The sequence below is a fragment of the Sphaerodactylus townsendi genome, linkage group LG16, assembly GCF_021028975.2.
Source record: "Sphaerodactylus townsendi isolate TG3544 linkage group LG16, MPM_Stown_v2.3, whole genome shotgun sequence".
Taxonomy (NCBI): domain Eukaryota; kingdom Metazoa; phylum Chordata; class Lepidosauria; order Squamata; family Sphaerodactylidae; genus Sphaerodactylus; species Sphaerodactylus townsendi.
In genome coordinates this window covers 30699199-30821094 of record NC_059440.1, presented here as the reverse complement: position 1 = coordinate 30821094, position 121896 = coordinate 30699199, and the positions used below count along the sequence as shown (strand labels likewise).

Genomic DNA, 121896 nt, shown 5'->3' with positions numbered 1-121896 from the left:
CCTTACAGGAGAGAAAGGTGGGGTATAAATCCAAACTTCTCTTCTTCTTCATGTGGTACTTTTTCCACAACAGGTATATAGCAAAGGGAGTTGTGACTCTCGGAAGCGCATACGCCAGAATGCTCCTTGGTCTCTAAGGAGCCCCTGGAATCTACTCTAGATGGTCCACATCAGGTACCTATCAGTTGTTTGATCATTTAACAATTCCATTGGAAGCGACACAAGGAAATGACGCAGGAGGCTATTGCCAAGGGAGTCACAGGATGACTCCCATGCTGGTGGGGGGTGGGGGTGTTTCTTTTGCGAGCAAGGCCAACTTTTGTATGGGTTTGTAGCAGACAGAATGACCAACATGTCTTTTAATAAGAGTTGGAGACCCCTCCTCACAGGGGTCAGAACAACTCCAGCGGTGCTTTGGCAGCGATCCCTATCAGGCCAGGCGTGCTTTTCGAGGAGGAAGCGAAAGAGCCCCCCTCCCCCGCACATCCTGTGTGAGCCTCACAATGTGTAGCTGTCTGATTTCCGCAGTAGGTCATCATGGGAGGCGGCGGGGGACCTCCAAAGGGCCGGCAGCGAAAGGCGGCCTCTGTGTGCCTCACAATGCTCCCTCTGTGCCACTGGCGGGGTGGGGGGTGGGGGCAGGCAACGTGGTGACGGATGGCCCGCAGGCTGGGTGGCAAAGCGCAGCGCTCTGCTGCAAGCAGGCTCCCTGGTGGAGGGCATGGCTGCAGTGTGGTGGCCCACCCAGCCAAACACAGCCCACCAGTCGGGGTTGGGTTGGTTCCCTGTTGAAGGTAGCAGCAGCAGCAGCTGGTAGCTGAGCCAAGTGCCAGTTTGGTGCCCGTGGGGCTGGCTGGCTCCCCTTCTTTGTTAGGCCTTCCTTTTCCTTCCTTTCACCCACAGGGCTTGGGCCTGAGGAATGACCCACCCGAGTGGAGCATAAAGCACTCTCCCCCCTGCAGAGAATCCCCCACACACAACATCTGCCACATGGCAAAGGACTCTGGGACAGCAAGCGATGTCTGGCTTCACTAAGACCAAGGGGTTTATTGGGAAGTGACCTCACCCAAAGTTTATATGACACTTGAATTGATTCCTCTTCAAGGCGCCACCAGTTTCTGTTGTTTGGGATGCCCCAGTCTGCCTGCCCCCAGGGGGGAAGAAGGGGATTCACTTATTGCACATCAGGTTACCAGCTCTAGATTGGGGGATTTCTGGAGATCTTGCAGGTGGAGCCTGGGGGGGTTGGGGTTGGGGGAGGAGCTCTCCCCCTCCCCCCTGACAATGCCAGAGTTCACTTCTCAAAGCTGCTGTTTTCTTCAGGTACATAATCTCTGCAGTCGGGTAGTAAATCCAGGAAATCTCCAGCCAGCCCCTGGAGGGTGGTAACCCTAGCTGCACGTATTCCCTTGAGAAAGAACGTGCAGCCAGGCAGTCCTGGGGCCAAAAGGGACTGGCAAAGATGCCAACTGAGCTGGGTGTGGTGTAGTGGTCAAGACCGGCAGAGCCTAATCTGGAGAACCAGGTTTGATTCCTCACTGCTGCTCCACATGAAGCCTGCTGGGTGACTTTGGGCTAGTCACAGTTCCCTCAGAAATCCCTCAGCCCCACCTACCCCACAAGGTGCTAGTTGTGGGGAGAGGAAGGGAAAGGAGCTTGTAAGCCCCCTTGAGTCTCCTCACAGAAGTATAAATCTCCACTCTTCTCTTCCCCAACCTTGCCTAGGAGTCAGGTCAGGCCGCCTGCAAAGGCCCCCTGGGCATACGCAGAGGGCTCCTGTCCATCTCCCGGGGTGGGCGTGGCCGCAGAGCCGCGACGCAGCGCAGTGGGCGGGTCCGGGCGGCCGGGCGCCGCAGGGCGGGCGGCCAATGGGAGGCGAGGGTGCGGCGAGGGGGGCGTGGCGCGGAGGCGAGGCCCCGCCCCCAGGCAGCGCTTAGCCGGCCGTCGGGCGCGCGGGGGGCAGAAGGCGACGGGCGCCGGCGGGGACGCGGAGGAGGATGCTGATGCTGGCGGGGGGCTGGGCGGGGGTCGCGGCGGGCGAGGGGGGCGAGGGGGCGTCCCCGGCGGCGACGGCGGCGCTGCGCAGCGAGCTGGGCTCGAACCTGCACCTGCTGAAGGGGCTCAACGTGCGCTTCCGCTGCTTCCTGGCCAAGGTGCACGAGCTCGAGCGCCGCAACCGCCTGCTGGAGAAGCAGCTCCAGGCCCAGCAGCAGCTGCTCAGCCATGGACGCGCCCGCTACCGCCGCTTCCCGCGCCACCAGGCCACGCAGACCGAGCCCCTGCCCGCGCAGCAGCCCCTCGCCCCGCTGCCGCCGCCGCCGCCGCAGCCCCCCGCCGCCACCGCCGACCCGCCCGCCGCGCCCTCCTCCTACAGCCGCCTGCCCGGGACCATCTGGAGCTACCGGCAGGTGCGGCGCACGGGCGGCGGCGCGCTGGAGACGGTGCAGGGCCCGGGGGTCTCGTGGCTGCACCCGGACGGCGTCGGCGTCCAGATCGACACCATCACGCCCGAGATCCGCGCCCTCTACAACGTCCTCGCCAAAGTCAAGCGCGAGAGGGACGACTACAAGCGCAGGTCAGCGGGTGGGGGGCACGGGGGCGGGGGGCTGCTGCTGCTCACCGCGGGGACCCCCCCTCCCCCCAGGGCCGCCCTGGCCTGGCCCGCCCGCTCCCTTCCCCTGGAGGAGCTCCCCGCCCCGCCTGGCACTGCTGGAGAGGGGGGGGGGGCGGGTTCTCTCTGCCGGGTCTCGGCACGACCCCTCGGACTGCTGCCCCTCTGTTGTCGGGGGTTGGCAGGCCCGGGACGGCCTGTTCGGTTGAGCCGGGGGGTGGGGGGTGGGCAGCCAGCCAGCCGTTTGCAGACCCAGGGCGGAGGAGGGGGGGCTGTCAAGCCAGCAGCGATCGCTTGAGGGGGAGGGACGCAGGGGCTGTGTTGGGGGTGGGTGGGTGGGGGATTCTGTTCTGTTCAGGGAGGTGGGGAGTGGGGTCGATGTTCTGGGCCGGGTGGGCTGAACTCCGCATTCCCGGGGGGCGGGGTGGGGTGGCGGGGAGGTGAGGGGGGGGGGCAGTCCGGCCTAATTCCCATCATCGGTGGAAAGGGGGGGTTTCCGATCAGCTGGCAAGTCCTGGGCTCCCTCCCTGCTGCTAGCCAGGACACCCCCCCTTCAAAGCCCCCTTCCCCCCACTGTCTGACAGCAGTGCCCTGAACTGGAGCCAGATCAAAATGGGCAGAGATTCTGGGAGAGACAGGAAGGAAGCCAGTCCAACCCCCCACCCCTCCCTGGCAGGTGAGAGAGGCCTGATTATTTTGAGCCCCCTGGCAGATGTTCCTGGGGTGGGGGTGGGGGCAGGAAGAAGGCCCTGCTCTGCCCTTTTCAGGCCTCTGGGTTTGGGGATGGAAAAAACCCCCAGTTTATTACTGAGGTTGCTCACAGGAAACTATTGGCCCTCTAAGTCCCCATCACATCATTTCCAGACTAATGGTTTGAGTCAGACGTCTTGGAACCACTGGGGTGCTCCAGGCGGCTGCCAGAATCAGGAGAGGGAAACCATTTATTTTGTGAAATGTATGAGGGACGTTTCCTGCTGGGGATCTCTGTGTGGCTAAACCAATGTCCCAAGGGGTGATATTTGGAAGTCGGGGGCTGAGGAAGATGGAGTCCCTTGTCCTGTGGCCTGCCTTGCAACTGGCATCTTTCAGGGTTGAAATTGCATTTTGGGGGGTGGATGCACCTTGGGCAGCTCTTCATTTTGGCAGAGGGTTGATCCGTGATAAGGTGCGTTCTCTGTAGACCGCCCCATTGCTGGCTGCTGAGTGGATGTCGGGGAAGAGGTCAGTGCCCCTACTTTGGCAGGTGGGTTCTCTTTTTGGAAGGGTTAAAAGGATGTTTCTTTTTTGGCTTTAGAACCTTCCCTTCCCACTCATATGCTCAAGGCATTTAACAGCCGTACTGTTAGACAGGCAGGTGTGAATTGGGTGTTGGGTGAAGGTTTTCCCTTTGTTGGGTGTTGGAAAGGAGGGGTTTTTTTAGGAGGCCATTGGAAGGATGAAGAAGAGCTGAAGAGTTTGCATTTGTACCCCATCTTTCTTTCCTGCAAGGAGACCCAAAGGGACTCACAGACTTCTTCCCTTTCCCTCCCCACCACTGACACCTTGTGAGGCTGGTGGGACTGAGAGAATTCTGAGAGAACTGTGACTGGCCCAAGGTCACCCAACAGGCCCCATGTGGAGAAGTGTGGAAACACATCTGGTTCCCCAGATCAGAGTCCGGCGCTCATGTGGAGGAGTGGGGAATCGAACCCGGTTCTCCAGATCAGAGTCTACCTGCTCTTAAGCACTACACCAGGCTGGCTCTAAAGGAAGGGAATTTGGGGAAAGGGGTGGGAATTGAGGTTTGGGAGGGGAAGAAAAAGAACACTCAAAGGGAACGTTGAGTAGGAATGGTGGAGGGAGGGAGTAATGAGGAGGGAAGGCAGGGGGTAAATATTTCAGTAAACGTAATAACTATAGTCCGAAGGGTTTTTTCTCTTTCCTGGGCTCGAAGGGGGCGATGCAGATCTTCCCGGCTGCCCAGTGGAAGCCAGAGAGTTCCTGGTCCTCCTACCACAAAGCCATCTTTGTAATGTGTCCTTCCTTGGTCCTTTTGTGTGGTGTGGGGAGATTCAGGGTGCTGGCTGCCTGGGGGGGGGGGGGCTTCCAAGGGGGCGGTGGATTGCCCGACGGCTTCCTGTCTTGCAGCCGGCATCTGTGGCTCCTTCTGCAACCCAGCAGCGTGAGTGTCTGGAGGGAGGCAGGATATGAGCAATGCGAGTGCCCAGAAGGGCCCTCCCCCATGTGAGAGGAAGTGGCCGCCGCCGCTGCTGTGGGGCGGGGGGGGGGGGAGGTGTGGGGAAACACCGGGGCTTGCTTGTGCCTGACTGAAGGGCTGTGCTGAGAACATGCATCCCATCTGTAGTGCGGGCAGGAAGGAGTAAAGCAATGGCTTATAAAGGACAGAGGAGGGGGTGGCAGTGGGATAGGAATTGCCCTGGCATGAATGGAAGCCGATGCCATTTGGGGGCATCTCTTACAGGATGCCACGGGGGGGTGGAGTGGGCATTTGTATATTGCTGTGGCTCCCAACCATTTTTTTTTACTTGGGTACCCCTTGGCAACCCATTTCCCTAACATTGTACCCCCCATATCAGCAAACCCATTACATGTTTTTTTGCGTGTACCCCCAAACACTCTGGCTCATGCCCCCAGGGGTCCACGAACCTCCGGTTGGGAATTCCTGGAATAGTGGGTTGTGCTTATGGTACTGAATCCCCAAATGCTGGTTGGGGTGGTCCACACAACCACCCTACTGGTCTGCCAACAAAACTGTCAGCACAACATTCAGAGCCTGGCTTCCATGGGAAGGGGTGTTTGTTGATGTGGCTGGGTGGGGGTCTCTGTAGGGAGACTTAAGGGACCCTTAAACTGGGGGGGGAGGGGTGGAACCTAGAAGGGGCGGAGTCTCAGGGGCTGAGTGACAGAAGCAGAGCAGAACAAGCACAGGATGGAGGGTCTCGAAGGAAGGAAAGGGCCCGTGAAGCCAAGGCCAGAGAAGAAGGTTGGTGCCACCAAGAGAGGTCACTCTGATCCCCCAAGGAGTCTCCTGTGCCTTTAAGAGGCTGCATGTAAAGGAAAATCCTGCTGGTTGTGGCTTCTTTGCTTGCTGCCGCACTGTGACCTGACAAGTCCTGGGCAGGAAGTGAGCTGGAAGGCAGCATTTTGCTGTAATACACAGTCGCTGATTTTTTCTTTTACGATGGAAGAGTGATGCCCAGTGCAGAGCGGCGGCGGCGGGGGGGGGGGGGGATGGCGGGGGGGGTGTAGGTTGCCCCCCCCCAGTTCTGCGTGGGGGGAAAGGCAACGGGAGTGGAGCTGCTGACATTTTCACAGACCGTCCTTAGATGGGCATTCTGTGTGATACCACGGCTGTGATGCACCAGGAACAATATTGCTTCAGTACCCGTGCTCTTCAGTGCAGATTGGTGGCGCATGTGACAGGGGGAATCTCCCCGTGGGATATTATTTCAAGCGCTCTGTTTTCTGATTGTGATGGTAGGGAGGGCTGGTCGAATTGGCATCTCAGCTTGGAGGAAAGGGGTGATTTAGAATGGAAGTCATGCCCTAAATGACTACAAGGCCCCCTCAATGGATAGAAGGTTTAACTGTTTATATTCTAATGCCAGGGATTAGGGGTAGAAAATGTATGTCTTTTTGGATTGGGCCAGAAGGAATCCCAGCCTATACCTAGTGAATCCCAGAAGGAAAATGGGCTCACCCCATCAAGCCATTCTGGAAAAGAGAGGAGCAGTTTAGTCTTGTATTGTCACTAGGGTGTTGTGGGCTTTCCGGGAGAAAATACTACTGGAACACAGCCATACAATCTGGAAAACCCACAACACCCTAGTTTAGTCTTGAATTGCTTGGAGTGTGCAGGTGGGAATCAGGCCTGGCTTTAAAGACAACTCTGGCAACTATGTTTCAGAGACATCTGCTTTCTTGCTGTTTTGTTTACTATTCAGTAGCAAAAGCCAGTTACTAGTTACTCATAGTCAACTCTTGTTCTGGCTGTTGCGAGTTAGTTGTCTGTTTTAGTTTCTTATGACAATGGTGATCTCTTCCTCAGTCTTTTTGAAACTGATATGGCAACAAGCAAACCCATAATGAACGTAGCAAGCAGTCTGAGCAAACAATCAAAAAAACCTCTCTAGTTCCAATAAACTGTTTTCCTGTATTTTATAATCTGGTAATCCCCAGTGATCTGGCATTCCCCAGTCAAAAGCAAAAGTCTTGAGTGCCTTCGAGTGTTTTGGCCTACCTGCTGTTTTTGTCTTATTTTTTAAAATAAGTCACACCACAGCAGCGAGCGGCCTGCTGGTTCTCACAGGGCTCTTGTCTTGTCCAGCTCATCCTTAAAACATCAGCTGATTCTTGCCAGATGCCGCCCTTTTGTTTGTGTCTCGGTCTGTCCCACATAAATGTGTTTGAAACCTCTGCCTCTGTTAGGCCTCTCTTTGTATCTCTGGCCAATTTTCAGGGGTTGGTGCAAAGAGGAGAAACTGAACTGGAAATCTGAAGAAGCTGTTCTTTTATTTCAGAAACGAGGAATCCGGGCATTCTTGGCCATGCTTTCGCTCCCTTCGTATTTGATAACAACATGATTAAGTAGAAAACTTCATTCTTCAGCCTTGCACTATAAAAGGCTTTTGTCCACATGGCCCTTTCTTTGAACTGTTTTTAAATAGTTCTGTCTCTGGTTTTGGAAGAAGAAACTGTGGGCTGTTTTCTGGATGCCGTGAATTCTTTTTGTGTTGCTTGCTGAAGTCCTGATGGGCATTTTAACTCTCTCGCTATTGGTTTTGTTATGTGGTTAGCAGTGTAAGTGAAGAGCATCTTTGTTGATTAAGTTCCTTAGGACACTCCTTTAAACCTGAAGATGCTGTTAAAGCTTACCGAGAAGTCATAAATTGATACAATCTGGGTTGTGCTTGTTTTGCCAGAGTGCCTAGAATGGGGGGTGCCGGCCGTTGTAGTTCTCTGAGAGACCCCTTTCCCCATAACCAGTTCACATAGGAGGGTTGCCTAGACCTGGTGGCAAAAATCAGCTGAATAGATCTGCTACTTGGTCAACTTTACAGTAAACAAGATAAGCATCTGAAATTCAGCTTTCCTTAGTGGATTCTTTCCCTGGAATTCCTGTGACCTTTATCTTCTGCCAGGAGGGAAATCTCAGAGAATGTACTTCAAAAAAAACCCAACAATATGGAAGTCATGCCTTACATCCGTCTGAGCTGATACTTCTGTGGCCATCTTTCTTAGTTGGGAGAAGAGAAGTTAATTTGATGTCTCCTAAGATGCTTCTATATTTTATTGAATTTTTAAAAACTGAGGTTCTCAGATACCGGTTTTGTTTTGTTTAAAAACTGGGCAGCACAAATATTCTTCACTATCCCAGTATTGTGTGTTTGCATTTTACCGAGCTGTTTAAGGAAATATTGCAGGAAGTTGCCTCTTGTCATCCAGAGAAGAATTTGGCCTGGTGGCAGCCGTTGAAATCCGTTGCCTGACTTCCCTTCTTCTCACACTACGAATGACTGATGGAGGCATGTGTGAAACAGGCTGGTGTTTTGGTGAACAGAACCTCACTTTTCGTGGATATTTCCTGAGCGGCCTGAATATGTGTTTGTCTGGAGAGCCTCTGCTGACGTGGGGCAGAAAGCTCCTGAAGTATTTTATTCACTTCACTTTATTTGTTTTTCTCCTTGTCTGACATGACCGCACTGACCAGATCTTTCAGTTGCTTGTGTGAGCAGCTGTCTTAAAGAAGAAGAGTTCTGATGAGCAGTGGTGGTGAACCTTTGGCACTCCAGATGTTATGGACTACAATTCCCATCAGACCCTGCCAGCATGGCATTGGCCATGCTGGCAGGGGCTGATGGGAATTGTAGTCCATAACATCTGGAGTGCCAAAGGTTCACCACCATGGTGATACAGGGGTAGTTTCTAATCTGAACCTAACTTATTTTAGTAACACCTGAAGCCTTATTCTCTCGCCCCCCCTGCACGAAAAGCATGAATGTTTTCTAGAAAGGATGCAGAGCATGAAAATGACTGTGTGCCCCAGAGCTTTGGAGCTCTTGTTTCTGTCATCCTTGAGAAAAAAAGTCAATTGTGAAATTCAGGGCAGTTTCAAAAGCAGGTTTATGGCATGGGAAATTCCAAAAAGAAAAATAAATCCTACTTGGTGTTTACTAGCCTATACCTAGTACTTTCTTTGAGCCTGTCCGCTAAGCAAGTACCCTCTGGGAAGAATTTTCATTCCTCCAGTCCCTTTCTGAAGACTCCGGGCCATTGATATGGAGTGAGAAGTCTTCAACTGCTGTATTTTTCTGCCCCACATAAGTAAACATAGCCTGTCTGTGGTTGTCAGGGCTACGAACCAGTCGTATGAGATGGGATAAAAGTGGGATATGAAGCCAGGACAACCCCCTGCCTGTTCTTGTCGATGGCCCAGCCTTGTATTTGCCCTTTGGCTAACATTTTAGAAAAATCTCTTAACCATTTTCAAAATAGCTAGACAATTTAAACTTGAATAGGGACATTTTCCTGAACAACCTACGCCATTGCTTGTGGCTGTAATTAACATGTTATGGTATAATGGTGGGAAAACACTGCTGCATGTTGAAAGGGGACCAGCTTATTTTCTCAGTTGGCGCTCATGAAGTTCCTCGGTCCCTGCCAGCGGTCCTGTGGAGCACTAGCATCCCATTTCAGGAAAAATGCTTCTTGGGGTGGAACTGGCTCTTGCTAGCAGGTTCGTGTTTACTCTGAAATAAGTTGGGTTGGGCTGGGTGGGACTTACTCTTAGTAAGTGTTCTTGAGATGTTGCATTAGATCTGCGGAGGCTTTCCGCAGTGGCATCTGTTGACTGCGTTGTAGGAAAAACTTCCTTTTTTCAGTGCAAGCCCTAGGGTGGCAAACCTATGGCACTCCAGATGTTCATGGACTACAATCCCCATCATCCCCTGCCAGCATGGCCAATTGGATGGATGGCAGGGGGATGATGGGGATTGTAGTCCATGAACATCTGGAGTGCCATAGGTTCACCACCACTGCCCTAGATCTTAACTTGTTCTCACATTGTGTGAATGGCTTGTAAAATGTGCAGTACAAGGAATGCAGTGGATCTCCAATAGTCATTTTTCCTTGTAGTTGATTTCCAGTTTAAAATATCGCAGTCCTGAACGCTGCTCGAAAGCCTTGTCCTTAGTCCCAGCTTCTTTTGAGTTATTTCCAGTATCGCTTTTATCTTGAACTGCTTATATCCTGGGAATGTTGTTAGAACACACCAAAATTCAAACTGTGGTTAGATGTTTTGCTGTGTTGGTAAACACCCCACTAAGGACTTTGTATGTTTCAAATAACAATTTTTTTGGTGGCCAACTAAGGGCTACTTAGTAAAAACCCCTCCTAGGGCATTCTGAATTCATATGTGAAGAGACTTTTCCTTTTGAAAGTTTCTGCAGAAAGACTATTGACCAGTCTGTCTGGAACTTTAGTTCCAGAACTTGAATGGATTTGTATATTATGGTTCCAAAATAGTCTTTAATTGGCCCAGACGTTTAGTGTTTATCAGGCGGTTGGGCTTTCCTTGCTACACTGGACAGAAACTAACTGTTAATAATGGTTGAGCTGGAAATAATTGCTTTTCCTCAGGTTGCGCTTTGATTTGGCAGATTAATAAAGTCCAGTTGAGGGTAGGGATTGTTTCAAATTTGCTGCAGCTGGGAAGGGTAAAGGTTATCATTGCCAAAGGGAGAGCGTGACAAAACTAACAAACTCTTGTTTTTCAAAAATAAGGAACTTAATAAAAATGTGCTTAAAAGCAATCTGGGAGGAATGTCTAAATCAACTTTTAAGTTAAAATATCACTCTTAACAAGATGCAAATGTTATACTACAGACCAATCAAAAACAAATGATTTTTGATATGGAAAGGAATTCCAGCCAAGTAGTAACTCTTTCCTGCCTGACTTTTGTTTCTCACTGTGCTTGTAACAGTAACATAAATATTTGTAATTAGCTTTCTACGCTTTTCTTTAAAAACAAAAAAAGAGCTTTACTGCTACATCTTTCTAGAATTTGTCTGTTTGCAAAAAAACATTGTGCAAAGATATGTGGCAATCGGTAGTTCACGCTAAACGCATAAGGGGCTACCAGATTCCTCCTTGAAGACTTGCAAGAGTTTATTCTGTTGTGTTTGCATGGAGTAGGGCCCACTTTTTCCAGACGCAGCGTGGTGTCCTGTAGGGTGAAAAAAAAAACAGATAGAAGAATCAATGCTTCATGCATAGTTTCAATAAAAAAAAAAAGCATTACTGAAGTTAATTTAATAGGCGCCGCTCTTTAAATTGCAAGTGATATACAATAAAGAACTTTAATGTGGTACCTGATTTGGTGGGTTGTGGAAGAAAATACAGCAGATAGAAGTGCAAGCTAAGTGGATAACTGAAAGACTTATAGTGGATGTAGCCCTTCTTGTCTCTCCCTTATTTCCTTGTGGTGCTACCAAAACTCGGCAAAGGCCGAAGGAGCTGTTTTGCAAACATTAGTGATACAGACCCAAAAAACAGTGGAATGCTGTGAAATACTAGGCAGCAAAGGCTACTTGCTCTGACTTGAGTAGCTCAGATCTTGGAAGCTAAGCAGAGTCGGGCCTGGTTAATATTTGGCTTGGAAGACCAAGGAATTCCAAGGTCCGCAAGCAGAGGCGGCAGCAGACCCCCTCCCAACATTTCTTGCTTTGAAAACCCCACAGGGTTGCTGTAAATCAGCTATGACACCCTTCCCCCCCCAATAACCTTCTTATCATTCTTTTGCTTGTTGTATCAGGGGACTATCTACCTTCCCTTATTTGTCTCCATTGAAAAGATTTGTCTGCTAATCATGTCAGATATGGTGCAGATAACCCCCAAGGAATTACACAATAATTCCTTGTTGGAATACCTCTGGAAATGACATCTGATCAGAATCCTGATGATACAGCATCTTCCTTTGGGAAAAAAACTCAAATTAATTTGGAATGGTTAGTAGTAATTTAAAATGCTCGAGTTGCAGGCGGGAGAGGTTTGCATGGAGCCGATGACCAAATATTTGAAAGATGCATTCTGCCATTTGGATGTTTTGATCTGCAAGGAATTTGACCAGTTCAAGATCTGGACTGTTGTGTAACTAAACAGCTTTTCAATCTTCAGCTCAAATAGTAGCTGAAGGCTCGAGCATGCCAATGAAAATAGAAACCGAGGCACAAGATATTTCTAGCTCCATTATATGTAATTAGAGGCTTAAATGGCTGTGCTGCACGAGTCTGTCACTAAAGTAAGAATGGGGCTGATGCCGAGCTCAGCTGCTTCTGTTTTTACTGTGATGTAGGCTTTGCAGAAAGACTTCCAGGATTTTACCTTTGACTTTGGAGCGATTCGTTTCTCTTCTGAACTGTGGACTAATCTCAGGGCTGTCGTTTTAAAACTCGGGAGTGCCAAAATTCTGTTGCATTCAGTTTACAGTAAAACTGCAGATAAGTTGAATTGTCAAAGGCTTTCATGGGCCAAGTCAATGGGCAGTTGAGGGTTTTCCAGGCTGTGAGGCTGTAATCTGGCAGTTCTTGCTCCTAACGTTTCACCCGCGTCTATGGTTGGCACCTTCAGAGGTGTATCACGGAAGCTTTGGGAGCAAAAGCTACCAGATTATGGCCACATAACCTGGAAAACCCACAACATCCTGTGGATAAGTTACATGAAAGCTTTGACTGTGAGGGCCACTGCATTTTGCTTCATTGTGGACTCTGAAACACTGAATCATCTTCGATTAGAAGGTGATTCGCCCTCAGCTTGCTTCCATGCTGTGCCTGTGAACCAGAGCAGTTTCATGGGGTTGAAGGTTTGATTTAGCAGTCATAGAAGTAATATTTTGATATCATATTTCATTTTTGTTATGTATAATACATTTATATGCTGTTTTTCTTTCTTGTGTTTAAGGCAGTGCGAGTTCACAATGTCTACAACTCAAAAGAGCAGAAGGAAGCTGTTGTATTTTCGCTGTTTTGTATTTTTGTTGTGTGGACACAAGGCACAATGTGTGTGCACAATGACATTAAAGTTATTCATTCATTCATTCATTCATTCAATCTGTGTCTGGTCTGAACCATTTTCTGGCCATGATGCTTATTTTTTTCCTTGACCTAACTAGTGCCGTGAACTGCAGGGTCTACTACTGTTCTCACGGTTGTATCCTGTTTCTCTGCATCTCAAGCTCAGTGCTTCATGCGTGTGTTTCTTCCTGTTTATTATGTTGCATAGACGAGAGAGATGCCGACTTCCTAAAGGATTATTATCACTTGCAATCAATCTTAATAGTTTTTGCCTCCACCTTGAAAGAAGTTATACAAGTTAATCCTAAGCCTCTTCGCTCCTTCTCTGATCCTAATCAAAGACGTTTCTCCCATATGCAACCATCCCATCATTTAGATCCTGGCCACAAAACACTTACCAGACATGAGTAATTGGCAACCTTTATTTTCCCCCAGGCATTATTTTTAGGCTGCCTTTTGATTATTTTTCTTCAGTTTAGAGTGTGTGGGAATGTTTTCCCGTAATCTCCAGCAGAAGAAACAATTCAGCCCCATGAACACAGAGTTGCTTCATCCGTAGACTATGACATCAGTCATGTCCTGAAATCTCCTTGACAAGCTGGGTTTAGCGAAGGGCGTTTTGTCCATTAATGATGTGTTTTATTAGTAACACAAATCTGAACTGGAGTTGCCTTGTTAGTGTAAAGCTGAATCACAGATGGTGCATTTGAGTGTGGGCCTGTCTAAAAAAGAGTGACTTGCGCTCATGTTGTGAACTTTCATTCATTATGTATTGTCGAAGGCTTTCACGGCCAGATTCAACTGGTTGTGGTGGGTTTTCCTGGCTGTGTGGCCGTGGTCTGGTGGATCTTGTTCTTAACGTTTCGCCTGCATCTGTGGCTGGCATCTTCAGAGGTGATTCACAGATGGAAGTCTGTTACCCACTGTGTCCAGTGCGAAGGGAATGTTTTATTCCAGTGGTGGCGAACCTTTGGCACTCCAGATGCTATGGACTACAATTCCCATCAGCCCCTACAATTGGCCATGCTGGCAGGGGCTGATGGGAATTGTAGTCCATAACATCTGGAGTGCCAAAGGTTCGCCACCACGGTTTTATTCCCTTCATTAGATTCTGATTCTGCCACATTTTACACACTTCACTTGGACCAAGTTATAAAAAGGAATCCCTCTTGATTGTGTGATCTTGCTTGAACATAACCTGAGAAATAAGTGAGAGTGAAGGACATCTAGGTTCCGGCAGAAGAGTAGGGCAATATGTCTCGTTATGTCCTTACTTCAAGTTTGCACTGGCAACTGTGATTAAGTGAGAGTGAATATCAAAGCAGAATACCTTGCTGTCGATTCCTCATGATCTAAAATTAATATTGCTGTCTCAATGGGAGGTGATTGGAAGATGAATGAATCCATTGGTACAACCCTAAAAAGAAGGAACGTGTTGCAACCTTCGGGTGCCACATTTAACTCTTTCGATGCTCAAACTGCCAGATGTTGTGGAGTTTTCAGGTGCTTCTATGGCACTTTATGTCTAGTGTTAAATGCCATCAGTTGCAGATCTGGAAGTCCTTTTATTTGGGATGGATTTAAGATGTCATGGAAAATCATTAAATCTTGATTGTCAGCGGCCGACTTGAATGAGAGAGTCATTGGCATGGTATGGTTGGTGTGGAGGTTGGGCTGAGAAGACCGGGCCTCAAATTCCCATTCAGCCATTAAGGTAATTGGATGAGTTTGCGTCAGTGTCTCTCTCTCTTAGCCTAACATACCCGTGTTTCTCTGAAAATAAGACAGTCTTCTATTAATTTTTGCTCACAAAGATGCGCTATGTCTTATTTTCAGGGGATGTCTTACTTTTCCGCTCCACAGCTGCATGCTCTGGTGTTCTGTTCGACAGTCATGCTTCCAAACAAAAACTTTGCTACGTCTTACTTTTGGGGGATGTTTTATATTTAGCACTTCAGCAAAACCTCTACTACGTCTTATTCTCAGGGGATGTCTTATTTTCAGAGAAACAGGATATCTCACAGAGTTGTCGGGAAGGAAATAGATTTTACACCTTGTGGAGAAATGCCTTCTAAAATATCTTTTCCTATTAGTGTTCTGTATTGTAGGACCTATTTGAGGAGCTGCAACATCTTTTCTGCCTTTATTTCCATACCGGTAAATCTAGTTGTATTGATCTCGTCGTAAATTCCAATCCAGTTGTGTTGAAATGTTCAAGGTAGTATAGGCAGCAGCAGGGCTTGGCTTGCGTAACTTTGGTTGGTGGGGGAAACTATATTTGTCTTAAATGCAAATATATTCCTCCCCCAGCTTTTCTTCTGAATATATAGTCTGACTTTATTTCCTAGAACAACGTATCTGCCTTTTTGTTCTGTTTCCTTCCTGTTTGTACTGCTTTGTGCAGCTGGCTGGATTTGTTCCTTGTCTTGCTAACTTGGCCTTGCTGTTTGCTTGGGCTTCTGAGAGATTTGAAAATACCTATTTGTACCTTGCACACTAGCAGTGGTGTCAGTCCAAAGATGGGGGAATATGAGGTTGTGCCCACCCCTGTGTTCTCTCCGTGACTGATTATTTGCATCGAACTGGAAAGCAGCTGGGTATCGTGTGCTTGTGTTTTTAACCTTCCATCTCCTCAGCGTCTTTGTTCTGTACCGGGTCTCTGACACCTACTTGCAATATACCACAGTAAAGAAGAGTATTTGTCATGTAGCTTATCTATCTGCCTGACTACCTGTGGGGAATCAGCTTCCTTCAGTCCTTTTCATTAACTTGGTGAATCGTGTTAACTCCCAAACACCCTGCCAGCTTTTGTTCTCTAACTTGCTGGATGTTGGAGTGGTCAACGTTGCCAATAAAATACAGTATAAAAACTATTTTTAAAAAATATTTCAAAAAGTTGCTTAAAATTCATTAGACACCTGAGTCTTCATGTAATGCAGCTCGTCTGACAGGTAGTTTACAATATGGTGATATAGATACTGCTTAGGCAAGAAAACACACTCTAAAACATGAGTTCTGTATTTAATTATCTTGCACCCCGGAGCTCTTTTCAGTGAGCTAATCCTCTTCAACAGATTGCCAAAATAATTACCTCTTTCAAAAGAGTTCTGTTTTTACCTCCAGTTATAATAATGACAGTGGTACAGAAAGCAGAGAATGGCTTTTCTGCCACAGATGTTTCATAAGTCATGCTGCTAATTGTCTTTCCAGTAGCACTTAGATCATATGAAAGCAGTTAACATTAAGTTTTCGGAATAAAAATGTACCACATTTTTCTGTGCACAGAGCTTACTGAAGCTTTTCAGCTTGTTTTTTTTTCCCAGAGGAAGCTGGCCTTTATTTCCTGCTGTACCTATCAGGTAGACTGAGCTTGCCAGAGGAGGTTCTTTCCTGAAGAGCGAGCACAAATTGTGCAGATGTCAGCTAAATGGAAAGACCCGAGTGACAGTTGTGGTGTGTGGGGAAATGGTCAGTTATTTTCCCCTTGAAAATTTGTATACTGTTCAATAAAAGGCACAAGTTTGAACTAATCAAAATTCTGGACAATGCTACTGTGCTTGGAGATTTCAGTTAACTGTCTAATAGTATTAGCATGTTGACCAGGTCCTGCAGGGAAGTCTTCCCGGAAACCAGCCGTTACGGCAGGGCACGGGGCCCATGTTTCCACCGAGTCCAGTCCAGTTCTGCTCAGTCTGGAGGCCAGCAATACAAAAGACTTTTCTGGCTCTCGTCCCAATTACATGTCTGTGGTGTTTTCTTCAGACACGCAAGGGAAATTATTTGGAAGCAGTGCGCTCACGTCAGCTTGGGAGATGGAATGGACGCTGTTTCTGCACCTTGCTATCCCTTCTCTTAGGCTGTAAGCAAGGTGGTAAACTTTCCAATTGCTTCATCTAAACTTAAATGGCATGTACCCCTGTATCCCCAAGAAATGCTCAAGTACATTCTTGAGAGATACTTTATAGGCCAATTTGGTGAGATACAAGGCGGGTTATAGAGTAAAAACAGTGTACTTCTTCAGCATGAGATGTCCAATTTACAGTATTTTCTTACACAATTGAAGTAATACAAAACAAACTTCTATGGCTAGGTATACTCTTAGTGTAGTGAGTAGCATTACGTTGGTAGAAGTCAGTGCAGTAGAAGAGGAAAAAGAGTTTGGATTTATACCCCACATTTCTCTAAAGAGTCTCAAAGCAGCTGACAAACTTCTTCCATTCCCCCACCCCAGAAGGCATCTGATGAAGTAGGTGGGGCAGAGAGAATCTGAGAGAACTGTGACTGGTCACCCGGCAGGCTCCTTGTAGAGAGCGGAATGAGGAATCAAACCTGGTTCACCAGATCAGAGTCTTCAAACTACAATCACTTTTATTATTTTGCCAATGTTCTATGTACTCTTCTGTAGTAAAATAGAACAAGCAAGTATTATAATACAACTGTAATCCTGTTTTTTAAATAAAGAACCATCCTTCTGAACCATCCAATCACACGGCAGCCCTGTTCCTTTTATAAAAATGGTTTCCTGAACAACTTTGTTCTCTACAGGATGATCACTGACTTGGAGTCTCCATGTTTCCCAGGTGTCTACTAGTCCCTTGCAGAGTTATCTGGATAGCACAATTGCAGACGTGGCTCAGAGCTTCCTATTTTATTGTGAATGGTCTTTGGGAAAAATCAGTGTTTTGGAATCAGGTCCAGGAAGTGCCCAGCAGCGAGACATGCTCACGTCGTAAGGGAAGAATTCGATGCTATGAGTGTGTACGAGCAAGGCTGGAGCGACAAGATCCCAGCAAAGGATATCTGAAGTGGTAACTCGAGCACAGCATATTCACAGATGTGATCATAGCAGCCTGAGATCTTTTTAATTAGCTGGGAATCCAGCTCAGGAGCTGCTTGTGGGTGTGGGCTGCTCAAATGAAAACCAGAGCTTTGAAGAATGCAGCTAAAACCGCAACCCAACACATTCCTTTGTAAGTTTTGTGTAAGCTTCAGAATGCAGGAGACGGGAGTTTTGCTATTGAACACCTTGATGGGAATACTTGTTTAATCACTGCAATTTTTTTGAATTGTGGTTTCAGTAGCAGGCTTTTCTTCAGGTGAATGTCACCGCCATGCATAATTGTTTAATGCTTACAAGCTCATCTCCAAGGAATTACCATTGTTCAGATGTGCGCATACCATTCTGATGAACTCTCATTGCTGTCAGGAGAAAGTCTTTCCATCTTTGCACACAAATAGAACTAGTGTAGAAATAAATTCAATTGACCGGAGGTATGTGCCAACCATTTTTTTCCTTTGTAGTTCTGTAGTTCTCTTCTCCCCCTCCCCCCTGCGAGACTCAAAGAGGCCTACAAAGTGAATTTTAAAATGAGAGCACTTCATTCCTTCTTGCCCCTGAATGGTCAGTGTGGAATAAAATGGATCATGATTTAGTGTAAGAATCAAAGCCACAGTAAGTTTTGGCCTGCCAGTGCAAGACTGCCTGTTTAAAATGTGCAACTCCACAAGTCTGTTGGAAATAAAACCTGGTTGTTAATACCTTAAGATCAAGTATTAATTAACTCCTTCATCGAGGGGAGACAGATTTTGAAGAGAAATGGAAAAGATTGCCCCTCTAGGTTGCAAGCCCAGGACAGCTTTGTTGATGAACGCTCTTGCATTTGAGCCAGGTTTTAATGGAATCAGATTCTCCCATTAAATTAAAACATTTTGTATGGAGCTGTTCGGTGAGCATTTAATCCTGTCTTTTGATAAGAGCCCAAGTCGCCTAAGGGCTCAAACGCCAAGTCCTTGGGATAAACTTGGAGGGTCTGAATGAAAGTGTTGCTAAAGTGCATGAGGTTATTTCTCTATCCCCTGCCACGATGTGTTCCCTTAACATTGAATAACAAATCGAATTGCTATCCTGTTCTTGTGTGGGTTCAATTAGAGAGTGAGACGCAGCATCCTGGGGGTGGATTGTGTTCAAAACTCTGCATTTCCAGTTGCCTGAATTCTGTACCGTGAAGAGATCTCTGGTGGGAATTAAGAAGTTTTGAATAAACTGTCTTTAATTTTGCTTGCTCTTAACTTTGTTATTTGAATTTTAAGAAATTGCTGCTGTGGAAATTTGTTTTAATGTGGTTAGTTTTAGTTAAGTATTTTATGTGCTGTTATTGGAACAGCTGTATTGTGAGCCGCCTCGAGCCCTTTGGGGGTGAGGCGGCCTATAAATCTAATAAATAATAAAATGAATAATAATAAACCTGTTCTTTCTTCCACTCCAGCTCTGGCGCTTCAGATGTTCGTGGACTACAATTCCCATCAGCCCCTGCTGGCATGGCCAGCAGGGGCTGATGGGTATTGTAGTCCATGAACATCTGAAGCGCCAGAGCTGGACACCGCTGTCCTAGGTGGTCCTTCCTGTCAATTCTCTTCTCCCCCCAATTCCCCCGCATCCTTCAGTCAGACTCTTAGGCCCCTTCCGCACACGCAGAATAATGTGTTTTCAAACCACTTTCACAACTGTTTGCAAGTGGATTTTGCTATTCCGCACAGCTTCAAAGAGTATTGAAAGCAGTTTGAAAGTGCACTATTCTGCATGTGCGGAAGGAGCCCTAGGTTCTCAGTGTTCCTGTGCATTTGCTGGGCATGTTCATTGTCATAGGATTCCCATTACCCTGCATGTGCTTTAATGCAATGAGGTGACATAAGGTTGCTTCACAGCCTCACGGAGCCCTGGAACTCTTTTCTCTTCCCTGGCGCTGTATGGGAATGTAGGTGGAGTTATTTCTCAGTGGCATGCCTTGAAATGCCGCCTCCCTCAACAAAGATTTCATTATTCTGGATTGGCTTTCTAATCCTTTAATTAGGTGGCATTCACGTATTCCAGAGGTGCAGGACTCTCCAGAGCAGGGTTTTCATTTGAGGCCTTTGGAGAGGTGGCTGCCAAAAAATGCCCTCCGTGGATGCGAGGAGAAAAGCTATCGGTGCCAGCTATGACTGCGTGACGGGTCAGTGTTTAGATTGATAATGAGGAGGTCGGATTAAAAAGTGGGATTAGCAGACACGTCCGTGCAGGTCCGGAGGAAAGGACCAGAGGAGGCTGCCATGACTAATAAGAAAGGAAGCGAACCGGCTGTGCTTGAGCATGTAAACACCAAAACCTTGTCAATGTTAGCAAATGGTGCAACACACCCTTTTATTCAGGGTGCCCCTCAGGCAAGCGGAGCAAAATATAAAACATCAGAAGAACAAGCCGCAGTTGCCCTGAGGGGCAGCAAGCAGAAAAACACACACACATTTTTCTCCAGTCAGTTCCAGCGCAGCTGAAGGTGGCACCTAGACGGGGCTGCACCAAATTCTCTTTGTTCGGTGTAGTGTCGTGGTTATGAGCAGGGGACTCCAATCTGGAGAATTAGGTTTGATTCCCCACTCCTCCACATGAGTGATGGACTCTGCAGAACTGGGTTAGTTTCCACACTCCTACACATGAAGCCTGCTGGGTGACCTTGGGCCAGTCATAGTTCTCTCTGAACTCTCTCAGCTCCACCTACCTCACCAGTTGTCTGTTGTGGGGAGAGGAAGGGAAAAGGAGTTTATTAGCCGCCTTGAGACTCCTTACAGAAGAGGAAAGCTGAGTATAAATCCAAACTTCTGTTCTGCTGCTTCTGGAGCTGTCAGGCTGGATGGGGAAGAAAAGACATCTCAATTCCGCCTCTTATAAAATGAGTGTTTCATTTCAGTCTCTAGAGCCATATTCATACCTCTGATGTTTGTGAGTCAGGCTGGCAGAGTTTTGCTACCAATGTGTGGTAACAGGCGCCTCCTGTTTGTGATGCCTTTTGAGCAGTAGCTGCTTGTTCAAAATGGGTTGGTCCTTTGTTGTGCACAAACTGGGAGAAATTGCAAGCTGGCCACCTTCCTAACCGGGTTGTCACAGAAGTGAATTCGGACTCCTGCATGATCTGTACCAATTTTTATGTTTGCAGTTAAAATGTGGTCTAAAATTTGTACTGGTGGTTGCTTAATGGTAGATACCTCTCTTAGGGATGGGTGATTTCTGTCTGTGACTTTTATTACGTTTCAGTACGGAGTAAGTTAATTTCTTACTCATTTGTTGTGAAGAGCCCTGAATGAATTTGTGTCTCAGCATTATGTGTAGACATCAAGGCTATACTAAACTCCTTTGTAAACAAACTATCCCCCTCTTTTGATTGTTTCCAGTGAGGTTTACATTCTGGAAATAACACTGGAAATTTACATACCAGAAATAACACAGGTGGGCCCTGTGCAGCCGGATGGCCTCATAAAAGTCCTAACCCAAAATTAAATATCATGCATTGTATTGCTCTGTGCTTTTGAAAAGGTGTGAAATTCGTGGACTCATTGATTTGTATGTTTCCCCCACCCCCTTAATGGTGGTATTATCCCAGGAAGACTTTGTTCCTGCATTTCAGGGGGCTGGACTTGATGGCCCCTGGGGGTCTCTTCCAACTCTATGATTCTATTGAAAGCTGTGACTTTTGGGAGTGCCTGAGAAATGTTTTCAGTGGCGCCTACCTTTTCATTCCTCTGTTTAGTTTTCTTTAGGATGGTAATTTGACTTGTGGGCAGTCACTTTTGCTAAGGCTGAAGTTCATATTTAAGTTCTGACTCACCTGCAAGTGAACGCTGCCTTCGTCAGCCGGCCTCGCTGCCATTTACTTTGTGGGCTTTCCGTGTAATGCTGCAAGAATCCTGCTACTTTTAGAAAGTGCTGCCTGTTCTGCCTCCTCTCCCGGGCTCAATCGAGGAAACATGTGATGTCGGAGGTAGCTTGAGGTCTAAAGACTCTGTGACTGAATACATCTGGAATGCTGCATTGCATATGGAAACAGACCGGCCGCCTGGCTTCTGCCGGACCGGTCCGTTATTTCCTCGTAACTATAACAATGAGCGTGTGAGTGTGGATCGTAGTCAAAACATAAGGGCAGACATTTCAATGGGAGGCCTCTTGGACCTCGTTCAGTGTTTAAATAGTTTGGAACTGACATCTTTAAAGGAATAATCCCAGTAGCCTTTGACTAGGCTGCTAATGACATTTTTACAGTCTGCAAAGGCTGCCCGGCAGGGCTCGGCTGAGGCGCTGAATCGCCTGATTTGGCTGCAGCCGGACGTTGTGGGAACTGGAGCTCGAGCCAAGAAAAATCCGAGACTAGCGAGAACAGCTTCCTGCAGCAGAAGTGTGAGAACTACTGTTCAGCCGTGGGTTCGGGTGCATCGCAGCCCTGCCGGCTGGAGATAGTCCTGTCTTCCTAGCAGACCGACGGATGAACCACGGGAGTTCTGTGTTCTTGCTGCCAGAGATGCTAATTAAGCAGTCTGGCAGTTTCCTTCCTGGGGGAGCCGGGGGGGGGGGGGGGAGATATGTGCTCAGGAAGTGCTGCATAAGCATCTTCGGAGGCTCTTCCACATCAGCACCACTTACATGCAAAGCCTGTCGGGTTGCTTCAAAGTCAGGCATCTTTGAGGACGGCTGAAACGTTCTGCAACTGAGTCTTGCAGCTCCGCAGTACTTGGCAAAGGCAGCGGGCAGATAATAGGCGAAGGCCTGCGGGGAGGGGGGGGGGGGAACCAGGAAAGCTTGTCTGAGGACATCTAGCAAATTTCCCAAGGGCAAAATTGGGGGATTTTTAGGAAGCCCTGGGGAAAAAAAGGGCCCTGTGAATTCTTTTCTTTTTGAGGAAGGCATTTCACTCACCCCAGATGTGTAGCATGAAAATGTCTGAGGACTTCCTTAATTTTTCCAGAGGAAAAATAGATTTCCCCCTCTGTTTGGAAGCAGTGGAACAAAAGGCAAGTTAAACAACGACAGTATGTAGGATGATTATTATTTTTGGTTAATGTCATCTGCAGCATTTAGTGGGGGCCCCACAAGGATTTGTGGGGTCTTCTTGTTTTCCCCTCCCCTGCTCTTTCCTTTTCCTGGCAACTCCCATCGCCTCTCCCCTGCTCCTGCTTCCCCCCCACCCATTACCAACCTATCTTACCTCCCCCCCCCTCCTCAGATTTCCCTCCTTTCTTCCTCTGGGGGCCTCTCCCAAAAAACCTCTGGTCAAGTTGCGCAGGCATGGCTGGGCCATAGCGGGGGGGGGGTGCCTCATTCAAGGATGATTGAGGGACTGGAGCACCTTCCTTATGAGGAGAGGCTGCAGTGTTTGGGACTCTTTAGTTTGGAGAGGAGACGTCTGAGGGGGGATATGATTGAAGTCTATAAAATTATGCATGGGGTAGAAAATGTTGACAGAGAGAAATTTTTCTCTCTTTCTCACAATACAAGAACCAGGGGGCATCCATTGAAAATGCTGGGGGGAAGAACTAGGACTAATAAAAGGAAACACTTCTTCACGCAACATGTGATTGGTGTTTGGAATATGCTGCCACAGGAGGTGGTGATGGCCACTAATCAGCTCCCTTCACTATTTCTCCCCCTTCCCCAAATATCATCACCTTTCCCTGCTTCCTTTTCTCCTACTCAGCCATCAGCCTACATTTTATCTGCTATGTTTCTTTATTTACTTCACCTATTCCCTGCAAAGTGGAGGTCCAAAGGAGCTTACATTATTCTCCTCTAGGTTAGGCTGAGTATATATGACTGGCTCTGTGAGTTTCCCCGGCAGAGTGAAGATTCATATTTGGGTCTCCCAGGACGTAGCTTGAAGCCCTGCTCACTACATTGCGCTGGCTTTTACCGTGTTTCCCCGAATATAAGACAGTGTCTTATATTAATTTTTGCTCCCAAAGATGTGCTGTGTCTTATTTTCAGGGGATGTCTTATTTTTCCTGTGTTCTGTTCGTCGGGCATACTTTCAAACAAAAACTTTGCTATGTCTTACTTTCGGGGGATGCCTTATATTTCGCACTTCAGCAAAACCTCTACTATGTCTTATTTTTCGGGGATGTCTTATATTAGGGGAAACAGGGTATGTGGTGACTGCTATTGAACAGGTACAAGCAGTCTGACCTAGGTCGGTCATGCAGGCTGTATGTTGGTAAGCTGCCGATGAGACCAGGACAACCCCTCCCCCTCCCCCCTCAGTCTTTTTCCTGACAGAACCCAAAGCTTGAAGGCTGGCAGTACTATTGTGGTTGCCTAGCAACAGCCACCATTCATTTCATAAAGCTGTGGACATACCTACCACATCACTAGTACAGGTGAATCATGCTTTGTAAGAAGGGTTGCTGAAGAACATGAACGGGCAGGATTTTACCGAGACTTCCTCTGTCTGCGTTTCTGTTGTACAGCTGGCAGCAGTGGGATTTTTCTTGTTGGCAATAATCTTGTACTCCTCTGCTTGGGAGTTATGACTCTTTAATGAAGCAAGCTGGTGAAGGCCCTTGGCTTATATTGTGGGGCCAAATCCCTTATCACCGCTCGCTGCAAGCCGCAGCAGTCAGTTTGTGCTGGTGACGTCAGACTCCTTAGTTTTTAACTGTCTCGAGGCAGGTCTCCTTGCATGAAATTAATCAGTGTCTTGGGAGAAACAATCTTGAGTAAAGAACATCAGAGATCTTTTGCTGACTGATGATGGGGAACCTGGACTTCCCATTAGTGAAATGCAGCCGCTGGCTCTTGGTCAGAGGCAGGGATGTAGGTATAGATTTTTTGTGGGGGAGGGGTTGGGGGCCACACCCCCACCCGCCCCTAGGGCATGGCCACGCCTCCCCAAGCCCCACCCCCGGCCTAGCGCTTATAAAAGCAGCTCTCCAAGGCCGGGGACAGCAGACTCCCCCGCCCTGCCCTCCCCTCCCTCCCACCAGCTGGGCTCCCAGCCAGCAGCTGGCAGTTCCTTCTGCCCTCCCCTCTGGGCAGAGGCATAGAGGGAAAATGGAGCCTGGTGCAAAATCTGAGTCCCCACCCCACCCCCGGGCAGCCGCTGTGATGCTGGAATCCACCCCCAAACAGCATCACTTTCAATGGTGTTTAAACTAGAGAGCCCAAATTCTCCTTTTCAATCCACCTCAAAGGGAGAATCTGGGGTCTCCAGTTAAATCTGGGGTCCCCCGAAGGACATTTGATGTGTTCTTGAAAACGGATGCTCAGGGAGTGCCTGTTTGAATGGAAACAGATCTTTTCCTTCTAGGGATCTATGAGCTACTCTGTCTCAGCCAGTGAACCTCCTGTTGGGGAGACTTGTCTTGGCTCTGTGACCCTCTTGCATTTAAGTTACTGACCACCAGCATGCTAATATCCAAACAGAAATGATGCTTCATCCCAACAGTAACCTACCTTGTGATAGGCAGGAAGAACACGGTGGCATCTTATTGTCATTCTCATCATATAGACCAGGGGTCTGCAACCTGCGGCTCTCCAGATGTTCATGGACTACAATTCCCATCAGCCCCTGCCACCATGGCCAATTGGCCATCCTGGCAGGGGCTGATGGGATTTGTAGTCCATGAACATCTGGAGAGCCGCAGGTTGCAGACCCCTGATATAGACCTTTTATTTATTTCTTAGATTAGTATACTGCCCTTGTCTTTTCAGACTCTTTGCCCAGACAGGGCGGTTTCCAAAGTCTGATAAAACAATATGTAAACATTAATTTAAAACTTACATTTTAAAATGAACACAAAACTTAAAATCTAACAATAAAAAGTAGTGCAGGCCATTGATCACTCCATACACGTGTCCTCGTTCCACCAGCATTTGTGATCTCAAAGTTGAATGGGACTTCAGCATCAGCATCGAGAAGCAAAAAAAATGGTGAATAAGAGTAGGGGGAGAAAGGGATGGGAAAAGAGGGGAGAAGAGGAGAGAAAGGGAAGGGGGCAGGATGTACCACTGTAGCTGGCAGCGGCTGATGGTATCATAGTCCATGAACATCTGGGGGACCAGAGTTGGACACATCTGGTTCTGGGGAAGCCATGTGTAGCTGGAAGCCAAAGAAAACCACAAAAGTGTGCCCATAAACCACGTCACGATGTTTGGTGTTTCTGCTTCTGTGTAACAGTTCTAAAACTACTTTATAATCCCAATTTGGGAGCAGGGGCATTTATGATTGTTACCATTTCTGAAGTGTATAGAAAAGGGGTGTTTTTTTTTAACCACTTTGGGGCATTTGTTTATTCTGTTGTCACACCTGCGAAGCTGTGGCAAGCGTTACCGTTCTGGGCTTTTAAAACGTGGCGCTTGGCTGATCGCTTCCTTTCTGATGCTCTTCCCCATCCATGTTCTGTTTTTAGGACGGAACAAAGCTTGGTAACAATCTGGTGGGAGGGAGCAAATTGGTTTGGGATATTTTTCATTACTCAAAAGTAGCTCTCCTTGAAGAAAAGATTGGTGACCCCTCTCTAAGTCTAAACACCTGTGCCAAATGCATTCCAGGCCAAATATTTTAGTCAGCCTATAAATGGCCGTTGATGAAAAGCAAGGCTAGAAATATCTCTTCTGAGGCCCTGTTCTGCTATATGGGGCGTTCTCCTCGCACAGCCAAACCTAACCTGCAGATGCAATAGTGGGAATAGTGGCTGTTTGGGTTGTGTGAAACCCCGTCCGTGTTCTTGCCTCTGGTCGAGGGAGGCAGCAAATTCAAGCATAGGCTGCGGAGGCTGAGCAGAGAAAACGATGGCGTGACCGCTGCCTTGGTTCTTCCCTTTTGAGATGATCCTCTTGGCATGCAGCCCCCACACTTGGGGGGCAGGGGTGTGGTGTTGTGGCTCTTAAATGAGGGCTCCATTTACAAGCTGCTTTTGGAAATAACTGAGTGGGATGTGGTTGGGTGGTAAATATTATTACCGTGTGTGTGTGTGTGTGTGTGTGTGTGTGTGTGTGTGTGTGTGTGTGTGTGTGTGTGTGTGTGTGTGTGTGTGTGTGTGTGTGTGTGTGTGTGTAAGCAAGCAAGCAAAATATTGTCTCAGCCTACCGAGAAATACATTTTCCTGCCTCTTGTAACTTAATTGATATGTGTAGGTATTGCTTTTCTCTGCCCTTCTACTTTTTGACCCTGTTAATAATAAGGCGACTGAATTCCAGCAAGTGTAGCTTCCCTTTCCTACTTGTTATAATTAGGCTGCCCGGAGCATTTTAATCATCTGTGTGGGTGTGCTTTTTATGGGATTACAAAAATCTGATTGATGATTACTATTGGAGTCCTGTAACCAAGCTTTCAGATTCTCCAGCCGGTCTGTTGAGGGATTTGTGGAGTGAAAGGTCTCTGCATACCTGGCCTGATAGATTCTTGAGGCTGACAGAACGTTTTCTGCAAAGTGTTTAGCTGATGCAGTCGGTAGCAGACCTGGCTCCTTGGTTTGCTACTGTGCTTGGAAGACATCGGGATTTTCCTTCCCTGAACCAGGAATTTCAATTACCTCATTGTTCCAGTTATTGGGGTTCAAGTTGCATGTTTCTAAGTCAAGTTTCCACCGACAGAACCCATGTGGCCTTATTAGGCCAAGAGCTTGGCTGGATTTGTGGTGCCCTGGCCAGTAGGAAGCAAAATCCATGTGCAAGAAATTAAGTTGAGCCGAGAGCAAAAAGAATTACACTCTCAGAAATGCAGTTTGCGTAATTCAGTATGCTAAGTGTTGAATAAATTGAATCTCGGACTGATAGCTGTGAAGGAAAAGGCTCACAAACCCATCCCTGTTCCTTCTGATGAGAACCCCCCGAGGTCGAAAGGGTCCGGGAGTGACAGTTGCAAACTGGGGAACCACAAACTGGGGAACCCATCACACTGGGGGGTATCTCCCACCAGATGGAGTCATCTGTCTTACTCTCGGTTCTTGTGTTGTTGTTTCAAGGCCCTGCCTAGCTGCTACTCCTCCTGCTGCCCTTCTACTAGCTAGCATGGGGGTATATTTCCAGAGATGAGATTTTAGAAAGGTTAAAAACATGAATTGAAATATATGCATGTTCCCTGCACTGGGTACTTCCCCTATGATGTGCCTTTTAGGATGGGCAAACTTTACTTGAAGTTTTAGTCAGAATTCATAATTACCTTTGATCTCTAGGTTGGAACGCTCTCCTCCTCCGCTGTCTCGTTGACAATGTGTAGTCCCTTGGTGAAAACGTAGTCCACCTGGGCTTCTAAAGAGCTAACCCAAATGGAAGAGACTCCTCTCCTTGCGATCACCCCCCTGCCCGTTGGGATGGCTTTGTTGGAAGGAAGGAAGGAAGGAAGGAAGGAAGGAAGGAAGGAAGGAAGGATTTCCCTTCTGTCTCTGAGTCTTCCCAACTTTTTGGCTCTAGGTGTGACTTGTGAGCTGCGGATGGGGTAGCAAGCAATTCGTATAATGAAGCGCTTGAGTGCTCTTTGGGGGGAGCTTGAAGGTCACTATCTTCAACTCCCCTCTCTAGGCTGAAGAGGATAATCATCCAATTCACCCCCTATTCAACTTTGATGGTTACTATCTTCTGTCCTTTTCACTTTCTGCCAGCTATCATTCTGCAATAGGGCTGAAACCATGAACTGAAAGCACTCACAGAAATGAAACTTTTGGGGTGAAAGAGTGTTTCTCCGTAATAAATAAGGTTGATGTTCATCTGGAATAACCACAGGCTTCCTCTTAAAACATGCCTGGGAGCCAGGGTCTTTAGAAGAAGAGGAAGAAGAGTTTGGATTTATATCCCCCTTTTCTCTACTGCAGGAGACTCAAAGGGGCTTACAATCTCCTTGCCCTTCCCCCCTCACAACAAACACCCTGTGAGGTAGGTGGGGCTGAGAGAGCTTCGGAAAGCTGTGACTAGCCCAAGGTCACCCAGCTGGCGTGTGTGGGAGTGCACAGGCTAATCTGAATTCCCCAGATAAGCCTCCACAGCTCAGGCGGCAGGGCGGGGAATCAAACCCGGTTCCTCCAGATCAGAGTGCACCTGCTTTTAGCCACTACGCCACTGCTGCTCTTGTGTCCTGTGGCATCATCCGAGAAGCAACAACATTGTTCAGATGCATAAAATGTTGTGCTGACAGTCACTGTGGCACATGTTTTTGCAGGCTAAAAACCACTTCATCCCAGTTGTATGAACTGTATCTTCAGTTGGCACTATGTGTTCGAATATGCTGTCACTGTGGTATTTAGGATGGGGTCACAAGGCAATAAAATGTCAGATGATACAGACTAGGGGAAAAGTCCAAATTCATACTTTGCTTTATTGGGTAATAATTTCCACCTTTTTTTTTCTTTTCCAAGATGGGAAGAAGAGCTGGCCAAGCGAATAAATTTGGAGTCCGTGATAGAGACGCTCCAAGAGGTAGGTTTTGGACGGCGCTGCTTCCTTCATGAATGTCTGGTCTGCTTCGACTGGTTCTGGCCAGCCCTTCGTATTTCAGAACTGCGAAGACCCAACTCTCTCTTGTTCTTCATGATGCATGTGCCGTAAATGGGGAGCTGGTCTTTTAGATGCATCTCTTGTGAGATGCGTTCGCTGGTGATAAGTCAAGATAATTCCTCCTTGTTGGCAGGTTAAGAACAGACTCTTCCTGGGGGGTCGGAACGCTGCTGATTGTTGTTTATTTATTTATTTTTGCTACGATGCTCACTGGGAGATGTGTTCACGCGTGGCCTGGCCATCTTGGCTGTTGCAACCTGTTGGGCTTCGCTCACCTGGTCTTTAATCTGATGTATGGCATTGACCCTCTGACAGCCAAAGGCAAAACCTGAAACCGTATTTGAAGTTTCATGATCTGGCTGGATGGTAGCTCTACTTAATGCATCTTTTTTTGGAGTGAATCTTCTAAAGCAGGGGTAGGGAACCTGCGGCTCTCCAGATGTTCAGGAACTACAATTCCCATCAGCCTCTGTCAGCATGGCCAATTGGCCATATGGGGGGGGGTGGGGGGGGGGGGGGGTGGGGGGGGGGGGGGGTGGGGGGGGGGGGGGGTGGGGGGGGGGGGGGGTGGGGGGGGGGGGGGGTGGGGGGGGGGGGGGGTGGGGGGGGGGGGGGGTGGGGGGGGGGGGGGGTGGGGGGGGGGGGGGGTGGGGGGGGGGGGGGGTGGGGGGGGGGGGGGGTGGGGGGGGGGGGGGGTGGGGGGGGGGGGGGGTGGGGGGGGGGGGGGGTGGGGGGGGGGGGGGGTGGGGGGGGGGGGGGGTGGGGGGGGGGGGGGGTGGGGGGGGGGGGGGGTGGGGGGGGGGGGGGGTGGGGGGGGGGGGGGGTGGGGGGGGGGGGGGGTGGGGGGGGGGGGGGGTGGGGGGGGGGGGGGGTGGGGGGGGGGGGGGGTGGGGGGGGGGGGGGGTGGGGGGGGGGGGGGGTGGGGGGGGGGGGGGGTGGGGGGGGGGGGGGGTGGGGGGGGGGGGGGGTGGGGGGGGGGGGGGGTGGGGGGGGGGGGGGGTGGGGGGGGGGGGGGGTGGGGGGGGGGGGGGGTGGGGGGGGGGGGGGGTGGGGGGGGGGGGGGGTGGGGGGGGGGGGGGGTGGGGGGGGGGGGGGGTGGGGGGGGGGGGGGGTGGGGGGGGGGGGGGGTGGGGGGGGGGGGGGGTGGGGGGGGGGGGGGGTGGGGGGGGGGGGGGGTGGGGGGGGGGGGGGGTGGGGGGGGGGGGGGGTGGGGGGGGGGGGGGGTGGGGGGGGGGGGGGGTGGGGGGGGGGGGGGGTGGGGGGGGGGGGGGGTGGGGGGGGGGGGGGGTGGGGGGGGGGGGGGGTGGGGGGGGGGGGGGGTGGGGGGGGGGGGGGGTGGGGGGGGGGGGGGGTGGGGGGGGGGGGGGGTGGGGGGGGGGGGGGGTGGGGGGGGGGGGGGGTGGGGGGGGGGGGGGGTGGGGGGGGGGGGGGGTGGGGGGGGGGGGGGGTGGGGGGGGGGGGGGGTGGGGGGGGGGGGGGGTGGGGGGGGGGGGGGGTGGGGGGGGGGGGGGGTGGGGGGGGGGGGGGGTGGGGGGGGGGGGGGGTGGGGGGGGGGGGGGGTGGGGGGGGGGGGGGGTGGGGGGGGGGGGGGGTGGGGGGGGGGGGGGGTGGGGGGGGGGGGGGGTGGGGGGGGGGGGGGGTGGGGGGGGGGGGGGGTGGGGGGGGGGGGGGGTGGGGGGGGGGGGGGGTGGGGGGGGGGGGGGGTGGGGGGGGGGGGGGGTGGGGGGGGGGGGGGGTGGGGGGGGGGGGGGGTGGGGGGGGGGGGGGGTGGGGGGGGGGGGGGGTGGGGGGGGGGGGGGGTGGGGGGGGGGGGGGGTGGGGGGGGGGGGGGGTGGGGGGGGGGGGGGGTGGGGGGGGGGGGGGGTGGGGGGGGGGGGGGGTGGGGGGGGGGGGGGGTGGGGGGGGGGGGGGGTGGGGGGGGGGGGGGGTGGGGGGGGGGGGGGGTGGGGGGGGGGGGGGGTGGGGGGGGGGGGGGGTGGGGGGGGGGGGGGGTGGGGGGGGGGGGGGGTGGGGGGGGGGGGGGGTGGGGGGGGGGGGGGGTGGGGGGGGGGGGGGGTGGGGGGGGGGGGGGGTGGGGGGGGGGGGGGGTGGGGGGGGGGGGGGGTGGGGGGGGGGGGGGGTGGGGGGGGGGGGGGGTGGGGGGGGGGGGGGGTGGGGGGGGGGGGGGGTGGGGGGGGGGGGGGGTGGGGGGGGGGGGGGGTGGGGGGGGGGGGGGGTGGGGGGGGGGGGGGGTGGGGGGGGGGGGGGGTGGGGGGGGGGGGGGGTGGGGGGGGGGGGGGGTGGGGGGGGGGGGGGGTGGGGGGGGGGGGGGGTGGGGGGGGGGGGGGGTGGGGGGGGGGGGGGGTGGGGGGGGGGGGGGGTGGGGGGGGGGGGGGGTGGGGGGGGGGGGGGGTGGGGGGGGGGGGGGGTGGGGGGGGGGGGGGGTGGGGGGGGGGGGGGGTGGGGGGGGGGGGGGGTGGGGGGGGGGGGGGGTGGGGGGGGGGGGGGGTGGGGGGGGGGGGGGGTGGGGGGGGGGGGGGGTGGGGGGGGGGGGGGGTGGGGGGGGGGGGGGGTGGGGGGGGGGGGGGGTGGGGGGGGGGGGGGGTGGGGGGGGGGGGGGGTGGGGGGGGGGGGGGGTGGGGGGGGGGGGGGGTGGGGGGGGGGGGGGGTGGGGGGGGGGGGGGGTGGGGGGGGGGGGGGGTGGGGGGGGGGGGGGGTGGGGGGGGGGGGGGGTGGGGGGGGGGGGGGGTGGGGGGGGGGGGGGGTGGGGGGGGGGGGGGGTGGGGGGGGGGGGGGGTGGGGGGGGGGGGGGGTGGGGGGGGGGGGGGGTGGGGGGGGGGGGGGGTGGGGGGGGGGGGGGGTGGGGGGGGGGGGGGGTGGGGGGGGGGGGGGGTGGGGGGGGGGGGGGGTGGGGGGGGGGGGGGGTGGGGGGGGGGGGGGGTGGGGGGGGGGGGGGGTGGGGGGGGGGGGGGGTGGGGGGGGGGGGGGGTGGGGGGGGGGGGGGGTGGGGGGGGGGGGGGGTGGGGGGGGGGGGGGGTGGGGGGGGGGGGGGGTGGGGGGGGGGGGGGGTGGGGGGGGGGGGGGGTGGGGGGGGGGGGGGGTGGGGGGGGGGGGGGGTGGGGGGGGGGGGGGGTGGGGGGGGGGGGGGGTGGGGGGGGGGGGGGGTGGGGGGGGGGGGGGGTGGGGGGGGGGGGGGGTGGGGGGGGGGGGGGGTGGGGGGGGGGGGGGGTGGGGGGGGGGGGGGGTGGGGGGGGGGGGGGGTGGGGGGGGGGGGGGGTGGGGGGGGGGGGGGGTGGGGGGGGGGGGGGGTGGGGGGGGGGGGGGGTGGGGGGGGGGGGGGGTGGGGGGGGGGGGGGGTGGGGGGGGGGGGGGGTGGGGGGGGGGGGGGGTGGGGGGGGGGGGGGGTGGGGGGGGGGGGGGGTGGGGGGGGGGGGGGGTGGGGGGGGGGGGGGGTGGGGGGGGGGGGGGGTGGGGGGGGGGGGGGGTGGGGGGGGGGGGGGGTGGGGGGGGGGGGGGGTGGGGGGGGGGGGGGGTGGGGGGGGGGGGGGGTGGGGGGGGGGGGGGGTGGGGGGGGGGGGGGGTGGGGGGGGGGGGGGGTGGGGGGGGGGGGGGGTGGGGGGGGGGGGGGGTGGGGGGGGGGGGGGGTGGGGGGGGGGGGGGGTGGGGGGGGGGGGGGGTGGGGGGGGGGGGGGGTGGGGGGGGGGGGGGGTGGGGGGGGGGGGGGGTGGGGGGGGGGGGGGGTGGGGGGGGGGGGGGGTGGGGGGGGGGGGGGGTGGGGGGGGGGGGGGGTGGGGGGGGGGGGGGGTGGGGGGGGGGGGGGGTGGGGGGGGGGGGGGGTGGGGGGGGGGGGGGGTGGGGGGGGGGGGGGGTGGGGGGGGGGGGGGGTGGGGGGGGGGGGGGGTGGGGGGGGGGGGGGGTGGGGGGGGGGGGGGGTGGGGGGGGGGGGGGGTGGGGGGGGGGGGGGGTGGGGGGGGGGGGGGGTGGGGGGGGGGGGGGGTGGGGGGGGGGGGGGGTGGGGGGGGGGGGGGGTGGGGGGGGGGGGGGGTGGGGGGGGGGGGGGGTGGGGGGGGGGGGGGGTGGGGGGGGGGGGGGGTGGGGGGGGGGGGGGGTGGGGGGGGGGGGGGGTGGGGGGGGGGGGGGGTGGGGGGGGGGGGGGGTGGGGGGGGGGGGGGGTGGGGGGGGGGGGGGGTGGGGGGGGGGGGGGGTGGGGGGGGGGGGGGGTGGGGGGGGGGGGGGGTGGGGGGGGGGGGGGGTGGGGGGGGGGGGGGGTGGGGGGGGGGGGGGGTGGGGGGGGGGGGGGGTGGGGGGGGGGGGGGGTGGGGGGGGGGGGGGGTGGGGGGGGGGGGGGGTGGGGGGGGGGGGGGGTGGGGGGGGGGGGGGGTGGGGGGGGGGGGGGGTGGGGGGGGGGGGGGGTGGGGGGGGGGGGGGGTGGGGGGGGGGGGGGGTGGGGGGGGGGGGGGGTGGGGGGGGGGGGGGGTGGGGGGGGGGGGGGGTGGGGGGGGGGGGGGGTGGGGGGGGGGGGGGGTGGGGGGGGGGGGGGGTGGGGGGGGGGGGGGGTGGGGGGGGGGGGGGGTGGGGGGGGGGGGGGGTGGGGGGGGGGGGGGGTGGGGGGGGGGGGGGGTGGGGGGGGGGGGGGGTGGGGGGGGGGGGGGGTGGGGGGGGGGGGGGGTGGGGGGGGGGGGGGGTGGGGGGGGGGGGGGGTGGGGGGGGGGGGGGGTGGGGGGGGGGGGGGGTGGGGGGGGGGGGGGGTGGGGGGGGGGGGGGGTGGGGGGGGGGGGGGGTGGGGGGGGGGGGGGGTGGGGGGGGGGGGGGGTGGGGGGGGGGGGGGGTGGGGGGGGGGGGGGGTGGGGGGGGGGGGGGGTGGGGGGGGGGGGGGGTGGGGGGGGGGGGGGGTGGGGGGGGGGGGGGGTGGGGGGGGGGGGGGGTGGGGGGGGGGGGGGGTGGGGGGGGGGGGGGGTGGGGGGGGGGGGGGGTGGGGGGGGGGGGGGGTGGGGGGGGGGGGGGGTGGGGGGGGGGGGGGGTGGGGGGGGGGGGGGGTGGGGGGGGGGGGGGGTGGGGGGGGGGGGGGGTGGGGGGGGGGGGGGGTGGGGGGGGGGGGGGGTGGGGGGGGGGGGGGGTGGGGGGGGGGGGGGGTGGGGGGGGGGGGGGGTGGGGGGGGGGGGGGGTGGGGGGGGGGGGGGGTGGGGGGGGGGGGGGGTGGGGGGGGGGGGGGGTGGGGGGGGGGGGGGGTGGGGGGGGGGGGGGGTGGGGGGGGGGGGGGGTGGGGGGGGGGGGGGGTGGGGGGGGGGGGGGGTGGGGGGGGGGGGGGGTGGGGGGGGGGGGGGGTGGGGGGGGGGGGGGGTGGGGGGGGGGGGGGGTGGGGGGGGGGGGGGGTGGGGGGGGGGGGGGGTGGGGGGGGGGGGGGGTGGGGGGGGGGGGGGGTGGGGGGGGGGGGGGGTGGGGGGGGGGGGGGGTGGGGGGGGGGGGGGGTGGGGGGGGGGGGGGGTGGGGGGGGGGGGGGGTGGGGGGGGGGGGGATGCTGGCAGGGGATGATGGGAACTGTAGTCCATAACATCTGGAGGGCCGCGAGTTTGAAAGGCCTGCCCAGGAAGAGCAGGTCTGTTGCTGTGTAGTTTTTGGAACTTTTATCTTCTTGCTAACAAGCAAACAAAAACTGTTAGCTCCAAACCCCGCCCCCTTTAAAAATCACGAGAATCAAGACTTTCCAATTTCATATCTAAAAGAGTGTCAATATGACACTGCCTCATGAACAGAAAATAAAGTATTTACAGCTTTACAGAAGAAGAAGGGGGAAAAAAACAAAGGTCAACGTGATGTCCAGCATTTTCACAATTGTTTTTTTTTCCTGACAAGCGTTAAATCTGGTTGTGACCCGCATACAAAAGGCAAATGTAATAAAACCACAGTCTACTTAAGACGGCCCCAGGGGGGGCTGAAAAATAAGAGAATACAAAAAGTGAACCGATAAGGGCTGGAGCCATTCACCAGCTGCACCTACACTCCTATTCAAAAGTTAAGACAAATTTAAATATTTGTGGCACGTAAGCCACTGACGACCACCACCTTGTTCACTACCACTATCATTCCATCCCACCTTAGTTATGCAGGGAATTCCCACCTACCTCTACACATATGCAAAACACACCTCCCGTACAGCTACCCCATGAACTGCTAGAAGGGAATCTGTAACCATCTACCCACTTACACACCCTCAGGAAATCTACTCCCCCCCCTGCCCCCACCCCCTATTCTCTATCTTAACATGCCAATCATTAAAAGCAAAAGCACTGAATCATGCTCGGGTACATCGACCTTAAAATGCTATGAAGACGCTTAGCAGCAACGAAAGAGGACGGCTATTTAAATGGCTTGATGTCTCTCCTACGGCAGACGTGTCCAAAACAAAATTGGGGGCTGTCGAGCACAACCGTTGCCCTTGGACGGATGGATGTACAAGCTCATCTGGACAATGCCGACTTTGGCAGAGGAAGCCCTGGTACCTGGAGGAACCATGCCGACAGCAGGCCAAGGTTCAAACTCTGGCTTAGAAAACCCTGACCCGGGAAAGGCCTGTCCTGTGTGCCAACAGGCCAGGGCGGTTAGTGCTTGACAACCCCCACCTATGGGCATTAAAGGGCTTTGGCGAGAAAGGAACTACAGAAGAATACGCACAGGAACAAAAAACTCTGCTCTCAAAAAAGGGGAAGGAAATGCTCAACAAAGCAAGCACTGGAAAGGTCACGACGACACAGAATAAAGCTCCTCAACTAGAGATGAGAAACAAGCTGACCGTTTCAAAAAGCAAACTTGGACACACGCAAAAAGTCCCCCGTGACACTGCATCTCTTCCAGAGAACAGGACTATTGAGTCTCACTGCTGAATTTGCAGACAGCCCCCGGTCCTCACACCCGAGCGAGTCCAGAGGACCCCACCTCACTTGGAGAGATGAGGCACAGCTGTGGAAGAAGGAGCTACCCCCACTAGGACCATGTTCAGCCCCAGCCCTGGGGGCCCCCTTTAGCCACCCAACCGAAGCTCACCTGAGGCCGGGCAAGCAAAGAGAAGAACGGAAAGGCCCTTGACTCTGCACCAGCTTTACCAGGACTGATTTGCAGCATGATCTGAGGGCGCCTCTTCAATTTGCTGGAAATACATTTTGGAGGAAAATAAACCCTGGATTTCTCCCCCCAAAATACTTACTGGGCCATCAGCTATGCCTCCAAAAGGGGCCAGCATAACACATTTCTTCTTCTGCCTCGACAGCCAGTGTTTTTGTGGCATAGTGAACTGGTCAAGATGGAAAAGAGGTTACCCCAGGCCGTCGGGGGAGAGAGAGCTATTTGGCAAAAGACCTCCTCACGCAGAGGTCAGGCAACAGAAGAATGTACTATCCAGGCTGAGTCGCACTGGCTTTTCCAGTGAAAAGTCACCCCCCAGTTTGAGGGAATCACACTAATACATTGGAGTCCTTTGAAAAACCCCGCAGCAGACAGGGAACCCCTGTTCTCCGTTTGTCTGAAGAACAGGCGTGGAATCTGTAGCAGGTATCTAGAGCCGTGCTTCTCACCTGCCGGCCACTGAAGCTGCTGCTACCCTTTCACCTTTATTGAAATTACACTTGCCAGAATATATCTTTCCACCCCACCATACACACCTCCAGGGGGAAACACAAGCAGCCAGCCGTGACTGTGGTTCTGGCAGCTGAGGAGAGCCAGAAGTGCTTCACACGTGACCAAGGAAGTTACTCGGCACTGATCCGTGGGATGGTGAGGATGAGCTTATCTTGCAAGGAACGCTTTTGTGCCCCCGGCTGATGAACGCTGCCCAAGAGCAGAGGTGTCCCCCCACCCCCCCACTCCTCAATAGCAAACCTTTTTAGAAAAAAACCACTCATGGCTTAAAGGGGAGGCCCCAAAAAAGCAGAACGAAAAGGGAGCTGTTCGCAAACGGAAGGTCATGGGAAGCGCCCACAGCAACACACCAGCCACGTCCGACACAAGCTCCACAGACCTGAACGGTGTGCAAAAACAGGTGCTCAGCTTTCCCTCTGCCACGAGACACGGAAGCCCAGCCAGGACCAAACATTCCACGGAAATAAGGCGAGGGCTGTTATTATTATTTTTTTGCATAGACGTTAATAGTGATATTCCCACCCCACCATACTTTCCCAGCAGGCCTTGCACCAAGCTGAGGGCTCCTCTGAATAACTCTGAACTCTGGCAGAAAAGTTTTGTGCCGGTCCCAAGTGCCCAGGGGTCGGCACCATTTGATGGTCACGATGGAGTACTGCCACTGGGTGCCGGCAAGTAGATCTGTCAGCACCGCCCCTCCCGGTCCGCTGTGCAGCAGCCTCCAAAGTCCTTCCGCGTCTGCCGTCAACACATCCCTTTGCTACCGTGACTATTACAAAAAGAACAGTTCTATTCCAGAGGAGCGCCAAGTGGCTCAGCTAGGGGCAAAGGCACAATTAAAATACCATTTCTCCTCTTGCAGGACTCCACAATTTGTCATTTGTACAACAATAGAAATTATTTCAGCACCGGTCCTCGGATGGCGTGGGGAAGCACACTAGTCCTCAGGAACCCTGGGAAGCCAGGGCGCAGAAGTCTCTGAAGTCTCAACATTTCTTAACAGAACCCCTTTTTTTGACAGTTTTCCTTTTCCCCTTCTCCCTTTCCATCTGAGCTGCTCAGGGTCTTCATCAGCTGACCATCGGCTCCACGTCTGCTTCTCTGTCGAACTCGTCTTGAATCTCGTCTGTGTTTCCTGAGTCGCTGCTGGCCAAGGAGCTGGGAGAAGGAGAGTTTCTGTGGAGAAAGGAGAGCGGGGCTCAGGGATGCGGCTTCAGGCCTCCTGCGTCACACTCGCCATTCAGGGGCCTGCAGCCAATCCTGGCCGGGATGGGCCAAGGCGCAGCTGAGGTTGTGGTATGTGGCCGGGGGCAGACGAAAAAGTGCGCATAGCCTTCTGCCTGTGCTTGGGTGCAGAGGCCCCCAGACAAGATGGCAAGAACCCCTCCCCACCTGACAGCTCCATGTCTGAAAGACCCATACAATGTACAACCCGTACAACGTACAATGTACGTTTCCACAGTAGGAAAAGGTCCCGCCCCATCAAGGCACACCAGCCAATCAGGGGAGACCGGTGAAGCAAGCTCGCCTGGTAGTGGGGATTGCTAAGAGTTCTGCAACCGGGTGTGTCTGCTGTGTACTTGCTGTGGTGGGGAGGGAGAAACTCCGATGAAGAGGACACGGGTGGGGGTTGGGAGGGAAGGGAGTTGTCTGTTGGCAGGAGGAGTCCAACTTCTGATTATTAAAAAAATTATGACCACTCACATTGGCCTGTGCAAAATTCAGAACGAGAAACAAAATCCATGTAATACATTCGTCAGGCTAGATTTTTAAAAAATTAGTTCTGACGAGCTTGAAAGCTTGAACGCTCGTAGGCTGTTTCTGTGCCATTCTGGTCAACAGAAGATATGACATGGATTTTGCGCCATCTCGGTTGCTGAGTCTTTCCCCAGAAGGCCCGCTTCAGCTCCTACTGGGTGATTGCCGGTTGCAACACCAAGGGCACTGCACTTCCCTTACGGCTCTGCGCAGTACCCTTTGATGAGCCGGCGGCAGGTCTCCATCTGCACATCCAGGCCCCGCTTCATGCTGCACATTTCCATGTACTCGTGGAGGTGGCGGTTCATGTCGCTCTTGGCCGTGGCCAGCTCCAGCTGCGGAAAGCCAGAGTGTCGCGTCAAGAGAAGCTTGTACCCTTTTCCCCACCAGGACAACGCACAGTTAATCCCCACTCAAACTGCAACTGAGCTAGAATTTGCTCCCTGCAAACCAGGATTCTACCTGGAAAAGTTCTGTACAGCTCAAAACACCTGCATACATTTGGGTCTGCACACATGGATGGGGGGAGGAGCTCAGCCCTTCAAGATGCTCAAAGAAGTCGGACTCTTTCCTCTTCTGCTTGGGGGTCTCCTCTCTACTTTCTGCTCCTGCAGGAGACTCAAAGGGGCTTACAATCTCCTTGCCCTTCCCCCCTCACAACAAACACCCTGTCAGGTGGGTGGGGCTGAGAGAGCTCCGAAAAGCTGTGACTAGCCCAAAGTCACCCAGCTGGCGTGTGTTGGAGTGCACAGGCTAATCTGAATTCCCCAGATAAGCCTCCACAACTCAAGCGGCAGAGCGGAGAATCAAACCCGGTTCCTCCAGATCAGAGTGCACCTGCTCTTAGCCACTACGCCACTGCTGCTTTACCCGTTCAAATGTCACTCCATTCTGCATCTGCCCACACACAGGCCCCCAGCTAAGTCAAGAGCCTTCTTCTCAGGACTAGAGCCCCTGCCTACCACACAGCCCTCCCCGTTCCGTCTGCACAGCCTGAGAAAGAGCCTGGCTGCCCCTGAAATTGTGCCTCCGCGGGGCGGCCCTTTCATTCCTTGGAGGGGCTCCACACAGACCAGGCGGGCCCCCTCCCAAAGCACCAGGGCGGAAGGCTGACTGCTGCCCACTACAGAGGCAGGAACCGTTGCTTGCTTACCTCAATCTGCCCTATTGTTTCCTGATATTCTTTGTCTCTTGTCTTGAAGAAAGACTCCGTTTCATGGATCAGGTTGCCCAAGTTCTCCTCCTGCTGAAAGGAAACGTTGTGAACGAGTGAGTAAAGGAGTGGAATTTTTTCCAGCAGGCTAGACAAGCATCTTGACTTGAGCACAGGGATCTCACGTGCAGCTGGGTTACCCAAAAGGCCTACACGAAGCACGTCACTCCTGGGCCAGAATAGGAGAAAGAGGCAAGCAAGATCTAGAACTTGGTGGCTAAGCTGGTAAGAGCAGCTGAAAGGTCCCGATCCCACCAAGACAGCCAGAGGCCTGGAGACAGTGCAGAGCCAGACCAGAGTCATTAGAGTCAGTCATTTGCCCCAATCTCCATCTACGTGGCAAACCTACCATTTCATTATGGAATTTTCCATTAGAAGGATTTAAGCTTCTTAAGCCTTCAGAACGGCTGCAAGACTGAGACCCCGACTGACAGCTACGCTCACACAGGCGCACACAAGCTGTACACAAATCAGCTGCCACAAAGTTCGGCCCCTTTGAGAGGCCGCTTGGTTTTTCCAAAGCCTCATCTACAGGGAAAATATGGAAAAACTTTGAGGTGGCAAATTCACATAACTTGTTAGGAGCAAGGATCAATACCTTCCTCTCAAATTGGACCAGATTTCATACTCCAATAAAACATGCTGTAAGGACTCGAGCAGACCAGATCCACTTTGACAAACTCGGCTCGGATGGGCTCTGTTCCTAAATCAGCCTCACGACAGGACGGAGGAACTGACTAAAAAGGGACACGCCCTCCTCCAGCAGCACAGACCCTCTCCCTGGAGTTCCCTTCCGCAGCACAGACCCTCCCTCACCTCTCCCTGGAGTTCGATCGAGGGGTTGCAGTTGGTGAAGTCTTCCCAGAGAAGCAAAGTGTCCTCGTTCTCCTCCCATGTTAAGCTGTCGCAGTCGTCATCAAAATCAAAGGTTTCGCGCCTGTTGGGGGAAAGTCGAGAGTGCTTACGGTCGTCCTTCAAAAAGGCTCCCGGGAGGAGATAGAGAAAACAGCGTTCTTGCACGCACACCCCCTGGGTGCCACCTTTCTTCTCTCCTGCAAGTGTGGTGTGGTGGGTAAGAGCAGGTGGATTCTAATCTGGAGAACCGGGTCTGATTCCCCACTCCTCCACCTGAGTGGCGGAGGCTTATCTGGTGAACCAGATGTGTTTCCACACTCCTACATTCCTGCTCGGTGACCTTGGGCTAGTCATTGTTCCCTCCCAACGCTCTCAGCCCCTGTTGTGGTGGGGGGGGGGAGGAGATTGTAAGCCCCTTTGAGTCTCCTTGCAGGAGAAAAAGGTGGGGTATAAATCCAAACTCTTCATCTTCTTCTTCCTGCGCAGGTTCATATACCTAAAGCAACAGTTCAGCTCTTCTCCTCCAGGTGGCGCTGCACATTAGAGCAAAAAACAACACAGAGAAGATTGCGCCGGAACCGAGAGGCGCAAGATGCCCAAAGCAGGAACCAAACGTTGTGCTGCCTGCTTTTTTAAAATGGCCAATCAGGAAAGAATAGATGCTCATCAACGGCCGTCTCTACTTGGACTGTCTTGAGTTTCACCTTTCCAAAATACCAGCAGCTATAAGGCGACCGCAAATTTTATTGCCACTAGGGAGTGGCCATTCTATAAAACCGAACCAGAAGAAAAAACACACCCCAAAAATACCCTGTTAGTATTCTGGAGTGGGGGGGGGGGTTGTTTCACCTGAAAAAAGGCAGCAATAAAAGATCAATTCCAGGTATGTCAAAAAGACAATTCTTGTATTCGGCCAACTTGTGTAGGTCAAAGGAAAAGTCCCATGTGGATTTCCTTGCTACTCAATCAATGCGGCTGAGCATGAATGCCTTTGAGGACTGCAGCCTCCCTGTAAACCAGAGGTGTCCAATTCTGGCGCTTCCGATATTCATGGACTACAATTCCAATCGGCCATGCCAGCAGGGGCTGATGGGGATTGTAGTCCATGAACATCTGACGCACCAGAGTTGGACACCCCTGCTGTGAAGCATTCAGATGCCCACTTGCTTGAAATCTACCTCCTGCACCATCTTGGGAAAGTCGGACCAACTCTGCAGAGCTGAACAATGGGACATTTTTGCGCCCAGAGCTCATTTCCTTCCCAGCCAGGCACATAGACGCAGCTGCAAGTCAAGGGCAAGTCGAATCTTATGATAGATTCAAACCTTGCCAGAAGACTGATGGGGCCGGCTTATCAGTGGTCCAGAAAAAGCTTCCACGCGCTGTCCCGCTGCAGCTGAGCACTCTACGAAGGACCTCCTCAGCTCCGGTTTTCCCTGAACCTCAGCTGTGCTTACTCTTTAAACATTGCTAATCCAGCTCCTCTCCCTAAATCCAGCGCAATAATGCAGCGTTTTAATTAGCTGTTTAAAAAGGATTTACTTGCACTCGCGATGCATTAACTCAGCTATTTGTCTACAGCCACAGTTGTCTTCCTAAGCCATAAACCAAGAGGTATTTGCGGAGGGCCCCAACAAGCCCATGGAGGTAAGCCATCATTTCAGAAACAAACACAGCAGCGGGAATTCTGGGTAGACTCACAGATCCCAGCATGCTTCTTCGTCAAGTATCTAAGAGCAGCTGTGGCCCGTGCCTGTTGCAGCATGGCCACCTGTTAACAGGATGTGGGTACGCGCAACGTTTCCCTCGCGTCACTGATGCATCTGTGTAAGATGCCGTCAGACAGGGCCAGGATTTGCTGAGCTGCACCAGGGTTCTGCATGAATGAGAACAGGAAACAACACCCCTGATTCATCGACTCAGCCCAGGAGAGGATGGAAGGCAGAGAGCTTAGTCCTTGGTTTTATAGGGCCAATAGTTAAGCACGTGTTTTCCAAGAAGGTGGAGGAGAACAGCAGGAATGTAGGCGGGGGGAAACAAATCTGGTTCACCAGTTAAGAGTTCATCGCTCATGTGTAGGAGTGGAAAATCAAGCCCAGTTCTCCAGATGAGAATCCGCCTGCTCTTAACCACGACACCACGCTGGTTCTCCCATATAGGCTAATGCTTCACAAGGGGCCATGATCCACAGGTGAGATGGTCTAAACAATAAATGCCAATAAAAGGGATTTTTAGAAGGAGCTGCCAGTAGCGATGATGCAGAATGTCCATGCAGAATGTTTGGCCTTAAAAACATAAGAACATAAGAACAAGCCAGCTGGATCAGACCAGAGTCCATCTAGTCCAGCTCTCTGCTACTCGCAGTGGCCCACCAGGTGCCTGATTTTATAGACTTCAATCATATCCCCCCTTCAGACATCTTCTCTCCAAACTAAAGAGTCCCAAACGCTGCAGCCTCTCCTCATAAGGAAGGTGCTCCAGTCCCCCAATCATCCTTGTTGCTCTTCTCTGCACTTTTTCTATCTCTTCGATATCCTTTTTGAGATGCGGTGACCAGAACTGAACACAGTACTCCAAGTGCGGTTGCACCACTGCTTTATATAAGGGCATGACAATCTTTGCAGTTTTATTATCAACTCCTTTCCTAATTATCCCCAGCATAGAGTTTGCCTTTTTCACAGCTGCCATGCATTGAGTTGACATTCCCATGGAACTATCAACTAAGACGCCCAAATCCCTTTCCTGGTCTGTGATTGTGACACTTCCGTTTTTTAAAAGTCTCTTTACTGCTTCCTGATCTTAAAGCAGTCAGCAAAATAAGAGAACAACGCCACTGTCACACTAGAAGTGCCCCCTTACATCTTACCTTATGCTAGCAAATTTATTTACAACATTTATATTCCCCCTTTCTACCCTTACAGAGGCCACCAAGACAGCTAGCAATTTAAAACACATTACGAAACCATTAAAATGAATTTTCCTGCCAGCCATACCTCATCAACACAGCTTTAAAAGACCTTTAAAAAGAATTAAACTACATATAAGACAGTTTAAATACATAGAAAACATAAAGCATTAGTTAGGAAGGAAAAATCATAGCGTGAATGCAAAATGAAAACAAAAAAATCTTCATTCGCTGGTGGAAGACACCAATAGAAGGGAGGAGATGGATCTCCCTGGTTGCTAGTAGCCCTGCCAGATACATCCTGTGATGGCATTTGACACCAGGGATTCGGCCACAGGAAATGGCTAAAAGCTGCTCTGAGTGGCCAGCCCTGCCTCCTTAGTCGAGGCACTGCACAGAGAACAACTCCCAAGAGTCTTGTACCATTTTTTACGGTCCCACATAAAGCCAGATGAATGTACAAAAAAATAAAAAACCCACACAGGTCTCTATGTACTGTATTTCTACACGAATGCAAAATTTGGTACTGATAGAAGATCTGAAATCCTGAGTGTTATTTGCAAGGACAAAGCAGAGCGCTTCTAGTTCCAAAGACTGCAGACATACCCAGACACGTAAGCCACCTTCTGATACCATCTCAGAATCCTGGGGCAGGGCTTCGGTGCCCAGCGTGGCTCCTCCCCTCTCCTCTTGCTATGAGCAGACCAAGTGATGCACAAGTCGATGCGCACAAGTTTACTGGACTTGCACCATTTATCCTGCAAGAATTCTGCTTCTCCCAAAGCAAACGTTTTGGCTGAGGGACGCAACGCCTTGTGAGTACTCACAGCTGGTTGAACATCCTCTTCATTTCATCCGTGATATTCAGAGAGCAGCTGACTTCGTCGTCTGAGAAGCGGCCGTTGTCCGTGTCCTGCTCAGAGAGGTCTTCTTCCAAAGGCAGCTTCCGCTCTTTCTTTTTCGAAGCCACCTTCGTTTTGGAGAGAAAGGGCAGTGGTTAGAAATCCCAAGCGAGAGGAAGGGGCGGCTCAAGAATGGCAGGATAGAAAGTCCAGGGATACTGTGCGTGTGACGGCTTCTCTCGACTAGGCTCAGTCAACATCCGTTACAGGAGGTAAGACACAGAGCACGGGAAAGCAGAACAGAACAGCACACAGCAAAGCAACCTGCCTGGAGGGCCCAGCTGTTTGGGCCGCAGCCCGCCATGCACAGCCTAGGATGAGGAGGACACACAAGCAGCTGCAGATGCTCGGGGCAAGAAAGCTGGAGAGCAGCAGCAGCACCTTAGCTCTCTCCTTCCTGGCCTTGGCCACCCTGTAGGCCAGGGGTGGCCAACCTATGGTGCTCCAGATGTTCACAGACTACAATTCCCATCAGCCCCTGCCAGCATGGCCAACTGGCCACCCCTGCTGTAGGCTAACCATGATGAACAGGTCTAGGCCGCCCTTCCTCCCTGCCTCCACCCATACTCAGAAGCAGAGCTAAACTGGAACAACGTTATACAGAATAAAACTGAAGCGTTTGTGAAGCTCCAAGAGATGTCTCGGATTAAGAGTTACTCCCTCTTGAGGGCAGGCTGACACCTCAGCCTATGCTAGTCAATATAAACACCAAGTGCAACTTTGCTTCTCTCTTTTCTGGCATTATCACGCACACGCCAGCCTGCTCTCAGAATTCAGATCTTGGGGTTTATTTGAAGGCTTCTTTTTAAAAGCCCGGGGGTCGACGCACTGCCTTTTGGGCGAACGGGGGCCAGACAGAACGGGGGCCAGAACGGAGGCCAGACTGCCTTTTGGGCGAATGGGGGCCAGACAGAACGGGGGCCAGAACGGAGGCCAGACTGCCTTTTGGGCGAATGGGGGCCAGACAGAACGGGGGCCAGAACAGAGGCCAGACTGCCTTTTGGGCGAACGGGGGCCAGACACGGCAGTCTGCACATGTGCACATGTAAGAAAGGTGCACATGTAAGAAAGTGCACCTTTCTTACATTTCTTTGCAGGGCCAGGATCTGGCCGCAGCTGAGAACGTGGCTTCCTGTTCCACTGTGAAAGTAAGGGGCAGATGTCATCTGCCCAGGCCTGTCCTTTAAACCAGCGCCTTCTCTTATGAGTGGAAGCTCTGGAGGAGCAAGTCCGGAAGAGGAACCTCAGGGCTTGGGACTTCCTCTCTCTTCCCAGCACAGCCGTGTCCTCCGGAGGACGGGATGAGCCCTAGTCACCTGGAATATCTTGGAAACATCTTCAGAGTTGCGCTGCTGGGCTACATCACACAGCTTGGCTGTGATATCGATTCTTCGGCAGATGTCCATGTCCACCTTCATGGCCTTTTCTTGGATCTTTGTGTCCAGGTCTGTCATGGGCTGCAGGAAGGACAGCAGGGGATTATCTTCCGTTCGCACAGTTCAGAAGAGAAGGAGAGATACTCTGCAGTATCTCTGCCAATGAAAGATTACGGCTGCCTCTACACAACACGGCCTGTTCTCAGCCCTCTAAGCAGTGAGGGGCAACAGCAGCATTTCAAGGGGGTGGTCAAATCATAGGAAACAGATTTCTAACATCACAAGCATCTAAGAACACCAACAGCCTGACAGCTTCCAATTCAAAGCCTCGCATGATAAAGCCGTGGGCATACGGAAACCAATCCTGAAAGTATCCAAATTAAATTACATTTCCAGATTCAAAACAAAAGTCAGGACATTCATGTAAGTCTGTTGCAGCTTCATGTTTTCATATGGATGTGGTAGGCTTGAACACTAAATTTGAAATAATATAACCTTTATAAGAAGAAAGAGCAACCTAAAATATTTCTAGATTTATGCTTCTAAGTTTTCTAACTTTGCTCACTTCCCAGACACATCAGTTTTAGGAACAAAAATGGAGATGTGTTTCCCAAAGACTCTGCTGAAGTTATTTTTCTAAAGTTTGCAGCACAAATTTTCAATACTGCTAAACGTGTGCCTTCAAGATGTACTCAACCCTCAACAAGTAACAAGCAACTTTCTGAAGCAAAGAAAAAAAAGAAACCCACGCGAATTAACTCCAAGTCCGCTTGAAGCTTCTCTTAATGCAAAACTTTGGCCCAGCCAAGGTTCCTTCCAAGTAATATTTCTTCAATATTGTATCTGTACATCAGAGCAGTACTATAAAAAGTACATTTTGAATGAATGCTTGTATTATAGGTCAAAGGCAAATATACCAAAAGCTACTGAATGGCTGATAACATGTCATCTGTGATGTACAGCGGTAAAAAGTTAGGCCCTGTGAGCTAGCTGCCTGTTTAAAAATAGCCCTCCACATGGCTTCCTTCACAGTCATCCTTACTTAGGTCCAAGCAAATGGCTTTTTCCCCCCTCACAAAGAGACCACTGAAGCCCAGGGCACATCTACAGCTCTGTATTCACACAGGTTCAAGAATCGCAGCGCCTCCCAAGAGAAACCAGCGTGGGTTTGCCTTGAGGTGTGGACACCTTTAATGCTTTCAGTGGTAGAAACTGGGCAATTCTGTTTCTGGCAGAAACTACAGCAGTCAAACAAGCAAACAAAACCAAATCCCAATTATATGGCAGAAGACGAAAGGGAAGGAGGCAAGACAGAGGAGAGGAGGATCAGGCTGGTTCGCTCTCAAACCAGAGGGGTGCACGTAGTTTATAAAGAAGATCTCAAAGCTGGAATAGTGGGAAATGCTCCATACCCCACCTCTGATGAGTAAGGCGGTCTGCGCCGCTCTCACAAGAAGCACCAACTCAAGTCAACTCATAAGAACATAAGAACCTAAGAACTAGCCTGCTGGATCAGACCAGAGTCCATCTAGTCCAGCTCTCTGCTACTCGCAGTGGCCCACCAGGTGCCTTTGGGAGCTCACCTGCAGGAGGTGAAAGCAATGGCCTTCTGCTGCTGCTGCTCCTGAGCACCTGGTCTGCTAAGGCATTTGGAGGATCAAGATTGGGAGCCATAGATCGACTTCTCCTCCATAAATCTGTCCAAGCCCTTTTTAAAGCTATCCAGGTTAGTGGCCATCACCACCTCCTGTGGAAGCATATTCCAAACACCAATCACAAACACAACTCAACAGTTGCTAGTCATGAGATCCCCCATTACTTCGACCATCTCTGGCAACCTGGCCCCGATATACCCGCTTTTCAACAGCCAGGCAATTCTTCAACACCCCTCTCTAGAATAAGATGGGTTCCAGCTCCCAGTACGTACCCTGTTTATGCGCAGAACTGATACGTGTAAATACCAGCCTCGGAATAAAGAGATCCTGAGACTTGGGTTTGAATTTACCACTAAGAGGATTTCAGAATCTGAAGGAATCGTTTTAGCTGTGCTGACTGACACGTTCTGAGCGATGTTCCTCAAATCCTACGCTTAAGATGAATCACTAAGCCCCTTAAGTACATGGGAATTCTCCCCTGCATTCTTGTCAAAAGCTGCAGGCGGGGGGACGGGACGGGGGGGGGGGTTTCAACACCGATAGCTGCTGTGGAGTCATCGGGGGACAGTCGAGGTGATGTGATAAGCGGCGAGTTAATGCATCTACACAGACCAGACGGGAAGCAGGGCGAAGGCAGGGGCGATCTGGCCGATGCATTCAATCACTGCCCCCCCCCCCCCCCGGCAGCCGTAACGCTAACTGCAAGCAGCGCTCTCCGATGCCGTCACTTTTTCATTAACGACGCTTGGGGTGTGATTTCGTGTTCACAAAGGCAAGGGGCGGTGGGCACAGTTTGGCTCGCCCTGGGGCACTTACGTCACTCATGAGACCCTTGAAGACCACCAGCTCGGCTTTCAGCCTCTCAATCTTCTCGTTCAGCTCTTCCTGGAGCGCCTCAGCTTCTTGCGCTTCCTAGAGGACAAACAGCATGCCAATTGCAGAAAGGAAATACTGATCCAAGAATAAAACTATTGATCCACAGCCTAGCATATCTGCTCATATCATGCATCTGCTACGCGATTGGCCACTGGCGTGCTTGGAGCAAGTAGCAGTTATTCTCAGATGAGGAAAGAGATGGCTGGCCCCCCCCCCCCCCCCAACCATTGCTGCAGGATCATTTCCAAGCTCTGGACTCGAAGGGAAGTGCCTCGCGATCCCTCCCCTCTCCCAATATGAAACCTGGTACTTCAGGGAAAAAACCTGGAGAAAGGACATCATGGGAAATTCAGTGTGGTGAAGTGCTCAGGAGTGGCGGACTTTGCTCTGGAGAACCAGGTTTGATCCCCAACTCCTGGATTTGTTTCCCGCTCCTGCACATGAAGCCTGCTGGGTGACCTTGAGCTATTCCCAATTCTCTCTAAATTCTCTCAGCCCCACCTACCTAGGGGGTCTGCTGTGGGAAGGGGAAGGGAAGGAGTTTGTAAGCCACGTTGAGACTCCTTCAGGTAGAGAAAGAAGGGTATAAAAACCAACTCTTCTTCTTCCTGCTATTAGTTAGCCAAGCCTATAAACTACTACTAGCCCATAGGTGCACACAGGAAGTGGACTCCCCTTTCAATTAACCGGTGGGGAAGCACCGCAGTTGGTTCTTTTTGGGTGCAAACACCAATGCTGGCATACAGGAGCAGACCAGCTGGGAACAAGCGCTCCAAGCTTTAGAACACAGGTGTCAAACTTGCGGTCCTCCAGATGTTATGGACTACAATTCCCATCATCCCCTGCCAGCATGATGCTGGCAGGGGATGATGGGAACTGTAGTCTATAACATCTGGAGGGCTGTGAGTTTGACACCTATGGCTCAGTGGATGCATGTTTTTTTTAAAAAAATTCCAAAGATAATGTAGAAACTATTCTAAAGGATTTGACACTTTTGGCTAAGGCAGAGAGCAAGGAAGTTGAGCACCTCCAAGCACTTGGTCAAATGTGTTCCCTTTGAAGCCACCTTTTAGTAGAGGTATGATGTTCAGGCATCTTAATCTCTGTTTGTCAGCACTTGTGAGTGGTGCACCTTTGGTTCTTGGCACTGCAAGGGATGCTCTTCCTCTCTTCCCTTCATCAAAAAATGTGTGAATGTTGAAACAGTTCCACACTTGGCACTAGCAAGCAAATGTATTGTTCAAGAAGCAAGTGATTCTGCTTTCCCTATATTTGTCAATTGGGAGCTAAAAGGAAAGATAAGGATCGGGTGTTCAATTTGGGTTTGTGGGAGTGTTTTAAACAGGTCAAATGCAGCTTCGGCAGAAAAGGGGGAATTGGAAAATTACTGCAAATCAAACCGCGCTTTGAGCCGTACTGGCGAGCTCTCTGACATATATCCGAGCGGAAGGCCGGTTTATAAATGGAAGCATGATTTTTGCCTCGAAGCATTTGGCAAATTAGAATGTGAATGGTGGGCGCCTGGGAGGTGGGCCTCGTTCTCCCAGCACTTAATTGTTGAGTGGCACCAGCTAGCCGGGTTTGCCGGGCAGCACTACAATCCACTCCCAGACATTTTTTTAGAATAGGCTGCTTTAATCAAGGTCTGCCTGACTTTCCGCTAAGATGTTTTGTGCAGCTTGGCCTGGCTTGGAGGGCCCAAACAGCCCACTTCTGGGTTGCGGGAGGCTGATGTCACCCAGCCAGAGTGAAGGTCTTGCAGCACCAGAGAGATGCTTCTGCAAAATGTGGCGTATGAAATGACCATTCGTCTTTGGTACCTGCAGGAGGCATTTCCTCTCCCAGAAGCCTCCCTTCACATCCATGCATGTGAAGGAACATGCCAATCTGCACACTTAGAGACACCCCCCCCCCCCATGAGATCCTCCATCATCGTCTCTGTCTTGGTCTGCGGGAGTGTTTCAGTGCCCCCCACCCCCACCCCACACACTGGAAAGGGGTGTGTGCTGTGAAACAACCTGCCTGACATCTTGTCTAATCATGCTATGGCATAGCTGGGGACAGTGTAGACCAGGGTCTGCAACCTGTGGCTCTCCAGATGTTCATGGACTACAATTCCCATCAGCCCCATTGGCCATGCTGGCAGGAGCTGATGGGATTTGTAGTCCACAAACATCTGGAGAGCCACAGGTTGCAGACTCCTGGTGTAGACTTTCTCTCCCAACACAAGTGCAGATAACTGACCAAGGTGAAACTAAAAGGTTCTGTAAGACAAACTCTGTACTGCACTGACTTCTGCGCTTGTGTGGGGAAAGCTGCAAGGTTGTGGTCTCCATGCGGGAAAGCAACGGTAGAGGTGATTTTAAGCGGCCTATTTTTAAAATATTTGTGCCTGGACTGGAACTCTGGAGTCCTCCTGGGACGTCTGGTCATTTCTGGCAGGAAAAATGGAGAGGTGGAGCAAAGAATAACATTCTATTTTTGAGAGCGGGTATTCATGTCGACCTTTTCCCTGCCCATGTCCCTTTGACAGGGTTGCAAATGCCTCTGTCACTGAGCACAATCTACTTTAGGCGAAGGAAATTCCAAGGGACTCCCCTCCACATTTTTGGCCACGTGTGTAGAGAGGTAGGCAGGTGAACAAGTGTCTTCTTGAGCTACTGACACCTGGGGACTAGCAAGTAGAGTCTCTCTTTGGAATCGGAGGAGGTCAGGTGAGTCATGGCCAGGCGGCACCTCTAACATGCACTGGAGAAGACAGCTGTGTTTGGGTGTCTTGCTGCAGAAGCTCGAGTTTTGGCTGTTGACAAACTCTGTGAGGAGTGGGTGGAGGCTGAAGTGCCAGGAACAACAGGACCATTGGCCAAGTTGCTTTGAGCATGAAAACAGGGGCAAAGGGGGCTTTCAGGGAATGGTGGAAGAAACCTTCCAATTTCCCCAAATGCTAGTGGAGCAGTTGGTGGGCAGAAAGCAGGAAGAAGTTTAATCTTTTTTTCCTCCCTCCCTCCCTCCCTCCCTCCCTCCCTCCCTCCCTCCCTCCAGTAGTTCCTGAAATCATGTAACTTTTTTTTTACAGTCATGAAACTGACTACTTAATGGATTGGGGGAAATGAAACTGTTTATTGTATTGTTGTACATATTGTGCTTTCTATTCTGTATATGAGCATATTTTAAAGGTGTGGGGGGGTATAACTAGAGGCACGTATTTGCGCTCCGGTGGGAGAGGTCTAAAGGTGAACCATTTCTTAAGCTTGCTCTAGAAGAACCCCCCCCCCCTTTGTGATTCACTTTGGGTCAGAGTTGATCTTCCACTTTTAGCTGCTGGCTGGTCTCGGGCTCAGCAGCAGAATGAGTGCTCTGACACAGTCGGCCCAAGGGTGTGGAGCGGCCAACGAAGCTGTGCCCACCTGGGCCCTTTGGACTCCTAGTTCCTGGTGGTTCATCACCACTCACCTGTGAGTGCCAAAAAGATACCTGCTCTGATTTCACAGAGCGCAGCGTGGAGCTCTTCTTTTGGTTCCTTCTGTTTTGAAAAGGGAGCCTTTCCCTGCTTGGTAATCTTGGGCTGTTGGCTCTACTTGTGGGAGTGGAGCGCTGGCTGACACGTGGTTCACCCTCAACTTCTCAAATACTAGCTAAAGAGTTTTGTTTTCTTATTTCATGTACCAAGCGGGCTCCTCTGTAGAATGGGGATGGCTCTGGAGCTTTGTCGGTGGGGAAAACGGGTGAGGAGGATTCTTTGTTTAAAAGGAAGAACCCCCTTACAATAAACGCCAGACTGCCTGGTTGCTGAAAACTTTGTGTCTGTCTCTCATTCCACTGGCGCTCATCCTGTCAGTACTTGTGACAAGGCGGGGGGGCGGCTTCCAAACCTTTGCTTGACTTGATCATCTGCCACCATGTCCTCACACCCACGCCCTGGCTGGCACTGTCCAGGTAACACAGGTAACCATGAGCGGAGGGAGGCCATGAGCGGAGGGAGGCCAGTGATGGCGAACCTTTTTGAGACCGAGTGCCCAAATTGCAACCCAAACCCCACTTATTTATCACAAAGTGCCAACCCGGCAATTTAACCTGAATGCTGAGGTTTTAGTTTAGAAAAAACTGGTTGCCTCCCTCTTCCTCCACCCCACGCGCTCGAGCAGGGGCCAGCCTGCTCTAACCTGCAGCAAGTCCCACAAATGCCGCTTTGTGTCTCTGTAGCATTTCCGTCCCCTCTGTGCCCCCCCCCCCCGCGGGCAGCAGCCACCCAAAGCACAGGCACCAGGCACGCTAGCCGAATCCTCCCTGCTCACCGCGATGCGCGCACATCATGCTCAGTGACCCAGGCCAGCCTAGATGTGTGCGGGGGAGGGTGATTTTCTGCCCCCACATGATGAACTCTGTGTGCGCGTGCCCACAAAGAGGGCTCCGAGTGCCACCTCTGGCACCTGTGCCATAGGTTCGCCATCACTGAGATAGGCAGACTCCAAACTGGAGACTTGGGTTTCATTCCCCCCTCCGCATAAGCAGCAGTCTCTAAACTGGAGAACCAGGCTTATTTCCCTGCTTCTACGTGTGAAGCCTGCTGGGTGACCTTGGGCCAGTCACAGTTCTCTCAGAACTCCCTCAGCCCCACCTACCTCACAAAGTGTCTGTTGTGGGGAGAGGAAGGGAAAGAGTTTGTAAGCTGCTTTGAGGATCCTCTGAAGATGCCAGCCACAGATGCAGGCAAAACGTCAGGAGAAAATGCTACTGAAACACGGCCATGCAGCCCGGAAACTCCACAACACTCCCATCATACGAATACTTGCATTTGCACTTCATGGAAAAATACGGCCCCCACCCCCAGTCACAGCAACCAAGGCAGGTGGGATGAAAATGGGCTCTCCAGCCAAGGCACTTGGGCACTCCTCATAGCGGGCCAGAAGCCCCAGTGTGTGTGCGTGCAGAAAAACGTGCTGGTGCTAGATGTAAGGTGTGTGTGTGTGTGTGTGTGCAATTCCCAGCCAGTTGTCCAGACCCAAGAAGAGAATGGCAAGAGCATCATGTTATTAGACGCTGCAAAGCGCCCTGAGCCTGAAAAAGGAAGGGCGGTATACAAATCTAATAAATCAGTAAGTTCACCCAAAAAACAACATATAATTTTACGAAACGCGGGGTAATAACAGTGCTTTTGAGTTTTCTTTACCGCTCCCTCCTCATCACTTGTAGAGGCCACGGGAGCGAGGATAGGGGAGGGTAGCGCGCGCACCCGCCGAGGGACTTGGACGGCGAGCCCCCCTCCCCGTGCCTCCCCCTTTTAAAGGCATCTTGGCCGAGTCTGCCCTCGAAGCGGGGCTGCAACTTGAGGTCGCCTCCTGATTGGTCGCAGCGTTGCAGAGGCGGGTTCTGATTGGCCGCGGCGCCTGCCCACCCCTTCCTTAAAGAAGGAAGGACGAGACCATGTGGCGCTCATGGAGGGGGGTCATTTGCGGAGCTAAGGAAGGGTGTTGAGGTCTCTGATCTCTGGGAGCCCGCAGGTGAGCAGGCGGAGGCTTTTCCTGCAGGGAGGTTAGCGCGGGGGACGCGACAAGCAGCTTTGCGCGCCTCCCTGGGAAAGTGAAACTGGAGCTTCCCCCCCGCCCCATCCGAATGGTTCTGTCCCAGTTGCGGGGCTCCTTTCCCCGGCGTGCGCGGAGCCCCGGAGAGGGATTCCCTGTTGCGCCTCCGGACCGGGACGATGCTGCTGCGGCCCCTCCTGCAGAGAGCCCTGCCCAGGGTGGGGTGAGTGGGGGGCTGCATTAGGGCCGCTCTCTCTCCGCCTCCCCCTTGCAGTGGGGGGTCTGGGGGAGTCTCCCATCCAGGGGTCTTCAGGGGCTCCCCTTTGGGGAGGGGCGAGAGCCCTTCCTTTGGCTGGAACCCCTTCTGCAAGCCCCCCCCCCCCGTTACCAGGGAGGGGTCTTGCCCGAATTTCCGCTTGCTTTTCCTGGGGGTGGGCTGATCTTCTCGGGGTGTCCCCCTAAAGAGCACAGGAGCTCAAGGGTCTTCCTTCTGTGTGATCGAGGAGGGGTCCCCCCTTTGCTAGTCGCAGGGCAGCAGGCTTCTCTGCTTCCCCCAGCCAGAGGGGACCCCCCCAGCTCTGGAAAGAACTGTTCCTGGGCCCTACTTTTACCCCCCCCCTCCCTGGTTATTGCAATGCCTTGTTTGCCCCTTTATTTTGGAGGCAAGGCAGTGTTGCTATAGGGAACACAGTCCCACGCCAAATGCCCCTACAAGGGCTGCCCTACCTCGGAAAAGCAAGTGGGAAATACTAGGGAGACCCCTCCCCGAGGGATACCCCCTGCAGATGACACAGATGTCCACGCCCGGCCTTTATGCCCCCCCCCCCCCCCGCTTTGTCCCCTTCTTTTTGAGGCGAGGCAGTTCCAGCTAGATTCTCCCCCACCGCCCCCGCGCGCTACAGGACTTTTACTTTCGTAATTGGGCTGCTTTCCCTCTGGGGTGCGGCTTTCGGGTCGTGGGCGCCGGTGCCATGACCGGGCTAGCTGGGGAGAGGCTCTTGCCCCCCCGGGATTGAGGCTTGCCAATCTCCTGGCAGGGCCGGGAGTTCTCCTGGGGCTCCAGCTGATCTCCCGGCTGGGCTTTAGGGATCAGTTCCCCTGGAGCAAACAGCCTCTTTGAGGTGGGGGGCATCAGATCCCCTTGAGGCCCCTCCCTGGTCTAATCCTGCCCTCTCCGGGCCCCAGCCCCAAATTGCCAGGGAAGTCCCAGTGCAGAACTGGTGGCCCAATTGGCAGAGCAGCCCAGCTCCGGTGGCCACTCGCAGCACCCCTTGAACGTTCAGGACTTTGCTCAGACCCAGAACACCCTCCCCTCCCCCAAGTGCAGGCAGAAGAATCTTAGTGTTTAAAAGAGAAAACAAATACCAATCAGAACCACATTTAGTTTGCATTTTGCAAGGCTCACCCACCCCCCAAGAATCTTTGCAAAGAGTGGATGGTGTCGAGGAGGAATTTTTTCTGGCCGTCCCTTAGTGGGCGGAATCTGCCCCCCCCCTTCGGCCCCACATTCCAGCCACAAAGTTGGGTCATCCGGTCAAAGATTTTGAAACTGAACGGTGGGGCTGGAATGTCAGTCTTTGGGGCTCGACACCTAAGAAAGCCTCCAGTACCTTTCTCAGAAACATGTGTGTTTGGGGCCCACCTAGCTTCTGCTGGCAGAGGCAGTGTTCTTATCAGGAAGAATTATTTTCTACTTTCCCTCACCGCACAACAGGGAGAGGCATTGGCCCCCTGTGCCCCTCTTGGTAGGCCTCTGTGGGAAACAGGGGGCTGGATTGCTGGGACCCCCAGGCGTATAGCCTGCTGGGCTCATCTGATGTCCTGGTGTATAAATATTTCTCCCTTGTTGTTCACTTACAAGGTCCAAGGCAGCTAATATGGAGAACCAGGTTTGATTCCCCGCTCCTCCACCTGAGTAGCAGAGGCTTATCTGGTTCACCAGATGTGTTTCCACACTCCTACATTCCTGCTGGGTGACCGTGGGCCAGTCACAGTTCTCTCAGAATTCTGTCAGCCCCACCTGCCTCACAAGGTGTCTGTCGTGGGGAGAGGAAGGGAAAGGAGCTTATAAGCCATCTTGAGTCTCCTTACAGGAAAGAAAGATGGGATATAAATCCAAACTCCTCTTCTTCTCATAGAAGGGGGTCCTGTGAACACCTGACACAAATACAGGTTAAGGTCCGCTTCCACCAATATGAACCTACCTATGCACTCCAATAATCTACTAGACCACGGCCACACAGACTAGACAGGCAGCAACCCAAAAAGCAGCCCTCTCGGTCATGGCCCCAAATCTTTGCAACTCTCTCCTCCAGGAGATTTGTGTGTCTTCTTTTGCCAGTGGGTGAAGACTGTTTTGTTTTGACTGACATGCCCCCCAGTAACTGTTAATGGCCCTTCTTCCAACGTGGTTTGCTTATGTGTTTTTAATTGGAAGAATTTATAATTTTAACAGCACTTTTAATTGCTCAAGTTATTTTTTAATGTTCATCACCTTGTGGACTCTTCATTGGGTGAAAAGTTGGCGTAAAGTGGCTTAAAGTGATAATTAAATTCCAGCAGAGCCTTTTGTGGTCTGGCACCTGTTTCTTCAGACGTAAAGAGTCAGCCGAATTGTCCTTCTACTTAATGAACCTAAACTATATCATTAGAATCTCAGTGGAACGACGAGGAATTCGGATGGCTGGTAAAGAAACCGCAAAAACTCAGAGCCCAGGGAAATGCAGGAACACACAATTTTCACCGGGCCTCAGTCACCGTAATAAAAAGCTTCAATTACTTTATAGCATTTTAATCTCCCTCCGTGGATCAGCTGTTGCAGATACAGTGCCACAGAGTTAAATTTGAAGAGTTTGTGCATGAGCCCCCCCCCCCCTGCAAAGAAAATATTACCCCCACCCACCCACCCCCTGCACCACTGTCCTAAATCGACATTTTCTACTTGGAAGTTCTTTCTGAAGGACAGCCTTATCCCTTCTTAGTGCACTTTTCTTGTCCGGCCCACAAGAGCCTGCGCTCTCTTTATCTACCCCACACTTTCCCTTATAGCCCTTATCAGAGCTAACAAGGGTTTAAGCTTATCAGAGTCGCAAGCAAGCGATAGGAAGGTGGCCAGCAGCTGCAAGAGGCGGAGCCGCCGGCTGGGGAAAGCAAACACAGGTAGCTGGTCTGTTTCCCCTTGCTGCTCATGAATTTGCTAGAAGCTGAAGTTCCTTCTGGCTGCCCAGATCTCAGGCGCTCCAAATGGCCCAACCTTTGCATCTGGTCGTAGGAGGGTCTGGTGACCTGCAGGAGCGTCCTGTCTGCTGACTAGGCTGTCTCCACTCTGGACTTTGAGCTTAAAAAGCAGGCATTTGGAGGGATGGATTTGCAGTTCTGTCAGCTGAAATAAGGAGCAACAACATAATTGGCAAATTCTGAAACCAAGGCAGGAATTGCAGTGACAGCAAGAAGAGATTATTTTCTTCCAGGGGTCTTTGGTCCCTCCTAGGTGGTCATTCCTCTCTCCTTCGACAGCCAGCAGCTCTGCAGGGCCTCAAGCAGAGAAAACTAGTTTTCAGGACCTGCAAACTGGCATCAATTAAAATGCACGCTGGTAGGGGCTCATGGGGATTGTAGTCCGTGAACATCCGGAAGGCCAGAGTTGGACACCTTTGCTCTGAAGGATCTTTGCACTTGCTGCTTGTTTATGTTTCTTGGCAGGTGTAGGCCTGCTTTTGGGGAAGCACAGAAGACCTTTGGCTCCCTGCTGAGGGGCCTGCAAGGCTGTGAGACCCCCCACGATTGAGTTAGACGCAAGCAGGTGGAAGTTGAGAATCGGTCCACCCTGGAATCACCAGGTTCTTTTCCCTTCTGCAGGCTGCGATGGCAACACCGTGTGTCTGTGGAGGTGGCCAACGAACCTATCTTGGAGTTCAGGCCGGGGAGCCCCGAGCGACTGGCTCTCCAGAAGGTACAGGGTGTGGGGAAGATTCTCTCCATCGCATTCCCCTCCTTCCTGGTTTGTGTTGTCAGCATTATTGCTGAGTCTGGCAGGATAAACTTTTGGATGGCCCATCTTCTTGCATCCCTTCCTGATCTCAAAGGACCAGATACAGAATCCCTAGAATATACTTCAGTCATGAAAAGCAGTGCAGAGTGGGGGTGGAGGGTCTAACCTGGGCTGGTTTTACTTCATCCACTGTGTGTCATTTCTCTGATAGCCCCCACTCCCTTTCTGGGGCTGCTTTTAGACTGGGGGGAGAAACTCTAATCTGGGGAACTGGGTTTGATTCCCTGCTCTGCCACTTGAGCTGTGGAGGCTTATCAGGTGAACCAGGTTAACTTGTGCACTCCAACACATGCCAGCTGGGTGACCTTGGACTACTCACAGCTCTTCAGAACCCCTCCCATCTTACAGGGTGTTTATTGGGGGGGGGGGAGGGAAAGGAGATTGTAAGCCCCTTTGAGTCTCCTTACGGGAGAGAGAGGGGGGATATAAATCCAAACTCTTCTTCAAACTCTTCTTCTTTTCGTAGGCCCTGAACGACTTGAAAGACAAGACCGAAGCCATCCCCTGTGTCGTGGGGGGTGAAGAGGTTTGGACGACGGACGTGCGGTATCAAGTGTCGGTGAGTCCTGTTTGTGGCGCAGGGCTGACATCCGATTTCATCAGATTTCCAAAACTGGCAGGGAGTCAGAATCTGCAGCTGAATTTTTTTATTTTAATGTTTTGTTACGATAAGCATTTTAAAAGAGAGAGAGCTGAACTTTTTAAAAATTAGGTGTTGAGAAAAATTAACATGGTAATATTAATTTGACAGGTTCGTTTCCTCCCCTTCTTTGTCTGACAGCAGTCATCACTGCATAGGGCCATGGTGGTGAGCCTTTGACACTCCAGATGTTATGGACTACAACAGCCCCTGCCAGTATGGCCAATTGGCTATGCTGGCAGGGGCTGATGGGAATTGTAGTCCATAACATCTGGAGTGCCAAAGGTTCGCCACCACTGGCATAGGGGATTTTTAAAAAAAGACATGGACTGGAAATTCAGGTGCATTTGCAAGCAGGCTGGAGTCTGGAGCAGTCCCCTTTCGGCAGCAGCCTGGCAGATGATCGATTAATTTGATTTTGTGGGTTTTTTCCATTTAAAATGTATCTGATGTTTTCCATCCCAAGGTTGCATTCAGGTCATCTTATTAAACATACTAGCAAACTACAGAAAAGAGTGCAAAACCTCACTAATGTTAGCAATTAAGACATTTTATAATCTCTTAATAATGCACTGTAATCTAGCTTTTGATGAAACGCAGTTGGTAAAACTCTCTCTGGGGACTGCAGAATTACCTTGGTTTTTTCTTTCTTTCACTGAGCCTGCAGTCTAGCTCTGTTTCCTTTTCCTCCTCAGCCTTTTAAGCATTCACACAAAGTGGCCAAGTACTGCTATGCGGATAAGGTGAGTACCTGCCCAGTTAGGAGCCTGCCTGTTGCGTCTCTGTGTGGTTTACTCCTTCTTCCCTACCAAACAGTCTCTGCTGCAGAAATTGATAATTCTTTCATCCCCCTCTCTCCATCAGATGTGATTGGGTTGCTCAGTCACTCCTGATGAAGAGCTGTAGCAGACGGACTTCTCTTCAAAAGAGGGTCTCTGTTGTGTGTCTGCATGAGTCTGTGATTGTGGTTGATAAAAAGGCTTTGGTCTGGTGCTGAAAATCTAGCTGATTCTGGGCAGAGTACCTGGGAGGCCAGAGCTGAGTGCAGGATGGAAGGGGCAGGATTTGGTGGGTGGGGGGCAGGAAGAGCACTTGGGAAAGCCCAGTGTCATCTGTCAGTGGCAGTACTGCGACGTGGCTTTTCTGCCTGCCAAACAGGACTTGCTGAACAAAGCCATCAATGCCGCAGTGGCCTCACGGAAGGAGTGGGACCTTCGGCCCATCCAAGACCGGGCCCAGATTTTTTTCAAAGCAGCTGACATGTTGAGTGGGCCCAGGAGGGCGGAAGTGCTGGCGAAGACCATGATCGGGCAGGTGAGCCAAGGAATGTGCGTCTGAGCTGAAACCCTGTTTGCCAGTGCAAGGGATTGTGGGAGCAGCTGCTGGGATGGGCAGCCATAGTTTATCCGATAGATTGCAATCTGCAGCTTCAGCCATGGACTGATACCTTCGAGTCAGCCCCTCCCGCCACCTCATGGCCAATTGGCTGTGGTGGCAGGGGCTGATGGGAATTGTAGTCCATGAACATCTGGAGAGCCGCAGGTTGCAGACCCCTGGTAAACCTTTAGGCAGTGTTCACACAAGAAATTATTTCACCTGCAGCTGTTTCACCCTTTGTGGCTATCCTCAGGGGCGGAATTCAGAACAGGGCCAGAAGGGAGAGAATTTAGTTTTTAATTTTACCACCCTGTGTGGGGAAGAGAAGCAGGGGGAATACAGATTTTAAGAGACTTGTCTTCTTGCAGAGTTCATTGGAACAGAGTCCATACAGCTTTGTGTGGGAGGGAAGGGGATGGAGTCTACCGAGGAGAAGAAAATTCCTTCCTGGATGGAAGTCACTTGGGTGGTTACTGATCAGACCCTACACAGAAGAAAAATACTTCCCGCCAAAGCTTCCTCAAAGAAATTTTTCTGGGACAGAACACTCCGTGCAGCTGAGGAATCCCATATATTTCCCTAGCAAGGGCCAAGTCCTGGGGCAGGATATTGTTGGGGGTGGGGCTTGCTAGCTGCCAACTGCCCGTGCCTCGTGCGTCTGTGAAGGAACTTTCCCTTCCAGAACCTGTTGTGATCTGTGAGCGGACTCTCTCTTTACCAGGGCAAAACGGTCGTTCAGGCGGAGATCGATGCGGCTGCTGAACTGATCGACTTCTTCCGCTTCCATGCCAAGTATGCCATAGAGCTGGAGCAGGAGCAGCCCCTCAGCGTGCCCCCCAGCACCAACAGCATGGTGTATCGGGGGCTGGAGGTATGGTGAAGGACTGGACTGGGGGGCCGTGGCCTCTGTGACTGCTGAATCTGGGCAGGGGCTGTTTGAACTGGGGCTGTGGATTTCTTCCCACCTTCCTTTCAAAGAGCACACACGGGTCCACCCCCCCCCCACACACACACAGTGATATCCTCACAACAACACTGCAAGGTAGTTAGAGTTGGACTTCCCCTCATAAAGGGTCTTGGCCGGCTTGTTAAGTTCTTAAAAGTGGTGTCAGGTTGGATGGAGCAACACAGACTTTCCTCCTAATGGCTGGTTCCAAGAAATCCCAAGGGTTGCTCTCCTCTGGTGGCCATCACATATTCCTTAATTCCTTCCCCACTTCCTTTCACCTTCCCCACTCTGAAATTCCTTGGGCAGCTCTGCCCCAAATACCTGCCCGGTGATCCCTGCTGTCGGCCTTCTGTTCCCCCCTCCTAACCCCTGTGCTTGCGCCTGTCTCTTTAGCTCCCCCCGCCCAACCTCCTGGAGAAACCGGGGCAGCATGGGGAACTTCCTGGGCCCTCGTTCTTCCCAGATGGCCCAGAGTCAGCTCTTTGAGGCAGGCCCAGTTCCTGATGTGCCCACTGCTCTGAATCTCACTGTCTGTGGTTGGTGGCTCCTTATCAGCAGGGCTGTGTGTCTTGCATGCTACAAAAAAGAACCCTGAATTTGGGGCATTTCCTGTCCTTCCAAACAATTCAGTTGTTTGAGTTAACATCTCTTCTTTTGCTAGTCGAAGAGGAGGGATTCGCCCCCTCTTCCCCCAGTTTCGGGGCTCTTCTTCACAGTCTTGAGGGCCAGCCACGTCTCCCCTACCCCCTTCCAAAGATTAAAAAAAATAAAAATGAGAGTTCGGAACTCCGTCTCCCTTTTGCAGGCTTTCTGTGCTGCTTTGAAATTTACCTCCTATAGGATGGAGGCTAATGACATTCCGGCCGGGCCCTTGGCTGGCTGGCGTCTTGGTCCCGCCTCTTCCTCGACAAGCTTTTCATCCTTTGGAGACTGCCAATTGCACCGTGTAATTTATCCTTTTCTCCCCACTCCTGCAGGGTTTCGTTGCTGCCGTCTCTCCCTTTAATTTCACTGCCATCGGAGGAAACCTGGCAGGGGCTCCGGCTTTGATGGTGAGCATCCGGGATGCCGTATCTTCCAGTGGGGCTTGGCTGCGCTTCTTTTCGCGTGGGATCTGTCGCCAGAGCCAGCCGTCTGGGGGTCCCCTCCGCAAGGCGAGCGGAGAATAAAAAGAGAAACATTTCAGGGCTTTTTTTTTAAAAAAGCAACTTCACAACATTTCAGAGGAAACCAGAAATTCATATGAGGATGGCTAATAACTTTGGTGGCTCCCGCTTTGATGATGAGCGTCCGTATCTTCCAGTGGTGCTTGGCTGTTCCTAAGGAGAACGGCTCTTTTTGTGGGGGATTTGTGGGGGTCCCTCCTGACAGCCTGAGAATCAGAAGAGAAACATTTGCGGGCTCTTCCTTCCTTCCTTCCTTCCTTCCTTCCTTCCTTCCTTCCTTCCTTCCTTCCTTCCTTCCTTCCTTCCTTCCTTCCTTCCTTCCTTCCTTCCTTCCTTCCTTCCTTCCTTCCTTCCTTCCTTCCTTCCTTCCTTCCTTCCTTCCTTCCTTCCTTCCTTCCTTCCTTCCTTCCTTCCTTCCTTCCTTCCTTCCTTCCTTCCTTTCTTTCTTTCTTTCTTTCTTTCTTTCTTTCTTTCTTTCTTTCTTTCTTTCTTTCTTTCTTTCTTTCTTTCTTTCTTTCTACAAAAGAACAACCTTATACAATTTCATAGGAAGCCAGAAATTCTGATGCTAACTTTGATGGCTTTAAGAAGTTTGCACCATGCAGGAGAATGATTTGTCAGTGGCTATTAGCTGTGATACCAGAATGAGCTTCCATTGCCAGAGGCAATATACCTCTGTAAGCCAGTTGCCAGGGTAGGAAATAAGAGGGGAATTCTTTGGCCTCTGCATGGAGGACATTTAGGAGGCAGCTGGTTAACCACTGTGGGAAATGGTGCTGGACTCAGTGGACCATTGACCTGATCCAGAAAAATTCCTCGCAGCTTCTTCTAGAGCTGAGGCTTGCTTGGATTTCTAGGATGGATCTGAGTTAACCGAATAGGATGGATCTGAGTTAACCGAATAGGAGACCCGGATAGAATTCCCACTCCATCTCCCCTCACCTTTAGAGGACGTTCAGTGTTTTTGCTTTCATATAACATCAATCTGGCCTCCTCGGGGGTCTCAAGAGCAGCCTGCAGGAAAGGCATGCTGTGAATTTTTGTCCCTCTCCCCCAGGGTAACGTGGTTCTCTGGAAACCCAGTGACACGGCGATCCTGTCGAGCTACGCCATTTACAAGCTCCTCTTGGAAGCCGGCCTCCCTCCCAACATTATTCAGTTTGTCCCAGCCGATGGCCCTGTTTTCGGAGACACAGTGACGGCCTCGGAGCACTTCTGTGGGCTCAACTTCACCGGCAGTGTCCCGTGAGTGAGGGTTGGAGGGAGCCCGCTCAAGGGAGCCTGCTTACTGCTGTTTATGGGGAGGGGTCAGAAACGTTTGTCGAAGCCTGGAGAGGGTGCAGCAAAATGTCGTAGAAATGTCTTTATGCTGGGATACATATTGATCTGGTTTTTATAAGAGCTGCATTTGAGTCCAGTAGCACTGAGGTCCCTTAACAGGAGCTCCCGAGGGCTCTGCTCATGTATTAAGTAAAGCATTTATAACCCGCCTTTCCTTGTGCTTCATGCTCAAGACTTTCTGCATACAAAACAGGTTCTCTGCAGCTGGGTCATAGTCCTTGTTCTGATATTAGAATCATACAAATCAGTGAATGTGCGTTAGCCACACTTTTATCAGGCATCCGTTTTTGGAAGTGGTAAGAAACAATCCAGAATTGTGGGACGTCAAACTTGGGCCAAAGTATTTCTTCCCTTCCTCTCTGTTTTTAAAAGGAAGGATGAGATTCCATCCCTCTGCTGAAAGTCATGTTTGCTGCATTTCCTGTTTATGAATTTCTACTTCCTGTCTGTAGCTGCACAGGGAAAGCAAGAGAGAGAGAGAGATGATTCAGTCCGTTCTCCCTTGTGTCCCCTCCCGCCCCCCTCTTTTTGATTCCAAGTGTGACCAAACCCCTGCTTTTCAAAACAATAAAAATGCTAATGGCCTCACACCAGGAGTTCCACTCACTGGTGCTTAATTTATGAACTCCCCATCTTTAAGAGGCGAGAGGTGCAGCCATCCGTAGCCACGTTAGAGGTTTCGCAGAGCCTCTGAGCTTTTTAATAGTCTTGCAGCCTTCGGAATCGGAGGCCGGGGGTGAGCAGAAGCAGGAGAGGGACAGGGTGGGGTAGAAACAGTCCTGCCCCCCCCCCCCCCCGGAGGAAGAAAGCACCTGCTGAGAAAAAAAGTTAGGGAAAGAAGAAGAGAATTTAGCATTCCAAGTGAACTGACTTGAGATTTCCTTACAAGTGGGGGAGGGAGAAATCAAGTTTCTAGTCCTTGTGGGTCTGGGAACGGTAGAGATGAAAAACCCCATTCCCTCTTCTGCCCATGTTGTGTCCCATTCACTGTCTGCCTCTCCCCCTTTTCAGAACCTTCAAGCACCTCTGGAAACAGGTCTCTGAAAATCTGGACCGATACCGTACGTTCCCACGGCTGGCTGGAGGTAAGGATTGGGTGTGTGTGTGTGTTTTTATCTCTGTTCTCAAGTGCAAAGATGTGTAGTTCTTCTTGCTCTTCCCGTTCCCAAACGGCAGTGGCACGTATGCAGAAGTTACCTCTCTTGACTGCTGGTGTATGTGGTGGCTGTAATTACATGAATTATGGCCTGGTAGTCAAAATGGTCCATCTGTCTAGTTCCAGACACAGAGGGGAGTTTCACACACTTATGATGGTCACTTGGGGAAAACAGGGAGAAAGCCTTTCCTCCCTCTTCCGTGAGAACCTGAGGTGACCCAACAAAACTGGTGGGCAGTGAATTCAAGACATGTGAAAGGACGTCCTTTTTTCCACTTGTGGAACTTGCTACCAGCTGACGGTGTTAAAATGGGAGCAAGTAAATTCATGGAAGAGAGTTGGTCAACCGAGGGCTGTTGGCCATGATGTCTACATGGAACTTAGGGATTTGAACACATACCTCAGGGACCACCTTTCCCTATATTACCCTACTAGGTCCCTCTGATCTTCAGGCTGTCCCTGACCTGAAAAATATCCAGCTGGCCTCGACAAGGGCCAGGGCCTATTCTGTCCTGGCCCCTACCTGGTGGAAAATGCTTCCGAATGAGATCAGGGCCCTTCGGGACTTACATAGTTTCCGCAGAGCTTGTAAGCCGGATATTTTAAATTGGGCTTTTACTAGAGGCTAGCCGGGCTGACATCTATTTTACTGGCCTCCTGGGATCTAAGAGTTTTAAAATCACTATCTTGTCTGCTTCAAATTGTTCATAATGTATAAAGTGTTTTTAACTGTTTTTAAGTGTTTTAAGCTATTTATTGTTGTTTGTGTGTAGTTGAGTTATATGATGTTGTATTGCCACCCGGAGCCCTCTGGGGAGTAAAAATCTGGGGAGCAAAAATCCAATAAATAAATAAATCAACAAACTTCCAGGCACAGGGGCAGTTTACCTGTGAATGCTAATTGTTCAGTGTTAGGGCCACAGAGGAGAAGATCATGGCTTGTTTGTGGACTTCCTGAGATTTCTAGCTGGCCACAGTGCGAAGCAGAATTCTCTCTTTGTGGGGCCTTAGGTCTGGCGCCGGAGAGCTTTCTTAATTTCTGTGTATTCCATGGAGCCCATGCAACAGCTGCTTTGGGCAGCTTGATAAGGCAGGAATTTTTCAAGAGTTTTAATGTTGATAATGTTCAGGTGCCCACCCACAAATTGCGCCAGGGGGCATTCATTGAAAATGCTGGGGGGAAGAATTGGGACTAATAAAAGGAAACACTTCTTCACGCAACGTGTGATTGGTGTTTGGAATATGCTGCCACAGGAGGTGGTAATGGCCACTAACCTGGATAGCTTTAAAAAGGGCTTGGACAGATTTATGGAGGAGAAGTCGATCTATGGCTACCAATCTTGATCCTCCTTGATCTCAGATTGCAAATGCCTTAACAGATCAGGTACTCGGGAGCAGCAGCAGCAGCAGAAGGCCATTGCTTTCACCTCCTGCACGTGAGCTCCCAAAGGCACTTGGTGGGCCACTGCGAGTAGCAGAGAGCTGGACTAGATGGACTCTGGTCTGATCCAGCAGGCTAGTTCTTATGTTCTTATGTGCCCCATCCTTTGACCCTTCAAGGCTGACATGGAAGTGGGTGTCTACCTCCCCCCCCCCCCATTTTCCTAATTCTTGCCTTCCTCTTCAGAATGTGGCGGGAAGAACTTCCATTTTGTGCACGCCTCGGCCGATGTGCCCAGTGTGGTGAGCGGGACGCTGCGCTCCGCCTTCGAGTACGGCGGCCAGAAGTGCTCAGCCTGTTCTCGCCTTTACGCCCCCGATTCTCTGTGGCCCCGCATCAAAGGCATGCTCCTGGAGGAACACCAGAAGATCAAAGTGGGAGACGTGAGCATTCCACCCGCCCGCTGAAGGGTTTTGCTGCTCGGCGGGTGGCTGATGGGATTAGAAACTGCGCGGGCTGGCTGCTAATACCTATTGAAGGAGCGGCTTTATCCACTGGTTCTCCCTCCCCTCGGTGGCCCCCCTCCCGGCCCCCGGTCCTCTTGCTTGTCCTTTCGGTGGGTGTGATTAGAAATTAACTTGTAGTAGTTCTGCCGAAGGAATCATTGTGGACACGGACTAATTGAAAAGGGTCTCCTGCCTCCACATGCCCCAGATATTGGATTGAGTTCCCACCCCACTCTCAAGGAAGAGAGCCACTCGGCCTTCTATCTAGCCGGTTTTAATTGGACCAGGGATCAGCCTCAGATTTATTCTGGCGATTAGGGACTCTCCAGGGTCCGGAGGAATGAGAGGTTGGAGAGACCCGAGAATCACCCCTGGGCCCCTTTGCACACAAAGTTTGTGCAGAGCTGCCGAGACACAGATCTTCCCCACCAGTCTGCCTTTGGGCAGGTTCAGGGATTCCTCTGGCTCAGCCTTCTCTGTTGGGCTGGCTTTTGCCTGGCTTTTGGGCGGAGAAGGGCCCCTCCCAGGACTGGCTGGGAACCATCCGCAGCTCAGGGAAGGGACGAGCCCCGTTTTTCCGGCAGGCCAGTTCTGGGGTCTTACTGCCTTTTTGCCCATTCTAGCTCTGCGCTGTATCTCCAGGGACTCAGGCAGAGAGAAAACGTCGTCCGCTAGAGCATTTTGAAGCCTCTCCCTGGTAGGAATTCCACAGTGCAGAGAATTCCAAAACAAGCCTCTGTGCCGACTGCCCCACCCAGTAGCTTTAAAAGGGGCTTGGACAGATTTATGGAGGAGAAGTCGATCTATGGCTACCAATCTTGATCCTCTTTGATCTGAGATTGCAAATGCCTTAACAGACCAGGTGCTCGGGAGCAACAGCAGCAGAAGGCCATTGCTTTCACCTCCTGCACGTGAGCTCCCAAAGGCACCTGGTGGGCCACTGCGAGTAGCAGAGAGCTGGACTAGATGGACTCTGGTCTGATCCAGCTGGCTTGTTCTTATGTTCTTATGGTTCCCCTTCAAGAGGCTTTAGAGAGAGCGCCTCCTCCTGGCAGGTCTGCAAAATGCCTGTTGTTTGTCGTCCCCCCCCCCCCCCATGCCAAGCCCATTCTGGGGTCTTCAACTCCCAGATGTTTCTCAAGCATGGCACGAGTTGAAAGTGACGCTGTGCCGATTTTTTGTGAGTGTTGCCTGGCTTGCCAACGGTTGGTGGTGACTTTCGTAGCGATATTTTTTTTAGAACAGGAGACACTGCTTCTCTGGTTCCTTCAGGGTAGCAACGGTGACGGTTTCCACACAGTAGGCTCACAACAGCCCTGTGCGGTGGGTAAGAATGATTAGCTTTGCTGCCCAGTGGGGATTTGAACTCAAGTTTCTGTCCGCTGCTCATCCCTCCTTCTATACCACCCTGACTCTTCAGTGACATAAGTCTGGATAGTCAGTATCAGGACTGATTGGCGGGCGTTTGAGGGGTGGGCAACGCTGTGCCATTCACTGCTTCTCTTCTTTGTTTTTCTCTCTAGCCCGTAGAAGATTTTGAAACGTTTTTTTCTGCTGTGATCGACCAGAAGGTATGGGCCTCATCCTGACCCCCACGGAGGGCCTGTCTACCTGGGGTGGTGTGCCCCGCACCCTCCTCCTCCTCCTCCGCAGCCTGGGCTCTGGGCTCCTTTTTCCCTGATTCCCTTCTGCGCTCCGCATCCCAGCTCTTTCTACGACTTCTCTCCCATCGCCGCTATCTCCACCTCTCAGGAGCTGAGCTCCGCTACTTCCCTTTTGCCGAGAGAAACCCTGCTGAGATTATGGCTGAGCCGGCAAATGCTTTCTTTAAAAACGTATTTTCACAGCTTAAGAGGAGGCATCTGTCAATAATGATAACCTTGCTGCCTCCGCCTTCCTCCGCATTCTCTCCCCCCCCCCTTCCCTTTGCTTTCCTCCCCAGCCCTGGGAACGCTTTGAAGTCTTCCGCTTCTCCTGTTGAATGGAGCTGATCTCCTGTCACACCCTTCAGGTTTGGGGGCCAAACGCGGGATTGCTGGGAAGTGCATTGCATTTCCCAGCATCCCGTTGGCACTCAACATGGCTGCCGGTCCCTCATCTGCCCTGTTCTTGAGATCTTGGATTATATTTTTAACCTCTGTTTTTTCTTAGCAAGATTAACTTTGTCTGGGTGGTGGTGAGAAGAACCATCAAGTTGCAGGTGATTTATGGGGACCCTGAGGGGGTACTTTGCAAACTGAGATTGGTAACTGGGCTCTTTTGGCCATAGCCCCTCCGCTGTGGAATTTCTCCCAGAGGAGACGTTCCTGGTTGGCCCAGCTTGTGCTTTTAGGAAGGTGCTGACAGCCGTCCTTTTCTCATCCTGCTTTTGACCAGCTGTTCATTGTCAGTGGTTTTAGGCCTTTCTCCTGTTTTCTGGTGGTTTTTATGGATCACTGGAACTTTTATCTATTGTGTTTTTCCTTCTTCCCTCCTTTGAGGACCTCAGGGCAGCATACCTTCGTTTATATAGGACAGTGGTGGCAAACCTATGGCACGGGTGCCAGAGGTGGCACTCAGAGCCCTCTCTGTGGGCACGCACAAACAGACCCCCCCCCCCCCCCACACACACACACACCTAGGCTGGCCTGGGCCGCCGGGCTTGATTATTAGCATTAAACCTAAGACCTAATTTTGGGGAAGCAGTGTAGGTAACCCTGTTAAGCGCTGTTAAACCCCACTGATTTTCATGTGAAGAACTAAAGCATGATTCTTTACCTGGGAGTAAGCTCGGTTGCTGGCAATGGGGCTTGCTTCTGAGTAAACCCTCCTAGGGTCATGATTCACCTGTTGGAAGAATTGCACGGTTGTTTCAAAGCAAAGCCACCGACTACCACCAAGCTTACTCCCGAGTAACGCAGGCCTCGGAGCCAACTGTTTTTTTCTAAACTAAAACCTCAGTATTCAGGTGAAATTGCCGTGTTGGCACTTTGCAATAAATAAATGGGTTTTAGGTTGCAATTTGGGCACTCGTTCTCGAAAAGGTTCGCCATCACTGATATAGGATGTTTCTATGCTGTCTTAATTCAGAGTTCTACTCAAGGCTCCTGTTAAAACAGCATGACAATCCCAAGAGAAGCCTTTGGACACCAACATTAAAAAAAAACCCTATCCATAAAACCAAAACAGGTCCTTTAAAAAGCTAATAAGAGAAACCCTCAAATCAAAAGTCAAGGTAGGAAAAACGGCATTGGCCTGGTGCTTAAAAGAAAGAGAAGTAGGCACAGGTAAGTCTTAAAGGGGAGGGCGTTTCAGAGGCAAGGAGTCACCCTGGATAGTGCCTGGTTCCTCCCCCCCTCCCTTTTAGACTCAAAAGAACCCTGTGAGGTAGGTAGCTGAATGTGGCTGACTAGTCTGGGGGGGGGTGAAGTGGGGAGGGGGGATTTGCATCTGGGCCTCTCTTGTCTTGGTAAGCTGTGTGTGTTTGGGGGGCGGGGAGGCGAGGTTGCCCAGGCCACGGGCCAGATGGTAGACGCTGTTTTCTTTGCTCCTTCCAGTCTTTCAAGCGCGTCCAGAAGTGGATCAAACATGCCGAGACTTCCCCCAAGCTCCACGTCCTTGCTGGGGGTAAATGCGACGACACCGTTGGGTATTTTGTCCAGCCGTGCATAATTGAAACCCAGGATCCGAAAGATCCCATCATGCAGGAGGTGAGCCCTGAGGCAGCTGTGATTGCACCCCCTTCACACACAACTCTAGGTGTGGTATAGCCCTCACACTCCATGGGGGAGAGAGGTGGGGCCATCAGTTGTGTGATCTGCAGGGAGCTTTGGAACACTCTCCTCCCATTCCACCACCTGGGAGGGGGGTCTTGGGCAGAGGTGGGACCCAGCAGGTTCTCACAGGTTCCCGAGAGTAGGTTACTAATTATTTGTGTGTGTCGAGAGGGGGTTACTAATTGGTGATTTTGCCACATGATTTTTGCCTTAGTTACGCCCCTCCTCTCAGCAGTAGTGCGCAGAACTTGAAGCAGTCTGGCAGGAGGTGCACCGGCGTGCGTGGCAGCCTGCGCCTGCGTGCATTCATTTCCCGCCCAAGGACCGGCGCAGCGGCTGCGTTCTTGCCACAGCCCTGCCCAGAAATGCCCCGCCCCCGGAATGCCCGGCCACGCCCCTGTCGTGCCCTGGCCAGCCCCATTGGCGCTATGCCACAGTTTGAATCCCACCACCATGGGAACCTGTTACTAAAATTTTTGGATCCCACCACTGGTCTCGGGCCCCCTCTGAGTCCATCTTTTCTCCACTCTGTGTTCACCTCCCACCCTCCCTCTCTCTCCAAACCCCTCCTACGCTTTACACAACCATTTTCCTTCCTTCATCTTTTCCTAGTATGATTGTCTTTTTCAGGGACTCTTGTCTATCATAATGTGACCGAATGATACCCTCAGGTCTCTTCCGCACATGCAGAATAATGCACTTTCAATCCGCCTTCAATGCCCTTTGAAGCTGGATTTTACTCCACTTTCAAGGAATTGCAGAAGTGGATTGAATGTGCATTATTCTGCATGTGCGGAAGGGGCCTCAGTTTGGCCATTTTAGCTCCTAGGGAGAGTTCAGTCAGGATTTGATCTCTCTGTGTGTAAAGTCATCCGTGGTTTTGCCTCTTTTCCCACCCAGTTAAGCATTAGGGAAGAAACACGTTCTTCTGAAATACCCCTCGTGGCTCTGCAGGAATTCGTGCCGCCTTCAGGAGCGTTCGTCTCGTGAGGCAGACCCTCCTGACCTTGTTTGATTTCTACCTCCAGGAAATCTTTGGCCCTGTCCTGACAGTCTATGTGTACCCAGAGAAGCAATACCAGGACGTCCTCCGGCTAATAGACAACACTTCTCCCTACAGCCTCACGGGGGCAGTCTTTGCCCAGGATAAGTAAGCCCTCCCGCCCCCCTTCATCCCCACTGAAGGTGCCTGATGAGGTGTTTGAGGGGTGTGATTACAGCCACAGGGCTGTGTGTGTCTTGGAGCCGTTTGCTTGCAAGGAGCTGTATTTGGGGCATGTGTGTTGCACGCAAAGGTCCTCGGAGGTTTCTCAGGATTTGAGCCCAGGTGCACCAAGGCTGGCCTGTCCTTCTTTCCCCCCCCCCCTCCAACAGAGGGTCCAGTTATGGTTTAACTTTGTGACTCAAACCACCAGCTGATTGGCCCAGATCAGGACATGCATCAGGAATGGAATAGGACAGTGGTGGCGAACCTTTGGCACTCCAGATGTTATGGATTACAATTCCCACCAGCCCTTGCCAGCATGGCCAATTGGCCATGCTGGAAGGGGCTTATGGGAATTGTAGTCCATAACATCTGGAGTGCCAAAGGTTCGCCACCACGGGAACAGGAAGTTCCAGGTCAACCCCCCCCCCCTTTTTGAAGTTCACTGGGGGACCTTACAGGGTTGTTGAGAAGGTAAAACAGTGAAGAGATCCATGTACACGACTCTAGGTTCCTTGAGGGAAAAAAGAGATAAAAATGCAAGGGAGATAGATCGATCCATACTGCTGAGGTGTTTAATTTGTCTGTCTGTCTCTCCCTCTCTCTCAGAGCTGTGATTGCTGAAGCAAGGAAAATTCTCCACAATGCAGCGGGCAATTTCTACATCAATGACAAGTCGACCGGCTCAGTGGTAGCCCAGCAGCCCTTCGGGGGTGCTCGTGTCTCAGGTACGGTCTAGCAAAAGAAGCTGACATTTTGCGGGGGGGTGTGTGTGTGTATATGTGAGGCTTTTCTCCCTCACTGCAAAGGTCAGGGGCCCGCACGCATGTCAATTTCAGCAGCTGAGGTCAAACAGGGTGTGTGTGTGTGTGGTGGTGGTGGTGGGGACTTTGTGGCTTGCTCTGTGGACTTCCTGGAGATACCCAGTTGGCCACTTTTGAAAACAAGATGCTGGAGTAGATGGATCCTTTGGACCTGATCCCCTGTTCAGAGGCAGTATACTTTTGGAGTACCAGGTTCTGGGAACCAAACGAAGCCCCTGCCTTAGCCACTATGGTTGTCTCTGCTAACCTTTTTGCACTGGGAAGTTTTGTGGCTTTCTCCAGAGCCACGGGGGAGGTCTACCACTTTTCTTTGCCTTCTCTAAAAATAAGTTTCTGTTTTCAGAACACGGGGTGTATGCATTTCTCTGTATTGTCGAAGGCTTTCATGACCAGACTCAACTGGTTGTGGTGGGTTTTCCGGGCTGCGTGGCCGTGGTCTGGTGGATCTTGTTCCTAATGTTTCGCCCACATCTGTGGCCGGCGTCTTCAGAGGTGTACCACAGAGAGAAGTCTGTTACACACTGTGTTCATTATACACCTCTGACGATGCCAGCCACAGATGCAGGCGAAACGTTAGGAACGAGATCTACCAGACTACGGCCACACAGCCCGGGAAACCCACCACAACCAGTATTCATGTCTCCTTTTTGTAAACAGGAACCAACGACAAGCCTGGGAGCCGTCTCTATGTGTTGCGCTGGACATCTCCCCTGGCCATCAAGGAGACTCACGTGCCCTTGGGGGACTGGAAGTACCCATATATGCAGTGAGGCCCCCTCCCCAGTGCCTTTCTGGCAAATGCCACGGCTGTATTACTGGCGCGATTGCCAACCTGTTACAGGCTTCACCGTAGCCCATTTCTGAAGATGCACAGTAGGATGTATAAGCTGCATCTCTTCCCCAATCCCCAGCATCACTTCAGACACCAGGTCCTCACTTGGAGAGTCTTTCGACTAATGGTAACAAAACTGATTTGTCCTACCACCCCAGATGTTTACATTGCGTCCATTGTTACTGAAGAGGTCCGGATGAATTTCTGAATCAAGCCAAATGAACTACTGTTGAGGCAGATCTGAGTTCCTAAAATGCTTGACCCCTCTTTTGCTCATCCTAAATGGTGCACCCCCAATTTGGGGATTGGTTCTCCAGCAAACAGGACTCAGCAAAATTGGGTTTGCCTGCTCACCCCAAGCTGGCTCCCTGCAAACATCAAATGTGCCGATGGAAGGAATAGGCTGTAACTGCTTCGAAGAACCATCAAGAACTGGAAATAATGTTAAGAGAATCACAGCAGTTCATAGCAGGAAAGAAGGCCAAGCTGAAATCTCATGAGTTTCTGGGTGGGGCTGTCTCCAAAATAGCACTCTTTCCCTATTGGTCAATACAGGGTGTTTCTCTTTGGCTCTGAGCAAGACAGCTCTTTCCTTAAGCAAAAAAGGGATGGATGTTGCGGGCTCAGGCATGGTTGGATAATGTTTTAATAAGGGAGGTAGTCCAGCGGTTTTATTGGCCTGCGTTTTGGCTTCAGCACTTTAAAACTAGCAAAAGTGTGTGTTGAAAATTTGATACCAGTTTTAAAGATTGGATAAGAAACACAGGCATAGTTTCAAACACTGAGGCTGTTCGCCTACGTCAAGACTACTGGTTAAAATGCAGTGCTGAAATGGATTGTGTGTCCTCCACGTGCGCATGGTGCTAAGCTGCTAGTGGCCATGGAAATGAAGTTGGAGCCACCAAATCCTCAGAGTCCACGGAGTGACCTTGGCTTGAAGGCCTCAAACTCCTTTTCCTACAGTTTGAAGCTGGGAGCTTTCCTGTCTCTCAGACGTGTTAAACTGCTCATCTGGTGCCTTCTGCTTGCACAGCCGTTCTCTTGCTCTTGGGATGGCTGTGTGGGTACCAGCGAGGCCCTGCCCTGCCCTGCCCAGAAGGGTAGAAACCTCAAACCTCCGAGAAGAACGGTCCTCTAGACCTTTTATTGCACAAACCGGAGCTTTGGCATCTCTGCAAAGTGCCCTTTTGTGTCAGTTTTATCCCGGCTCAGGACGTTCTGTGGCTGCTGTGTCAAGCGGAAAGTGTCAACACTAGGTTTACTTCGTGGGCTGGGGGCACAACTTCCCGTTCCTTTGATCAGCCAACTCCCAGGTTACATAGAAGTAAAACTGATTCCCTTTGGGCCTGTTACATAGTAAGTATGTTTTTACCAGCTTCTCCCTGGGAGAACGTCTACTAGGTGGATGCAGAAGGATGTTGCTTGCGACAGGCTGTTTGTGCTCCTTCGGTCTCTACTGCTAATAAAGGATTTGAAAAATAATACTCCGAATGGCATTCAGGCTTCCCTTATTTCGAGCCGTTGCAGGCAATGGTGAGCCCATGAAAAGTGAATGCCCTCCCCTCCACACGCATGCAAATGCGAGATCAGTTGGCTCAGCCAGCCAGCCACAGGTTTGCATGAAGAGGCGAAAGAAGATCTAGCCTGGGTGGTTTTGAGGTTGGGATCTGGGGAAATGAAAATCTCGAAGCAGATTGGTTTGGGGCCCCTGATTAAATGTCAGTTCATAGGTGCGGTTGGACAGAGGTGGCCAACCTATGGAGCTCCAGATGTCCATGAAGTACAATTCCCAATTGGCCATGCTGGCAAGGGCTGATGGGGATTGTAGTCCATGAACATTTGTAGCACCATAGGTTGGCCACCCCTAGTGTGGAACATAGAAGGTTATAACCCAAATAAACTCAAAATCACACACGTTGCACTCTGGCTGTGTCCAGTCTTATATATTGATCTTACATATAATTAACTTAACACTTCTATTTGTATTTACATTTCCTTATTTCTCTAACAAAGTTCTTAAAGATACAGCATAAGGCTTCCAACTCTTGTAACTAAACATGAATAATCACTTAGTCCATGGACAAATAGAAGTGTTAAGTTAATTATATGTAAGATCAATATATAAGACTGGACACAGCCAGAGTGCAACGTGTGTGATTTTGAGTTTATTTGGGTTAACTTTGACATTGCACTCTTAAAAGATAGTGGTGAACATAGAAGGTTGCCACCTCCAGGCTGCAAAATTCCTGGGGATTCTGGGAAGAGAGTTCAGCAGGCTATAATGTCACAGAGTCCCCCATTCAAAGCAGCTATTTTCTCCAGGATAACGGTTCTCTGTTGTCAAGAGGTCTGTTGCAATGCCGGTTGACCTCAAGGCCCTTCCTTGGGGTTGGCAACCTTAGGTGGAAGAGAGCAAGCCCGGAGAGGTTTTGGGGTTGTGGTGACCCCTCCCAGCCCAAACAATTAGAAGCCCTTGATGCAAACCACCAACTTGGCCTCCTGCCATTCAGCTGTCCCCCTGTTGCTCTCTCCGTGCCTGTGCTGGAGCAGCAGCCTGTGAAGGGAATGCAAATACATGCAAATGAGCCACTCCCCTGGTGGGTACAAAGCAGCCCCGGCCTGGCCAGGGGGTCTGAAATGACCCAGAGAAGAGGCCCAGCTGTCTCTTTCCCCTGCCGCCATGAGCACGCCCTCCCTGGCACCATGATGCTTCTGGGAGCCGTGGCTGCTTGCCTTGCGGCCCTGGTGGCTGCCGGGGGCTCCCCCACGACTCCCCCTTCTGATTTTCACCTGGCCGGGGATTATGTCCTGGGGGGGCTCTTCTCCCTGCATTCCGAAGTGGTGAGCAGCCTGCCCCCCAGCCCCTCTCAAGTGCCCATCTGCAGAGAGTAAGTCTTGGGGAGGAAGAATTCTGGGGAGGGTTGGGGGGGGGGAAAGGGGGGGGTGCAGGGATGGGTTCCTGGCTGCCCAGTGGACGGGGTGGGGTGTAACTGGCGGACTGAGCTGGACGCTGCCACTGACTTACATGGCAGGCTGCACTCTTTTAACCTTTGCTCCCCTCTCCTATACAATATGGGGCGGGGGGTAATGCTGACCTACCTTACAGAGTTGTATGCAAGGATTTTTAAAGTATGTACAGCTTTTCAGGCATTTGCCTAACTGTTGTTTTTAATAATATTAACTGCACTGCTTAGGGCAGGGGTGTCCAACTCTGGCACTTCAGGTGTGCATGTCGTTAAAGACAGAATTATCAGGTGCACAGAGGAAAAAACCCTGCTGAAGGAAAATCAGCATGGCTTCTACTAAAGGAAGATCATGCCTCACCAACCTTTTGGAGTTCTTTGGAAAAGCGAAGAGGAGGAGGAGGAGGAGTTTGGATTTATAGCCCACCTTTCTCTCCTCTAAGGAGACTCAAGGTGGCCTACAATCTCCTTTCCCTTCCTCTCCCCACAACAGACACCTTGTGAGGTAGGTGGGGCCGAGAGAGTTCTGAGAGAACTGTGACTAGCCCAAGGTCACCCAATAGGAATGTAGGAGTGCGGAAACCCATCTAGTTCACCAGATAAGCCTCTGCCACTCAGGTGGAGGAGTGGGGAATCAAACCCGGTTCTCCAGATTAGAATCCACCTTCTCTTAACTGCTCCACCATGCCGGACTAGATGGCCACTGGCCTCATCCGGCAGGCCTCTTCTGATGCTCTTAAAGGGTCAGAAGTCGGCTGGGCCTGCATCCTAGAACCAGTCCACCTAACTCAGAGCTTAGTGAGAGGTAATCCTCCTATCCTAGAGCTTCCTTCTCTCCCACCTCAAGATTCCTGCGGAAAGTAAAGCTTTGAGGGGTGTTGAGAAATTTCTCTTGGAGCTTATAACTTTGCTCTGCCTCACAGAATCACACTTCCCAGAATTATAGTTAAATCTGTGTCAGGTCTTTAAGAAAGATCACGTGTGGGTCTCCTTTTACAATCCAGTGGGTTTTTTTTTAAACCTCAATCCTTGCAGTCCCGAAGTGTGTTAAACGTTCAGAACTGGAGGGTGTAGATTCAAGATTTTGTAGTCGCAGAACTAACGGACATAAAGGGATTCCAGGTTGGCCCTCTTCCCTCCTTGGAGCAGTGCAAGGTAGCCAGGGGTCTTCAAAAGAATCCCATCTGTGGAAACTGGGCAGTGGCCCTTAGGTAGGCTGTGGTCTATCAGGCTGTAAATAAACCAGCAGAATCAGAGATGACTTCTCTGTGGCCAGCAAAGAGTGACTTGGGTGTTGTGGGTTTTCTGGGTTGTATGGCCGTGTTCCAGTAGCATTCTCTCCTGACGTTTCACCTGCATCTGTGGCTGGCATCTTCTCTCTGTCTCCCGCTCGCCTCTCAGGTACAAGCTTAAGCTTGTGAGCTACAGCTATCTCCAAGCCATGCGCTTTGCGGTGGAGGAGATCAACAACTCCAGCACCCTCTTGCCTAGGGTTTCGTTGGGCTACGAGATAGTGGACGTCTGCTACCTCACCAACACCATCCACCCCCACCTCTATTTCCTCTCGGATAACCGGTCCCAGCTAGAAGTGCAGACAAATTACACGCACTACCAGCCCCGAGTCGTGGCGGTCATCGGCCCGGACTCCTCGTCGGCAGCTGTCACCGCTGCCCACCTCCTGAGCCTTTTCCTCGTCCCACAGGTAAGGGGCTCTGAGTCTCCAGTGAGGGTGGCACTTGTGGGGCAAAAGTGCAGGGTTGCTAGTCTCCAGGTTTGACCAGGAGATCTCATTGGCTTCTCTTGGGGAGAGGCTAAACCTCACCTGTCAGTCGCGATGGTTTAATCGCCAGCAGCAAGAAAATAAAAGTTCATCCCGGAGCGGAGATTATGAAACGGTGCCAATAAAAAATCAGCACAGAGTTGGGAAGAAGAAGAGTTTGGATTTATATCCCCCCCTTTCTCTCTTGTAGGAGACTCAAAGGGGCTGACAATCTCCTTGCCCTTCCCCCCTCACAACAAACACCCTAGTGAGGTAGGTGGGGCTGAGAGAGCTCCGAGAAACTGTGACTAGCCCAAGGTCACCCAGGTAGCGTGTGTGGGAGTGCACAGGCTAATCTGAATCCCCCAGATAAGCCTCCACAGCTCACGTGGCAGAGCTGGGAATCAAACCCGGTTCCTCCAGATTAGATACGCGAGCTCTTAACCTCCTGCGCCACTGCGACAGCTACCACCTTTGCCCACCAGAGATTCTCTGCTTTGTTTCTTTTTAGATTTGTGTGTGATTTTTGTCAACCATTCTTGTTCTCTACATTTTGCTGGGGGTTTTGTAGATAGTATTGCGTACACCGTGCCATTTTTTTATGTGCAATGTAACGGTGCGATGTACTTGATTTGCAAATATAGTGCTGATTCATTAATGTACAGTGGCTAGAAAACTGTACAGTTTGTGGGGTCAGTTCATGATAGGACACAGAAAATTAGGTGAACATAAAGAACCGGGGGGGGGGGGGGGGGCTTGAAATTGCATGGGTGCCTTCTGCTGGTTGAGCTGTGTCTCTCCAGAAGGGGGAGCCCTCGCTTGATGCTGGACCCTTTTTGAAAAGGGTCTTAGCTAGTGGAATGGCTGTCCAGGCGTCAACCCAAGGACGTAGGGACAAGGGAAGCCAAGACAGAGTTTTTGGAGTGGATGCCTTTAAAACCACCCTAATCTGCATTTGGAGGCCCGCTCTGCTTATGGGCTTCTCTGACCCATTAGCTAAGCTGGGGTAGCCACATGTTGGCTTCAACTTGATGGCCCTTCATGGACACAAAGGGTGGCTATCAACTGGGGAGAAAAGAAGGAGAAGAAGAGTTTGGATTTATATCCCCCCTTTCTCTCCTGTAGGAGACTCAAAGGGGCTTACAATCTCCTTGCCCTTCCCCCCTCACAACAAACACCCTGTGAGGTAGGTGCGGTTGAGAGAGCTCCAAAAAGTTGTGACTAGCCCAAGGTCACCCAGCTGGCGTGTGTGGGAGGGTACAGGCTAATCTGAATTCCTCAGATAAGCCTCCACAACTCAAGTGGCAGAGCGGGGAATCAAACCCGGTTCCTCCAGATCAGAGTGCACCTGCTCTTAGCCACTGCTCTTAGCCACTACACCACTGCTTGGGGATGAGCCGTGTTGGGGATGAGCCGTGCTGCAGGCCTTTAGGGTCATCCTTATTCATCCTAACGAACTCTCCTTCCCGGTGGCTTCCAGATCACCTTCAGCGCAACCACCCAGGCTCTAAGCGACTCCAGAGCCTTCCCTGTGGCTTTCCGCACCATCCCAAGCACGGAGCAGCAGATCACGGTCATACTGAAGCTGCTGCAGAGGTTCGGGTGGAACTGGGTCATCATCCTCTCCAGCGATGACGACTACGGCCGGCAGAACTTGCAGAAGCTGCGGGCCCAGGCCACTTGGCCCTGCATCGCCTTCCAGGAGATCATCCCGGTCGAGGGGGCCAACCAGGAGGACAGCGGCATCCAACAGCAGATGGAGGACATTGTCCATAAGATAGTCCACAGCACGGCCAAAGTGGTGATCGTCCTGAGCTTGGAGCTTCCGCTCCTGGCCTTCTTTTCAAAGGTCATCCAGCAGAACGTCACCGGCCTGGTGTGGATTGCTTCCGAAGCCTGGGCCGTCGATCCCTCCCTGCACAGCATTGTCAACCTCGCAAGCATCGGCACCATCTTCGGGGTAGCGGCACAGGAAGTCCCTATCCCGGGGTTAGCCAGCTTCCGAGTCAGGTTGCCCTCCAGTCCAACCGAGGGAGCCGGAGCACAGGATGCGCCTGAAACGTGCAACCAAGACTGTGAACAATGTCTACCTACCACTCGGCTTTATGACAAGAAGATCCAGGAGGTGGGGAACCGCATTGACTTCAATGTGTACTCGGCCGTCTATGTTGTTGCGCACGCCTTACACCAGCTGCTGGTTTGTGACCGCCCAGAGGGGTGCCAAAAGAAAAGAGTCTACCCTTGGCAGGTGAACCCCGTATGAGCATTCTCTTATGCCCTGTGCAAGAAAAGTTACATCGAGGGAATCCCTTGAGCTTGTATTGTTGAAGGCTTTCATGGCCGGACTCAACTGGTTGTTGTGGGTTTTCTGGGCTGTGTGGCCATGGTTTGGTAGATTGAGGAGAGGTAATCCTAGAAGATAAGCTGGAACGGATCCAGAGGAGGGCTACCAAAATGGTCTGGAATCCATGCCCTACGACAGTGGTGGCGAACCTTTGGCACTTGTGGGGGGGGGGGGGGGTGGGGGGGGGGGGGGGTGGGGGGGGGGGGGGGTGGGGGGGGGGGGGGGTGGGGGGGGGGGGGGGTGGGGGGGGGGGGGGGTGGGGGGGGGGGGGGGTGGGGGGGGGGGGGGGTGGGGGGGGGGGGGGGTGGGGGGGGGGGGGGGTGGGGGGGGGGGGGGGTGGGGGGGGGGGGGGGTGGGGGGGGGGGGGGGTGGGGGGGGGGGGGGGTGGGGGGGGGGGGGGGTGGGGGGGGGGGGGGGTGGGGGGGGGGGGGGGTGGGGGGGGGGGGGGGTGGGGGGGGGGGGGGGTGGGGGGGGGGGGGGGTGGGGGGGGGGGGGGGTGGGGGGGGGGGGGGGTGGGGGGGGGGGGGGGTGGGGGGGGGGGGGGGTGGGGGGGGGGGGGGGTGGGGGGGGGGGGGGGTGGGGGGGGGGGGGGGTGGGGGGGGGGGGGGGTGGGGGGGGGGGGGGGTGGGGGGGGGGGGGGGTGGGGGGGGGGGGGGGTGGGGGGGGGGGGGGGTGGGGGGGGGGGGGGGTGGGGGGGGGGGGGGGTGGGGGGGGGGGGGGGTGGGGGGGGGGGGGGGTGGGGGGGGGGGGGGGTGGGGGGGGGGGGGGGTGGGGGGGGGGGGGGGTGGGGGGGGGGGGGGGTGGGGGGGGGGGGGGGTGGGGGGGGGGGGGGGTGGGGGGGGGGGGGGGTGGGGGGGGGGGGGGGTGGGGGGGGGGGGGGGTGGGGGGGGGGGGGGGTGGGGGGGGGGGGGGGTGGGGGGGGGGGGGGGTGGGGGGGGGGGGGGGTGGGGGGGGGGGGGGGTGGGGGGGGGGGGGGGTGGGGGGGGGGGGGGGTGGGGGGGGGGGGGGGTGGGGGGGGGGGGGGGTGGGGGGGGGGGGGGGTGGGGGGGGGGGGGGGTGGGGGGGGGGGGGGGTGGGGGGGGGGGGGGGTGGGGGGGGGGGGGGGTGGGGGGGGGGGGGGGTGGGGGGGGGGGGGGGTGGGGGGGGGGGGGGGTGGGGGGGGGGGGGGGTGGGGGGGGGGGGGGGTGGGGGGGGGGGGGGGTGGGGGGGGGGGGGGGTGGGGGGGGGGGGGGGTGGGGGGGGGGGGGGGTGGGGGGGGGGGGGGGTGGGGGGGGGGGGGGGTGGGGGGGGGGGGGGGTGGGGGGGGGGGGGGGTGGGGGGGGGGGGGGGTGGGGGGGGGGGGGGGTGGGGGGGGGGGGGGGTGGGGGGGGGGGGGGGTGGGGGGGGGGGGGGGTGGGGGGGGGGGGGGGTGGGGGGGGGGGGGGGTGGGGGGGGGGGGGGGTGGGGGGGGGGGGGGGTGGGGGGGGGGGGGGGTGGGGGGGGGGGGGGGTGGGGGGGGGGGGGGGTGGGGGGGGGGGGGGGTGGGGGGGGGGGGGGGTGGGGGGGGGGGGGGGTGGGGGGGGGGGGGGGTGGGGGGGGGGGGGGGTGGGGGGGGGGGGGGGTGGGGGGGGGGGGGGGTGGGGGGGGGGGGGGGTGGGGGGGGGGGGGGGTGGGGGGGGGGGGGGGTGGGGGGGGGGGGGGGTGGGGGGGGGGGGGGGTGGGGGGGGGGGGGGGTGGGGGGGGGGGGGGGTGGGGGGGGGGGGGGGTGGGGGGGGGGGGGGGTGGGGGGGGGGGGGGGTGGGGGGGGGGGGGGGTGGGGGGGGGGGGGGGTGGGGGGGGGGGGGGGTGGGGGGGGGGGGGGGTGGGGGGGGGGGGGGGTGGGGGGGGGGGGGGGTGGGGGGGGGGGGGGGTGGGGGGGGGGGGGGGTGGGGGGGGGGGGGGGTGGGGGGGGGGGGGGGTGGGGGGGGGGGGGGGTGGGGGGGGGGGGGGGTGGGGGGGGGGGGGGGTGGGGGGGGGGGGGGGTGGGGGGGGGGGGGGGTGGGGGGGGGGGGGGGTGGGGGGGGGGGGGGGTGGGGGGGGGGGGGGGTGGGGGGGGGGGGGGGTGGGGGGGGGGGGGGGTGGGGGGGGGGGGGGGTGGGGGGGGGGGGGGGTGGGGGGGGGGGGGGGTGGGGGGGGGGGGGGGTGGGGGGGGGGGGGGGTGGGGGGGGGGGGGGGTGGGGGGGGGGGGGGGTGGGGGGGGGGGGGGGTGGGGGGGGGGGGGGGTGGGGGGGGGGGGGGGTGGGGGGGGGGGGGGGTGGGGGGGGGGGGGGGTGGGGGGGGGGGGGGGTGGGGGGGGGGGGGGGTGGGGGGGGGGGGGGGTGGGGGGGGGGGGGGGTGGGGGGGGGGGGGGGTGGGGGGGGGGGGGGGTGGGGGGGGGGGGGGGTGGGGGGGGGGGGGGGTGGGGGGGGGGGGGGGTGGGGGGGGGGGGGGGTGGGGGGGGGGGGGGGTGGGGGGGGGGGGGGGTGGGGGGGGGGGGGGGTGGGGGGGGGGGGGGGTGGGGGGGGGGGGGGGTGGGGGGGGGGGGGGGTGGGGGGGGGGGGGGGTGGGGGGGGGGGGGGGTGGGGGGGGGGGGGGGTGGGGGGGGGGGGGGGTGGGGGGGGGGGGGGGTGGGGGGGGGGGGGGGTGGGGGGGGGGGGGGGTGGGGGGGGGGGGGGGTGGGGGGGGGGGGGGGTGGGGGGGGGGGGGGGTGGGGGGGGGGGGGGGTGGGGGGGGGGGGGGGTGGGGGGGGGGGGGGGTGGGGGGGGGGGGGGGTGGGGGGGGGGGGGGGTGGGGGGGGGGGGGGGTGGGGGGGGGGGGGGGTGGGGGGGGGGGGGGGTGGGGGGGGGGGGGGGTGGGGGGGGGGGGGGGTGGGGGGGGGGGGGGGTGGGGGGGGGGGGGGGTGGGGGGGGGGGGGGGTGGGGGGGGGGGGGGGTGGGGGGGGGGGGGGGTGGGGGGGGGGGGGGGTGGGGGGGGGGGGGGGTGGGGGGGGGGGGGGGTGGGGGGGGGGGGGGGTGGGGGGGGGGGGGGGTGGGGGGGGGGGGGGGTGGGGGGGGGGGGGGGTGGGGGGGGGGGGGGGTGGGGGGGGGGGGGGGTGGGGGGGGGGGGGGGTGGGGGGGGGGGGGGGTGGGGGGGGGGGGGGGTGGGGGGGGGGGGGGGTGGGGGGGGGGGGGGGTGGGGGGGGGGGGGGGTGGGGGGGGGGGGGGGTGGGGGGGGGGGGGGGTGGGGGGGGGGGGGGGTGGGGGGGGGGGGGGGTGGGGGGGGGGGGGGGTGGGGGGGGGGGGGGGTGGGGGGGGGGGGGGGTGGGGGGGGGGGGGGGTGGGGGGGGGGGGGGGTGGGGGGGGGGGGGGGTGGGGGGGGGGGGGGGTGGGGGGGGGGGGGGGTGGGGGGGGGGGGGGGTGGGGGGGGGGGGGGGTGGGGGGGGGGGGGGGTGGGGGGGGGGGGGGGTGGGGGGGGGGGGGGGTGGGGGGGGGGGGGGGTGGGGGGGGGGGGGGGTGGGGGGGGGGGGGGGTGGGGGGGGGGGGGGGTGGGGGGGGGGGGGGGTGGGGGGGGGGGGGGGTGGGGGGGGGGGGGGGTGGGGGGGGGGGGGGGTGGGGGGGGGGGGGGGTGGGGGGGGGGGGGGGTGGGGGGGGGGGGGGGTGGGGGGGGGGGGGGGTGGGGGGGGGGGGGGGTGGGGGGGGGGGGGGGTGGGGGGGGGGGGGGGTGGGGGGGGGGGGGGGTGGGGGGGGGGGGGGGTGGGGGGGGGGGGGGGTGGGGGGGGGGGGGGGTGGGGGGGGGGGGGGGTGGGGGGGGGGGGGGGTGGGGGGGGGGGGGGGTGGGGGGGGGGGGGGGTGGGGGGGGGGGGGGGTGGGGGGGGGGGGGGGTGGGGGGGGGGGGGGGTGGGGGGGGGGGGGGGTGGGGGGGGGGGGGGGTGGGGGGGGGGGGGGGTGGGGGGGGGGGGGGGTGGGGGGGGGGGGGGGTGGGGGGGGGGGGGGGTGGGGGGGGGGGGGGGTGGGGGGGGGGGGGGGTGGGGGGGGGGGGGGGTGGGGGGGGGGGGGGGTGGGGGGGGGGGGGGGTGGGGGGGGGGGGGGGTGGGGGGGGGGGGGGGTGGGGGGGGGGGGGGGTGGGGGGGGGGGGGGGTGGGGGGGGGGGGGGGTGGGGGGGGGGGGGGGTGGGGGGGGGGGGGGGTGGGGGGGGGGGGGGGTGGGGGGGGGGGGGGGTGGGGGGGGGGGGGGGTGGGGGGGGGGGGGGGTGGGGGGGGGGGGGGGTGGGGGGGGGGGGGGGTGGGGGGGGGGGGGGGTGGGGGGGGGGGGGGGTGGGGGGGGGGGGGGGTGGGGGGGGGGGGGGGTGGGGGGGGGGGGGGGTGGGGGGGGGGGGGGGTGGGGGGGGGGGGGGGTGGGGGGGGGGGGGGGTGGGGGGGGGGGGGGGTGGGGGGGGGGGGGGGTGGGGGGGGGGGGGGGTGGGGGGGGGGGGGGGTGGGGGGGGGGGGGGGTGGGGGGGGGGGGGGGTGGGGGGGGGGGGGGGTGGGGGGGGGGGGGGGTGGGGGGGGGGGGGGGTGGGGGGGGGGGGGGGTGGGGGGGGGGGGGGGTGGGGGGGGGGGGGGGTGGGGGGGGGGGGGGGTGGGGGGGGGGGGGGGTGGGGGGGGGGGGGGGTGGGGGGGGGGGGGGGTGGGGGGGGGGGGGGGTGGGGGGGGGGGGGGGTGGGGGGGGGGGGGGGTGGGGGGGGGGGGGGGTGGGGGGGGGGGGGGGTGGGGGGGGGGGGGGGTGGGGGGGGGGGGGGGTGGGGGGGGGGGGGGGTGGGGGGGGGGGGGGGTGGGGGGGGGGGGGGGTGGGGGGGGGGGGGGGTGGGGGGGGGGGGGGGTGGGGGGGGGGGGGGGTGGGGGGGGGGGGGGGTGGGGGGGGGGGGGGGTGGGGGGGGGGGGGGGTGGGGGGGGGGGGGGGTGGGGGGGGGGGGGGGTGGGGGGGGGGGGGGGTGGGGGGGGGGGGGGGTGGGGGGGGGGGGGGGTGGGGGGGGGGGGGGGTGGGGGGGGGGGGGGGTGGGGGGGGGGGGGGGTGGGGGGGGGGGGGGGTGGGGGGGGGGGGGGGTGGGGGGGGGGGGGGGTGGGGGGGGGGGGGGGTGGGGGGGGGGGGGGGTGGGGGGGGGGGGGGGTGGGGGGGGGGGGGGGTGGGGGGGGGGGGGGGTGGGGGGGGGGGGGGGTGGGGGGGGGGGGGGGTGGGGGGGGGGGGGGGTGGGGGGGGGGGGGGGTGGGGGGGGGGGGGGGTGGGGGGGGGGGGGGGTGGGGGGGGGGGGGGGTGGGGGGGGGGGGGGGTGGGGGGGGGGGGGGGTGGGGGGGGGGGGGGGTGGGGGGGGGGGGGGGTGGGGGGGGGGGGGGGTGGGGGGGGGGGGGGGTGGGGGGGGGGGGGGGTGGGGGGGGGGGGGGGTGGGGGGGGGGGGGGGTGGGGGGGGGGGGGGGTGGGGGGGGGGGGGGGTGGGGGGGGGGGGGGGTGGGGGGGGGGGGGGGTGGGGGGGGGGGGGGGTGGGGGGGGGGGGGGGTGGGGGGGGGGGGGGGTGGGGGGGGGGGGGGGTGGGGGGGGGGGGGGGTGGGGGGGGGGGGGGGTGGGGGGGGGGGGGGGTGGGGGGGGGGGGGGGTGGGGGGGGGGGGGGGTGGGGGGGGGGGGGGGTGGGGGGGGGGGGGGGTGGGGGGGGGGGGGGGTGGGGGGGGGGGGGGGTGGGGGGGGGGGGGGGTGGGGGGGGGGGGGGGTGGGGGGGGGGGGGGGTGGGGGGGGGGGGGGGTGGGGGGGGGGGGGGGTGGGGGGGGGGGGGGGTGGGGGGGGGGGGGGGTGGGGGGGGGGGGGGGTGGGGGGGGGGGGGGGTGGGGGGGGGGGGGGGTGGGGGGGGGGGGGGGTGGGGGGGGGGGGGGGTGGGGGGGGGGGGGGGTGGGGGGGGGGGGGGGTGGGGGGGGGGGGGGGTGGGGGGGGGGGGGGGTGGGGGGGGGGGGGGGTGGGGGGGGGGGGGGGTGGGGGGGGGGGGGGGTGGGGGGGGGGGGGGGTGGGGGGGGGGGGGGGTGGGGGGGGGGGGGGGTGGGGGGGGGGGGGGGTGGGGGGGGGGGGGGGTGGGGGGGGGGGGGGGTGGGGGGGGGGGGGGGTGGGGGGGGGGGGGGGTGGGGGGGGGGGGGGGTGGGGGGGGGGGGGGGTGGGGGGGGGGGGGGGTGGGGGGGGGGGGGGGTGGGGGGGGGGGGGGGTGGGGGGGGGGGGGGGTGGGGGGGGGGGGGGGTGGGGGGGGGGGGGGGTGGGGGGGGGGGGGGGTGGGGGGGGGGGGGGGTGGGGGGGGGGGGGGGTGGGGGGGGGGGGGGGTGGGGGGGGGGGGGGGTGGGGGGGGGGGGGGGTGGGGGGGGGGGGGGGTGGGGGGGGGGGGGGGTGGGGGGGGGGGGGGGTGGGGGGGGGGGGGGGTGGGGGGGGGGGGGGGTGGGGGGGGGGGGGGGTGGGGGGGGGGGGGGGTGGGGGGGGGGGGGGGTGGGGGGGGGGGGGGGTGGGGGGGGGGGGGGGTGGGGGGGGGGGGGGGTGGGGGGGGGGGGGGGTGGGGGGGGGGGGGGGTGGGGGGGGGGGGGGGTGGGGGGGGGGGGGGGTGGGGGGGGGGGGGGGTGGGGGGGGGGGGGGGTGGGGGGGGGGGGGGGTGGGGGGGGGGGGGGGTGGGGGGGGGGGGGGGTGGGGGGGGGGGGGGGTGGGGGGGGGGGGGGGTGGGGGGGGGGGGGGGTGGGGGGGGGGGGGGGTGGGGGGGGGGGGGGGTGGGGGGGGGGGGGGGTGGGGGGGGGGGGGGGTGGGGGGGGGGGGGGGTGGGGGGGGGGGGGGGTGGGGGGGGGGGGGGGTGGGGGGGGGGGGGGGTGGGGGGGGGGGGGGGTGGGGGGGGGGGGGGGTGGGGGGGGGGGGGGGTGGGGGGGGGGGGGGGTGGGGGGGGGGGGGGGTGGGGGGGGGGGGGGGTGGGGGGGGGGGGGGGTGGGGGGGGGGGGGGGTGGGGGGGGGGGGGGGTGGGGGGGGGGGGGGGTGGGGGGGGGGGGGGGTGGGGGGGGGGGGGGGTGGGGGGGGGGGGGGGTGGGGGGGGGGGGGGGTGGGGGGGGGGGGGGGTGGGGGGGGGGGGGGGTGGGGGGGGGGGGGGGTGGGGGGGGGGGGGGGTGGGGGGGGGGGGGGGTGGGGGGGGGGGGGGGTGGGGGGGGGGGGGGGTGGGGGGGGGGGGGGGTGGGGGGGGGGGGGGGTGGGGGGGGGGGGGGGTGGGGGGGGGGGGGGGTGGGGGGGGGGGGGGGTGGGGGGGGGGGGGGGTGGGGGGGGGGGGGGGTGGGGGGGGGGGGGGGTGGGGGGGGGGGGGGGTGGGGGGGGGGGGGGGTGGGGGGGGGGGGGGGTGGGGGGGGGGGGGGGTGGGGGGGGGGGGGGGTGGGGGGGGGGGGGGGTGGGGGGGGGGGGGGGTGGGGGGGGGGGGGGGTGGGGGGGGGGGGGGGTGGGGGGGGGGGGGGGTGGGGGGGGGGGGGGGTGGGGGGGGGGGGGGGTGGGGGGGGGGGGGGGTGGGGGGGGGGGGGGGTGGGGGGGGGGGGGGGTGGGGGGGGGGGGGGGTGGGGGGGGGGGGGGGTGGGGGGGGGGGGGGGTGGGGGGGGGGGGGGGTGGGGGGGGGGGGGGGTGGGGGGGGGGGGGGGTGGGGGGGGGGGGGGGTGGGGGGGGGGGGGGGTGGGGGGGGGGGGGGGTGGGGGGGGGGGGGGGTGGGGGGGGGGGGGGGTGGGGGGGGGGGGGGGTGGGGGGGGGGGGGGGTGGGGGGGGGGGGGGGTGGGGGGGGGGGGGGGTGGGGGGGGGGGGGGGTGGGGGGGGGGGGGGGTGGGGGGGGGGGGGGGTGGGGGGGGGGGGGGGTGGGGGGGGGGGGGGGTGGGGGGGGGGGGGGGTGGGGGGGGGGGGGGGTGGGGGGGGGGGGGGGTGGGGGGGGGGGGGGGTGGGGGGGGGGGGGGGTGGGGGGGGGGGGGGGTGGGGGGGGGGGGGGGTGGGGGGGGGGGGGGGTGGGGGGGGGGGGGGGTGGGGGGGGGGGGGGGTGGGGGGGGGGGGGGGTGGGGGGGGGGGGGGGTGGGGGGGGGGGGGGGTGGGGGGGGGGGGGGGTGGGGGGGGGGGGGGGTGGGGGGGGGGGGGGGTGGGGGGGGGGGGGGGTGGGGGGGGGGGGGGGTGGGGGGGGGGGGGGGTGGGGGGGGGGGGGGGTGGGGGGGGGGGGGGGTGGGGGGGGGGGGGGGTGGGGGGGGGGGGGGGTGGGGGGGGGGGGGGGTGGGGGGGGGGGGGGGTGGGGGGGGGGGGGGGTGGGGGGGGGGGGGGGTGGGGGGGGGGGGGGGTGGGGGGGGGGGGGGGTGGGGGGGGGGGGGGGTGGGGGGGGGGGGGGGTGGGGGGGGGGGGGGGTGGGGGGGGGGGGGGGTGGGGGGGGGGGGGGGTGGGGGGGGGGGGGGGTGGGGGGGGGGGGGGGTGGGGGGGGGGGGGGGTGGGGGGGGGGGGGGGTGGGGGGGGGGGGGGGTGGGGGGGGGGGGGGGTGGGGGGGGGGGGGGGTGGGGGGGGGGGGGGGTGGGGGGGGGGGGGGGTGGGGGGGGGGGGGGGTGGGGGGGGGGGGGGGTGGGGGGGGGGGGGGGTGGGGGGGGGGGGGGGTGGGGGGGGGGGGGGGTGGGGGGGGGGGGGGGTGGGGGGGGGGGGGGGTGGGGGGGGGGGGGGGTGGGGGGGGGGGGGGGTGGGGGGGGGGGGGGGTGGGGGGGGGGGGGGGTGGGGGGGGGGGGGGGTGGGGGGGGGGGGGGGTGGGGGGGGGGGGGGGTGGGGGGGGGGGGGGGTGGGGGGGGGGGGGGGTGGGGGGGGGGGGGGGTGGGGGGGGGGGGGGGTGGGGGGGGGGGGGGGTGGGGGGGGGGGGGGGTGGGGGGGGGGGGGGGTGGGGGGGGGGGGGGGTGGGGGGGGGGGGGGGTGGGGGGGGGGGGGGGTGGGGGGGGGGGGGGGTGGGGGGGGGGGGGGGTGGGGGGGGGGGGGGGTGGGGGGGGGGGGGGGTGGGGGGGGGGGGGGGTGGGGGGGGGGGGGGGTGGGGGGGGGGGGGGGTGGGGGGGGGGGGGGGTGGGGGGGGGGGGGGGTGGGGGGGGGGGGGGGTGGGGGGGGGGGGGGGTGGGGGGGGGGGGGGGTGGGGGGGGGGGGGGGTGGGGGGGGGGGGGGGTGGGGGGGGGGGGGGGTGGGGGGGGGGGGGGGTGGGGGGGGGGGGGGGTGGGGGGGGGGGGGGGTGGGGGGGGGGGGGGGTGGGGGGGGGGGGGGGTGGGGGGGGGGGGGGGTGGGGGGGGGGGGGGGTGGGGGGGGGGGGGGGTGGGGGGGGGGGGGGGTGGGGGGGGGGGGGGGTGGGGGGGGGGGGGGGTGGGGGGGGGGGGGGGTGGGGGGGGGGGGGGGTGGGGGGGGGGGGGGGTGGGGGGGGGGGGGGGTGGGGGGGGGGGGGGGTGGGGGGGGGGGGGGGTGGGGGGGGGGGGGGGTGGGGGGGGGGGGGGGTGGGGGGGGGGGGGGGTGGGGGGGGGGGGGGGTGGGGGGGGGGGGGGGTGGGGGGGGGGGGGGGTGGGGGGGGGGGGGGGTGGGGGGGGGGGGGGGTGGGGGGGGGGGGGGGTGGGGGGGGGGGGGGGTGGGGGGGGGGGGGGGTGGGGGGGGGGGGGGGTGGGGGGGGGGGGGGGTGGGGGGGGGGGGGGGTGGGGGGGGGGGGGGGTGGGGGGGGGGGGGGGTGGGGGGGGGGGGGGGTGGGGGGGGGGGGGGGTGGGGGGGGGGGGGGGTGGGGGGGGGGGGGGGTGGGGGGGGGGGGGGGTGGGGGGGGGGGGGGGTGGGGGGGGGGGGGGGTGGGGGGGGGGGGGGGTGGGGGGGGGGGGGGGTGGGGGGGGGGGGGGGTGGGGGGGGGGGGGGGTGGGGGGGGGGGGGGGTGGGGGGGGGGGGGGGTGGGGGGGGGGGGGGGTGGGGGGGGGGGGGGGTGGGGGGGGGGGGGGGTGGGGGGGGGGGGGGGTGGGGGGGGGGGGGGGTGGGGGGGGGGGGGGGTGGGGGGGGGGGGGGGTGGGGGGGGGGGGGGGTGGGGGGGGGGGGGGGTGGGGGGGGGGGGGGGTGGGGGGGGGGGGGGGTGGGGGGGGGGGGGGGTGGGGGGGGGGGGGGGTGGGGGGGGGGGGGGGTGGGGGGGGGGGGGGGTGGGGGGGGGGGGGGGTGGGGGGGGGGGGGGGTGGGGGGGGGGGGGGGTGGGGGGGGGGGGGGGTGGGGGGGGGGGGGGGTGGGGGGGGGGGGGGGTGGGGGGGGGGGGGGGTGGGGGGGGGGGGGGGTGGGGGGGGGGGGGGGTGGGGGGGGGGGGGGGTGGGGGGGGGGGGGGGTGGGGGGGGGGGGGGGTGGGGGGGGGGGGGGGTGGGGGGGGGGGGGGGTGGGGGGGGGGGGGGGTGGGGGGGGGGGGGGGTGGGGGGGGGGGGGGGTGGGGGGGGGGGGGGGTGGGGGGGGGGGGGGGTGGGGGGGGGGGGGGGTGGGGGGGGGGGGGGGTGGGGGGGGGGGGGGGTGGGGGGGGGGGGGGGTGGGGGGGGGGGGGGGTGGGGGGGGGGGGGGGTGGGGGGGGGGGGGGGTGGGGGGGGGGGGGGGTGGGGGGGGGGGGGGGTGGGGGGGGGGGGGGGTGGGGGGGGGGGGGGGTGGGGGGGGGGGGGGGTGGGGGGGGGGGGGGGTGGGGGGGGGGGGGGGTGGGGGGGGGGGGGGGTGGGGGGGGGGGGGGGTGGGGGGGGGGGGGGGTGGGGGGGGGGGGGGGTGGGGGGGGGGGGGGGTGGGGGGGGGGGGGGGTGGGGGGGGGGGGGGGTGGGGGGGGGGGGGGGTGGGGGGGGGGGGGGGTGGGGGGGGGGGGGGGTGGGGGGGGGGGGGGGTGGGGGGGGGGGGGGGTGGGGGGGGGGGGGGGTGGGGGGGGGGGGGGGTGGGGGGGGGGGGGGGTGGGGGGGGGGGGGGGTGGGGGGGGGGGGGGGTGGGGGGGGGGGGGGGTGGGGGGGGGGGGGGGTGGGGGGGGGGGGGGGTGGGGGGGGGGGGGGGTGGGGGGGGGGGGGGGTGGGGGGGGGGGGGGGTGGGGGGGGGGGGGGGTGGGGGGGGGGGGGGGTGGGGGGGGGGGGGGGTGGGGGGGGGGGGGGGTGGGGGGGGGGGGGGGTGGGGGGGGGGGGGGGTGGGGGGGGGGGGGGGTGGGGGGGGGGGGGGGTGGGGGGGGGGGGGGGTGGGGGGGGGGGGGGGTGGGGGGGGGGGGGGGTGGGGGGGGGGGGGGGTGGGGGGGGGGGGGGGTGGGGGGGGGGGGGGGTGGGGGGGGGGGGGGGTGGGGGGGGGGGGGGGTGGGGGGGGGGGGGGGTGGGGGGGGGGGGGGGTGGGGGGGGGGGGGGGTGGGGGGGGGGGGGGGTGGGGGGGGGGGGGGGTGGGGGGGGGGGGGGGTGGGGGGGGGGGGGGGTGGGGGGGGGGGGGGGTGGGGGGGGGGGGGGGTGGGGGGGGGGGGGGGTGGGGGGGGGGGGGGGTGGGGGGGGGGGGGGGTGGGGGGGGGGGGGGGTGGGGGGGGGGGGGGGTGGGGGGGGGGGGGGGTGGGGGGGGGGGGGGGTGGGGGGGGGGGGGGGTGGGGGGGGGGGGGGGTGGGGGGGGGGGGGGGTGGGGGGGGGGGGGGGTGGGGGGGGGGGGGGGTGGGGGGGGGGGGGGGTGGGGGGGGGGGGGGGTGGGGGGGGGGGGGGGTGGGGGGGGGGGGGGGTGGGGGGGGGGGGGGGTGGGGGGGGGGGGGGGTGGGGGGGGGGGGGGGTGGGGGGGGGGGGGGGTGGGGGGGGGGGGGGGTGGGGGGGGGGGGGGGTGGGGGGGGGGGGGGGTGGGGGGGGGGGGGGGTGGGGGGGGGGGGGGGTGGGGGGGGGGGGGGGTGGGGGGGGGGGGGGGTGGGGGGGGGGGGGGGTGGGGGGGGGGGGGGGTGGGGGGGGGGGGGGGTGGGGGGGGGGGGGGGTGGGGGGGGGGGGGGGTGGGGGGGGGGGGGGGTGGGGGGGGGGGGGGGTGGGGGGGGGGGGGGGTGGGGGGGGGGGGGGGTGGGGGGGGGGGGGGGTGGGGGGGGGGGGGGGTGGGGGGGGGGGGGGGTGGGGGGGGGGGGGGGTGGGGGGGGGGGGGGGTGGGGGGGGGGGGGGGTGGGGGGGGGGGGGGGTGGGGGGGGGGGGGGGTGGGGGGGGGGGGGGGTGGGGGGGGGGGGGGGTGGGGGGGGGGGGGGGTGGGGGGGGGGGGGGGTGGGGGGGGGGGGGGGTGGGGGGGGGGGGGGGTGGGGGGGGGGGGGGGTGGGGGGGGGGGGGGGTGGGGGGGGGGGGGGGTGGGGGGGGGGGGGGGTGGGGGGGGGGGGGGGTGGGGGGGGGGGGGGGTGGGGGGGGGGGGGGGTGGGGGGGGGGGGGGGTGGGGGGGGGGGGGGGTGGGGGGGGGGGGGGGTGGGGGGGGGGGGGGGTGGGGGGGGGGGGGGGTGGGGGGGGGGGGGGGTGGGGGGGGGGGGGGGTGGGGGGGGGGGGGGGTGGGGGGGGGGGGGGGTGGGGGGGGGGGGGGGTGGGGGGGGGGGGGGGTGGGGGGGGGGGGGGGTGGGGGGGGGGGGGGGTGGGGGGGGGGGGGGGTGGGGGGGGGGGGGGGTGGGGGGGGGGGGGGGTGGGGGGGGGGGGGGGTGGGGGGGGGGGGGGGTGGGGGGGGGGGGGGGTGGGGGGGGGGGGGGGTGGGGGGGGGGGGGGGTGGGGGGGGGGGGGGGTGGGGGGGGGGGGGGGTGGGGGGGGGGGGGGGTGGGGGGGGGGGGGGGTGGGGGGGGGGGGGGGTGGGGGGGGGGGGGGGTGGGGGGGGGGGGGGGTGGGGGGGGGGGGGGGTGGGGGGGGGGGGGGGTGGGGGGGGGGGGGGGTGGGGGGGGGGGGGGGTGGGGGGGGGGGGGGGTGGGGGGGGGGGGGGGTGGGGGGGGGGGGGGGTGGGGGGGGGGGGGGGTGGGGGGGGGGGGGGGTGGGGGGGGGGGGGGGTGGGGGGGGGGGGGGGTGGGGGGGGGGGGGGGTGGGGGGGGGGGGGGGTGGGGGGGGGGGGGGGTGGGGGGGGGGGGGGGTGGGGGGGGGGGGGGGTGGGGGGGGGGGGGGGTGGGGGGGGGGGGGGGTGGGGGGGGGGGGGGGTGGGGGGGGGGGGGGGTGGGGGGGGGGGGGGGTGGGGGGGGGGGGGGGTGGGGGGGGGGGGGGGTGGGGGGGGGGGGGGGTGGGGGGGGGGGGGGGTGGGGGGGGGGGGGGGTGGGGGGGGGGGGGGGTGGGGGGGGGGGGGGGTGGGGGGGGGGGGGGGTGGGGGGGGGGGGGGGTGGGGGGGGGGGGGGGTGGGGGGGGGGGGGGGTGGGGGGGGGGGGGGGTGGGGGGGGGGGGGGGTGGGGGGGGGGGGGGGTGGGGGGGGGGGGGGGTGGGGGGGGGGGGGGGTGGGGGGGGGGGGGGGTGGGGGGGGGGGGGGGTGGGGGGGGGGGGGGGTGGGGGGGGGGGGGGGTGGGGGGGGGGGGGGGTGGGGGGGGGGGGGGGTGGGGGGGGGGGGGGGTGGGGGGGGGGGGGGGTGGGGGGGGGGGGGGGTGGGGGGGGGGGGGGGTGGGGGGGGGGGGGGGTGGGGGGGGGGGGGGGTGGGGGGGGGGGGGGGTGGGGGGGGGGGGGGGTGGGGGGGGGGGGGGGTGGGGGGGGGGGGGGGTGGGGGGGGGGGGGGGTGGGGGGGGGGGGGGGTGGGGGGGGGGGGGGGTGGGGGGGGGGGGGGGTGGGGGGGGGGGGGGGTGGGGGGGGGGGGGGGTGGGGGGGGGGGGGGGTGGGGGGGGGGGGGGGTGGGGGGGGGGGGGGGTGGGGGGGGGGGGGGGTGGGGGGGGGGGGGGGTGGGGGGGGGGGGGGGTGGGGGGGGGGGGGGGTGGGGGGGGGGGGGGGTGGGGGGGGGGGGGGGTGGGGGGGGGGGGGGGTGGGGGGGGGGGGGGGTGGGGGGGGGGGGGGGTGGGGGGGGGGGGGGGTGGGGGGGGGGGGGGGTGGGGGGGGGGGGGGGTGGGGGGGGGGGGGGGTGGGGGGGGGGGGGGGTGGGGGGGGGGGGGGGTGGGGGGGGGGGGGGGTGGGGGGGGGGGGGGGTGGGGGGGGGGGGGGGTGGGGGGGGGGGGGGGTGGGGGGGGGGGGGGGTGGGGGGGGGGGGGGGTGGGGGGGGGGGGGGGTGGGGGGGGGGGGGGGTGGGGGGGGGGGGGGGTGGGGGGGGGGGGGGGTGGGGGGGGGGGGGGGTGGGGGGGGGGGGGGGTGGGGGGGGGGGGGGGTGGGGGGGGGGGGGGGTGGGGGGGGGGGGGGGTGGGGGGGGGGGGGGGTGGGGGGGGGGGGGGGTGGGGGGGGGGGGGGGTGGGGGGGGGGGGGGGTGGGGGGGGGGGGGGGTGGGGGGGGGGGGGGGTGGGGGGGGGGGGGGGTGGGGGGGGGGGGGGGTGGGGGGGGGGGGGGGTGGGGGGGGGGGGGGGTGGGGGGGGGGGGGGGTGGGGGGGGGGGGGGGTGGGGGGGGGGGGGGGTGGGGGGGGGGGGGGGTGGGGGGGGGGGGGGGTGGGGGGGGGGGGGGGTGGGGGGGGGGGGGGGTGGGGGGGGGGGGGGGTGGGGGGGGGGGGGGGTGGGGGGGGGGGGGGGTGGGGGGGGGGGGGGGTGGGGGGGGGGGGGGGTGGGGGGGGGGGGGGGTGGGGGGGGGGGGGGGTGGGGGGGGGGGGGGGTGGGGGGGGGGGGGGGTGGGGGGGGGGGGGGGTGGGGGGGGGGGGGGGTGGGGGGGGGGGGGGGTGGGGGGGGGGGGGGGTGGGGGGGGGGGGGGGTGGGGGGGGGGGGGGGTGGGGGGGGGGGGGGGTGGGGGGGGGGGGGGGTGGGGGGGGGGGGGGGTGGGGGGGGGGGGGGGTGGGGGGGGGGGGGGGTGGGGGGGGGGGGGGGTGGGGGGGGGGGGGGGTGGGGGGGGGGGGGGGTGGGGGGGGGGGGGGGTGGGGGGGGGGGGGGGTGGGGGGGGGGGGGGGTGGGGGGGGGGGGGGGTGGGGGGGGGGGGGGGTGGGGGGGGGGGGGGGTGGGGGGGGGGGGGGGTGGGGGGGGGGGGGGGTGGGGGGGGGGGGGGGTGGGGGGGGGGGGGGGTGGGGGGGGGGGGGGGTGGGGGGGGGGGGGGGTGGGGGGGGGGGGGGGTGGGGGGGGGGGGGGGTGGGGGGGGGGGGGGGTGGGGGGGGGGGGGGGTGGGGGGGGGGGGGGGTGGGGGGGGGGGGGGGTGGGGGGGGGGGGGGGTGGGGGGGGGGGGGGGTGGGGGGGGGGGGGGGTGGGGGGGGGGGGGGGTGGGGGGGGGGGGGGGTGGGGGGGGGGGGGGGTGGGGGGGGGGGGGGGTGGGGGGGGGGGGGGGTGGGGGGGGGGGGGGGTGGGGGGGGGGGGGGGTGGGGGGGGGGGGGGGTGGGGGGGGGGGGGGGTGGGGGGGGGGGGGGGTGGGGGGGGGGGGGGGTGGGGGGGGGGGGGGGTGGGGGGGGGGGGGGGTGGGGGGGGGGGGGGGTGGGGGGGGGGGGGGGTGGGGGGGGGGGGGGGTGGGGGGGGGGGGGGGTGGGGGGGGGGGGGGGTGGGGGGGGGGGGGGGTGGGGGGGGGGGGGGGTGGGGGGGGGGGGGGGTGGGGGGGGGGGGGGGTGGGGGGGGGGGGGGGTGGGGGGGGGGGGGGGTGGGGGGGGGGGGGGGTGGGGGGGGGGGGGGGTGGGGGGGGGGGGGGGTGGGGGGGGGGGGGGGTGGGGGGGGGGGGGGGTGGGGGGGGGGGGGGGTGGGGGGGGGGGGGGGTGGGGGGGGGGGGGGGTGGGGGGGGGGGGGGGTGGGGGGGGGGGGGGGTGGGGGGGGGGGGGGGTGGGGGGGGGGGGGGGTGGGGGGGGGGGGGGGTGGGGGGGGGGGGGGGTGGGGGGGGGGGGGGGTGGGGGGGGGGGGGGGTGGGGGGGGGGGGGGGTGGGGGGGGGGGGGGGTGGGGGGGGGGGGGGGTGGGGGGGGGGGGGGGTGGGGGGGGGGGGGGGTGGGGGGGGGGGGGGGTGGGGGGGGGGGGGGGTGGGGGGGGGGGGGGGTGGGGGGGGGGGGGGGTGGGGGGGGGGGGGGGTGGGGGGGGGGGGGGGTGGGGGGGGGGGGGGGTGGGGGGGGGGGGGGGTGGGGGGGGGGGGGGGTGGGGGGGGGGGGGGGTGGGGGGGGGGGGGGGTGGGGGGGGGGGGGGGTGGGGGGGGGGGGGGGTGGGGGGGGGGGGGGGTGGGGGGGGGGGGGGGTGGGGGGGGGGGGGGGTGGGGGGGGGGGGGGGTGGGGGGGGGGGGGGGTGGGGGGGGGGGGGGGTGGGGGGGGGGGGGGGTGGGGGGGGGGGGGGGTGGGGGGGGGGGGGGGTGGGGGGGGGGGGGGGTGGGGGGGGGGGGGGGTGGGGGGGGGGGGGGGTGGGGGGGGGGGGGGGTGGGGGGGGGGGGGGGTGGGGGGGGGGGGGGGTGGGGGGGGGGGGGGGTGGGGGGGGGGGGGGGTGGGGGGGGGGGGGGGTGGGGGGGGGGGGGGGTGGGGGGGGGGGGGGGTGGGGGGGGGGGGGGGTGGGGGGGGGGGGGGGTGGGGGGGGGGGGGGGTGGGGGGGGGGGGGGGTGGGGGGGGGGGGGGGTGGGGGGGGGGGGGGGTGGGGGGGGGGGGGGGTGGGGGGGGGGGGGGGTGGGGGGGGGGGGGGGTGGGGGGGGGGGGGGGTGGGGGGGGGGGGGGGTGGGGGGGGGGGGGGGTGGGGGGGGGGGGGGGTGGGGGGGGGGGGGGGTGGGGGGGGGGGGGGGTGGGGGGGGGGGGGGGTGGGGGGGGGGGGGGGTGGGGGGGGGGGGGGGTGGGGGGGGGGGGGGGTGGGGGGGGGGGGGGGTGGGGGGGGGGGGGGGTGGGGGGGGGGGGGGGTGGGGGGGGGGGGGGGTGGGGGGGGGGGGGGGTGGGGGGGGGGGGGGGTGGGGGGGGGGGGGGGTGGGGGGGGGGGGGGGTGGGGGGGGGGGGGGGTGGGGGGGGGGGGGGGTGGGGGGGGGGGGGGGTGGGGGGGGGGGGGGGTGGGGGGGGGGGGGGGTGGGGGGGGGGGGGGGTGGGGGGGGGGGGGGGTGGGGGGGGGGGGGGGTGGGGGGGGGGGGGGGTGGGGGGGGGGGGGGGTGGGGGGGGGGGGGGGTGGGGGGGGGGGGGGGTGGGGGGGGGGGGGGGTGGGGGGGGGGGGGGGTGGGGGGGGGGGGGGGTGGGGGGGGGGGGGGGTGGGGGGGGGGGGGGGTGGGGGGGGGGGGGGGTGGGGGGGGGGGGGGGTGGGGGGGGGGGGGGGTGGGGGGGGGGGGGGGTGGGGGGGGGGGGGGGTGGGGGGGGGGGGGGGTGGGGGGGGGGGGGGGTGGGGGGGGGGGGGGGTGGGGGGGGGGGGGGGTGGGGGGGGGGGGGGGTGGGGGGGGGGGGGGGTGGGGGGGGGGGGGGGTGGGGGGGGGGGGGGGTGGGGGGGGGGGGGGGTGGGGGGGGGGGGGGGTGGGGGGGGGGGGGGGTGGGGGGGGGGGGGGGTGGGGGGGGGGGGGGGTGGGGGGGGGGGGGGGTGGGGGGGGGGGGGGGTGGGGGGGGGGGGGGGTGGGGGGGGGGGGGGGTGGGGGGGGGGGGGGGTGGGGGGGGGGGGGGGTGGGGGGGGGGGGGGGTGGGGGGGGGGGGGGGTGGGGGGGGGGGGGGGTGGGGGGGGGGGGGGGTGGGGGGGGGGGGGGGTGGGGGGGGGGGGGGGTGGGGGGGGGGGGGGGTGGGGGGGGGGGGGGGTGGGGGGGGGGGGGGGTGGGGGGGGGGGGGGGTGGGGGGGGGGGGGGGTGGGGGGGGGGGGGGGTGGGGGGGGGGGGGGGTGGGGGGGGGGGGGGGTGGGGGGGGGGGGGGGTGGGGGGGGGGGGGGGTGGGGGGGGGGGGGGGTGGGGGGGGGGGGGGGTGGGGGGGGGGGGGGGTGGGGGGGGGGGGGGGTGGGGGGGGGGGGGGGTGGGGGGGGGGGGGGGTGGGGGGGGGGGGGGGTGGGGGGGGGGGGGGGTGGGGGGGGGGGGGGGTGGGGGGGGGGGGGGGTGGGGGGGGGGGGGGGTGGGGGGGGGGGGGGGTGGGGGGGGGGGGGGGTGGGGGGGGGGGGGGGTGGGGGGGGGGGGGGGTGGGGGGGGGGGGGGGTGGGGGGGGGGGGGGGTGGGGGGGGGGGGGGGTGGGGGGGGGGGGGGGTGGGGGGGGGGGGGGGTGGGGGGGGGGGGGGGTGGGGGGGGGGGGGGGTGGGGGGGGGGGGGGGTGGGGGGGGGGGGGGGTGGGGGGGGGGGGGGGTGGGGGGGGGGGGGGGTGGGGGGGGGGGGGGGTGGGGGGGGGGGGGGGTGGGGGGGGGGGGGGGTGGGGGGGGGGGGGGGTGGGGGGGGGGGGGGGTGGGGGGGGGGGGGGGTGGGGGGGGGGGGGGGTGGGGGGGGGGGGGGGTGGGGGGGGGGGGGGGTGGGGGGGGGGGGGGGTGGGGGGGGGGGGGGGTGGGGGGGGGGGGGGGTGGGGGGGGGGGGGGGTGGGGGGGGGGGGGGGTGGGGGGGGGGGGGGGTGGGGGGGGGGGGGGGTGGGGGGGGGGGGGGGTGGGGGGGGGGGGGGGTGGGGGGGGGGGGGGGTGGGGGGGGGGGGGGGTGGGGGGGGGGGGGGGTGGGGGGGGGGGGGGGTGGGGGGGGGGGGGGGTGGGGGGGGGGGGGGGTGGGGGGGGGGGGGGGTGGGGGGGGGGGGGGGTGGGGGGGGGGGGGGGTGGGGGGGGGGGGGGGTGGGGGGGGGGGGGGGTGGGGGGGGGGGGGGGTGGGGGGGGGGGGGGGTGGGGGGGGGGGGGGGTGGGGGGGGGGGGGGGTGGGGGGGGGGGGGGGTGGGGGGGGGGGGGGGTGGGGGGGGGGGGGGGTGGGGGGGGGGGGGGGTGGGGGGGGGGGGGGGTGGGGGGGGGGGGGGGTGGGGGGGGGGGGGGGTGGGGGGGGGGGGGGGTGGGGGGGGGGGGGGGTGGGGGGGGGGGGGGGTGGGGGGGGGGGGGGGTGGGGGGGGGGGGGGGTGGGGGGGGGGGGGGGTGGGGGGGGGGGGGGGTGGGGGGGGGGGGGGGTGGGGGGGGGGGGGGGTGGGGGGGGGGGGGGGTGGGGGGGGGGGGGGGTGGGGGGGGGGGGGGGTGGGGGGGGGGGGGGGTGGGGGGGGGGGGGGGTGGGGGGGGGGGGGGGTGGGGGGGGGGGGGGGTGGGGGGGGGGGGGGGTGGGGGGGGGGGGGGGTGGGGGGGGGGGGGGGTGGGGGGGGGGGGGGGTGGGGGGGGGGGGGGGTGGGGGGGGGGGGGGGTGGGGGGGGGGGGGGGTGGGGGGGGGGGGGGGTGGGGGGGGGGGGGGGTGGGGGGGGGGGGGGGTGGGGGGGGGGGGGGGTGGGGGGGGGGGGGGGTGGGGGGGGGGGGGGGTGGGGGGGGGGGGGGGTGGGGGGGGGGGGGGGTGGGGGGGGGGGGGGGTGGGGGGGGGGGGGGGTGGGGGGGGGGGGGGGTGGGGGGGGGGGGGGGTGGGGGGGGGGGGGGGTGGGGGGGGGGGGGGGTGGGGGGGGGGGGGGGTGGGGGGGGGGGGGGGTGGGGGGGGGGGGGGGTGGGGGGGGGGGGGGGTGGGGGGGGGGGGGGGTGGGGGGGGGGGGGGGTGGGGGGGGGGGGGGGTGGGGGGGGGGGGGGGTGGGGGGGGGGGGGGGTGGGGGGGGGGGGGGGTGGGGGGGGGGGGGGGTGGGGGGGGGGGGGGGTGGGGGGGGGGGGGGGTGGGGGGGGGGGGGGGTGGGGGGGGGGGGGGGTGGGGGGGGGGGGGGGTGGGGGGGGGGGGGGGTGGGGGGGGGGGGGGGTGGGGGGGGGGGGGGGTGGGGGGGGGGGGGGGTGGGGGGGGGGGGGGGTGGGGGGGGGGGGGGGTGGGGGGGGGGGGGGGTGGGGGGGGGGGGGGGTGGGGGGGGGGGGGGGTGGGGGGGGGGGGGGGTGGGGGGGGGGGGGGGTGGGGGGGGGGGGGGGTGGGGGGGGGGGGGGGTGGGGGGGGGGGGGGGTGGGGGGGGGGGGGGGTGGGGGGGGGGGGGGGTGGGGGGGGGGGGGGGTGGGGGGGGGGGGGGGTGGGGGGGGGGGGGGGTGGGGGGGGGGGGGGGTGGGGGGGGGGGGGGGTGGGGGGGGGGGGGGGTGGGGGGGGGGGGGGGTGGGGGGGGGGGGGGGTGGGGGGGGGGGGGGGTGGGGGGGGGGGGGGGTGGGGGGGGGGGGGGGTGGGGGGGGGGGGGGGTGGGGGGGGGGGGGGGTGGGGGGGGGGGGGGGTGGGGGGGGGGGGGGGTGGGGGGGGGGGGGGGTGGGGGGGGGGGGGGGTGGGGGGGGGGGGGGGTGGGGGGGGGGGGGGGTGGGGGGGGGGGGGGGTGGGGGGGGGGGGGGGTGGGGGGGGGGGGGGGTGGGGGGGGGGGGGGGTGGGGGGGGGGGGGGGTGGGGGGGGGGGGGGGTGGGGGGGGGGGGGGGTGGGGGGGGGGGGGGGTGGGGGGGGGGGGGGGTGGGGGGGGGGGGGGGTGGGGGGGGGGGGGGGTGGGGGGGGGGGGGGGTGGGGGGGGGGGGGGGTGGGGGGGGGGGGGGGTGGGGGGGGGGGGGGGTGGGGGGGGGGGGGGGTGGGGGGGGGGGGGGGTGGGGGGGGGGGGGGGTGGGGGGGGGGGGGGGTGGGGGGGGGGGGGGGTGGGGGGGGGGGGGGGTGGGGGGGGGGGGGGGTGGGGGGGGGGGGGGGTGGGGGGGGGGGGGGGTGGGGGGGGGGGGGGGTGGGGGGGGGGGGGGGTGGGGGGGGGGGGGGGTGGGGGGGGGGGGGGGTGGGGGGGGGGGGGGGTGGGGGGGGGGGGGGGTGGGGGGGGGGGGGGGTGGGGGGGGGGGGGGGTGGGGGGGGGGGGGGGTGGGGGGGGGGGGGGGTGGGGGGGGGGGGGGGTGGGGGGGGGGGGGGGTGGGGGGGGGGGGGGGTGGGGGGGGGGGGGGGTGGGGGGGGGGGGGGGTGGGGGGGGGGGGGGGTGGGGGGGGGGGGGGGTGGGGGGGGGGGGGGGTGGGGGGGGGGGGGGGTGGGGGGGGGGGGGGGTGGGGGGGGGGGGGGGTGGGGGGGGGGGGGGGTGGGGGGGGGGGGGGGTGGGGGGGGGGGGGGGTGGGGGGGGGGGGGGGTGGGGGGGGGGGGGGGTGGGGGGGGGGGGGGGTGGGGGGGGGGGGGGGTGGGGGGGGGGGGGGGTGGGGGGGGGGGGGGGTGGGGGGGGGGGGGGGTGGGGGGGGGGGGGGGTGGGGGGGGGGGGGGGTGGGGGGGGGGGGGGGTGGGGGGGGGGGGGGGTGGGGGGGGGGGGGGGTGGGGGGGGGGGGGGGTGGGGGGGGGGGGGGGTGGGGGGGGGGGGGGGTGGGGGGGGGGGGGGGTGGGGGGGGGGGGGGGTGGGGGGGGGGGGGGGTGGGGGGGGGGGGGGGTGGGGGGGGGGGGGGGTGGGGGGGGGGGGGGGTGGGGGGGGGGGGGGGTGGGGGGGGGGGGGGGTGGGGGGGGGGGGGGGTGGGGGGGGGGGGGGGTGGGGGGGGGGGGGGGTGGGGGGGGGGGGGGGTGGGGGGGGGGGGGGGTGGGGGGGGGGGGGGGTGGGGGGGGGGGGGGGTGGGGGGGGGGGGGGGTGGGGGGGGGGGGGGGTGGGGGGGGGGGGGGGTGGGGGGGGGGGGGGGTGGGGGGGGGGGGGGGTGGGGGGGGGGGGGGGTGGGGGGGGGGGGGGGTGGGGGGGGGGGGGGGTGGGGGGGGGGGGGGGTGGGGGGGGGGGGGGGTGGGGGGGGGGGGGGGTGGGGGGGGGGGGGGGTGGGGGGGGGGGGGGGTGGGGGGGGGGGGGGGTGGGGGGGGGGGGGGGTGGGGGGGGGGGGGGGTGGGGGGGGGGGGGGGTGGGGGGGGGGGGGGGTGGGGGGGGGGGGGGGTGGGGGGGGGGGGGGGTGGGGGGGGGGGGGGGTGGGGGGGGGGGGGGGTGGGGGGGGGGGGGGGTGGGGGGGGGGGGGGGTGGGGGGGGGGGGGGGTGGGGGGGGGGGGGGGTGGGGGGGGGGGGGGGTGGGGGGGGGGGGGGGTGGGGGGGGGGGGGGGTGGGGGGGGGGGGGGGTGGGGGGGGGGGGGGGTGGGGGGGGGGGGGGGTGGGGGGGGGGGGGGGTGGGGGGGGGGGGGGGTGGGGGGGGGGGGGGGTGGGGGGGGGGGGGGGTGGGGGGGGGGGGGGGTGGGGGGGGGGGGGGGTGGGGGGGGGGGGGGGTGGGGGGGGGGGGGGGTGGGGGGGGGGGGGGGTGGGGGGGGGGGGGGGTGGGGGGGGGGGGGGGTGGGGGGGGGGGGGGGTGGGGGGGGGGGGGGGTGGGGGGGGGGGGGGGTGGGGGGGGGGGGGGGTGGGGGGGGGGGGGGGTGGGGGGGGGGGGGGGTGGGGGGGGGGGGGGGTGGGGGGGGGGGGGGGTGGGGGGGGGGGGGGGTGGGGGGGGGGGGGGGTGGGGGGGGGGGGGGGTGGGGGGGGGGGGGGGTGGGGGGGGGGGGGGGTGGGGGGGGGGGGGGGTGGGGGGGGGGGGGGGTGGGGGGGGGGGGGGGTGGGGGGGGGGGGGGGTGGGGGGGGGGGGGGGTGGGGGGGGGGGGGGGTGGGGGGGGGGGGGGGTGGGGGGGGGGGGGGGTGGGGGGGGGGGGGGGTGGGGGGGGGGGGGGGTGGGGGGGGGGGGGGGTGGGGGGGGGGGGGGGTGGGGGGGGGGGGGGGTGGGGGGGGGGGGGGGTGGGGGGGGGGGGGGGTGGGGGGGGGGGGGGGTGGGGGGGGGGGGGGGTGGGGGGGGGGGGGGGTGGGGGGGGGGGGGGGTGGGGGGGGGGGGGGGTGGGGGGGGGGGGGGGTGGGGGGGGGGGGGGGTGGGGGGGGGGGGGGGTGGGGGGGGGGGGGGGTGGGGGGGGGGGGGGGTGGGGGGGGGGGGGGGTGGGGGGGGGGGGGGGTGGGGGGGGGGGGGGGTGGGGGGGGGGGGGGGTGGGGGGGGGGGGGGGTGGGGGGGGGGGGGGGTGGGGGGGGGGGGGGGTGGGGGGGGGGGGGGGTGGGGGGGGGGGGGGGTGGGGGGGGGGGGGGGTGGGGGGGGGGGGGGGTGGGGGGGGGGGGGGGTGGGGGGGGGGGGGGGTGGGGGGGGGGGGGGGTGGGGGGGGGGGGGGGTGGGGGGGGGGGGGGGTGGGGGGGGGGGGGGGTGGGGGGGGGGGGGGGTGGGGGGGGGGGGGGGTGGGGGGGGGGGGGGGTGGGGGGGGGGGGGGGTGGGGGGGGGGGGGGGTGGGGGGGGGGGGGGGTGGGGGGGGGGGGGGGTGGGGGGGGGGGGGGGTGGGGGGGGGGGGGGGTGGGGGGGGGGGGGGGTGGGGGGGGGGGGGGGTGGGGGGGGGGGGGGGTGGGGGGGGGGGGGGGTGGGGGGGGGGGGGGGTGGGGGGGGGGGGGGGTGGGGGGGGGGGGGGGTGGGGGGGGGGGGGGGTGGGGGGGGGGGGGGGTGGGGGGGGGGGGGGGTGGGGGGGGGGGGGGGTGGGGGGGGGGGGGGGTGGGGGGGGGGGGGGGTGGGGGGGGGGGGGGGTGGGGGGGGGGGGGGGTGGGGGGGGGGGGGGGTGGGGGGGGGGGGGGGTGGGGGGGGGGGGGGGTGGGGGGGGGGGGGGGTGGGGGGGGGGGGGGGTGGGGGGGGGGGGGGGTGGGGGGGGGGGGGGGTGGGGGGGGGGGGGGGTGGGGGGGGGGGGGGGTGGGGGGGGGGGGGGGTGGGGGGGGGGGGGGGTGGGGGGGGGGGGGGGTGGGGGGGGGGGGGGGTGGGGGGGGGGGGGGGTGGGGGGGGGGGGGGGTGGGGGGGGGGGGGGGTGGGGGGGGGGGGGGGTGGGGGGGGGGGGGGGTGGGGGGGGGGGGGGGTGGGGGGGGGGGGGGGTGGGGGGGGGGGGGGGTGGGGGGGGGGGGGGGTGGGGGGGGGGGGGGGTGGGGGGGGGGGGGGGTGGGGGGGGGGGGGGGTGGGGGGGGGGGGGGGTGGGGGGGGGGGGGGGTGGGGGGGGGGGGGGGTGGGGGGGGGGGGGGGTGGGGGGGGGGGGGGGTGGGGGGGGGGGGGGGTGGGGGGGGGGGGGGGTGGGGGGGGGGGGGGGTGGGGGGGGGGGGGGGTGGGGGGGGGGGGGGGTGGGGGGGGGGGGGGGTGGGGGGGGGGGGGGGTGGGGGGGGGGGGGGGTGGGGGGGGGGGGGGGTGGGGGGGGGGGGGGGTGGGGGGGGGGGGGGGTGGGGGGGGGGGGGGGTGGGGGGGGGGGGGGGTGGGGGGGGGGGGGGGTGGGGGGGGGGGGGGGTGGGGGGGGGGGGGGGTGGGGGGGGGGGGGGGTGGGGGGGGGGGGGGGTGGGGGGGGGGGGGGGTGGGGGGGGGGGGGGGTGGGGGGGGGGGGGGGTGGGGGGGGGGGGGGGTGGGGGGGGGGGGGGGTGGGGGGGGGGGGGGGTGGGGGGGGGGGGGGGTGGGGGGGGGGGGGGGTGGGGGGGGGGGGGGGTGGGGGGGGGGGGGGGTGGGGGGGGGGGGGGGTGGGGGGGGGGGGGGGTGGGGGGGGGGGGGGGTGGGGGGGGGGGGGGGTGGGGGGGGGGGGGGGTGGGGGGGGGGGGGGGTGGGGGGGGGGGGGGGTGGGGGGGGGGGGGGGTGGGGGGGGGGGGGGGTGGGGGGGGGGGGGGGTGGGGGGGGGGGGGGGTGGGGGGGGGGGGGGGTGGGGGGGGGGGGGGGTGGGGGGGGGGGGGGGTGGGGGGGGGGGGGGGTGGGGGGGGGGGGGGGTGGGGGGGGGGGGGGGTGGGGGGGGGGGGGGGTGGGGGGGGGGGGGGGTGGGGGGGGGGGGGGGTGGGGGGGGGGGGGGGTGGGGGGGGGGGGGGGTGGGGGGGGGGGGGGGTGGGGGGGGGGGGGGGTGGGGGGGGGGGGGGGTGGGGGGGGGGGGGGGTGGGGGGGGGGGGGGGTGGGGGGGGGGGGGGGTGGGGGGGGGGGGGGGTGGGGGGGGGGGGGGGTGGGGGGGGGGGGGGGTGGGGGGGGGGGGGGGTGGGGGGGGGGGGGGGTGGGGGCTTGGGGGGGGGGGGGGGAGGGGGGGCGGGGGGGCGGGATGGGGGGGGGGGGGGGGGGGGTGGGGGGGGGTGGGGGGGGGGGGGGGTGGGGGTGGGGGGGGGGGTGGGGGGGGGGGGGTGGGGGGGGGGGGGGGGGGGGGGGGGGGGGGGGGGGGGGGGGGGGGGGGGGGGGTGGGGGGCCTTCCTTCCTTCCTTCCTTCCTTCCTTCCTTCCTTCCTTCCTTCCTTCCTTCCTTCCTTCCTTCCTTCCTTCCTTCCTTCCTTCCTTCCTTCCTTCTTCCTTCCTTCCTTTTCTTTTTTTCCTCTTCAGCTTGGCCCACCCAGAGGAAGAAGTGCTGCCGTTCCCCGCCCCTCCTCACCCCTGCCACGCCGCCGAATTTCCAATTTTCAGCTAATATCAAGGTCGTGACTGGGAGCGCAGAGGGCCTGGTAGGACATAATGGCAGAAGAATTTTAAGTGTCGCTTTTAGTGAATGCAGAATGAAGCCAGGCCAAGGAGGGGAAATTTTCCATTCACGGTCGGCCCCCTGAATAAGCAAATGCATTTTCTCTCGGAGTGTGTCGCATTAGATTTCCAGAGGTGGTAGGCGCCAGGTAGATGTCATTAGTAACAGTTTTGCGTGGTAATGAATGCTTTTATTTCTTTTCCTCGCAGCTCATGAATACATAAAGACCGATGCGGTGGGCTGCCTCTGGGTTGGCTGCGGGAGTTCAGTGTGGCGTCCCTCTCTACTAGCCCTTGGCAACCCCAGCTGGGGTCAGCCTTAAAGGATTCTTCTGGGAGGTGGGTGGGTTTGCTCTTAAGTGGCGCTGGCTGGGCAGCTCTGGAGAAGGCCAAAGAGGGTGCCGCAGTGCTTGTTTTCATGAGCAACAGTCAAGATCTTCTCTGTCTCTGCTCCCCGGGATCGGCTTAAAAGGATACGAAACCTTTTGGGTGCAAAGCAGAGGTGGGATCCAACAGGTTCTCACAGGTTCCCGAGAGTAGGTTACTAATTATTTGTGTGTGCCGAGAGGAGGTTACTAATGGGTGATTTTGCCACATGATTTTTGCCTTAGTTACGCCCCTCCTCTCAGCAGTAGCGCGCAGAACTTGAAGCAGTCTAGTAGGAGGTGCACCGGCGTGCGTGGCAGCCTGCTCCTGCGTGCATTCGTTTCCCGCCCAAGGACCAGCGCAGTGGCTGCGTCCTTGGCCCAGCCCTGCCCCCGGAATGCCCGGCCACGCCCCCATCATGCCCCGCCCAGCCCCATTGGCGCCACGCCACAGTTTGAATCCCACCACCATGGGAACCTGTTACTAAAATTTTTGGATCCCACCACTGGTGCAAAGCATGTGAGCTAAGCCACAGTCCCTTCAAAAGACCCCCGGGCCTACTTCAGACTCCTGCCTCTGGACCAACAGGGCTTTGATGGGTGTTGGGGGTCAAATCCAAGCCAGGCCCCACAGCCTCATTTTGGGGCTCCCCCGTTGCCCCATCGGGAGTGGAACATTCCAAGGGAGATGGTTGTTTGAGTACATTAACTGGGCTTCTGTTGGACATTTCCCTAGAACGAATCTCATAATTCCCACTCCTCGATAAGAACAGGAAGAGTCTATCAGGCTGATCTTAATCCTGAATGCCTGCTTTCCCTGCCTCCAATAGACTCCTTCTATATTTTCCCTTTTTTGGGGGGGGGGGAGGAGGGAATTGAGGTGTCTCTTGAATTCATTTACTTTCTCTGCTTGACCTGTTTTTGCCGGTAACTTGTTCCATATGCTTATTTACCGCTTTGTATGCAACCCTCTCTCTTTTTTGACCCATGCCTCTCTCTCTCCCCCCGTTCAATTAGTTACGGCCAGCGACACGGGTCAGCGAGAACAGGCCTGGGCCACGGCCGAATTGCAATTGAAAGGTTTGGCCCGAAGGCTCTGAGCGGGGAGCCGGGAGTGGAGCCACATAGGTGAGTGTTGGGGTCAGGTCAGAAGGTGCAGCCAAGGTTTGGTGACTTCACCATGGGAGTGTGTCAAAACAGGCTGCTTCGGAATGGCCCAGGCGGGCCAACTGTCATGGTTGGAAGGTGTCCTTCCACTTCTAGAATATTTCCTTTTGGTAAATGGAAGCTTCCTTGGGTGTGGAAGGACTCAACATTCCCCTGACCATAAGGATTTTCCATAGGGATGGTTTTCCTTGAGTCCTGGAACCCGGTCCCAGACACCTGCCTGTGCCACCTCACTCATTTCCTTCAAATCCCTTCTTTCTGAAACCTTGGGGGGCGGGGAGGCTGCAGACTTCAGCCTGTGCTCAGATTGATTGACACATTCAGGAGTTTGGGAGTGGAAGGAGGAGGCAGAAACCACTCTACCATTTTAGACTGGAGGCACATTTCAGAATTCTTCCCTGTATTAAACCCCTCCTACAAATAGAACAAGATTTGAGTCTTATTTAGGCTCATTCTGCACATGCAGAATAATGCACTTTCAAACAGCTTTCAGTGCTCTTTGAAGCTGTGCGGAATGGCAAAATCCACTTGCAAACAGTTGTGAAAGTGGTTTGAAAATGCATTATTTTGCGTGTGCGGAAGGGGCCAAAGAGACCAAGAAGATTTGGGGAGCGAAAGGTCTTGAGAGACTATCTGACGAAGGGAGTTCTGACACTCCAAAAGCCGATCTCCCAGAAATCTTGTTGGTCTATGACAGGGGTCTGCAACCTGCGGCTCTCCAGATGTTCATGGACTACAATTCCCATCAGCCCCTGCCAGCATGGCCAATTGAGAGCCACAGGTTGCAGACCCTGGTCTACAGCCCCTTCCGCACATGCAGAATAATGCACTTTCAATCCACTTTCACAATTGTTTGCAAGTGGATTTTGCTATCCCACACAGTGAAATCCAGCTTCAAAGTGGTCTGAAAATGGATTGAAAGTGCATTATTCTGCATGTGCGGAAGGGGTGGAAGGTACTCCGGGATTTGAATCTAATTAAACTTGAACGTTCTTCCTCTCCTCTGTTGTTTCTGTCTTCTTCACCACCTCTGTGTTGAATTTGACATTTGTAAGCTCCTCCCAGCGGGGACTTCTTTCCTTTCAGAGCTCTGTAAGGCACTGTTGGGTGCTACAGAAACAGCCAAGTTGCTGCTCTTCTATCTCTGGTGGGAGAGAGCTGCCTTTTCGAAACCCAGGCTAATCAAATTTCAAAGTTCTTTCCCAAATTTGCCGTGACCTAGCTTGGATTTGCCAATGGAGGTGAAAACTTGCAGCTCCGGCCCGACCTCTCCCCCCTTCCTCTCTGGCACCCTCTCCCCCCACCTTCTGGGTTCTCCCCAAGGCTGTTGTGCTATTCAGGGGAATTAAGGGGGCGGCAGGATGGGGGATAAGCATGCTTTTGGCCCGTAATAGAAGGTGAGGAGAATATCCACCCCTTGTGATGGGTTGGCTTGAGATGTCCTCCTTGAAATTTCCCAGCACCCCACCAGCTGGGGCATATTTTTATTTTGAATTAAAGTTGGAAGCCTGCTTCATTTGCCCGTCCAAAAGGCAGAATTTCAGAGTCAGTACGTAGAAGCTGCTGGAATAAGGGTGAGAGGGGATTTTTCAAGCGGGCTAGTTTTGTTTGGGTATCCCCAGGTCACCCTCATTTCTCCCTTAATGTTTGCCCCAGTTCCTTCTTCCTTGTGTCAGATTTTCCCATTCAGTGTACCACTTTTTTGTGAGGGGGCATCAATTGTACTTATACATGATGCATATATGGCATTAAAGGCTGTGCATGTTTGAAATGACGTAGCCTTCTTTAAAAACTTGTGGGCGGTATGCAAAACTAATACACCAATAATAATAAACCAAAATGAGGGCAACTGTTGATCATGGCAACACCCTATCAACAGACACGCTCCTTCAACAGTCAGGAGTCCACGTCTCTGTCCTTCAGACACACTTGATTTGTTAAAACATGTGTATCAAGTAATTTTCATGTAACGTGCAGTGCACATGCAGCCAAACATGAGATACAAACTGACTTTCCTTACAGCGAATGGTGCGTACACTTATTTATAACATGAACTGGGCTTGTGGGATGGGAGGAAATTTGGGAAAGGTACTTCCATGGGTGGGAGCTTACACTATCTATCCTGGGCTGCACTATGAATCCTGTGAGAATGGAAACCATTCTTGGAAACAGAGAGGGTGCGGTGAATATTTCCCCCCTGCCCAGAGGAAAAGGCTAACGTGGCACGCTTCTGACAACAGCACAATGTGCAGAAATCAACAGCTGAGGTTCTCTGTGGCTTGGAGCTGGTGCCTGAAGTCCAACCTCTTGCTAAAAGCACAGGCGCAAGGGCCTGTAAAAAGAAACACTTGGCAAGCTATGAAGGATGGGTGTCTTCCAGTCGAGGGTCCCTGAGGTCAGGCACAGAAGCCAGGCTTTGAGTTCCCCCCAACCCGAACTACATCTCTGGCTCCATCCACCCATTCCATCTCCCTTCCATCTCTGCTCAAGATGGCGGCCCAGTTGCCCCTCCCCTTTATTGACGGGTTTTCTGCTCTTTCGAGAAACAGATAATGTTATTTTTTTTTAAATGAAAAGTTTCTTCGCTTTTCTGATTCTTATGTGGTAATCTCCCCGATTAGCCTTGTAACTCCAGCTTTATGGGGAAAAAAGGAGACATAATGGGAAAATAATTAAAAATAAAAGAGTGAGGAATAAAAAAAATAATCATTTGATGGCAGGGGGGAGGATGAGGAGGGAGATCTGCAGAGCTGGTAGATAACCAACAGATGTGATATTTGCAGATAAGCGTAGTAATTTAGATTAGATTAGATAAATCTGGAGGCATTATAGAGCTTCTTGCGAGTCTTTCTTTCAGACTGATCTTTTTTTTTTTTCAATTTTATCTTGCAAGTTGAGAGGAGGCGGGAGGGAGCGGAGAAGAGAAAGAGAGAGGAGCGAAGAGCTTAATCTTCGGGTAGTTTCTTTTCTTCTTAAATGTGTTTTCCCCTCCAGACGGTGGGATAATGCAGGCACTGCATATGTGCGTACACACACACAGACACAAGCCCGGGTTGTGTTTTTCTTTCTTTTTTTTTTTAAAAGCCGCGGACAAAAAAAAAAATCCAAATATTTGAAAATGTATTTCATGGCAATTATGTCATATTTCATGGGCTGGTGCCACTCCTGAAAGAAAGCCGGGATGCCTTAATTTGTATAGAAATTGTAATCATTTGTTCATTTCAAGGTGAAAATTGCATTTTTTAATTTAAATTGTATCCTGCGTGATAGTCTATTATCTAGTAAAATTGTCTCCTTGTCTGTGTGTCTTATATGGAGCTGCAATTCCTTGTTGCAAATCCAGTTATATTCATAAAAGCTTTGTGGACGTCTGAGGAAATGTGAAGAGTTTCTTGTGGGTTTGTGTCTGCTCCCCCCTTTCTTTCTGTCTCTTCTTCCCCCGCTACTCTCCCTAGTCCTCCACCACCCCCTTCCTCCGCCTCCACCGCCTTCCTCTCTTGGCTATTTCTTGGTTGAAATAAACTCATATCTGCTAATACAAGCAATTAGTTGGGATGTATTTTGAAGACAATCAGAAACTGAATTAGGGCTGGGCTGGGCACAGAGTCCTTCGCCCCTAAAGTCTTGTTATTGGAAGCAAATCCAATGGAATTGGTTTCACTTGAAGAAGGAGGCTTTGTAGTTCGTCTGGTGAGTGAAGGACAGGGCTGCATGGTTCGGGGCAGGGTGCCAACTGACCAGGGACACAGAGGCCTGGCCGACTCCTGTGTCTTTAGGAGCTGCTGCATCAGCAGAAATCAGATGGTGAGGCTGTTCACGGCATACAGGGAGGATCCATCATTGCCCTTGGCTGCAGGTGCTCTTTCAAAAAGTTGGCAACCCTGAGTTTGGGATTGAGCTTTCTATCAATGTATTTGTTTGTTTGTTTATTTATTTAGGATTTATATCCTGCCCTATCCCCGGAGAGGTCCATCCATCCATCTATCTGCGAATACTTTTCAGGTTATAATTGGCCCTAAAGGAGTGTAAAAGATCAGGATTTTCTGCCCCTACCTGAACCACTTAATGCTCAACATGATCTTCTGCAGTAGAGAATACCACCCCCTCCTCCCCCTGTTGTCTTTTTAAAGGGATGTCACAATTTTTGCCACAAGTGAGTTTGACCGTTAAACTTACTGGGGCTGATAGCTGTGAAATGCAGCGAGTCAATTCCGAGATTTGAGCATTTGCTCATCACGGTTTGCTCGAAGTATCGGTGAGCCAGTTCTTAGCTGTGCATCAGCCGTGCCACTTGCTGGCTCTAACAGCATGTTTTGGTGCCTTATGTTTGCAGCACATGTGCAGTTTGGGATTCTTATGCTGCGCATGCCGATATTTTGCGACCTTTTGCACTTGCGTCATTATCAATTGCACTTTTGTATTCATCCCACCAATCAATTAAAAGGTAAATTAAAAAAATAATAATCACAACTGTTGGAAGCTGGCTACCCTACCTAGAGGAGATTTGGAGTTGCAGGTAAAAAACAGAGCGAAAGGTAACTGAGTCTGTGAAGCCTCATAGGGATTAATGCACACCACCAGATGCAGGCTTGTATAGTTGTAATCTGGAACTATAAACAGTTTCATTGTTTATTTTGGTATATTTATTTTTGTCGAAAGGTTTTGATTTTTTGGAAAGTTTTGTAGCCTCCTTCGTACTGTGAGCATATGATGTATTCCTATTTGTTTCTAGTTTTTCTGCACTGTTTGTCATCATTTATCTGCAGATTATGTGATGGGTTCGGTCCTCACTATGGAGAAGCAAAATGGAAACAGGGAAGAGAAATTTGAAATCCCCTCCAGTGTATTCCAAAAGCAAATATCATCTTATGATGACGGCCTCTGTTTGAAAATCTCTCTATTTTTTGGCCCGTGAGAGCCTTTGGCCCGGAAGGTCCATTTTATTTATTTTATTTACTTCATTTATACCCCACCCTTTTCTCCCCAGTGGGGCTCCAAAGTGGCTTACAACACCCTCCCCATCTCCAATTCATCTTCACAACAACCCTGTGAGGTAGGTCAGGCTGAGACTGTGTGTCCAGCATCACCTGGCATACTTCCTTGGCAGAGTGAGGATTCGAACATGGGCGTTCCAGTCCCACAATGCATGCCGCATTGTCTTTCTATGAGGTGCTTACTGCTCAAAAATGATGCAGGCCGCATGGGATACCTTTCATGGCCCGTAGTCCATCAGGTAGAGCATGTGTTTTGCCTGAAGAAAGTCCTGAACTTAATCCACAGCTAACTGGCATCTGGTCTTGCCCCACCATCTCGGTGAGCTGCTGCCAGTCAGAGGAAATGATTTGCCCTGGATGGGCGAACGGCAGGATTGTGCGCAAGTGAACATCATGCGTTGTTTTCTGGATTTTTAGAATACAGCTTAGATGCCCTGAGGCATTTTGTTGCCTCAGGCAGAACATTCAAATGGTGTTTCCCTCAGAGAGTCACAATCTCGTAATTAACTGACATTTTGCTGCCCTTTTTCACGACACCCCCCCAAACGGGCTGCCTAATGGAGGAAGGCGTTTTCATCAGAGTACCGTTTTTCTAATCATACACCCAGCTAGCTCTGTGGCGCCCTCCTCTCCTCTCCTCTCCGCCCCCCAACTCCCTACTTCGTGTCCCTCTGATTACGCCAAAGAAAGAAAAGGCCCTTATTTTATGCAGGCCCACAGCCTGTGATAATAGACTCCTCCGTGTCGCTACGGCTAAAAATTGATCATGAAATTCTTTAATGCTAAACTATTCCAGGCTTAGGTTTGGCCGCCTGGTAGCTTCCAAAGAGGGATGAAGCCCGAGCTAAGGAAAAGAGCCCTCCCGTCCAGAGGTGGGATCCAGCAGGTTCTCACAGGTTCCCGAGAGTAGGTTACTAATTATTTGTGTGTGCCGAGAGGGGGCTACTAATTGGTGATTTTGCCACGTGGTTTTTCCCTTAGTTACGCCCCTCCTCTCAGCAGTAGCGCGCAGAACTTGAAGCAGTCTAGTAGGAGGTGCACCGGCGTGCATGGCAGCCTGCTCCTGCGTGCATTCGTTTCCCGCCCAGGGACCAGCGCAGCGGCTGCGTCCTTGCCACAGCCCCGCCCAGGAATGCCCCGCCCCCGGAATGCCTGGCCACGCCCACGTCGTGCCCCACCCAGCCCCATTGGCGCTACGCCACAGTTTGAATCCCACCACCATGGGAACCTGTTACTAAAATTTTTGGATCCCACCACTGCTCCCGTCCCCAGCCTCTTGGGGGTGTTCAGAAGGGGCCCGTCCTCTCATGCTGATGTGGTGCTAAGCCCACAGATCTTCCCCCACCTGGGAAACAACTGGATTTCTTTGAAGGCTTCAGGGAGAAGAAGCCGGAAAGTGGAAGCCCGGAGCTCTGACTCAGGACTTTTCCAGCTTACTGCTTTGATCTGGATGTCCCTGTGGACTGGACTCGCAAGTTCTTGGTGGCTGTGCTGTTTCCTCTTTCTTTGTGGTTCTCCTGCAAAATAGATTCACTTCCAGCACTCTGAGTACACCCAGAAACCCACATTCTACATATTGGTTGCCAAGCTCCAGGCAGAGATCTCCTGTTGTTACAGTTGATCCCCTGATGGTTAAGATCAGGTTCCCTGGAGAGAATGGCTGTTTTGGCGTAGGAGGTTAAGAGCTTGTGTATCTAATCTGGAGGAACCGGGTTTGATTCCCAGCTCTGCCGCCTGAGCTGTGGAGGCTTCTCTGGGGAATTCAGATTAGCCTGTTCACTCCCACACACGGCAGCTGGGTGACCTTGGGCTAGTCACAGCTTCTCGGAGCTCTCTCAGCCCCACCCACCTCACAGGGTGTTTGTTGTGAGGGGGGAAGGGCAAGGAGATTGTCAGCCCCTTTGAGTCTCCTACAGGAGCGAAAGGGGGGATATAAATCCAAACTCTTCTTCTTCTTCTTCTTCTTGGAGGGCGGCTTCTATTGCTGCATACCCTAGTGGGGTTCCTCCCCTAGAACAGTAGTGCGGTGCTCACAGCAGGTGTATATAAATGATAGCGAGAGACCTCCACCTCTCAACTTTTTAAAAAGTTTCTAGCCCCTAGGACAGGGGCTGATGGGGTTTGTAGTCCATGAACATCTGGAGAGCCACAGGTTGCAGAGCCCTGCCCTAGGAGCTTTGAGGTTATTTTGAAAGAGGGTTCCCCAAAAGCTTGGAAGAGATTTCTATAATTTATGTGGATTATGATCTTTAGGGTAGTTGTGTTTTGGGGGCTTTTTTGCGGGTGGGGGCTCTGGGTTCCCTTGGTGCAGAAGTTCAACATTTCCTTGACTCGAGTGATTGTTGCTGTTCTGCCTCATTGTGGCCTTGAGTGTGACATCTTTGAGAAGAAAGTGAGTCTTTGAGCTGTGTTCACTACCTGTGTTTCCCCGAAAATAAGACAGTGTCTTATATTAATTTTTGCTCCCAAAGATACGCTATGTCTTGTTTTCAGGGGATGTCTTATATTTGGGGAAACAGGGTATCTCTGTATTCAAGTTGAGATCTCTCTGGCCTGTTTAATCTATCATTCTCCCTTTTGTCCTTCCTGAGGAAGCTGTAGTTTTGCAACTGAAACTCTGCCTAAATCAAGATGTGTATTGATTTTTGGAGTTTTGCCTCCAGCAGGATATCTCAGCAACTGCAATGGCTGTCCAAAGCAGTTCATTTGGCCTAGCAAAATCCTCGGGTTGGAGGAAGAGGTTGTTTTGCAGGGCTCTGGGTTGTCACCAGATTTTTGCTTAGAGCAGAATTTGAACTGGAAGAAAAGGTGCAGCAGTGGTGTAGTGGTTAAGAGCAGGCGCACTCTAATCTGGACAACCGGGATTGACTCCCTGCTCTGCCACTTGAGCTGTGGAGGCTTATCTGGGGGAACCAGACTATCTTGGGCATTCCAGCACATGCCAGCTGGGTGACCTTGGGCTAGTCACAGCTCTTCGGAGCTCTCCCAGCCCCACCCACCTCACAGGGTGTTTGTTGTGGGGGGTGGGGAAGGGAAAGGAGTTTGTAAGCCCCTTTGAGTCTCCTTACAGGAGAGAAAAGGGGGGGGGGTTATAAATCAAAACTACCATATTCTCTTCTCCTCTGGGAGAATCCTAAGGGCAAGGATTTCAACAGAACTGACAAGGCGGAGGGTTTTGAATGTTCTTGCCAGGCTGTGAGTTCGGGTCTCACAGAAAGTTGCTGTCCATCCATCTGCTTAGAGGCCATCTGCTCTTCCTCCCTGGGGCTGCACATCACCTATGAGTTTCCTCTTGGGCTCTGCAGAGGTGAGGTAAGTGAGGAGTACAGGCAAGGGCTTTTTGACCATGGCATCTTTGCAAAGAGCAGGCCATTGTATGCTATCTGTCCTCTGTATGGTACACTCCAGAACTTCTGGCTCTCTTTCAAGAAGATCCTCCAAATCTTTATTCCACCCCCTGGTTACCTCTTGGCTAATGTCTAAGTGAAGGGGTCTGGAACATGGCTTTTTTGGGCCTCCAACCTAACCTGACAAGGTAGGGAACATGGCTCAGTGGCAGAGCATCTCTTCTCCATTTGGAAATTCTTTCCAGGTAATCTCCACTAAAGGAGATCATGTGCCCGGAAAGGCTTCCTGTGTCAGAGAAACCCTGGACAGCAGCTGCCAATGTGAAAAGACTAGACTGGCCAGAAGGACCAGTGGTCTGAGTTGGCGGAAGGAAGGACAGCCTGCCCTGGAAATACCAACAGAGTCCTGGGCTCTTGGGAGGCAGAACGGCATACAAATATGATCAGCAATGGATGAGATGATCAGAAACAGCATTTGTTCTTTTTCTTTACAGCTTTCGTGGCACGCTGGATAGCCCAACTCTGCATTAGGACCCAGAACACTGTACGTTTCCATCTTCTTTACACGTCCAACATCAATAAAAAGACCAGCAAAATAGCATTTAATTCTTATTGTTTTTAATGTATAACAGTTACGCCTGAGTTACAGAGAGAGAGACACCTACAGGCAGCCGGTAGTTAAAGCAAATACCAGTTTCGTTTTCGCTAGCCTACTACTCCATATAGCTGAATAAATTATGGGGTGGTTATATATATATACACACACATACACACGGGCACATACCTCTGCATGTGCCTCCGCTCGCCCCCACTTTCACACAGATGCATACACACACACACACACACACGTGTACATATGGAGCAAAAATTAGCTATGACTTGAACACAGAAGCAACATATTTGCAATTACGCGGCGTAAGGGAAGGTTCTAAAGATAATAGTTCTCCAGGTTTGGGCCCGTGGAGGTGTTTGGGTGTCAAGTTAGAAACATTAAATACACAAAATCGCTGAGCAGTAAGACTTTCTGGAGTGTAGGACCCTGGGAGAGGGAATGCTCAAGTAGGTTGCTGGAATGACTTTTGCAGGGGGGTGGGGGAGATCCTGAAGGGGTGGGTGTGAATAGACTCTTGGTTCCCACCCCTCCTCAGAAAACGATGACATTTTATCGTGTTTGAATCCCACCGCTGCTTAGCTGGGGAATGCCAATGTGGCACATGGATTTCATGCAATTCGGGGCGCCTCAATGAATGCCGGAGCAGCAGGCACATTTTCCGTATTGGAGAGAGAGCACGTGAAACTTTGGACCGGAGTTTGGAAAGTTCTGCACTGGAATTATCAACGCGCATGGAATGTATTGCTTGTTTGATCACAACAGATTGACAGTCTCTTCCGATGTTCCCGGATGGTGGGGCTCCACTGAAAAGCCTCTCACTTCAGTCTTCATTTTCGGTCACACGTTTAACACAAACAAATAAATAGTATTTGCATTGCATTGTTGGGGTCCAGCACCTTTGTTGTTCTCCTAGGTCTTCTGGGCACCGTTTCCTTTCGTTTCTCTCTCCACCCCTGGTCGCATTTGCCCAACCTGCCCTAAGTCTGCTCAGTGACCCACACGAGTTTGCTTTCGAGCGTCTGTGGCCTCATCTCGTGGCCGACAAAATTATGTGAGTTGCCAGAGCCAACAGGACGTCAGCAGTTGTGGGGACAAACCAGGCCCAGGGTAGAAAACAGGACCAAGAAGAAAAGTATTGAGACAATACAAATACATTCCCAGAGAGGGCCCAGAGTCGGAGGTGCTTCTCAGCAGCCCTGTCATGGAATGCGGGCTGAGGAAAGGGGGCTGATCCAGACCTGCAGGGTCCCAAATGACTGGGTCGCCTCTTTGCTGCTCCATCACTGCATGTTCTGGCTGGATCAGGTGCTACAGTCACTCAGAGAAACCCTGGGCCTGGTTCGAGATCCTGAGGGAGAGCTTGGAAATCTCACCAAGTGAGTCTAAAGTAGCTCTGTGGACCTTGTCCACTCGTTCAATTTGATGCTGTGTTCATAAAAAAAAGTGTCGCTGACCACCTTGGCGATATATCTCTCCCCCTCCCCATGTGGGCACATTTCTCACGAGCGCTCTTGGTTTGCCGTTTATGAAACAAAGGGACTTTCCCGCCCCTGCCAACCTACCAGCTCCTCCTATCCCAAAATCTCCTGGAATGTATTTTGAAAACATAACAATACAAAAAGAAAACAAGATTCCTACGTTTTCTCCTTCCCAAGCCTTCATAGACTAGCACAGAACTCACTGTGAGATCAGCAATAAAAAGGGAGAAAGGAGAGAGGGAGAAAGATGGTGACTTTCTAACAGCACAGGACCAAAATTCCCCCATTCATGTACATAAGTGCGCCCTCAGTGGAATGAGAGTCAAGACAAAATAGTTGCCCCCTCCCCCATATGGATCTAAGCACAATATTTACAGCAGCAGGGGGGGCGGACGCGTGTGCACTTTTAGGCAAAGGGAAATCGCAAACAGTCTTACCGGGGAGTAGCATGGCACCAGGGCGTCTTGAGACTCCTCCCACTTGTTAAGACATCATCTCAGAGAGTGGTTTTTGGCCTTGCCCCCGGCCCTGACTTTCTCAGCCCCCCCTGGGTCAGGAAGGTGGCCAAGGGTGCTTTGCAAGCGTGGGGGTGTGCGCATCTCTGCTCTTGCTACTATATACACAGATACAAACGTACAAATGAAATGGGGGCTCAGGGAGTGGTGCTTCCCCAGGGTGGGATTCAGCGGCCGTGCTGCGCTTCCTGTTTCTGAGTGCGCCTGCACTACTGGGTTGGTTTGTGCTGCATTTGGTTTCTTTTGTGGGCCACAGGAAGGGCTGAGCTCCATCTGGTTGTGGTGACTGGTAAAGGACTTGGCCCAGCTGCCCAGAGCAAAGACAACAGCCTTTCGTCCTGCATTAAGCGCTTGTTTCCATTGGGGAGGGGATTTACCCTGCGGCCGCCAACGTATGAACTAGGAGGGCTGGGCGAGGGCTCGTAGTGGGGGACAGAAGATTTTTTGTTGGGCTATGTGGGGAGAGCCCAGTGCAAAAGCTGTCTGGTTTGGTTGAACTAAAAAGGAACAAACTTTCCCACATTGTTCCCCTTTGCCTGACTGGCAACTGTTGTGGCCCCCCCCCCCCCCCCACAGGAAGTAATCTGCTCTGCCAGGGAAGCAACTGTTGTGCCCCCCCCCCCTTACAGGAAGTAATCTGTTCTGCCAGGGTTCCCCACCCATGCTCATTTCCTGGCCCCCAGCAAAGGGGGTGGGAAGAAGTTGCTTACCAACGGCTATAAACTCAGAATCGCCGTGGAAATAGTTCAGGGGAAAACATCCTCCTAAACATTCCTGATGGCTGGGAATGTTGGCTCTCTCTTCCTCCCCCCTACTAAAAACTTATTTCCTATCTTGAATATCAGCTTGCATTTCTAGTCTCATTTCAAATGAATAACTCCATTAGTTTTTAAACTGCATTCCTGGTCGTGGATGCGGTTGGACATGAGGTTTTGAAGAGAAACGAGGTATGGTGCATGTGGCTGTTTTTGGCATAGGGGTGGGTCCTCTGCTGAGCCCAGCCCTGGTCCTTTGAGCCCTGTAGAGGCATGATGCTCTTGGGCCTGGAAGATTGTCCCCTGGAGCCTGAACTGTGGATGGAACCTCACTGTCTGCTCTCCCTGTTGAACTCGTCCTCGTTGGCCCCCTCCTTCTGCAGTGAGTTATGCCGTTTAGTCCACCTTTCCTCACTACCTTCTACACTGACTGCTGGCAGCTCTCGAGAATTGCTCTTGTGCCCATCTGTGGTCCTTCTAAATCAGGGGTGTCCAACCGTGGCCCTCCAGATGTTCCTGGACTGTAATTCCCATCAGCCCTACTTGAAGAGCCAGTGGGAATACAGTCAAGGAACATCAGAGCCAGCTTTATTCTCGCCAGTTCTGAATGGATGCACTGGAGAATACCAGAACCCCTGTTCTAAACGGATGCACCGGAAAACTCAGAACTTTCTGCAAGCCACACAGATGCTTGGTCCCAGAGGACATCCGTGGGATGGAATGCCCCTGATGGGGATCGGGAAGGGGGAATGTCAGCCAGCACGGCCAAGCTGCTTCTTCAAGGATCCCTTCCTACCTGCAGTGGATGGCTGGTGGTCCCCCTGGCTTTCTGGACAAATCCTGCTGGCTTCCTGACAACCAGAACCACGCTGAAGAAAGATTCCTCGTGCTCAGCCCCAGGCTGGTTTTTACAGGAACAAATTCATTCCAAGAAGCCCAGAGTCTGACAGTGGCGGGAGACAACGTTGGCTGGGGATGGGGAGGAGGAATAGTAGCTGCTTGTTTGACACGCCTTGCGACACCCACCCCCCTCCAGGCAAACCTGCGCCACTGCAGGCCAGCACCCTGGGGGACTTGGAAAGTGCTGGCTCGGGCATTATTCGGAATATGAGCTCCAGTGGTTGGACAGGAATCTACCTGCTTTGCAGCCTCCCCCAGTTCCTCCAGACTGGCCTGGCCAATTTCACTTCATTATCACTCCATCCCAGTGGAATGAGAATCTCCGGGCAGCATCAGCATGTATTCATGGGATGCCATCTGTCAGGGGGGTGTTATTTAGGTGACTGAGATACATTGTTGGAACCATGTCATTGTTTAAAATAATAAATATTTGATTCTATCCAGACCCATCTCTTGTTTGTTTGTTTGTAGTTGCTGCGTTCCCAAAGTCAGAAGGAGCTTACAGCGTACATCAAATCCCTCCTGTTCCTGCCCACACCCACCACCCTGGTCCCTGGCTCCCACTATGGATACACAGGACATTTTCTTTCTTGTCCTTGCCCTTTTGGAACCAGCTCTTTTCTCCACCATTGGTCCAAACACCATACATTTGGTCCCAAGATCAATGCAACGGCAGGCCTTCTTCACAAGCGACGCTGATCATGTACAATAACAAAAGGGGGGGAAGAAATAATATATCCTTACAAAGAAAACAAACCCCATCATGACGAAGCCAAACAACTAGATCAGTGGAAGGTCCGTGAGCATCGGCTGGACTCGGAATTGTCAAGGAGGGCAAGAACATCTTTCGGCCAGACTCACTGTCTCTGGCCTTCGATGGCATCGAAGTCATGGGTCACAAGTAGCTTCTTGTCAGGTGTGCTTGGTCAGAACTCAGTGCCAAGTTCTCCTTGTTTGCTTGCCATCTCTGCTGCTTGTTAAGTGGAGAGAGCCCGCTGAGCTGGGTTCTAGGAGGAGAAGGTCGAGGGGACAAATGGATCCTTGGGCGTCTGGCGGCAGGAGTGGTGTCTTCTTCTTCCCCTTGACGGCAGACGGCAAGTGTCGGACAATTGGCTTTAGTGTCTCCATCAGTAAGCCTGGCCGGTTTCCACGGGTAGGAGACCTAGCACGGCGGAATGCTCTCCAAGCTTCATTCGGCGTTGTGTGGACAGGCTCACGTTTTTGGCCAAATAGTCAACTGCAGCTAGTGGGAGAGACAGAGCCGTAAGGGGGGTGGGGGGGCATGAACAAATCCTTCACACAAAAAGGCAGCATTTTGCACACTGCAGCCAAATTGCCAGATGAGCATGTTATAAATCAATCATTAACTGTCGGATGTTGGTTTATACAAGGGCACTTTGCAAGCACAGAGACTGGGCCTGAATGTGGAAGGGGATACTAAGGAAAACTGAGCATAACTTCACAGCCATGAGAGCTAGAAGCTTGGTTTAAAAAAATGGAAGCTCAGATTCATCAGAAGCTGGGTCTGGTTCCTCCCTTTTGCTGAAGAAGAAGAAGAAGAAGAAGAGGAAGAGGAAGAATAAGAGGAAGAAGAGGAAGAGGAAGAATAAGAGGAAGAAAAAGAAGAAGAGGAAGAAGAAGAAGAAGAGGAAGAAGAGGAAGAGGAAGAGGAAGAAGAAGAAGAAGAAGAAGAAGAAGAAGAAGAAGAAGAAGAAGAAGAAGAAGAAGAAGAAGAAGAAGAAGAAGAAGAAGAAGAAGAAGAAGAAGAAGAAGAAGAAGAAGAAGAAGAAGAAGAAGAAGAAGAAGAAGAAGAAGAAGAAGAAGAAGAAGAAGAAGAAGAAGAGGAGGAGGAGGTGGAGGAGGCGGAGTTGGAGTTGTACCCTGCCTTTCTCTCCTGTAAGGAATCACAAGGTGGCTTACAAACTCCTTTCCCTTCCTCTCTCCACAACAGACACCTTGTGAGGTAAGTGAGGCTGAGAGAGTTCTGAGAGGGCTGTGACTAGCCCAGAGTCACCCAGCAAGGTTCATGTGGAGGAGTGGGGAATCAAACCCAGTTCTCTCCAGGCTGGAGTCCACCGCTCTTAACCACAACCCCATTCTGGCTCTCCACAACATATATCCGTTCTGACTTCAGTGAAGTGATTCAAGAATCCTCAGCCTGACGTGAAGACGTGCCCTGTTCACCTCTGCTGACTCGGTGAGCAAAGCTTTAAGTTTTCTCCCTCCATCAAGGGGCGGGACAGCGACACTCCCGATTCCCTGAGTTCCAGCGGCACCCTTTGCCTTCCTCCTCGCCCCTCCTTCAGCTCTAACTTCTCAAATTAAATTAATAAGAAGCTGGCAGGAAAGGCTCCGTTGGTGCCAGGGAGTAAACAAATTTCAGCCGTCAGCGTCCTGTCAGAAGCCTGCCCCAAAGGGGGGTCCCTTCCAGGCAAAAATTGTTATTAGACTTGTCACATC

The 121896-nt window shown here is 60.3% G+C and overlaps 3 protein-coding genes and 1 long non-coding RNA gene across 4 annotated transcripts; 3 read left to right on the top strand and 1 right to left on the bottom strand.

Annotated features, from left to right (window-relative positions):
- Positions 1–1976: 1976 nt before the first annotated feature.
- Positions 1977–36032, top strand: LOC125445560 (intermediate filament family orphan 2-like). The gene is made up of 4 exons (XM_048518648.1): positions 1977–2575; positions 28832–29017; positions 35340–35445; positions 35802–36032. The coding sequence occupies exons 1-4, from the start codon at positions 1998–2000 to the stop codon at positions 36030–36032; spliced, it is 1101 nt and encodes a 366-aa protein (XP_048374605.1). The 5' UTR covers positions 1977–1997.
- LOC125445559 (intermediate filament family orphan 2-like) lies at positions 34476–48460 on the bottom strand. Its single transcript, XM_048518647.1, has 8 exons — positions 48347–48460; positions 48062–48157; positions 45531–45671; positions 44140–44282; positions 40369–40489; positions 39493–39585; positions 38541–38674; positions 34476–37757 (listed from the first exon to the last, which is right to left on the bottom strand). The coding sequence occupies exons 1-8, from the start codon at positions 48458–48460 to the stop codon at positions 37652–37654; spliced, it is 948 nt and encodes a 315-aa protein (XP_048374604.1). The 3' UTR covers positions 34476–37651.
- A 533-nt stretch (positions 48461–48993) lies between these two features.
- On the top strand, positions 48994–51917 carry LOC125446012. Its single transcript, XR_007246352.1, has 2 exons — positions 48994–50196; positions 50312–51917. It is a non-coding gene; the product is annotated as an uncharacterized LOC125446012 (long non-coding RNA).
- Positions 51918–53748: 1831 nt separating this feature from the next.
- ALDH4A1 (aldehyde dehydrogenase 4 family member A1) lies at positions 53749–74316 on the top strand. Its single transcript, XM_048519347.1, has 15 exons — positions 53749–53866; positions 57502–57595; positions 58161–58253; positions 59030–59077; positions 59493–59648; positions 60433–60582; positions 61638–61712; positions 62884–63071; positions 64179–64252; positions 65951–66147; positions 67734–67781; positions 69747–69899; positions 70994–71115; positions 71779–71897; positions 72651–74316. Exons 1-15 carry the CDS (start codon positions 53823–53825, stop codon positions 72761–72763), a joined length of 1674 nt encoding a protein of 557 aa, XP_048375304.1. The 5' UTR covers positions 53749–53822; the 3' UTR covers positions 72764–74316.
- The last annotated feature ends 47580 nt before the right edge of the window (positions 74317–121896 follow it).

Bases quoted from the DNA above. Each gene is read 5' to 3' on its own strand.
- LOC125445560 (XM_048518648.1), top strand. From the start codon at position 1,998: ATGCTGATGCTGGCGGGGGGCTGGGCGGGGGTCGCGGCGGGCGAGGGG. The intron at 2,576-28,831 runs GTCAGCGGGTGG...TTCTTTTCCAAG, and splicing joins AGGGACGACTACAAGCGCAG to ATGGGAAGAAGAGCTGGCCA. The intron at 35,446-35,801 runs GTACCTGGAGGA...CATCTCTTCCAG, and splicing joins CTTTGGCAGAGGAAGCCCTG to AGAACAGGACTATTGAGTCT.
- LOC125445559 (XM_048518647.1), bottom strand. From the start codon at position 48,460: ATGTCCTTTCTCCAGGTTTTTTCCCTGAAGTACCAGGTTTCATATTGG. The intron at 39,586-40,368 runs GTGAGGGAGGGT...GTTTCCTTTCAG, and splicing joins CGATCGAACTCCAGGGAGAG to CAGGAGGAGAACTTGGGCAA. The intron at 38,675-39,492 runs GTAAGCAAGCAA...GGCTTTCCGCAG, and splicing joins AAACAATAGGGCAGATTGAG to CTGGAGCTGGCCACGGCCAA.
- ALDH4A1 (XM_048519347.1), top strand. From the start codon at position 53,823: ATGCTGCTGCGGCCCCTCCTGCAGAGAGCCCTGCCCAGGGTGGG. The intron at 53,867-57,501 runs GTGAGTGGGGGG...TCCCTTCTGCAG, and splicing joins AGAGCCCTGCCCAGGGTGGG to GCTGCGATGGCAACACCGTG. The intron at 64,253-65,950 runs GTAAGGATTGGG...CTTCCTCTTCAG, and splicing joins GTTCCCACGGCTGGCTGGAG to AATGTGGCGGGAAGAACTTC.